Below are 120085 nucleotides of genomic sequence, written 5' to 3'. Positions count from 1 at the left end.
CCTCCTGCACACAGCTCCCACCTTGCACAGGGTAGATGTGGGGACACATTTTTTACCTGAAGTCCTTGGAAGACTCCTGTGGGTCAGAACCCCATCCCACAGATGGTAGAGGATCTTTGTGCAATTATCAGCTTCCCCATGGACCAACACAGCCAGGAGCTTTCAGACCTGGCTTGAAGCTGGTGCCTTACACCCAACATGCAATGTGGATTAAAAAAAAAATAAAAGGTTAGGAATCACCAAGATTGCCTCTGGGCAAGAGCAAAAACCCAAGAAACCCCAACTGAGAAGATACTCTCATCCCTGGAGCAGGTCTGCCCAGGCAATGAGGAGTCACTCACCCAGACTTGGAAGCCTCACCCTGGGCTCTGGAGCAGCTCCCATGAGCTCCTGGCATCCTGGAGCATCCCAGGCACAGCTCCCACACTAAAACCAGCTGGCACTGGGGCTTGGGCACAGTCCCCACCCTAAATGGTCCCAGGGCTCTGAAGCAGAGGAGGCTCCTGCAGAAAAAAAAACCAAACCAAGACAAAACAACAAGAAGAACTTAGCTGTGTCCATGGCTCCTTGCACACCCAGGGCTCCCTCAGCCCTCCCCACACACCTGAGAGATCCTTAAGGGCAGAGAGAGGAACACAGCCCGGGTGCCATCCTTGCCATCTGCTCTGCCTCTCTGCTTGTGAAGGCAACGCTGCTTTTGAAGTATTTTTTGTTTTGTTTAATGCCACTGTCACTTCAGAGGCAGCAACTCCATGGTGACAGCACCACCAGGAAACCTGTGACACTGTCAGGTCAGAGCCTGCAGAGCACATGCAGCAGCCTGGGAGGAACACAATGAGCTGGAGCAGGAGCCCAGGGGGGGGAAAGAGGGTAACCTTGAGGAGGAGAAAGCACAGAGCAGGGAGGAGGTGCTCCTTAGCTTAAGTTCCCTCTTTTTTTTTTTTTTTTTTCTACTGTAACCCTTCATTAACACCATCTGTAAGAGGACAGCACCTCTCCAACATCTACCTGGGCACTTTGTTCAAACATCAAACTTTGCTTTCCCTCACCTGCCCTGCAAAGACACACACCTGCACCTAAAAAAAAAAAGTGAAGTTTCTAGAGATTCCCCCCCTCAAAGTGCTGCCTCCTGCAGGGGACAGCAGGGACACAATGCCTCAGGTCACCACCACTTGATGTGACAGCTGAACCAGTCTCCTCCAGGTTCACACCATCATCACACCAGTTTAACCAGCTGTGGCTCAGTCTTGACCTGGCCCCTTACATCCAGCTGCCCCTCTCAGCTCTCCTGGATGCACATCCCATGAGCTTCCTGACCCATTGAGAGCCCCAAGATGCCAAACCACAGAGTCCCCAACATTTCCAGGGTTCCTGGTGGCCTCTACCAGCCCCGTGCAGGAGCAGCAGGACCAAGCAGCTCTCACACAGCTGCCAAGCCCGGTGAGATGGCAACCAGGCTGCCCACATCAGCCCTGGCCTCACCCAGCAGGGTTTATGAAGTGATTTCTGTGCCTGGAGGTGCTGCAGACACCCAGACAAGTTGGTCCCCAGCTGCAGGGATGCTCCAGGTGCACCCAATGCCCCTGCAAAACCCACCTCCCAGTCAGGAGTGTGACCCTTACTGACTTCACGGGGGTTTATGGCCCTTCCTGAGCTCTGAGAAGCCCCACCCGTGTCACAGAAGCTGTGGGAGAGCCTGGACACCCCAAGCACAGGGGCAGGGAAGGGAAACCTCCCTCTGCAGCAATGGGGCACAGAGCTGCCCTCTGACAGCCACAGCCCCCCCTGCAGCCCCCACCAGCCAGCCCAGCTCTGCTGGGTGATGGTATCCAGGCCCCAGCTTAGGTGATTAATTTCAAGTGTTGTCTCTTGATTGCCAGCACTAAGTCATCTCACACACACTGGCTTCCCTCGGAGTAATTTAATGAAAGAAAAAGCCCAGGCACGATTCCTTCTCCAGAAAGCTGCCTTCCTGAGGGCTCCATTATCCTGACTTCTTGAGAACAACCCCTCCCTGGTCCCCGCTGCTTTTGGCAGGCAGTGGTGACCCCGAAACATCCCTCACCTCCCGGAACAGCGAAATCCCTGTGCCCAGCAGGGACACAACCTCACCCCCAGGCTGCCCCTGTCCTCTCCTGGGTGGGATGGGCAGGAACATCTCCCTTCACTCACCTCCCAGGCTCAGCCCTTTCCCTAAAATTACTTTTCTCCCTGCCCTGGGTGCCACCCTGCCCCGCTCAGCCCCCCGGGACCGGGGCTCCCGGTAACTATGGTTACTGCTAATTGTGCCCGGAATGTCACCCATCACCCTCGGAGCCAGGATAATCCAAGTCCCTCTGATGACAAAGTCCCCTTTCCATGGCCACTTCCTCTGAATCTAATCCAGAGTCACCCTGACACAGGTGCCAACAGAAGGCACCAGGAGATGCCATCAAATCCGTACGGAGCTTTGGTCTTTTTTTTTTTTTTTCCCTTTTTTTTTTTTTTTTTCTCAAGTGATTTCCGAAGAAACCCCGCGTGTTGCTCAATGCCCCCCCGGAGTCCTGCAGAGTTCTGGGGCTGAAGATTCACTTCCCAACCTGCCATCCCGGCTGGGCACGGGCAGCCTCGGGCTCTCTGATCCCTCCCGGTAACACAGAGCATTCGGCACTGTTCGCTGAATAAACTTCTGGCAATACCAAGGGAAAGTGAATGCCCGGGGCCCCCCTGCACTCCAGGAGGGTTGGGGGTCCTGCTGGGAGCATCTCAGCCACCGAACCCTCCTGCAGAGGAGACCCAGCAGCTGCAGCACAACAGGCTGGGGACAGAGTACCACAAAAAAATTAAAAATACTCCACAAAAAAGCCCCAAACCCAACTCCACAGAAGTCCAAATACCGTGGGGAAACGCGGAGGCTCCTTGGGCGGGGGGAAGGAGAGACACGGGTTTGGGCAACCTCCTCAGCAGCAGGAAGGTCCCTGGTGGGTGGCAGGAAAGGGAGAGCATCCCACAGCCTGAGCGGGGACTCGGGAGCTCGGCAGAGAAACCACCCAGCCCCACACGCCGCAGGAAAGGCGGCCTCGTTATTCAGCCCCACTAATTAAAGAGGGGAAAACAATAGGGAATAAAAGAAGGCCGTGAGGACAAAGAGAAGGAGGGGAAGTTGGCCAGGAGGCTGCGGGGCGGCACAAAGGAGCCGGGAGCGGCACGAGTCCGCGGCTGGCCCGGGGTTGAGTGAACCCTGCGGGAAGGCAGCCGTGCCAAATAAATATTTACCTTCTGTGCTGCAGGAAAAGCAGCTGCGGGAGATGCCGCTGTCACGCAGGGATGGGATATTGTTCTACTGCGTCAATAATTAGGAAAAAAATATGTATATGTGTTACAAGCAGCCCTGGGATGTTTCGCTTGGCCCGGAGCAGACACCTCTGCTCACACCATCACCGCCTTTCTCCTGCCGGAAACTTTTCCCGGTCAGATCTGAGGACACGAGGTGTTACCTGGCATCTCTGGAGCTGGGAGCAATCCCTTCCCCGGGCAGGGAGCAAACCGGCTGGGGACTGCCACCCAACCCCTGCTCCCCAGCAGCTCCTGGGAAGGACCTCGCCTCCCCACCGGCATTAATAAACCTCTCTCCAGCCAGGAGGCAGTCCCGGTGCTGCTCACATCCCGCAGCTGTGCCAGCCCCAAGCACCCCGGCTCATCCCTGCGGGCACCAGCCATGGGGTAAGAACTGGGAGAAGTGGGACCCGCCGCAGGGCAAAACGCACCGGGATGAACATTTTTTTCATCATTTCAAAGAGAGGAAAGGTGCTTAGCAGAGGAAACTGCTGGTGCCACCCAAGCCAGGCCCTAGGGATTGCCCGCCGGCAGGAATCAGTGCCAGAGGAGCTCAGTGCACCCCTCGTTACAGGGGGGGAACCCACCCCAGGTGATGGGTGCCGGGGCGTGGGGGTCTTGTGCTCCTCAGCGTCTTCTCCACTGGCTGGGAAGAACATCTGAAAGGACTCGCTGGTGTTTTCAGGCACCCTCCAAACCAGCAGCGTGACAACTGGCCACAGGAGGGGTTTGCTGCCAAAAAGGGGGTGGGCAGCAAGGCTTTCAGGGAAGGATTTGCGGAGTTCAAGATGTTCAGAGGGTTTTAGTGTCACGGAAGGAAAACCTCCAGCCACCAGGAAAAACGCGACAAATGGTAATGGTCTGGAGGTGACTGTCAGGGGGAGAGGAGGATGGAGAGAGGTCAGATGTAGGGAGAATAACACACACACCATGAGCCTGGCGTCTACTTTTGCAATCCCCCCGAATCTGTGACAGGGTCTCTGCAGCAGCCGTATCCCCAGGCTCTTCCTTTTGCTCTGCACAGGCTGTGCAGTCACTCTGCGAACTCCCAAATCTGGGGCTGAGAGCACACTGGAAACCCCAGGTTCCTTTTTCAATCTAACGATGTCTTCAGCAAGCAATTCCTTAAGCCTCCATTTCCAAGACCCTTTTAATCTCTGCAAATCATTGGTGAGAGCTGAATCAAGGCAAACTGCCCTCAGCTGTGATCACAACGCCGGCACTATCACTGACTATTGCTGATTATTTAGAAGAAACTATTGCTTTTAGGCAAGCGGACACAGAAAAAATTAGCATTTATACTGGATTATTGAAAAACGTCGTCCGTTCCCCCCGAAAAAAAAAAAAAAAAGACATCGTCTATCTATATGTCAATTGTGTCTTGCCAAGGTCAGCATCTGCTGCAATAGGCACGGGCTGCAATAACGAGAACAACTTACGTGTGGAAATGAGCACCATGCGGCCAAAATATGTCATTATTATCAGAAGGACAAACTGATCTCTGAAATAATATCTGCACTCCTACCCCTTCAAATAAAGGTGACCTTCTGGGGCAGGTGTGTAATGGAGAACCTAGGAAAATAGTTTGAAAAAAATAAATTAAAAGCGAGCAGTCTGAGTTCTCGTTGGGTCCTCGCTGGTCACTATCAGCCTTTTTTAGTTTACTCTGTCCTTCTTTGTAAATCTTCTTTCGAATCTACTCTGCCTGAAACCTGCATCTTGATCTTCCCCGTTCCCGAGTCCAGTTATACCCAGCACTTCCAGACAGTGATTTAGTTAGAAAAAGATACATTCTGCAAATGAGGATGATGCTGGGGGAAACATTTACCAGACCGATGGGATTTTCTGTACCTCCAGTGCAGCACATTCTAAAGAAATTTAACATCTTCTCCCCATCATAAAAATCCGGTCAATGGGTTGAGCTGGAACAAGGGAGTGTGTTTTGGTTCTGCCAGAGCAGAACTGCAAAGGGAAACACCTCAGCACTTCGACAGGGACCGAGGATTTGATTCTGACCCTGCCCAAGGCGCCGTCCCGGGGAGGGGCAGTGCTCGGTTTAAAGCCCTCAGTGCAAAGTTACACTTTCTGTACAGAACCTCACGCTCCTGAGGAGGGAAAAAAATCTGGATTATTTTCAGTACAAAAATGAGGAATTCTGTTGGCTGCATTTCTTTCAGCTCCCCCCTAAGCTGTGCTTCCCCTCTGGCTCGGTAAGGGGATGTGGGGAGGAGCAGGCTGGGGCTCTGGGGATTCGGGGTGACAGGAGACAGAGTCAGTCCCTGCTGTGCCCCAAGGGACCCCAGAGACACCGAGAGCCCAACCCAGCACCCGCCTGGCTCCTCATCCCAGCTCCTCTGCCAGCAGTTTGGGACATGGCTGTTGTCTTCAGGGACATCCCCTGGCTCACCCTTCCCGGGCTGCTCCCCTGTGGGGCACAAGTTCCCCGGTTAAACATCTCACCCCGTTTGTGCCAGCCCCTAAACCCTGGGTGACACCTCCAGGCTCACAGGGAGAGTCCTGCTTGTCCCTTCCCTTCGTTTCTCTCTAGTTTGCTGCCAAAGAGGCCTCACTAAGATCCCAAAGCTCTACAGCTTGCAGGGAATTGCGCGGGGCCCCATTTCTCCTCCTGCCTGGACGGAGGGGAGCTCGGGCCTGACCTTCACCATCGGGGTGATGCCATCTGCCCCTGCAGCAAAAGGGCACCTCTGAGTTTGAGGGAAAATGGAGTTTCCAGCAGCTCCTTCCTGGAGCAGGAGTCCCAGAGGGGACAGGGCGTGCTCCAAAAGGGGCAGAAAACCCTTCAGGGCAAAATAAATAAACAAAAATAAATAAATAAAAAATTAAAAATAATTAAAAAATAAAATAATAACATAAAAATAAAATTAAAATAAAATAATAACAGTAATAACAGTAACAACAACAGCATCCAGTGCGGGGTGGCAGGAGGTCCCCACGCTGTTCCTAACGGCGGGCAGCAAAGCGGGGGGCTGGGGGGTGTTAAATCGTTTTTCCGAAGAAGGGAGGGGGAAAACAAGTACAGGAAAAAATTACTGCGGGTGCCGGGAATGTGGAAAAATTTCAACTCGAAAAGTGTTGCAGGTAAAAATGGTGCGGAGTGGGAGTTTCAGGGAGGCAAAGCAGCCAGAGCTCTGCTCGGGTTCAATCACTGCCCTGCGGGGGGGTCTGCAGAGCTTCAGGGGCGGGGGGAGCACAAACTTGAGGAAGCGGAACCGTCCCCTCTCTCTCTCGATGATTCCTTTATCTTCTACTTCTCTTCTAAAATCCCCCCAGTGCCGGGGGTGCTTTGCCCAGCAGCTCTCAAAAGGGCTCGGGGAGCGGATGGGGTTTGTAGAGGTGAGGGGAAGGCTCCGGTTCCCTTCTGATTCCGGCAGAGGAGGTGCAGACAGGGGCTGGGAGCAGCTCGGGGCCGCGGGCAGAGCTCCGCGGAGGCGAATTTCCTGGTGAGGGGTTTGTTGGGGGCCCAGCGGTGCTGCGGGTCTGGCTGCGCCCCGGGGCGAGCACACACCGCGGGGACATGGACCCCGACCCGCACCCGGACCCGCACCCGGACCCAGCCGCCCCTCCGCGACTCCGCCTGTGGCAGCGGGAGCAAAACCCCCCTCGCTGCCCAGAACGGGGAAGTGCCCGACCTCGGTGCCCCGGGGGGAAATCTGGCCTCGGGGTCTGGCTGCATCCCGTCCTCTCAGCCTGCAAAGGGCCCTCAAAGATCCCCCTCAGCCCCTCCGGGTGCGGGGGGTGGGATGGGGGCAGCCCTGGCTGCTGTGCCCCCGACGGGCACCGGGTCCCGCCGCAGGAGCCTCCGCATGGGCATCCCGGGACGGCGGGGAGAGTCCCGCGTCCGGCCCGAACCTCGGCCGAGGGCACAGGCAGCCCCCAGGGAGCATTTCGTTGTGGCAAAACCAACGAACAACGATCGAAAAAAATAAACCAACCAACAAAAATAAAAGCAAACAACCCCCAAACCGCAAAACGAAGCAGCAGCCGTCAAAGGTCCCGGAGCTGCGGGGTCCCCGTGTCCCTCCTGAGGGTTTCCCTCCCCCCGGGGGACCGGAGCTGTCCCTATTCCTGCCGTCGGGTCCGCGTCTCAGCCGTCGCGCTGCCCGGGATAGAGGGGTTTATTTTGGGGAGGGGACACACGGACAGGGACACGGACACACACGCACACACACACAGCTCTCAGCCCCCGCTCTCCGAGGTGCGTCCGTACCCCCGCTCCTGATGCGGGGGGGGGGGCTCGGTCAGGTACTTACGGGCTCAGGGCGCGAGATCCGGGACCGGGGCCGCTCCGGCTGCTGTCCCGGGGCCGACCGGGCTTAAGAGGCGTCCGGCGGGCGCAGGACAATGGCCGGGAGGAGGGGGCCGGGAGGGCGGCGGGAGGCGGGGAGGGGACGGGGCCGCCCGCCGCCGCTCTCCCCCGCCGGGCTCTCTCGCTCCGCCCCCCCGTGTCTGGCGTAAACCTGGCGCCGGGCTAAAAGAAACGGCGAGCTACCGGCGCCCGGGGCTGGTGGCCGCCTCGCCGCGCCTCGCCCGCCGACGGTTCGCCGGTGCCGGAAAGCACCCGGCCCGGCTCGGCCCGGCTTGGCTCGGCCCGGCCTGGCCCGGCCCGTCGCGCCATGTCGCTGAGCCCCAAGCACACGACGCCCTTCTCGGTCACCGATATCCTCAGCCCGATGGAGGAGAGCTACAAGAAGTTCGGCGGCATGGACGGGGCGGGCGGGCTGGGCTCCCCCCTCGGGCCATACCGGCAGCCGCCCGTGCCCCCCCCCCGCAGCCACCGTCTCCCAGCACGTCGTGGCGGGTCCCACCGGGACGGCCGCTTACCACATGCCCCACGGCGTCTCCCAGTTCCCCCACGGAGCCGTCGGGGGCTACTGCAACGGCGGGCTGGGCAACATGGGCGAGCTGCCCGCCTACCCCGAGGGGATGCGGAGCGGCGCGGCGGGGAGCGGCGGGTGGTACGGGGCCGGCGGAGACCCCCGGTACTCCAGCAGTAAGTGCGGGCGGGGGGCGGAGATGGGGGGGGACGGGGGCGGGAGGATGTGGACGGGGACACCCGCGGGCCCCGACGGGGCGCCCGCCGGCGCTGAGCCCCTTGTCCCGCTCAGTCTCCAGGTTCATGGGCCCGTCGGCGGGGATGAACGTGGCCGGGATGAGCGGCCTGAGCGGCATCGCGGAGGGCGCCAAGGGCATCGTCCCGCTCCACGCGGCCCCGCGGAGGAAGAGGAGGGTGCTCTTCTCCCAGGCACAGGTCTACGAGCTGGAGCGACGGTTCAAGCAGCAGAAATACCTCTCGGCGCCAGAACGGGAGCACCTGGCCAGCCTGATCCACCTCACCCCCACCCAGGTGAAGATCTGGTTCCAGAACCACCGCTACAAGATGAAGCGCCAGGCCAAGGACAAGGCGGCCGCCCAGCAGCTGCACCCCGACGGCGGCCCCGGCCTCTGCCAGCAACCCTCGCCCCGCCGCGTCGCCGTGCCCGTGCTGGTGAAGGACGGCAAGCCCTGCCCTCCGCCGGGCAGCGGTACCCCGGCCCCCGGGCAGCCCCCGGCCCCCGCCGCCCCCGCCGCCGCTGCCCACCCGCACCCCGGCTCGCTGGGGCAGGCGGCCGACCTGGAGGAGCTGTCGCCCAGCCCGCCGGCGTTGCACGGCCAGGTGCCCCCCCTGGCCCCCCTGGACTCGGCCGGCGTCGACTACAACGGCGGCATGGTCAGCCCCAACCTGCTCTACGGCAGGACGTGGTAATCCCCCCCTCCCTGCCCGCCTTCCCCTCACACCGCCCCGGCGTCGCCCCCCGACCGCTGGCCCCGACGGCAGCCCGTGGGTGGGACCCCCACCTCCCGCCCCGTCCGCGCCCCTCCGGCCTCGCGTCGGTGCTTTTTTTGTTGGTTGGTTTTGAGTCTTTTTGATTTTTTTGTTTGTTTGGGACTTTTGAATTTTTTTTTTTTAAACTTTTATTTTATTTTTAGACTCTCCGGGGTTTTGGAAACTGGGGAGGCAGCGGGGCAAGCGCACCCGCCGAGGACTGCGGGGGTGTATCTGCGCGGCTCATCGCGCGTTTGTGCCTCTGTCTGTGCCCGCCCGGTCGGGGCTCCGTGTCCCCGCCGTGCCTGCCCCGCACAGCCGCCCCGACGGGGCTCCCGGCCGGCCGGGGTTGGGGGGGAACCGATCCCGGGGTGGGGGTCGGTCCGGAGGGGCGCGGGGCTCCGCTCCCGGCCCGGTCCCGCTCTCCTGCGGCCGGACACCGGCAGCCGAACCCCGCAGACACCCGGGATCCCGCGTATACCTTACAGACCCATTGAACGGCAACAATAAATCTTCTGAAGTGCAACTTATCTCGGCAGAATTAATTTTATAAGGGTGCCCCTGAAGTGCAATTTCATTATTATTTGATTGAAGGTAAATTGAATTGTAACTGAAGGTCGAGCGGCCGGGGCTGCCGCTGCCTTTTGGAGGACGGGGAGCGGCTGGAGCAAGAAAATAAAACAAATCCACGCCTGGCAGCGGCGGGGGGGATTCTGGCAGAAGAGCTCTCGAGCGCCCGTGTTCAGATTTACGGGGGAAAAACGTTTTTATCGTTGTTCTTAATTCCTGAGTAGCAAATGAGGGACACACGGCGTGCAGCCCCCCTGCCCCGTCCGCGCAGACGGAGCGGCAAAAATCTCTGCAGCTCCTGGGAAGTTCGGCGAAGTGAGGTGAAGAATAAAGCCCGGAGACCCCCCGAGCCCCCCAGCCTGGGCACCGCGTCCCTGCTGGCATCGAGGGGATGGAACGAGGCGGCGGCGGGGCTCGTCCCCTCGCCTCTTCCCCCAGGAAATCCAGCACATCGGGAAACGCTGCTGGGAAATTTCCGGCATTTCCACACACCGCCCTTTCTTTTATTTTTATTATTTTTTTTTATATTATTATGTTTTAAAATTTATACTTTTATTTTTTACAACAAAAAGAAACGTTCTCAAGACTTGGCGGCTTCGTTCTCGTTCTACCCACGGATGAGGTTTGACGGCGCTTGGAAAAAAGAACAAAAACAAAGCACAAAGCACCAAAAACGAACCCATTTTTTTTCCGCTCCCTTCTCAATCGCAAAGAGGATTCTTTCCGCCCCCCCCGTCCCCGCCATCCTCGGGGGGGGGGCTGCTGAAACCCCGGCCCCTCCGGGCTGCGAAGTGCAGGAGTGATTTTTGAGGCAAAAACCGAGGTGGATTTCGGCGCTGCGAGCCCGGCTCCCATCGCAAGGGCCGGGAGGGGGAAGGGGCGATCCCTGACAGTCCCCAGGCGGGATCCCCCCCTTCCCATCCCGGCGGCTGCTCCACAAGGGTATCCCGAAATACTGCCGGCATCCCAGCATCTCCCAGGGAACATCATCCAGGCAGGTTCATCCTGAAGGATGAGCCACCAGGCTCCTTTCTCCAGCCTCCTCCTTCACATCAAAATTCACCTTTGCTGCTGGTTTTCTTCTGCTCAAAAAGCAAAATTATTTTTTTTGTTTCTAAGACCCAAATATTTTCCCGGCTGAGGGAGAAAGGCCCTCGACAGGGCTGCGGGAGCTCCAGGATGGCATCTCTTTGCATTACAATGAAGGATTCTGCTCCACCCTCCATCACTTGAAAATAATGAATCCAGTTTCACCATTTCTTCCTCCCAAGGTTACACCGGTCCATTTTTTTTCCCCCTCTTTTTTATTTTATCCTCTTTGCTGGTGCCTAACATCTGAGCCGTGGAAGGAAGGGGCTGGAAAATGCCCAGGGGTGACAGCAAAGCCTTGGAGTTCACTGGTGCGTGGGATCCGTGGGTTTCATGGCAAAGTCCAAGTGTGGCACAATGGGAAGTAATTTTATCACATTCACTGGATGTTCCCTCCATTTTAATTTTTTTTTATTAAACAAAGCTTTTAAATGCTGGTTTAGAGGCTGTGTGGAATTATTTTTTTCCAAGGCATTAAGATGTAAGTGTGCACACGGGGAGGGAGAAAGGATCCAAACACCTGGAGGGGTTGGAAAGGAACCACTCAATACCATTCTGAGTTTCAAAAGCCACTTTATAAAGCAAATAAAAATATTTACTCATTTGGTACACTCGCATGGAAAAATCCCTAGAAAGGGGCTAAAAATGAATGGAAACCTCTGCACTTTGCAGCTAATTTTAAATTATATATCAAAACAGACAAATACACCTCTAGTGCTTGTCTATGTTACAGTAACAAAAGTAAAAAAAAAAACAAACCACCCAGGCACAAGTTGTAAAAGTTGAAATGTTTTACTTTGAACTCAAAAAGAAAAAAAAATATTCTCATCTCTTTTCAAGAAATCCAAGGAAGAATTTGATGAGGAATACCCACAGACCTGTCTGCACACGCTGTGCTCCAGAGGCTGCCTCTGCTTCAGAGTCCATGAAATCCCATTTCTAGGCCTTCTCTAAAACTCCCTGCCTGTTTTCAGGCTCTTACGTGTGGAAGTAAAGGATGTTTGGAGCTCAGAGTGACAGGCACAGCTAAAGCACAGCTTGTGCATGTAATAAAGACAAAACAGCTCCCATCTCATCGAATGCCTGGCAGGCAGAGGTCTGGTTCACTCCACTTTTGCAACACCCCATTTCCAAGCCACACAGCACCCCCCTCGCCCCCCAAAAATCAGTTCAGTAAGAAATGTGCACATTTAAAACAAGTATCAGAGTTTAAAAACTACAGGGATGTTTCTTTATCTTTTCTTCCCCCACTCCCCAAAATAATAAAAGAACAAACAAACGGAAGACAAAACCCCTCAGACGTTTTATAGAGTTAAAAAAAAAATAAAAAGAAAAACCCATCCAGAGCTAATTCCATCCGTATCTTCCCGAGGGTGGAGGGAGGGGGTAGGGCCTCCCGGGGCCGTATGCCTACAAACAAACAAACAAAAGCAAGCATTTATTTTTTGGATTAACATCCCAGTAAACAAGGGAGCTGAGCTCGGGGCGCCGGCAGGACGAGTCCTCCCCACAGAGGCACCAGGGCTGCTCCCCAGCAAACACAGCTCCAACTCCCACCCAGGGACAGCAGGTCCAGCCAGCACCAGCACCAGCACTCAGACCGAGACCCAGACCCAGCACCCAGCAGAAATAAACCCCCAAAATTCCCAGCACTGTGGATGTGTCACTGCTCAGCTGCAGCACCTCTGCGTGGCCTCTGCTTTCAGAAGTGCCCAGAGGTAGGAGATGGGGAAGGCACCAGGGATGTGCACACACACACAGGCACACACAGACAGGCACAGACACAGGCACAGGCAGACACACACAGGCAGACACACACAGGCAGACACACACAGGCAGACACACACAGAGGCACGCACAGACAGGCACAGACAGAGAGGCAGACACACACACACACACACACACAGACAGACACACAGACACACACACACACAGGCACACACACACAGGCACACACACACACAGACACACACAGATACATACACAGGCGCACACACACACAGGCACACACACACAGGCACACACACACAGGCACACACACACAGGCACACACACAGGCACACACACACACAGGCACACACACACACACAGGCACACACACACACACACAGGCACACACACACACAGGCACACACACACACAGGCACACACACACACACAGGCACACACACAGGCACACACACAGGCACACACACACAGGCACACACACACACAGGCACACACACACACAGGCACACACACACACAGGCACACACACACACAGGCACACACACACACACAGGCACACACACACAGGCACACACACACAGGCACACACACAGGCGCACACACACACACAGGCACACACACACACACAGGCACACACACACAGGCACACACACACAGGCACACACACACACAGGCACACACACAGGCACACACACAGGCACACACACAGACACACACACACAGGCACACACACAGACAGGCACACACACACAGGCACACACACACAGGCACACACACACAGGCACACACACACAGGCACACACACACAGGCACACACACAGGCACACACACAGGCACACACACAGGCACACACACACAGGCACACACACACAGGCACACACACACAGGCACACACACACACAGGCACACACACACACAGGCACACACACAGGCACACACACAGGCACACACACAGGCACACACACAGGCACACACACAGGCACACACACAGGCACACACACAGGCACACACACACAGGCACACACACACACAGGCACACACACACACAGGCACACACACACACAGGCACACACACACACACACACAGGCACACACACACACACACAGGCACACACACACACACACAGGCACACACACACACACACAGGCACACACACACACACACAGGCACACACACACACACACACAGGCACACACACACACACACACAGGCACACACACACAGGCACACACACACACAGGCACACAACACCTGAAGGGCAGAGCTGGGGATGCAAATGCTGGATTCCTACAACCAGAGGGGCCATGAGGTACCCACAGGACACCACACAGAGCAGGGCTGTCAGTGTCATTCCCGGGGTCTAAAGCATCAGCCTGAGGAGCATGATGGCTGTGTGCTGTCAGCACCAACTGTCACGATTACTTTTATTTTTTTTAGAGAAAAAAAAATACTGTCCCTAAACTGCCAGCTTTCTGGTTAAGCTGTAAGCAATCTTACACTAGAGTCAGACTTTTTATGGACAAGTATTTAAAAAGAACAAATCATATTTGTTCCAGAAGCAGCATTTTTCAGTGCTCATTCACTTTAAACAACGATGCCTAAATCCCATTAGGTGTATTTGTAGATTTAAATTCACAGGAGGCATTCTGTACACCAACCATCCAGTGGAAAACCTGCTGGACAATTTAATAACAAGTCCCCTTGAAACATTTAGAATTATTTCAAAACTCCATCTAGTGCAGAGACCAGAAAGTTAATTAAAAGTGATGCACCAACAACAGCTACAGGGCTTGCTTTGTTTCTTCCTTGCAGGTTTTGTGGTGTGTGAGGGGAGAGGGTCTTCCTTTCACTGCTTTAAGAGAGAACTCCATCCTCCCCCTGTCCTGGGGAGCTGGGGAGGCAGTGACCAAACCCCTGCCAGAGCCAGGACATCAACATCAACTTTCTGAGCAGAAACCACTTTGTTGCACCCCATTTTAAAAAAGATTTATGCAGAATGTACTGGTTCAGCTACCAGGAAGGCTTCGTGTTCGGTTTGGGGTTTGACTGCAATCAATTTAAAAAAAGGAAACAAGTTGAATCCCTGGAAAAATCCTCCCAGCTCCATCCCCAGCAGCTCGAGGCCTTGTAAGAGCTACACCAGACACTGATCATGGCTGGGGGTTACTGCAGACCAAAATAAAGATGTCAAACACCTGCACAACATGATCGGGTTCATTATTCAGTTTTTAGAACTGCTGGAAGACACCAATCACCCCCCACCCACAGAGAAACCCAGATCCATGGCAGTTGCATTAATTTTGCAAGCACTTTGTAGCAGGGTGTTTATTAACCTCTTCAGACCACGTTCTGTATGCTGTAAAAAAAGAATTCAGAGGTGAAAGGGACCAAAGATAATTATTTATGCTGCTATGTGTCACCACTTCCACTTGAATCCCTTTTCAAGGCTTTAAAGCTTTGAAATTTACAGGCAGCAATACCAGATTCAATTATTGGTTTTGCACCCTAAACCCTTTAAGGTAGTTTCTAATTTTCCTCCAGTGCTGTCAGCCCTGAGGAAATAATGACATCTGAAAGTTCATTTTAAAATAACAACAAAGAAAAAATGCAGTAATATTTTTAAAAGTGATTAAAAAAACATCTGGAAAGCAAAACAACTGCAGAAGAAATTTCTTAAGGAAGCAAATTCACTTGAGCTGGAAGATTTGTCCTCAATAACCAGCACGCATGAGAATACAAGTAAAGCCACTGCCACCACCCAGTTTTAACTTGGTTTTGTGACCCAGCAGACACGTTCCCTGCCAGTGCCAGGTGAATTATGTTTTGAGCAAGCCCATGGTGTTGCCAAACTGCAAGGTGCCTTCTGTGTCGCAGGGGATGCCCTCCCCCAGCCCACACTGCAGCAGACAACTCCTGCTCACACTCCTGATTCCAGCTGCAGCTGCCACAGAAGATTTTGGGTCAGGAATGAGTTACTTCAAGTGCTGATTCCTTTTGCAAATATCCCCACCTCTGCTCCCCAGGATAAAGGATACAGCAGAGCATGGTGTGGCAGATGGAGGGGTTTTTTTCAGTATCTGTTTTCCAGCCCTAATTAAATACCACCCAGACTCCACCAGCACCAAAATCCTCCACTGGTTTTCCTACATTATTGCAGCAGACCCTGTTATGGATTAGTGCAATTTTGTGTTTACTCCTTTGTCTCCAGGGTTTTGGGTAAACCTGTGCAACATAATGAAAAATTTTGGATAACTGATCCTATCAACACACCTCCTCCAAATGTGAAATATCCTTAAAAAAACCCAACACTGGGGACAGGATGGGCAGCACAGCCACAACTTCCTCACTGTGTCCCCATCAAGCCTAATATAACCATAACCCATGATCTATCATTTTGCTTATAGCCAAAACCAGTCCTGGAAGGATCTGCACTGGTAGTGCCTCCCCATTATACCTGAAGTGGTGCACAGTGCTACACTTGCCTCTCTTTCCCTCCCCTGTTCCTTGCTGCTGCACCACGGTGACAACTGAAGGAGCTCAAGACAATTCTTCCTCCAGCCTTAAAAGCCTCCTCTCCACTAAAAATGCCTCAGGGTAGGAGCCAGGGTGGGGGAGAAGGGAGTCTCAGCACTGCTAACAAGGGCTCATCTGAACAAGGGTTTGAGGGCTGACTGGCTGCAGACCTTTTCAGCACCCCCTGTAATCCTGCAGACAATGCTGAGAAGGGTATTAGCAGCTCCCGGGCTGTTCCTGCTGGGCTTGGGGTCCTGGCAAGTGGAACCAGAGGGAGAAGCACACAGCACTCTGCAAAAAGCTTCCCCAGCAAAGGCCAGAGCTGTTCTCTAAGCAGCTTGGTTTAGCAGCTCATGTTTTTATCCTGTCAGCTGCCCCAAAGCCCTCACACTGCCACAACATCATGGTGCAGAAGTGACTGTGACACTTGGTGCTACCCAGGTCTCCCAACCAGAACAGGAAAAACAAGTAAAGGATCAGGGAAGTGGTGAAGATGTTGTGACTTTCAGATCTGCTGCAGCACACTGCCAGTGTCTGTGCACTGGGGAGGTGGGCAGGCTGGGCAGAGGAACAAAGGACTAAGGGTGTACACTGCAGGGACTTGTCATGAGCATCTTGAGGAGAGGCAGAGGAACCAGGTCAATGCAGAGAAATTTCCAGCAGTTTGTGCCTCAGTTTTCATAGAAAGGGCTGGGAAATAGTGCTGGTACCAAGCAGCAGAGTGCTCTGCCTCCCTTTCCTCCAGTACACCTTCCCAGTCAGTTCTGTCTTACCAAAACAGCAAAGTTCAAACTGAAAAGTTGACTCTAAAATTCACTATAAAACAGTACACAGCCCTGTAAACACTCACATTTCTACTAAAAGAGTATATGCAGACTGTGTTTTTACTGGGAACACACACACCCATGAATCACATAAGCAAAACCACCCGAAGCTTTCAAGAAGCATTTTCATTCTGTGGCATTTTCATAAACTGATGACAAAGTCACCTGTGAATTTGGATGAGGTTTTGGATAGGTTCTCCTATCATGTTCAGTTGTTTTCATTTAACCACACAAAGCTATTTTCACGTGTACTTTCACAGATGTGTGGATTTCTCTGGGCACTAGAATATAACATTTGCATTTAAGTAGTGTTTCAGCTGAGAAAAAGCCAATAAATATTCCATGAGAAAAACTAATGAAGTCGTAAGAATCTACGTTTTAAATACACCAGGGAGAAACCCTTTTATCCCCAGAATGTGTAGCTGACAGATTTCCTCACAGAAGAGCTGAAATACTTGCCTGCAGATTTATGTTTTCTCAGGCTGCAAGAAGTGTGTGACTTGGCAGCACATTTGATCTACTTTTCATGAAAAGCAGCAGCAGCAGCAGCAGCAGAGTCACAGCACGGGCCCTTTGCCAGGGGTGCAGAGAGGGGCTGGCCAGGGCTGGGGCACTTACCTGAGGAGCACCTGCCCCTGGGCATCCCCTCCCCAGAGCCACGGGAAGGAGCCTCACTCAGGAGGAGAGGAAAACATGCAAAAGTGGGGCAATGTTTCCATACCTGCCTTCCCCTGTCCATCCGATCTTCTGGTCTCTGTGGGTACACCATGGGTCCCCCCAGCCCCTGGTACTGCCCAGGTGGGTACTGGTTTTGGGTCTGCAGCATGCGGTTCCAGGCAAGCAGGGGAGCAGCTCCAGCAGTTCTGTGTAAAGAACACACAGAGCACAGCATGAACGTGGCTCCTAGAGACACAGCTTCACACCCATAAATCCAAATCTCTATGGTCTGGTAGGATAAATGATTCCATTTTCCTGAGAGTCCAACTCTGTCACATCCAGCTGTGCCTGCAGGTGTCCCAGGCCATACAGATGGATGGGAGGGGGCAGAAATAACCCCAAAATTCTCCAACCAAAAGGCTTATTGCTTACTGCTTCACCACAGCTCGGAAACTCCAGACCCAGGTACTGCCACAGGCAGCAGATTCAGTTTTTACAAACCAGAAGTTTTTTGAATCCCTTGGAAGGACCCAGCCTGCCCTTTATTTTAGGGGTGAATTTGCCAATTCATCCCCAGTGATCCTGACTGCAGATTAAGCCCCAGATATCACCACGTTAGCTAAACCTAACACAGCAGCCAAAGCGTAAACATGTGCAGTACAGGAGAATGAGGCTTTCTTTTCTAAATGTCCAGACTCTTTCTGGGGGACCATTCTTCCTAGTTAATTGCAGGTTGCAAATGAATTCTTACTGCGAGTATTCTGAATCTAGGGTAGGGGCCTTGGCTGCTTTTTCCCATCCATTATTCTGCTCAATATGTCAGAAGGTCTGATCGGGAAGAAACCTTTTCAAGTTCTATTGATGCCGTTTTCAATTGACCACGGTGACCTAGCAACATAAGCACTAATTGGCATGGACTGACTGACATTTGCTGTACAGTTTATATGGGAACGCAAATTCAACGTCCATTATAACCCAGTTTGCCACCCGAGATTACTAACAGCAAGAAATGTTTTAATTGCCTTCAAGTGCCTATTCTAACGTGACAATTACAAAGCAACAGGTGTAATACATCGAATCATTGTTGGATTAAAAATATTTAGGAAAATGACATGGCCATGATATAGCCTTTAGGGCTGAGCAGGGCTGAGGGGGGGTTCCTCACGGCGGTTCTGTTTGGCAGGGCAGGGTTCTGTTGTAAAGGGAAAACACGGGACAGCCAGACAGTTCATCCCTTCTGCCCCCTGTGCAGGAGAGGCAGTGGGAGGGGAGCAGGAAAGCTGCTGGGAGACAGGAATGGCAGAGAGCACCCACCTGCTGCACCTCTCGGGACCCCCGGGACCTCCTTGGGAACTGACTTCCCCCCCACCACTGCTCCTAGGAAAACCCAGGAAAAAATACACTGCCCAGCCTTAAGGAAAGCTGCAGGGAATTGTCTGCACAGCCCCAGCCTCTCAGCAACAGTCACTCTGTCTCTACAACTCTGCTGAGGTGCTCGTGGCAAACACCCCCAAGCAACTGATGCTGCTGGCCTGGGATGGGAAAGGGTGACAAATTCCATTCCATACTGATATGTATTTGGCACACAGCTTAAGCTTCTTGTTTTCATAAAGTGCTGCTTCGTGGGAAGTTGGGTATTTAGCCACTAAAACCCATTAGCAGTGATTTCAGGGGTATGATGTTGAGGCATTTCAGCTTTGAGGCCATCTGACAGAATGAAGTGGGTGCTTTTTAGCTAGAACCACTATATAATCCAGATAAACCCAGCAGGAAAAAAGAAAAAAGCTACAATGCATTTTCTGATCTTAAGCCATAAAAGTAGTAAAGTAGTTTACACCTGGTTTTGCTGCTCTTGATTCACAGGACTAGGTATTATTAGAAAAAAACCAGAATTTTAGATTTTCATCTGGTAAACAGAAATCAGGATGCTACAGTCCTCCTGACCTCATGTTAATCTAGGGGATGTGTTAAGGTGCAGATCTGCATGCAAGCAAAGCTGTGCCTTGGGGGCAACAAGAAGAGCTGTGCCACTTGGAACATCCCATGGGCAGAGTTACCCCAAGGCAGCATCCAGAGTCATCTCAGTTTGCAATAAAATGCACACAGGACAGCTCAGTACAGCTTCAGGTGCAACATTTCTGCATTCCAACCTCAGCCTCTCTGGAAATCCCTTCTGTGAGCAAGGTAAAGCACGAGGATTTGCTTAATCAGATTACATCCTTCCATCAGCCAGGAAACCAGGTAGTAAGTATATATATACATATACATACACACACCCCTCTGAAATAAGTCACCACAACTCCAGCACTGAAGGCAAACTGGCAGCTCCCAAGGGATTCCCTGGGAAACTGAAATCCTCAGGGGAGGGTTCAATCCTGGTTCAGACATCTTTTGTTGCACCAAGCCCACGTTTCTGCTTAAATTAAACTTTTGATTGAGGCTCCATGCTTGTGACAACTGACATCAGCTCTGTGCACCTCTTTGATTTGTGTTCCAAATCAAACACCTTGCCAGAACATGGCAAAGTTATTGTCCTCAGCACAAAAAGGGGCAGGTCAGGGATTTCCATAAACCACCAGAGGTGTAAGAAAGCACCCTCAGGGAGGGGACACACTGGGAACACTCTGCTGTCACTCAAAAGCTAGAGCAGCATTCTCTGAACTTCTCTAAAGCTTATTTTCTTGGTGAAGATGACACATCCTCAGTACTAAGTCACCTCAGAGGACCCAGGTTTCCTCGGTTTTGGGAGCTGAGAACCAAGGTCAATGCTACAGCACCAGAAGCTGGACAGGTCAGCAGATCCAACACCTGTCTGAAAGAATGCTCTGAAGTGGCTGGGCAGGGCATGGTCCCTCCTAAAAACACCAGCACAAACCAAGCACATCATCTGATGACAGGATTCTGATTGGAGAGAGAGTCAACTATTAAAACTGCAGTAAAAATGAGTGTTTGAAGGGAGAAATAAACAGAACTTTGGGCTGAAAAACATTATTTATATGTCAGTAGAGAAACTCTTTCACTTTGCAGAAATAAACAGCCCAGTAAACTGATAAAAGTGTCAAAGAGCAGCATCATTTTGACAAGTTACAGACTTGTTGCAATATTTCACAAGTATGTAGTACACATAAATTGGATGTAATTAAGGCTTGGGAATAGCAGCTCCCACAGAGGAAGTTACTATTAAAGTTTGTAATGCAAGACTCTTTTATAATGCAATATTCCACAGGGATGTGGCACAGGACAAGGGAGCTGGACTTATTTCAATAGGGATCAAAAGGGTTGCCATGGAAAGCATGACTGCAGAGAGCTCAATAAATTCTACCAAAGCTCATATGTTCAATGGTTAACATCTGCAAACAAAAACCAGGGGGAAAAAAAAAAAAAGAAAGTTACACCTCAGAGCAGCAGCTTCAAAGAGCTCACACAGACTCTCATTCCTCCTGAAGTATAAATAAATATCATTATTCATAGCTTTTGCAGGTAGGCTGGAGTCTACACAGTCCATCTGACTTGAGGAGGTACAACCTATCAGTGAAGGAAGGCATGTAAAACATCCCTTATTACCAAACCATGTCACATTCCTCCTATTCGATGGCACTTATTGGACTGCAGATTCCATAATCCTTCCCTGAGTCCCTTCTGCATTTAATTCAGTTCAGTCTTAAGTAGTTAAAGAAACTGTTTTCAGTGGCAACTAATAACTACTGACCTACAGTGACACTGCCCTACAATAGCCTTGTCAGGCCTGAAAAACTTGTACCAAAGAAGCTGATTAGGACTTCAAGAGGTTTGTAGCAAGAATCAATGGCTGGTCTGTACTAATGCTGCGGCTGCAGCACAGAAATGATAAAAGTGGAACACCATTAGTTATGCCTCATTAAGCTCCACAGCCCTCCTAAAAAGAAATTTGTTTAGCCTGTCCAAAATCTAATGCAGTTTTAAGCTCTCTGTGTTCAATTTCATAGTATCTCAAAAGCTTCAATAAGATAAAGGCCAAAGAACCAAGAACGGTACCAAAGCACCAACAGTAAAGTTAATTTTGAAGTCTGAGTTTTAATGGAAAGTGTTTTTGCCTTCTTTTTTTTCATACAAAGTACTCGAGCCTTTTAAAGGATGAACACCACACAGAGCACTCACAAAATATACATAAATCATGAACGTTAATTAACTTTTAAAAACTGATGCACGATTTAAACAAACTTAAAAAACAAAGTTCAAAATAAAGAGGAAAAAAAAAAGAAGTTGTGAAGCCTGGCAGGAATCCTCCTGGCCACATTTTACAAGACTTCCATCCCTCCTGCCTTACCTCTGTGGTGTCTGCTGAAACAAGGGTGTAGGACCTCGCCAGGTCTCTTGGGGTCTCAGATCTAGAGAGGAAAACAAAATGTTAAAACCTCTGCACAAGAACCTGTTGTAAGAAGTGAGACAGCAAAGCTCCAACTGGGTAGCCTCCCAAACACATTTCACTGGTTAGAAGTGCTGATTTGGACAGAGCCCTTCTCCCCATCAGTGACAAGTTCAACATTAATTAAAGGCAACTTTTGTTTTTGTATTTTAATATGTCCACTGTAAGAAGAATGAATTGACAACAGTGTTGTTTGGACACTTCACAGTTATCTGTTTTCTGGAATTCTATAAAATGCAAAACTATGTGACTGTAAGAGCTGAGGACTTCATTTAACCTTTTTGTTCCTTACCAGCTCTATGAAAAAACAGACACAGACAGAGCCACCACTGTAACATCACCATAACACACCACGTTTGTGATATTAATGCTCACAATCCCTGCAAGTTTCCCTCTGACTGGGCTAGGTTATTCTAGAAAACCAACTAAAAGAACAACCAGAGCATGTAAGAAATAAAACAGTCCCACTCCATTCACATTTAAACATATATAGAGGAATATTTCTATTTCAGATGTATTTAAAGATAGCAACAATATCTTTAAAGATAGTAAAGTATATTTAAAGAGAGAAAAAACATGTTTAAATGCTAACCTAGGCACTAACAATAATAATAATAACCAAAATCCAGTAATGGTCTCTTGGATAAGATAATCAGCACTGAATTAAACCTTTTTGGGTAAAACCTTGGCCAGAGACACAGCACTGCAGTGACAAGAAGCTGCAGTGAAAAAGACCACCCACTTCTCAATTGTTTCTCCTACCCAAACTCACTCTTCACAAAGAAGTAGCAGTAACAAGGTTGCTCCAACAGGACAAGCAATTAACCGGTTGTTGTTCTTCTAAATAAACTGTTCGGTAAACAGGATAAAAGCAACAGCTAATCAATAGCTCCCGGCCAGCCCCCAACACTCAGATTGTGCATCAATCAAAAGCTTCAGTTTCAGTGACACCTTTGATGATTTTCAATGGTGTTTAAGTGTGACCTAATTCCAACAGCTGGTTCCAGCAGTTGCCTAATGGACACAGTGCCACAGGACAGTACCACCCTGTTCTGCTGCCAGGACTCAAGTACACTAAAGAAGCTTTGCAATAATTTGAAAGAGGGGGAAAAAAAAAACCCAAACAACCAAACAAAAAACAGAGGAAAAATCTGTGCCTCTCTGCAAGCTCTGGCTGGATTGTCTGCAGGCTGCAAGGTCTGACTGCACAGAAATCTCTGCAGGCAGCCACACATCCACCAATATATATATATATACATATATATACACACACATATATATGTACAGTTACCAGCTCATCACCAGGTAAAATCAGCTCTTTCACAGACTGTAAGCAGCCTGCAGCATCCCAGGGGCTGCAGATGGATGTGTGACACATTTATCCTGGTCAGCCTGGGAATTACATGGGCTCTGACAGGCATAAACAGACTGTGCCAACACCCTGCTTTGGTGATGCTGTGTCTGCTTTGGAAGCAGGATGAGAGCACCACAAGAAAACCCAGGCCCTTAATGCTGCCCACAGATGCTTTGGGGAAACAAGCAACTAAGACATAAAAATCCAGAAAAACCCCTGTATTTCAGAGGACAATGATGATGCTTCCTCCCCTCTTCTCTCTGTGCAGGCTGAGCTAGGCAAGACCCCCCAGTACCCTGACAATTATAGAGACTAAAAAACCAGCCTGATCCTCCCTGACCATCCCTGCTCTGAACTTCCCATGTTCATGGAAGTTTATTGACACCTTTCCCATTACCCTGCAGGGTCAAACAGTGCTGTGGTGAGAAAAGTGGGGAGATGCTGCTGATGCTCTGGCCCTGGTACAGTGTTTCCTGCTTCAGGGTGAGTGTAGAACTTGTATCCTGTTTAATCACTTTTCTCCCAGGTGAAAAAGAAAAGGTCTGGGCTCTCCTGCTGCAGCACTAGGAAAGAGTTCAAGGCAGAGCTTCATGAAATCATCACAGGAGCATTTAAAGCCACCTTATCACTATTCATTTGTATGGTTCTGGTAGAGAGCAATCTCTGAAGGAAAAAGCTCAGAGCAGTGAATTGCACTTCAAAAAGGTGCAAAATTGGAGAAGAAATGACAATTAATATTTTCTTTAGTCTTCAAAACTTAGCCATTTCCTAGAGCTATAGGGCCAAATAAACTGCCTTCTCCAGCAGCTCCTCAAGTAACAATTTATCTAATCAGTGTGGCAATCAAAGACAAGATTTTGTGTTTACTGATTGCACTAATCAAAATCACTTTTCAAATGCAGCTAATTGACAAGTTTACTGACTGAAATGGAAGACACAAATCAGATACCCTGTGCTGCAGCAACCACATCTGCCATTCCCAGAGCACTGCCACCCTGCACTTGACTCCCCAAGTTATCAGCACAGACAATTATTCATCAGCTGAAAATTGGCACATCCAAGTCAAATCAGGGAGCAGCAGAGAGGAACACCCCCAGCAGGCTCTCGAGGGGGAGATGGCTCTCTGCCTGACCACATTGCCCTCCTGGACTCTCATTTCCCTTCATCAGACACACAGAAACATCATGTGGGAAATGAAAAGTTGTGCTGCATCAGTCCTACAAAATGTGGGAATTTTAACCACATCAGCTCTAGTGCAGAACACTCCCCAAACCAATTATGCCACAACACAGAGCTGATGAACGTGACTGTGACACGAGAGAGAGCCTGCCCCACTAGGACAACTCAGCATATGCCTCCCCATGTCTTCTCATTTGATTTTCTAGTTGAAGACACCTGTGCTGACAGACACATTTGTGCTTGAAGTGAAGGGGGTGGCTGCAAAAGGCAAGGAGCACTTTTTGGTACTGCCAGGTGCTCAGTTCTGGCCACCAGTTTCCACCAAAGGCACTGTCCATGCAGCCTGCTCCTGTTCAGTGAGGTGACTGCCACCTGATGCAGTGTGGCTCCTAACACACTCATCTGCACAGCCTGGCCTCACAGACCCACACAATCCACAGTCCAGGATGTCTTGTGGTATTGGGTATGGTCCTGTTTGCAGAAACATCCCTCAGTGTGAGTGTCTGAGAGATTTTGGGCTATGACACTTGGAGGTATCCTTCTAAGAAGGGTTTAAGCAAGTCTGACTCTACCCTGGTAGAAGAGGAGTTTAAACAGGGTTCACAGTTGTCAGTGACAGTCCCAGGTGGCCTGGGCTAACCCATCAGCCAGGCAGCAAAAGGCATTTCTGGAACTTCTAGGGAGCAAACACATCCCTCATGCTCTCTAACCTGCACCCATCCCATTGAGAGGGACACCAGCTCTCCTCGTGCCTCAGTTAAATACTGAGGTACTGAAAGGAAGATTCCCACAAACAGCAACTCAACCACTGCTGTAAGGAGCTGTGAAAACCTCAAGTTGCAGACACTTCAGATCAGAAGTTAGAGTTTAAGACTACTCTCTCAGGACAGGTTGGTACCTTTAGCAAAAGAAGAGAAACAACAAAATTAAGCACCCAAGAACACATCTGCAGCATGGTGCTCTGCTGTGTCCAAAGAACACAGGATGCCAGGACCAGCATCTCCACTCTGGGATGAAGAGCCCTGGAAAGCAATGGCAGGCACACAACTCCTGCTGCTTGTTTGTTTTTTAAAAGCCTGGGTAGGACAACTGCCAGCTGCTGGAGGGACCAGCAGCCTGACCTGGCTCCTCATTTTGCTGCACCAACAGGAAAGCATAAGATCAATCTCTGCCTGGGGGAGAAAGCAGCATCAGGCAAAGTGGCACAACAGAGGAGAAAAAAACCAAAAAAGCAGCTTTGTTTTCAGATTTGCCAGGCAGACCTGAAGAGCAGCAAGTGGAGACAATCAGAGTGAGGGAGGGGCAGGAGATGAAGGGAAGGAAGGGTAAGAAAGCCAGCAGGCAGTTTTTCTGAAGACAACAGACAGGCTGGGATCCCACATTCATCAGTGGACTCAAGGCTCCTCAGTCTGACAGAATGATGGCACAGGGGCACATCTGCATGTGGAGTGCATCCTGTACCACACGAGGTGCTCAGGTGCCATGAAGACAAGAGCATTGTAAGTAAGGACCTAACTGGCAGATCAGCTCCATGGATGGGTGGCAGAGAAAAACTGCTCTGCTCTCAGCACTGCCCAGAAAGCACCAGGACTGGAGCTTCAGAAGCCTGAGCAGCAGCACAGGGACTGATGGGCTCCTCAATACTTTCTCTCTCCCCAGAACCACACAGGGTCTCCCTTTTTGGGGATTAACACAAAAATGTGACTCCTGTTTGGTAGTTCTGCCTTCCTGCTCCCCATGCTTTTTAAGGGTGATATTTCTTGCTTAAAAAAACCCCACTTGTGTTCCTTTGATCAAAGTTAAGAGTTCCAAGCTTTCACATTCACATTCTCTCCCCTTAAACCAAGCTGGTTCCTCACACAAGAAAGCTTCTGTAACCACTGCTCAGCTACACTTCACCTACTTTGGGACTGGACAGTAAATTTAATTCAGTGTGCCCATCAATATTATTTATTTGCTGTTTCAGATGCAGTAAAAATGCAAGTATAAAAAGGCTGACAGCTTCATTGTGCTGTGGTCTGGTCTTCTGTATGTGACAAGATGTTGAACTTCAAATTTTATGTCTCAACTGTTTAAACTTCAAACACTTGGAGGGTTCAGTATTGCATGGATTCAGCTGGACAGAGGTAACTTCTCACTTTAAAGCACCTTTTTCAGCAGTTCAGCCAAGTTTCCTCCTGTCTCAATCCTACCACTGCAGAAATAGCAGCTCTTGATCACAGGCAAATAGGCAGGGCATCTTTTTTTGGGAGCCCTTCATACCAACAATTCCTTCCCAGGATGAAAGACTCTATTTTAGGGTCACACAGGATTTCTCTTACTGCTTCCAGAGACTCACTTGTTCACTAAGCCAACAGCAGTGACATCCCTGACCTCCTCACCATCCTCCTCTTACAGAGGCTGCAACACCTACTGCAGGCAGGAGAAGCCAATGCAGGACTGTGGAAGAGCAATTTTGGTTCAGTCTGGCATCTCAGCACCAGCCCCAGCTCTTCTGCCAGTCCTGCAGCCTCTCCTGATCTGTCACCATGCCTTGTGCATTAATTGATTTATGTGGCCAGCACCCTCCTCTTGCTGCTCTCTTCAGACACAATGCACCAAGCTTCTACTAAGTCTGGTGATGGTGAGACCCAGCCACAAACTGAATACATCCTGGATAACAGCCACTAGGAACCCTTAGCAGACAAAGTGCTGGTTTTCCTACTGCATTTGAATACTGGGCAGGGATCCCACTTACAGGCACATAAATACATTTTAGTACTTCTCACTCCAGCAGCTCCACAAAGTGAAGAGCAATAAAGGAAAGCAACACAAGGTTAATGAAGATGGATGCCTGAATCCACTTTCTCATTGTAACAGTGCAACAGACTAAAACAGAACAGTAATATTTTTCCAACTCTGAAATGCAGAAAGCAGAACCCACTTACTTGACAACAGTTTAGGAATCTGCTGCTGCCCACTCAGCAGTGGTCTGGCATAGGGGCTCCCATAAGATCCGAGGGGTACAGCATTAGCATACATCCCTGGCATCCCCCTTTCCCTGGGCATTGTATGGCTGCAACATGGAACAAGTGGAAAGGAAGAAGAAAAGGACAGGTTTTTTACAATCCCCTCTTACAGCAGAGCTGCCACCCAGCCCATCAAACCCCCCAGCTCTCCTCACTGCCTCAGGAGAGAGGGGCAATGAGGAGGCAGCCACTTGCTCACATTCATGTGAAAAAAACACAGCTATTTAATGAGACATCAGGAGTGATAACACCTCTACTTTTTTTTTTTTTAATAACAAAACATGGATGAACAGAAGATGGCTCACAAGTGTAGCACTGGAATAATTGTGTGCCAACACATGAATGGAGGGAAGGAAGCTGCTTTTTCTTCCAGCTCCTCCAGAGCTTTAAGGTTAAGAACAAAATATTTTCCCTTCCTAAAGAGACACTTGTCTTCAGCTGCTCACAGAGTTTACTTTTATTTGTTAGTAATACAATCTCCTTCAAGACACTCTCATTTCTGGCTCTGATAAATGTATGGCATCTTGCCCTGCCCAGGAAGGAAAAACATTTCATTTAATCTGTAACACCCCCCAGCTCATGCTCTCACTCTGCATTCAGAAGCATTCTTGTGCTACACTGCAGCACCTGAGAAAGTCAGCCTCTTGGAGGACTAATAAAAAACTGTGCCAATGTCTTGAAAAGTAACCAAACAGATTGCACGCTGTAATATGTTCCATACAAAGGGTTTTAAAACTTCCTTTTTTAAAAGCATAAAAGACATTCCTGTCTTCTTAATAGTCCTACTTATGACTTGTGAGCAATACTCTCACTGTACCTTCCGTACCTCCAACAATTAACTACCAAACAAGTATCAAAAAAGTGGGAAAGCTAATTAGATATATTTAGAACCTACCCCCAAGTCTAGAAGAAAAGAAGGCATTACTACAAATTTATAGTAATAAACAGTTTTCATCAGTACTGAATTTAAATATCACATGTCAAAGTTTCCAACATGGGACACCAGCACCTAACATCTGACAGTTCATACCCATACCTCCTTAATTTCCTTTTTAACTTTTTATTTTAATAAAAAAAAACCCAATAAATGAGTACAGTCATCTCAGCAAGGCCACCAGCAACAATGCTGCCATTCTTACCCCAAGGTTCTAAATGCTGACTGGTCCAAGTGGACTGGTTTTCTGTCTCGGTTAAAGCCAAGCTGTGGTCTCCAAGGTCTGCCATCATTGTTGGTTTTTTCCCAGTCTCCTGGCTTCAGAACTGGAGCAGGTTTCCTTAACATGAAAAGTAGTTCAGTAAGTACTGATCAGAGCAAATACCAAAGTAATGAAAGAAAATGGAATTATTTTTAAAAACTGTCAACTGATACTTACTTTGCACCAGGTAAAATTGTTGCCTTGAAAACAAAGTCTTCATCAAACTGGGGATCTTTGAAAGAGATACTAGGAGGAAGTGTTTGAGAGTTAGGTTTACCTTATAATTAAGTCAAGCAAAATAAAGCAGCAAATGCTTTTTAATTAACTGTGATGTGCATACCAAAAAATATTGAAGAACCCCTGTATCAATAGCCAGTCCCCAAAGTTTCATGTCTAGAGAACAGTTAGTCCTACAGATGGTAATGAAAGTATCTTCTGCAGACCCTCGAGTACAAATCCTCCAGTCAAAGCACTATTGTGCCTGCTGAAGTTCAAAGGCTGCCCCAGCACAGACAGGAAGGATCTCAGCTTGCTCTGCAGCCTCCTCACAAGTGTACAAAGCTGACAAGTGGGATTTCCTGGGCTGGGGAGGTTTTATCCTGCCAGGCATCTCTGCAGCTGCGTGGCATGCCAGGGAGGGACACACATCCATCTGCAGGGACATCCCACAGACTCTGCAGTTTGAGCTGTTTAGTATTGGACAAATTAAACAGTAACAGAGGAAAAAAAGGGGCTCAAAGCTTAATTTCTGCTGGAACAATGCATGAGAGAACAGTCTGGGTTTGCTCTAGGAAAATTCATCCACTCTTCTAACAACTCCAGCCTCCTGGTGAAAATACCCAGGTCTCAGGTAGGTCCCACCAGGGATACGTTTGAAGTACCAGCACCAGCCTGATTCCTCTTCTCTCACTACCTACCACTTGATAGAGAAGAATGCTTGGGATGCCAAGAAAGAGAAAAGCAAACATTTAGCAGAATAATCTCACCCTTCCAGCTGAAATACAGCTGGTTTTGAACAGGGAAAATGAACGAGAGTTGACAGAAAGAAAAATAATCCCTGGGAAAATTCAGAGCAAAGTCACAAGAGCTGAAGAGCAGAACCATGACTGCTCATCCCATTTCAAAAGACAGGAAACAAAAATCCTTGCAACAGAGAAATGGACAGAAGTGTGAAACAATTCAAACCTCCTGACAGTGGCAGATGGAGAGCCAAAAGCTCCCTTTAAGTCATCACTCCAAGTAACTAAATTCCCATTTCAGAACATCCTTCCTACAATACCCTGACAAGCCACGACACAGCATTTCCTACTGCCTGTTCTACTTGAACCAAGTTATTCTCCCTTGGAGGAAAAAATTATGCAGACAAATCACAAGTGATTTTCAAGGTCTCAAGTATCTCATGTGGCTCAAGAAGGCTCAGGTATTACATACCTATTATTCTGTACCAAAGTAAGGGAGGATGACATACAACACACTGAATTTACAGAAATTTGCTGCCAAGAGCAACAATAATTAAAATCTTCTGTGACCACAAGGTTTACTCTTAGAGGCTCTGCTTTGCTTTTTATTCATCACGAAGTTTCTTATTATTCACCCCAAAACAGAAAATCTCATTCAGGTAACATTAGTATTACTCCCTTTATTTCTTAAAGACATGAAGCTTATATTTTCAGGTATCTTCTGGAATTGCTAGGAATAAAAATGGATAAAAAACCAAGAGGCAAAAATCAAGAGCTGGAGGGCTTTCCATCAATACCCAATTCTGTGTCAGAGGTTTGCTCTCATGAACATTTGGTCTTCTTTGATTTACAAGGCTTGATCTGGACACCACCATGCACACTTGGCTGGACCACCCTAGACCTGGGTTGCAACATCACGCCTTGGTTGCAGTTCTCACAGAAATTCAGAAAAGCTTCAGTTTTATTAAGAGCTGGATTCTGCTGCAAATTCACCAGCACAAACCACCAGAATAAAATGAGTTTGGATTGCTGCATTTTGTACAGCACTGCACCAGAACCCAGTTTACTCACCTGACTGCAGAATTTTGGGTAAGATCACGCAGCATTGGAACAGGAGACTCCACAGGCCTGGCAAAGAGAAAAACCCGTGTCAAAACGTCATGTAATACACACACATCTCTTGTCATGTGCTCCACTTTCAGTGTTGCTGCTGCTCTGGCTTCTCTTTCAACTATGCCTGCCACACACACACAGAAACTAGCCCCCCTTTCCCCAAGGCAAAACACTTCCATAAGCAAAGGAATGACTGAATCCTCATTTCCTTAGGCCATAACTTCTGCAGCCAAGCTGTGAGGATTTCCTAGTGTCCAGCAGTGGGTACACACCCTTCAGAAGCCTCCCTTCTGCCATGCTCTGACTGGAGCAAGCCAAAAGGTTAAAGGGGCAGGAGAAAACCAGATACACACATGCAGACACAAACCTGATTCATTGGGAATCAAAAAACCAAACAAAACCTAGCAGCTGTTTTACACAGTGCTTGAACTTTCCTTTCTAACTGAGGCTTACTGACAGGCAGTTTTGCATCTTAACCCTTTCCTTCTTCCCTCCAGAAAACTTCACCCCCTCAATTCCAGCAGGCAGATGAGATGCTCAAGAAAAATCTCTCAATCAGAAACCAGATTTCTTTGTCCACCCAGCTGCACACTCCTGTCAAACACAGAGATCACAAGCAGCACACGTGCTGGCTGAATCTGGTCCCAATCTTTTTAGCAAAGTAAGATTGATTTTGAAGTGGCAACATAAATAACTGCTCACCTTCACAGAATTCCTAACAAATCACTTCTCTGGGCAAAATGTTACCTATTTCTCACACCCCATCTAGGGAAGCCAATGCCAGAGGAGTTTTCTTTTCCTGCACTGCTGCTCCCCCAAGAACAGCTCTGACTTACTCATATTCTTCACAAGCCATGACAAGAACAGAAATGTGTATTAGTGAGTGTGACTTAGGATACATTATCTGTCCAACAAAATGGAAAGGTTTGTGCATTTAATGCAAGTGAGTTACTGAACACCTGCTTATGCCTCTAAGCAAAGTCAGATAAATGAATCCATGTCCTACAGTGTGAAGATTACTCTGATAATTTCTCAAACTAAATGCACTATAATTTTTTTTATGTATAGCCTATAACAGTCCTGAATTTAGTGTTACAGCCCAAATGGAAAATGGCAACATATATCCAACATATTTCTATCTGGATTTTTCTTTAATGCAATTAAGATATGAAAACAGTTGTTGGTTGTTTCCTATTTTTGTAAACAGCATGCACTACAGGAAGCTACATCAGACTGCATTCAATTAGCATTCAAGCAAAAGCAGAGGCCAAAACAGCATGACCTTACTGAATATGGCCATGGATCACTACTACTTTTATTGTACAGGCCCTGTTTATATATAAAAGTTCAAACACGACTAAATACATTAAAAAAAAGGTTTTCCACAAATCGAATTACAAACAAAAAACTCATCAGCAGTTAAACACATACATTAGATTTCTGATGCTGCTACAAAAGCCTGGCTCTGAAATAATGATAATTTTTAAAAGGATCATAGAATTCAAGTTTTACTTGTTTGGTTTTTCACACGTAATACACACCTGCTAGGATACAGGAAAGCATGCTTAGCCTCTCAACTCAAAGCACTGCTTTCTCAGGAGTTTTAGGTTTCTCCTTGTGGGCACAAAATTATTTGTATTTAAATGCAGACAAACTGAGTCCTGCAGCACCAGCCCTCACCAAACCCAATCCATACCACCCAACCACACTCACTGGTCTGGAAGAACAGCGTTCTCATTCAGGGTCAGCTTCCCCTGGATGCCATGGCACAGCTCTGGGGGTATATCCACTGCCTAGAGACAAAATACTTTGTTTTTCAGCTGGAGCACTTTCCCAGCCCTCCCTTCTCACCATTTACAGAACCCCTTCAGAACAAGTCCAACCTACCTCTGTGTTTTTGGTCTTGTACTGCTCTACAATGAAGTCACAAAGTGGATGGTGTTTGCCCACAAAGAGAACATCACCACCCAGGCTGTTTCTCCTGCCTAGGAGAGACAAAGAAAGAGGGAGAGGAGTTCAGAGCAGAGAGGGAAGCAAGGAATACAGCAACCAGCACACTTTCCTGCTGACATCTCCACAAAAAGAAAGCTTCACTGTGATTTAGAAACTTGGTCTGATTGAGGGTGTCCCTGCCTACTGCAGGGGGTTGGACTGGATGACCTGTGGAGGCCTCTTCCAACCCAAATTATTCTGTGATTCTATGATTTAGGAGAAAGCTCTGAGCACCCCTTGGCAGGAGTGTCTCTGCCCAGAACAGGCCATCTCTGGGCAGCAGGGCAGTGGCCACAGTAAAACAAGGGGAATCTTGTGCTCAGTGGGAGGGATCTTGAACTTAGAACAGAGTCATGGTGAAGACAGAGAGGGTATAAAACTCTATGCCTCCCAAGCAGGTTTAGCCACAAGAACCAGATGTTATTTTTGTACAATGAAGAAAATAACATGTACATTTGCCTTTAAAGCTGAACATGAAGCTCCATAGATGCTAACAGGACACAGCCAGCCCAGTGGTGGGAACAGCCAACACACCAAACACATCTTGCCATCAACAATGACCTCAGAAAGAGTTTATTCTTTTGACAGCAACAGTCAGCAAACAACAACTGTGATTGAAGACTGGTAGGAAGTTTTTCATATCATTAAGCTGCCACTGAATTTTCAGGTTAAGCACTTGAGAAAAAGAGAAGCAGGTGGCAGGTACAGAAATAAACCCACTGGGGATCATTCTAACCACCAGCACCTTCATGGAGAAGAGGCTACAGCCTGCCATAATTCAGTCCAACAAAGCAGCTATCACACTTTGCTCATTTAACGTGGAACACAGTGGTAATAACCAAAATTGTAACATGATATCACAGCTCTTACTTTCTTCAGGAGTGAGGTCAGGGTACACTTCTTCCAGGGCAGCTCTAAGGCGCCGCTCATCAACAAAGGGCAATAATGCAACACCTACAGAATCAAAACATGGGTTTTTTCACAATTGATGGAAAACAAGCAGACAGAAAACAAAACAAAAATCAGCTGTTTTTATTAAAACAAATACTACTGTCCAGGAGCTGAAGGAAAGGGGATGATCCAAAACTTTACGTGCAGTGTAATTACACCAGAAGCAAGTAACCTCTCCTAACAATACCAGTTTAGAATTAATAAAGTATTAAATATATCAGAAGTTTACCTGAATCAATTTTATTTAGCCTGCTGTAAAATCACAAGGTGCAGAGCTGTACAGCTTGCTCTTGGCAGCCTCACCAAGCACTGTCCCTGCCTGAGAAGTCTGAGGACAATGTTAACACAGGGTGCCTAACTGCTTTATCAGAGGCAGCTCCAGACCTCAGCCAAGTCCACATTCCAGCTGGAACATAACTCCTTGTGAAAGGAAGCAGTGATAAGCCTGCCCTGGAAAACAAACTATTTATTTTCACCTCCACAACAGATGGGTGGAATGACAACAAAACAGGAAGTGTTCATAACCCAGGAGACTGCCACAAGGATGGATGCTGAGCTCTCAGGAGCATCATCACACCTCTAAAAGGATGAACCTCAAACACTTCATTAAGAGGACAAGGTATACTTGATGCTTTTCAGAGATGGTCCACACTTCCAGCTCAGAAGATCCTGCATTTTTCACAACTGCCTCTTAAGCATGAGATCTCCAGCTGCTAATCCAGAACAAAGAGTTTATAATGCAATTAGGCATTAAATGAGTGAAAAGCAACCCTACAGGCTGCTGAAAGCAGCTGGGAGCTACTTAATACATCACTTCTTCAGACTGCAGATCAGATAACTGGACAAAAGAAGTGAGGAAAGTTGCCAGAATTTTAACAGGGATAAGAGAGTGCTTCACGTTGCAGAGGGAAAACCTGCTATGCAACACATCTCATCACTCCCAGGAATATTCTCTTTGATTCTGGAACACTGTCCCAACCAAGAAACTTGTGTGCCTCACTGTGGCTGCTCCAAAACGTTGGTGAGCTGCCCTGAGAGGATTCCCAGAGCCCCTGATGCCAGCAGGAACCTTTGGAGATCCTTTAGTCCACCCTCACTGTTCCAGCGTGGTCACGGGCTGCTCAGGTGGCACAAGACCATGGCCAGTTGAGTTGGGAATATCTCCAAAGATGGGCACTCCATAAACTCTCTGGGAAACTTGTTCATGGGTCTGACCACCCCCAGAGTAAAAATGTGCTTCCTTACATTGGGATGGAATTTCACGTGTTTCATTTTGTGCCCAAGTAATTATTTATACCTATAATTGAGATGTTACACTGCTGGCTGAACAGCACAGCCAGGCACAGAATTTGGCAGACCTTTAAAATTAATATTCTCTAAAGGAAGAAGGAGCTGCAGTAAATACTGCAGCTGTTCCTTCATTCTTTGTGCACGTCCAAATATTTCTGTATTCCCCAAAGCATTTTTTGCAAGGTACTAATGAGCCACTGATTGAACAGAACAAGATCCATTAATTAAATGCAAAGGAGACAAAAGACAATTACACAGTAAGGCTGACAAAAATAGAAAAGTGATTAATCTAGTTCAGGACAAATTAACAAATCTAGAATGACTGCTGAAACTACTAATAATCATTGCCAATCTTAAATCAGTTACTGAATCATAATTGGTTCATCATACTAATTGCTTTTCAAGAATATACCTGCAGTAAAATACTCCCTCAGACTAAGTAACACAAGTTACCTCTAGGACTTGATGCATCATTATCACACTGAGGTGACTTCCTATTTTCTTCTTTTTACATAGATCCTTAAGATTAAGGTCAGTACATTGTAGCTCAACAAATAAAAACTGAAATTTCACCTTGCCAGGCGTATTTCTTCCCATTTAAATCAATAGCAAAATCTTCAGGGTAGAAGTCAATTATGCTTGATTCCTGTGTTTCAGAAAATTAAAAAAAAAAACAATTCACTAGCACCAATTATGAAACTGACCCAGACTGTCACATACTACTGCTGTACTTCCCAGAGGGGCAACAAACACCAAGCCAAGGAGGATGGAAAGAATTTTGACCAAGAGAAACAACTTTATTAAACACAATTTAAACAAGCAACAGAGGGCACTTCATGACTTAGTGGATCAAAACAAGAAGTCGAGGAGGACGGAGTAATTCCACCCAACTGGGTTGAACTATCTGCTTCCCAGGTAAGTTAAGCAAAGTTTCTGTAAGAAAAACCCCACAATTTTAAAGCGTAAAAGTGTCAGGAATTATTTTTTCTCACTCTCACTTCCTAAGGATCTTTGAAGAACCTCTACAACCAACCAAAACCATTCCCCCCTGCTCTCCAGTGTTTTTCTGCCTGAGGTAAGCAGCAGCAAGCCATGCTCACAGAGCTGCAGGACACCACAACCTCAGAGAGGGAACACAACAAGGATTTGTACCGGATCTGTCATGAGCTTCCTCCACGTTGGGGGCAGAAAATTCCCACTGGCAGCTGGAAATACTCCCATGAGTTGTTCAAGAGGCTTGAACTGTTGAAATAAAACAAAGCAGATGTAGGAGGCTTCTAAGGAGCCATGGGTTAAGTGAGAAGCCAGTGAAGATGCCCTACCGGTTTGGAGCCTTTCTCAAAGTCTGAAGGCATGTCTGCAATACCCTCGAAGTCAGAAGCAAAGGGAGCATAGTGAAAAGGGTAATACCAGTTCCAGGATGCACAGCCCTAGGAGAGAGAAACAAAATCAGACAAAAGAGAAAGTTTTTTAAAATTCATACAGCCCTGTCACTAAAGAGGACAAAATTCAGCCCAGTATTGACCAGGAGGAAGGTAAGAAGGAGCCTGAAAGGCACTCTGAACTTCAGGCTCTGCCCTGGCAGTGGAGTGCCCTCCAGTGCAGGGAGGCAGCCGAGGCAGACAGACGGGCGGGCAGGCAGACAGGCAGGCAGGCAGACAGGCAGGCAGGCAGACAGACAGGCAGGCAGACAGACAGGCAGACAGACAGGCAGACAGACAGGCAGACAGACAGGCAGACAGACAGACAGGCAGGCAGGCAGACAGGCAGGCAGACAGACAGGCAGACAGACAGGCAGACAGGCAGACAGACAGGCAGACAGACAGGCAGGCAGACAGGCAGACAGGCAGACAGGCAGACAGGCAGACAGGCAGACAGGCAGACAGGCAGACAGGCAGACAGGCAGACAGACAGGCAGGCAGACAGACAGGCAGGCAGACAGACAGGCAGACAGACAGGCAGACAGACAGACAGGCAGACAGACAGGCAGACAGGCAGACAGGCAGACAGGCAGACAGGCAGACAGGCAGGCAGACAGGCAGACAGGCAGGCAGGCAGGCAGGCAGGCAGGCAGACAGGCAGGCAGGCAGGCAGACAGGCAGGCAGGCAGACAGGCAGGCAGGCAGGCAGGCAGGCAGACAGGCAGACAGGCAGACAGGCAGGCAGACAGGCAGACAGGCAGGCAGGCAGGCAGGCAGGCAGGCAGGCAGGCAGGCAGACAGGCAGGCAGACAGGCAGGCAGGCAGGCAGGCAGACAGGCAGGCAGACAGGCAGGCAGGCAGGCAGGCAGGCAGGCAGACAGGCAGACAGGCAGGCAGGCAGGCAGACAGGCAGGCAGACAGGCAGACAGGCAGGCAGGCAGACAGGCAGACAGGCAGACAGGCAGACAGGCAGACAGGCAGACAGGCAGGCAGGCAGGCAGGCAGGCAGACAGGCAGGCAGGCAGGCAGGCAGGCAGGCAGGCAGACAGGCAGGCAGGCAGGCAGACAGGCAGGCAGGCAGGCAGGCAGGCAGGCAGACAGACAGGCAGGCAGGCAGGCAGGCAGACAGACAGACAGGCAGGCAGGCAGGCAGGCAGACAGGCAGGCAGACAGGCAGGCAGGCAGACAGGCAGGCAGGCAGGCAGGCAGGCAGACAGGCAGACAGGCAGGCAGGCAGGCAGGCAGACAGGCAGACAGGCAGACAGGCAGACAGGCAGACAGGCAGGCAGGCAGGCAGGCAGGCAGGCAGGCAGGCAGACAGGCAGACAGGCAGACAGGCAGGCAGGCAGGCAGGCAGGCAGGCAGGCAGACAGGCAGGCAGACAGGCAGGCAGGCAGGCAGACAGGCAGACAGGCAGACAGGCAGGCAGGCAGGCAGACAGGCAGACAGGCAGACAGGCAGGCAGGCAGGCAGGCAGACAGGCAGACAGGCAGACAGGCAGACAGGCAGACAGGCAGACAGGCAGACAGGCAGACAGGCAGACAGGCAGACAGGCAGACAGGCAGACAGGCAGACAGGCAGACAGGCAGACAGGCAGACAGGCAGACAGGCAGACAGGCAGACAGACTTCTCTGCCAAAGCACTCTGCCTAAGGGCTGGGTTAGGTTGCTATGGGAGATGGGCAAGAATCTCAACCCTGGGTTCAGGGCACTGGGACACATCTGGTGCCCTCTTCCTGCCCCTTGAGAAAACACAGTGAGCACACATGAAGCCCAATAAAACCAAGCACAAAACCATCCTGCACAGAGTAGGAAATCACAGTCTGTCCCAGTTAACCAGTCCCTGGGGCTCAGCTGAGGAGCCTGGAACAAATGGACCTGTTTGCCACTTGTGCAGAGTGGCCACCACATCACCTGGGAACACAGACAGGACACTGAGTTTCCACCTCCTCTGCAGCCCTGTGCAGGGCAGAATGTGCCAGTCAGAGGGTTGGGGTTTTTTTCAGAATTCTCCAGAGGAACTGGAAGCACTCAGTTTTCACTACTGGTTTTCAAGGTGAAATCCCACTGCTAACTTAGGATGGTGGGGGACCAGAGAACCCTGACAGGATCTGCTCCACGAGGCACAGAGGTGAGCAGTGCTTGCTGCAGGATGGGATGGGGTGGGATGGGGTGGGATGGGATGTGCTCTGGGGTGAGCTCTGTCTCTTCTGTTCAGTACAAGCACTAATACACACTTTGAGAAACATTTTGCTTTTCCTTTCTTATTCTTCTGCCTTCAGCATAGGGAAATATAAAGTGCATTCACTTGAAAGAGGCAAAATAAACCTCAAAAAGGAGAAAATAAAGTAAACTCAAAGCACACCAGAACACAATGCACTCTGTAAAGGAAACATGCCTGCAGAAGGTCTAAGTCAAGCTTCCACCTCTTCAGTGATTTTCTTAGCAGTACCACTTGAAACAAAAGCCTACTATTTTGACTCCCAATTCTGAACAAGTAAATGTCAATGAGGCTCCTGCAGCAGTATTTCTGATATAAAATTACAGAGACTATAATTATTAGATGCAATTCTTCAGATGGTTTCATTTTGCTTCAAAAGCCAGGTGGACTGATCTCTTTCTTTCCTATTTTTTTCCTTTTCCTTTTTTTTTTCCTCACCAGACAGATGTTCTCATACTCTGCATTATTAGTTTTTTATTAGAACAGAAAAGCAAGTAATGTATTCTGTCAGAAGTCTTATGGACAATGAGCAGTGCTTATAGGAAGTCATTCTCACTGTAAAAATTAACAAACCCCCTCAAACAAACCTATTTAGAGATTCCTGCAGTCCAGCAGGTCCCTAATCTCACTTCCACACAAGCAGGAGGTGGGCTGACTGCTGCTCTGTGCCCACACAACAGTGTCCCTGTAGCAGTACCTTGCCCACACCCAGTTCTGCAATGCAAGGTACCAAGAGCAGCACCTGCAAGTATTTCATTGCTACACTATTAAGTCTGCAATGCAATTTTTCTGAAGTCTAGAGAGAGACTTAGGTTCTTTTTGAGTAATCTGAACATGAGCCAAACCAGCAAAAACAAAGCCTTAGCATTTGTGTGCTTTCCTCCAGTCTTCCTTTGCAAGACTTGAAAGCCAGAGGGTATTTTCTGTACAGTAACCTTTCCCTGAGGACATTGGCACTTCTCAGTTTTCCTGAGAGCTCTAAGGCCTTGCCTGAAATAAGATGCTGTCAACCTCACCAATTTATTTTCTTTGCAGCTGTAATCATGTATCAGTGCTACCTGCATCAGTCACTTCAGCCAGAACAGCCACAGACTCAGCAGGACAAGAACTCATCTCCACACATCTCAACACCACACTGGTTTTACAAACTAGACTGGATTCCAGCTCCAGCACATTTACAGCCAGAGATCTCCTAAGCTGAATTTTACTGTCTTTAAGCCCCTCATTTTTTCATAAGATCCAGTGCTCCTATTGCAGTAGTTTGGTACTCCAGCATCACTGCAGTCACACTGACAGCTTCCCAGCCAGCTGACACCCACAGTGATTCTGAAGGTTGATCTACATTCTCTGGAGACATGTGGGCACATACTGAGTTCTGGGAATGTATCTTGACACCATGATCAGGAACACAGTTTTCCTTCAGCTCACCTCACCTGTGCTCAGGATCATGGCAACCTCCACCTATAAAGGTTTGCAGGTGATGGCTGTCCTTTGCTAAAGGAGATACTCAAGGCTGCAGAGAGCCCAGCTCTGCTGCAGATCAGCTGCAACAGACTTGCAGACCTTCCACTCCATCATTTTCATCCACCATTACATGCAAGCTGGAGCCCAAACTCAGCTGAATTAACAGAGTGGAAGAGAACAAACTCCCTTTTTGTTCCAGGGGGGCAGGGGGGGGAAGGTACACATTAAAATAAACTGCCTCTAAGACTATTTTTTGCAGGTGTTTGCTCTTCTTGCTCTCTGCATTGGACAGGTGTGAGCCACCCATGAAAAATATGCAGTTTTATCACTGTGGCACAGCCCTGCAGAGCCAGAGCCACCTCATCAGCTCCAGCACATTCTGCTCCCAGGTCACACACAAAATATAACTTACTTTGTCTTCAGGGCACGAAGCCAGTTATTAACCATCAGTGCAACAAACCCCAATATGTCTAACTAATCTCTTGCCAATCTGACATCTCAATTATCAAAAGATTTAAGTCAGACACAGATTGCTTAAATCACAACACACTTCACAGAACATCATTACGATCTACGGAAGGAGACTGACAACTCTGTTCCTCCCAAATTCTTGGTGGCATTTCACAGGCTTTGTCCTTTGTTCACTCATTTAGTCATCTGCAGTTTCACTGTGCATGGCTATGTGTTGCAAAGGAAAAATATGAACCAGTCCTTAATAAACTAACAAGTGCTGTTACTCCGTGTGAGGAACAAAAACTGCATTCATATCTTGAGTGTCAGAGAGTGGGCACTCACTTATTTTATAGATTAGAACAAGAAGCAGTGCTTTTCAGAAATGAGCAGTGGATAATTATTTCCTGGAAAAAAAAAAAACAAACCAACAAAACAGGGAGCAGACAAAAAAGAAAACTGATGTTTCAGAGAAAAAAAAAACCTGTAAGTACCTGATAATAATACCTGAGAACCCAGCAAAGCCCTTCCACGTAGGACTGCACAACTTTACGGCGGAACTTCTCATCAGATGCATCCACATCAAATTTGTTTTTGTAGTAACGCTGCTTCCAACCAGTCTCCCATAACCTGCACAGCAAGCACAAGAAGATGTCAATCCATGTTCCCATGTGCACACTTAACCTCTCTGAATTAGAATATAAGCCAAAGTCACCTGCTGGTTTGATTCTCATTCTCGTACAGTTTGAACAAAAGCACAAAACCTGATCCTCAACATCAGGAGAATAAAATGTGACAGCTGGCATTGTAGGAAATCCAAATGAAATCCTGAAGCTGCCACCCTGATAAACACACCTTCCAGGTACTGTGAGGAGCAGGGTAAACAGTCAAACACATGCCTGCTGCTGTCAGGACTTTTCAGAACAGCCTCGTTCCCAAGCTGCAATTTCACCTTTCTTATCAGGAATCCTCTAACAAAAATGCCATTTTAACTTGGTTCTTTGTTTCTTCCAAACACCACAAAAACTACAAACTCTTCCCATTCTTCATTTTGTGTCACCTACGCTAGGCCCAAATCTTCACATTATTGCAGTATCTTCTCACATCGAGTTCATCCCTCTATTCTTAATGCCCTCTCAAGCACAGAAGTTATATATGGTTTCCCTGTTACTCCAAAACAAAAGTAAGCAAATAATCATCATCAGCAGCAGCTTGATTTATGTATTTCGTTGCTGTCTGGATGATTTCCAAGCTATGATTTCCAGCAGAACTATCTGCACCTCAGGAATCCCACACGTGCTGACTCAAAGTGCCCTTTTACACAGGGATTTCAATCTTTCATGCCAGGTGGGTACTGGAGCCCAAATCACTGCCAGACACCACTGCTCCTCCCTTCACACAGCTCCCCCTCATGTCTGTCCTCGGCTGGGGCAGGGGAAAACATCCACTTTGACAGTCCAGCACCTGTATATCCCTCAGCTCTCCTGTATAATGTTAAAAATAAGCTGTGCCCCAGGCAAGGAGCTATGAACATGGAGATCAACCTCCCAGTTGGTTATTCCTAACAGAATATCATCTGTCATCCCCCCTGTCATCCTGGGGGAAAGTCCACTTCAGTTCAGATCCTGCCATCTAAAAAGTAATAGAAAAATGAGGCTCTACTGATCATGTGGTTCAGTTATATCATGTTTGAGAAGTGGCCTCCATCACCTTTCTGGGTTGTTTTGGTGGAGGCTTTTTTGTTTGTTTTGGGGTCTGTTTGATTGTTGCTTTTTGTTTCTTTGCTTATGTTTTAAATTTAAGCCCATTATTTAACCACAGTGCATGCATTTTACACACAGGTATCTCAAAGTTTACATGAATTCTGGTACAGAGGCAAGGTAAAGAAAATGAGAGAACTGACTTAGGAACTGGCTGAATCAGGTAAGACCTTAATAATGATTAAAAACAAAAACAAACCCTCAAAACCAGAATTTTATTCCCAGCAACCGAAAACCTGGCATTGACTATCACATCTAGAAACTATCATGCAAGATCCCTCTCCAGAAAGGCCATGGCCAGTTTAAATTACACACAGAATCTGAAGCACACTGCTAACCCAGCTCAGACTTACGCTTGCCAGAGTTCCAAAAGCAATAAATGTATCTTACAAAGCCTTGAAGACTGAGTAAAGATCAATTTATGCCTTTTTTACATAATGCATATCCTTCTGGTTTTGCAAAAAGGATCTTCTCTTGCTTCTGTTTCAAGTTGATTGCCCAGTACAGAGATGCTTTTGAAAGTGTGACCTGATCAGGTTCAGAGACAATACAAGAGACAAGGAGGTGGAGAAACCAAGAGATGTTTTCACCAGTTCAAGAAAGCCAAGTTAGCAAGGACAGATCTACTTGTGATGAAGTCTTGAAAGACAGAGTCAAGAACATCTTCAGACTATGAGCACCTGACCTGAGGAGCTCCCCAGCAGCTCAACAACTGCAGAAATTTAAAAAACATTCTCCATAAGATAACAAAACCCCATCTGCCAGCTGACTACCACTGTGCTATTCCAGTTTTAGAGTCATTCTAAATACAAACTACGTGTTTGCAAACAACTTCCTTGTACCTAGGACATTTGTGCAGCTGTTTTTATTTACAATGAGAAGCACAAAATTATTTTCCACTCAGAAGAGGATCTGAATAAATGTTAAATACTTCAAGCTACAAAAGAGCCTAAATAACTGTGAAAAAGGCAGCATATGCTTTTCCTTGACAATATACCAACTCTGCCAATACTGTTACTACTTGTTAATCACCAAGGCTCATTCACACTAGTTGCTATAAAACTATTAAAACCTCTTTTAGAATCTGAGAAAATTGAAATGGAAAGGACATTAAATTTTATCCTGATTTTAGATAACAATTCTGCTTGATTGATTAAAAAAATAGAAAAATCAATCCATTCAGATGTGCACTTACAGGAAAGAAAATAAAAGTGGGAGTCAGAATAGCTGATATTAGAAGATCTGCTGGGCTAGATGTCACAAACACATCCCAACAGCAGTGCTGGACACAGGAATCAGTACTTCTCAATGAAGCAGTCCTTATTATTTTCCTAACTTCACATATGTCTTTTGACTCCACAGAAAGCAAAAACCTTCTGGTTGCATTTATCAGGGCAGAACTTTTAAGAAGAAAATTCTAAGGGCCTTTATCCTGAACTTAAAGGGCAATAGCTTGATTTAAACCTTTGATAACTGCAGGCTCACTGGTAACTCAACTGTCAGTTAATTCTCATAAAATTCCCATCCTTTAATCATCCAAGGATCAGCCCTCCTAAGACATCCCAAGAACTCAGCTCAGACAAAACAGGGGCTGCTACAAATCAAAGGTGAAGAAAAACATATTGTGATAAGCAAGATAAATATTGTGGCACACGTGAAGGTACCTGAATTTTATGGGTTAAACAGCTCAAAAATTCAACTGCAGAGCAGCAGCATTCAGCTCACATCATCACAGCTGCACAGGGAATGTCTTGCCCATCTAGAGCTTGGTCTCAAAGGGAGCAGAGGCTTGGAGAATGAAAACCTGCACGCATACTAATCTGGATACTTAGATTTAACAGCTATAGCTTACACATCTCACTGGAATTTACTGAATATTCTAACCCTCCACATTAATTACCGGTGGATAAAAAGATCATAGAAAAGCATCTGAAGGCACTGCTGCTCTAAGCTAAATGGCATTAATTAGACTGCATCTATTTCAGCAATTTGCTAACAAACTGCTACAAAAAATGGCTTCACCTGATATTATCCTCTGGCTCAGGTTCACTGTCACTGTCTTCAGGTTTTCGCTTAATTCCTCCTCCCAGGGATGGGCTCCCATCAGAGTTGAAGCTGGTATTTGGAGATGAAGTTGTCTAGGGTCAGAATTATTACAGATAAATAGGAGAGGGAGAAAGGATTTATTAGGCATTCTGAATCCAAGAAATGAGCAGCTTTGTCATAATCACATGCATTATTTTTAGTTCCCCAGAACTCAAAGCAAAACTACACAATCCTTTAAAATAGTATTAAATAGTACTAAAAGGCCTCCAGCTCAGGTACTCAGTTTGTGTCTCACAAACCTTCTGAGGAAGTTCCCAGCCAGGAATGGGTAAATCCCTTGAACAGGTACTTACAGAATTCTGTCTGTCGTGCATTCTCATCTCAAAGGCAGCTTGTCTGGGGTTACTGATTGCCTGAGGACTGGATCGATTTCCCAGAGCTTGAGGGGAGAACTGCCCACCAGGAATAAAAGAAGGGTGATCCCTCTGGAAGATAAATATATACAAGTACACTGAACAAGTTGTGCAGTCTTCTCAGAAGTGTGACACTGGTCTCAATTTTCAGATCACATAAACCAAGCACAATTCACTTACTCAGTTCAGCTTAAATTAATTATGTTTAACAGCCTTAACCAGACCCAACACTTACAAGTGAGACTCTTCTATTCCTATAATTTATTAAGCTATTTTTTAAAAAGAAACAAAACCAAACCCAAACAAACCCTGCATTTTGTGCTCATGTTCTTTCTACGTGGACTGAGAGGCAGTCTGGGGGGCAACTGAGACTTCACTTCCTGGGAAGAAGGCATTCTTTGTAAGCAAAGTGAATAACCCATTCCACTCTAGCAGGAGCAGTCAGAATGTACATAATTTAATAAATAAACTCAAGAACTACAGAGTAGTTAGACTGGGGCTATCCTATGCCCTGAATGTTCTGGAAGCTGTACTCTCCTGAATGCCCTAACCAAGACCAAAGGTAGACTGAAATGAAAACACAAGAGCTCACTTTTAAAATAGCAAAACATCTTGTGAGTAGAAGAAAACTCACCACCATTACAGTAACAGTTCTAAAGAACAGAAAGGGCAAGCACATCCCAGCAGCAGCCAACACTTCTCTTCTACATTTGAGAGATATTTGGCAATGGATCCTAATAAGGAAATCCATTTAAGGCACCCTGGTATAGGGATTTAAACCTAAACTCCTCTGCTAAGATCCACTGCCCTCGTCAATACAACTGCTAAGACTGTGCCAATGCATGGAAGAGCAATTCCTGCCCCATCACCATGCTGAAGCATCACTAAATAATCATGAAAGAGCAGACTTGTGTTGAAGTAACACAATATACAGCTATCATCCAATGCATTCAACACTCTTCCTTCCAAGAAACCTTTAATATGCAACTCCTCCTTTCAAAGCCTGGTCTAAAACAGCCATGACCCTTCCCTTTACAATGGTTTACACACAGGCCAGCACACACCACCACTGCAGCTGCAGTTCCTACCAACACATCTGCTGAAAGCTACAGCATACAGTCCACTTCTGGACAGTTTTTGCATTAAGAAATTAAATTTACCTTCATTCTTTTCCTTTTTTCTTTTTGTCGCCTTTTAAAGTTATCCTAAGTAGAGAATAAAGAGAAATAAAGTCAGTCAAGCATAGGGACTTTTTGGAAAAAAATTTTCACTTTGATCTTCTAGTGACCAGAAGGTGATAAGGTTTTTACATAACGTTCTCAATAAGACATAAGTCCATTCTTCTGTCTCTAAATCCAAAGGAAAAAGGATACAATTTTCTACCTGACCCTGAAAACCTACAAGGAAAAAAGCAGCTGTGTGTTCAAAGCCCCACAGATTTCAGTAATGGCTTACACCATCTACTAAGTCAAGCTATGGCCTTACTTCAATGTGACACCAGTGTCAAAAGACAAGTTCCATGCCTGCACTGCAACAGCTACAAAAAAAAGACCATGAAATCCTAGAAACAGGAAAAAAAGAGGCTCAAGGGAAGATATTTCTTAACCTTGGGCCATGAAAACTGCAAACTTGAACATCAAATTGCCATTTTCAATTTGAGAGGTGCAGACTGGGGAATTTATAAACAAAGCATTTTGATAGCACTGGCACAGGGTTTTTTAACTGGAAAGTAAATGCAACTCTGCTCTCCCATTCACAGGGCATTTTATCTCTTGTACTTAACAAATAATATGGAATATTTCTGCAATAAGCTGCACAAACTGCAGAGACAGACAGAGAACAACCATTTATGGACACATTTCAAATGACAGGAAGCCATTTGCCAGGCATGAATGCACTTGGAATTCAAATTTAGTATTTCATCCCTGCTCATGGCTTGCACCTCCACAGGTTGCACTGAATTACAAAATTCTTATTACAGTTTCTCCCTCAGTTTTCCTGGTCAGTACTGAAATACAAAGCTTGGTTTTCATTCAGTTAAAGGAATACCACAGTCAGAAGTAATGCATGTGACTAAAACCAGACTCCAAGAGTGCAACAAAAAAATTACATCATCATCTTTTCTCTTTTTGAAAATACTGTCCTCAACTTCTCCAACAGCCAACATGATCATCTGGACCCGCTGCAGGTTGACAAAACCACTTTCTGTGAGGTACCCCTGCAAATTTGAAAAAAAACATAGTTGAAAAACAAGCCTGGTTTTGTAGCAAAGAGCCAGATATTCTTAAAGAGAAAGCAAAAAAACTTACCCCAGTTTTGTGCACCACGTTTTTGTAAATGTTAACCAGGCGATCAATTGCTCCTTCCCTGAAAACAAACAAGTGCAAGCATGAGATTATCATTTCAAACCACAGTGGGTATTATTTGCAGGAAAAGAAAATATATCTCCTCATCTACCTGATCTCCAGAGATGGCAGATGAGGAAGGAAGTCATTTCCCACAAAGAAACACATGAAGACCCAGTCATCGACACTTCTTTCAAAATCAAAGGTGAAAGGCAAACTGGCCATAGTGAGTTCTCTTTCCAAATACTGCCACACACACAAAAAAAGAACTTTAGAAAACACTGTGTGCAGAGTTTAAAAGCCATTGCTTACATAAAGCAGGAACAGCAACTGCTTGAGCCTACCTCTCGCAGAACACAGAGTCGGATGAAGATGAACTCTTGTTCAGCCATGGGAGGGCTGTCTGCAAACTGATCGTGCTGGAAAAGGAACAGGAGGAGCTGCATTACATCCAAGCCCACCTGGAGCTTCCTGCAGCTCAAATTTAAAGGTTTTCTTTGGGAGCAGGCAAGAGGCACCCCAGCAGCTTCACAAGTCCTTATGCCAAGCATGTCTTTTGCCACTTTGCATGTCTAAAGTTAGTGGTAATTTTCTCTTGTCAGTGAGCAACAAACGAAACACCACAAGTGAGGATATCATAATTTTGTGCTTCAATGTACAGTTTTTACTTATTAATACAAAAGGAGAGATAGGCAATTCCAATAATATAATTTGCGTTATGTTTCAGCCAAAAGCAACAGCAAAAACAATTTAAAGATCTTGTTAAAGCATGAATTAGCTTATAGAGAAAAAGAATTTCTAGAAATAGCAAAATTCTTACCTTGCCTTGTTTTTCTCTGGGCAAACCTTGGCAATCCTTAACCTCATGGCCCATCTGGTTACAAAGACTACATGGCTTGGGTTTATTTGGTTTAAACTCTTCCCTAATTATAGTGAAGTTTGGTTCATGTGTGGCTAACCCAAGCATAATCAGATCAGCTACCAATCAAAAGAGAAGAGTGAAATATGATGAGAGATAAACATTAGCAAGTTGTTTGGTTTTTAATTCTTTTAAAATAACAATTTAAAAGCCATGTCTGTTCTACCTCCAGTGAGTGTGAACACACTGCTGTGCTTCCATGAGTTAGCCCTTCAGCAACAGGCAGTGCTACACCTCTCCCCATCTTACACACAGCTTTCAAAAAATGACAATTACAGCAGATCATTTACACAAACACAAGCAAAAGCCTAAAAGCTCCACCCCAGCTCCATCATCAAACAGCACTGGAGACAAAACAGCTTATTAGGAGATACTGTTAGCCAAAGAGAACTCACCATCAGCCCCACAGAGACAATGATGAGTGTTTGGGTCATGGTTTGGTTGAGCTACAGAAAAGAAAATTACATTTAGTGAACCAAAGTTATGTAAAATAGATTATTGCTGACCATACCTTAACTAAAACAAAACATTCAAACTCATTTGAATTTTACCTCTTTGTCTTCTAATATAGTCCATGATTTTATGTTCACCTTCCCCAGGAGCACTAGCATCAGACAAAATAACCTGCAAAACATTTAAATTATGTAAACAATTTATGCCACCACAGTAAAAAGCAACAACTTGCATAGTTCACATCCCCAGTCTGACTTAAAAGTACTAGAAATTCTAATTTGTAGCTTTATCTAAAATATTATGATTCAAAATGAAACTACTTAGGAGTCTGGAACCAATGAACACATCTTCATTCCTCTCTGCTAATCTAGGATGAGGCTGACTGATTCAAATACCACTGAAATCATCATGTCATTAACCAACACATCTGAAGTTTCCTAATAAATCAAAACACACACTAGAGAACTCACAGATAAAGCCAACAGATGCCCAGCTTCCCTTTGGCTGTTCTAAACAGTGGGTACACTGATACATTATCACATTACACACTTCCTTACACTGATGTCCAGACGAGCATTAGCATCTGTGAAACTCCTGTCTGGTGGAGGGAATTAAGCAGAGTCAACTGCCCTCTAATTAGACCACTTTAACAGCCAACTTATGGAAAATAAAACAGACAGCTGCATCTGAGAAGACTGACTGCTCTGCCCTCCTGCACAGAGCAAACACAGGGCTGTCAGAAACAACACTCAGTGGGGGAGGAGTGGCTGAGGAACAGGAGGAGAGAGTTTCAAAGTGCAGAAAGACAAGAAAGAGGGTAAATATTATTTCTGTTGCCTGTCATCTGTTGTCATCCCTCATTAGAATAACAGAGAACACGCAGCCTACCTGGAGGTAGCAAATGAGAAAAAAAAAAAGGGAGAAAAGAATACATATTCAGTGTATCTTGACTCCTTCCCCCCACCCCAGAAGAAGCAAAAGTATTCCTAAAACCCTGTCTCCTGTTACATCAGATTGTGGCTTCTATCAAATCTTTTCATTGCTCTCAAATGAAACCAAAACAAATGGTGCTGATAGATTGTGTTATTAGGATGAAATGTGTCCCTGCAGCCCCAGCAGAACGGGCAGGTTGTTCTGTTATTAATAACAGCACAGTGCCAGAAGATGAGACAAATCTGGTAAATTTATACTCTCCTATCATATCCCAGCCCAGTCTAATAGATCACCTTAATTTTCCCTAAGTATGACACTGTGCAACTTACTGTCAAATTTTTCCACCCTGGGTCACTGTTCAAGCGGTCAGCAATGTAATAGCGGAGACATTTAGCAAGATTGTCCATAAACTCAGTTCCCTAAGAAGGGATGGAAGAAAATAAATTAAACCTTCACCCAGGCACTGGCAATTGCTGGTTAAAGTGGAAGATGACTTACCGGGGTAATACAGTTGCTGTCAAATCTCTCTTTCACTTCTTCTGGAGGAAGAATGCCACCTAGAGCAATAAAAACATTTAACAGAAGTAAATCAATATGGAACATTAAGAACATGACAAACCCCCAGGTGGCTCCCCTGATAACAATTAACACTTATCAAAAATTAGTTTGTTTAAAAAAAGACAAACCACGAAACAGAACAAAAGGAAATCAGCTCTTACCATTACCTCCATCTCAAAATAAGCTGTTAGTATATTTACAAACATTGTTACTTCAGAAAAGTAACCTATTCTGTCAAAAGACTGTGAAAAAAAGCTCAAAGAAACTAAGCTTGCTAAATGAGATAAAACATTAGGAAATAATTATAATTATTTTCTTACATATTCTCCCCTATGTTTCCACTATCTATTCACTTGGGCTCACAAACAGGGTTACATCAACTTCTCTCATCTCTGAGCTTCATAAAGGGTCTTCGCAGTCTAGAAATGCTACAGGAAGAAATGTTAAAGTCTTGGTCCTTCCTTTTTCATCTCTAACCAGGTCACACAATGCCCACTCACTGGGGCTCCACCACTCATCCCTCCTACACAGTCACCCAAGTTAACTGCTCCAGCTACACACCCCCCTTCCACTCCACTCCTGCCACTGCCACCCTTAGGAGGTTACACTGACTTTGTTTCCTCACTGAGTTTGGTTTCTCACATCAGGTAACTACCCTTGCTCACAGCCCATCATTCCTCTGCAGTGCTGCTTTCATTTGCCCCCTGCTTTTAAGCCTCAGCTCTTCTTTCCATCAAGCCTGACAAACCTGTGCTGCCTTACAGAAGAGTTTTGGTTTGTTTCCCACTGCTGCATTTGTTCCTGCTCTTCTGCTCTATTTTTTTCTGAAAGAATTAAGAGTACTCAACACAAATCCATTTCAGGCAAGAGACAGAAGAAGAGAAAAAAGCGACATTTTGTTTTTTCTTAGTTCTTAACTTGAGAAAATACAGATCCATCCTTCTGTAGGCTTCCTATCCCCTTCTCCCAGTCCTGCACAGATCAATTCCCACTGAGCGAGATGCCCCTTTTCTAATCCTTACTGAAGCACTCCAAACAAACAAGGTGATCCCCACTTGAAAAACCTCAGATACAGCCCCAGTTCTACCTTTTGCCAGAATTTCTTGTCTTATTTTTTGCTTCTCCTCAGCAGCTTCCATGCCTTCCTTTGATGCTCGGAATCTCCTGGATCGCTGTTGATTCATTTTTGCACGTGGAGCCTAAAAAAGGAACCATAACCCTTGGTTCAGGTCCTGCACCTGGACAGCTGTTCCCTTTCTGCACAAGCCTTGTGAAATTGGCCACTCTGGGATTATACAGCCATTTACCAAGACATCAGTGTAACTTCAGGAACTGAAACAGGGATTTCTCTTCTTCCTCCCCTCACCACTGGCTCTCAGGTGGCAGCACAGGGAGCTGGACACGCTTTTGAAGAGGTCTCTGAAGCCCCTCCATGAGGTCAGTCAGCAGCATCCACCCCACCCCACAAACCCACAGTGCTCAAGGATTCAAAGTTTCCCTTGTAAAACGTGAAACTGACAGTGAGACATCCCTGGGAAGCATGATTTATTATATACCCTTTCTCCACCAAAAACCTCCTACAACTGTACTCATAGCTTTTTTGAAAGTGAAGAGTGTGCACAGCCTGTGAAATGCTCTGCAGCACAGCTCAGTCACAGTGCCTCTGCTTAAACAGCTCTCTGGTCTTTGCCAGCTTGTGGCATAAATTATTCCTAAAGCCACAGAACAGAGAACAGAAGCAGTTCCTGAGTGTTAACCATCTTATGGAAGTCTCCTGCTTCTCAGAAGCTAAGTTCAGTCTGCAGCAAGCTACAATAGCCAGCTCATATACCCCTATGGACAACAAAACAAATTAATTACCCTCACCAACATGAAATTAACAGTTTTACAGATTTAGATTTTAGTTTTTCATTGTAGAAAACTATTTCCCACAGGCTCTTAGGAGAAGAGAATGCACATGCCCTGACTGTGCAAGCAGGAATGAAATCCATCAGTACTTACTACTCCATCTATAGCCATGTACAGGAGTCTCCTTGGTCTGACAATGTTGAAGATCCTGTCAATATACTCGAAAATTGCAACCATCATCTCATCTTCATTTTTGGGTGCAGGCCTAAAACACAGAGCATCCAATGTAACATCTGAAATACTACTGATAAACCTGATTTGTAAAGAGTCAAAAAACTGCCTTACTTGTCTTCTGGGTGTGTACAAGGGTGAATTATACCATTCATATCCAAATACAGGTTATCAAACTCCACCTCATTAGGGTTTGGTTTGCTTGTATCAATTGGAGCCTTGACACCATTGCACTCTTTGGCCTGTGAATGTACCAAAACAAATACTTCAGTACCTGATTAGCAAAGTGTCCCTGATGACCAACAGAGGCATTAGCACACAGAATCATCAAAGTCTGGAACAAAGACAAGGTAAGTGCACAATTACCTGGAGATGCATGCTTGCAGCATTAAAATAGCACATTAAAAAAGACTTTTATGAACTAGCACAAGAAGAAGATATGATGATGAGTCACAGCAGAGCTGGTTCATTTCTGTCAATCACAACCTATTACAAACAAGCAGTTTCCATACCCCACATTACTGAAGAAAGGAACTCCTCCTACTGCCAGGACCACATTGCCTGCCTCAAAGTTTAGCAGAGGGACTTCAAAGCTTAGAATGTGATGCTATAACTTAACATAACAACCTAAAAGGATCAAAATTCTACTACTTTGAACTTGTAGTTCCCCACATGGACACATCCAAACAAACTCACAGCTCTGCCTTTTCTCCCAGGAATCCAACACTGAGGCAGTGAATGTGGTCCAGCTATGGCTGCTGAGATCCTGGAGCTCAGATGAGGACACAAGCAGCTCCCTAAAGTGCACCAGCACATCCTGGTGGGCAAAGGATGATGAGCTTAACTAGGAGGGTGACTTTTCCCAGACTCCTCTATGCAAAGAGAGGAGATCCTTTTGAGTCCCACCCACCAAATCCCCACTTTGGGCATGTATGTCTTCTTTTTCCTCATGGCTACCAAAACAAGTCAGCTTTCAACTCTAATGCCTCACTCCTGTGTCAGTGCTTCTCCTGCTGCCTAATGCACAGGGAGTTAAGGCCACAGTGCAGATGGTCTCAGTGCCAGCCTACACTCACCCTAAAACACCTATAGCCATTTACATTCCTGTACTACTCTGACACCAGGAACACTCACAGTGACTGTGAGCAGCTCAGCACCCTCCCCTTCAAAGCCAAACCTGGAAACCACTGAACTAAACACTCACAGCATCAGTGATGGAAGAAACGTGAGCTGATCAAGAATGATTTCCTGAAAAAATTATGCCTGGAAAAGGTTGTAAAATACCCCAAAGCTGGAACGAAGCAGACTCTCAATCAGCTTGGCATAAAGAGAAATCAACCCCCCCTAATGTCACGATGTTAGGTGAAACAGTCACAGGATTGCACGAGACAGGAGGGGAAAAGGTGACACTGCTGATTCTCTCTTTCACACAGAACTTACTGGCAGATGACGGGCAAACACCAAGTGGTGCCTCTGAAATTCTATTTGCAAACTTGCTGCCCAGTACCCATTAACTGAGCTTCCCACCTCTCTAACACAGAGCTCAAACTCTATCAGACTGTACCATCAACTTTCCTACTCTTCTCACCAGAGCAGCAGCAGAACCAGAGGAACTTATCCCACTCTTAAAAGGCAAAAATGGAAACCTCTAAAACTAACTCAGTCTTTATTCAGGATTTAAGCTTTTCACAGAGGTAGGTGTATGGAACTCCTTCATGGCAATTTTCTGACATAATTTTTAAATAACTGAACACTAAATCCCTCGGTGTCACTTTAAATCAGGTGAAGTTTCTGCTAATTCACATCTTCCTTACACAGTTCATCCAACCCAATCAAACCCTGACAGATGAAGCCTTGACCACTGTTTGCTTCCTCTCCTGAACTTTCTGGAACACACAGACACACAATCACACTGCTGTAGCAGAAACAACTGCCAGGTGTGAGCCCTGTCCTGCAGCCTGCAGTCCTAAGGAGGTTTCTCTGGGCAACCAAGAGCTGCAGCTTTAAGAGATGAATATTTTTAACAGATGAGTATTCATTCTGGTTCACATCAGATAAGGGGAGGAGAAGCTTGCTTTGTGTTCTACTTGATCTCTCATCAAACCTCTTGCCAGAGTGAACTCTGACTCAGAAGATATCAAAGGCTTACAACCATGTGATATGGAAAATACAATTGTCTCCCATCACAGATCTTATTTCCAGTCTTGAAGGTAAAGCAAAATAAGTCTGATCCCTTTTAGATGGCTTCGAAACCCATTCAGTTCTCATCTGCATATGCTATGTCAGCAACTTTACCATTACATCCTCACAAACCCATCAGATTTTTAATGTAACAGCCTTGTAAAAGGTTTAAGTATCTGGGAGTGATATCTCTTGTGATATAACTAAATTGTTCACTTTTAATCTACGTCCTCTTTTGAAACCATTGAAAATAGATCTTCAAATATGATACTTTAGTTGCAGCTTTATTAATTCATATGAATTTGATTAAGAATATTCTCTCCTGGATTTTATGTTATCTTCAAAATCTTCCTCTTACTCTTCCTGCTCAGCTTAAGAAGAAGATTAATCAGATTTGAGAAAAAGAAATAATCTAGCAAGGTAAGAGAACAAGGATCAACTTTTTAGTATTTTAAAGAGACAAGCTACCAGGAAATACAAAGTTTCTGATTAGAGAGATTTATAAGCAATCCCAAAATACACACAGAGCTGATTACATCCTGAGAGAAGTTTAAATTCATCTACAGTAAGACAAAATACAGCTTCTGATTGCTGTCCTCATCCACTCTCAAATTTATGAGCAGATTTGAATATAAAAAATTGTAATGAGTATGATTTATCCATGTGCTGTCCCTACTGTAACTGCAATGTGCTCTGAAGTTGGCACAGAGAAACCTGAATGAGGGCATGAGGATGTGATACTTCAGTTATTTTATGTCACACCATTACCAAAAAACCAGGATATACAATCACAAACTCTGTAAAATCAGGACTATGAGTATTATACCTAGAATCACTAAAGATTACTCTGAATGTTTACAGAAGTGATTAAAAAGGCAAGTCCCATGCTTCTGCAGAAAACTGTACTTGCTACAGATCATAGATATATTTGGTGCTTGAGACTGTTTTTAATAAACCCATCTGAAAGCATTACCCAGAAACAGCTGGACAAGTTCACAAGACAAAAGTGTAAAACACACATATACAATAAAGACTAAACTGTAAAAGAATCTACTTCATATTGTCAAAACTCTGTTTGCACCCTTGAGATGAGAAGAGCACTGCTTCAACACAACTAAACCTCACCTCCTGGGCTGTGCTGCTACTGAGTGTAAATACTCACTCCTGGCAGCCACAAGTATAATAAAGTTCACACTTGTCCCATCCTGAGAGAGGATGACTGAAACCACAGCAGTGCTAAAAGCAGAAGTGACTCAGTTTTAACTGTGCAACATTCAATTAATCCAAATCTGTGACTTTGTTTCACGACCTGGATTTGAAAGGTAAGAACCCCCTGTCTGCAACCAGAACTAAAAGTGATCTCCCTGCTGCTCCCACAGACTCGTCTGGCTGAAGGACAGCAGCCAAAAACACCCCAGTGTCAAAACATAATACATAATAATATAACCCAATCACTTTACTCTCATTCTCCTTATCTTCTCTGCCTTGCCTGCACATCTCTAACTCCTTCACAGTGCAGTTATTTCAGCTGTGTTGCTTCCGAGAAAGGGCTCCCCAGGTAAGCACACAAACCTCCAGGCTGATGTGAGGGAAAGGATAATCACAACCATCAGCTGAAGGCAGTGACCAGCCAGCAAAACCAACCAACAAATCATATTTACCACAAGTCACAGGTTAATGAGGCCACCTGTGGAGTCCAGCAGCTAGGCTGGGACTACATCTTCACCAAAAAGCATCTTTTGCTACAAAGAGACAGATTTTAGAGGATGTCTTTGAAAAAAACAGCTGTTTGGGCAGATGTTTCTTCTATGCTAGAAAACACCAGCAAAGAGACAAAAAAAATAATCTGAAGCTGCTCAAGGTCAAAGAGTACAACTACAGACTTGTTTGAAGTCTCAGGTGGAAGTGGGACATCCTGTGCTGGTGGATGGACAAGAAGATAAACCAAAGTATGAAGCTGTTTAAAGACTGACAAAAATAACAAATCAAACCCCAAAATGATACAACTGAGAAGTAGCCAAATGCTATGAGAATCCAAGGGAAGTGTGCACACCCAGGTATCATTTTAATCTGACATAAAACTGTGCAGCTGCCAAGAACAGCCTGGTTCCTTCAACGCCTCCCTGCCCCGTGCTGCTGCTGGCACGGACCCCTGAGCCCCCATCCCCAGGATGCAGACTGGGGGGCTCAGACCCCGCTGAGCTCCCACACTTACACCTGCACCTCCTCACTCTGCTCAGGACAGGCACCTCCGCTTTTGCTTTCAACAAGTCCTAAAGCTTGCTCCAGCCTGTAACTTAGCACACACCCAAAAAAAAAAAAAAAGTTGTTGAAAAGCAGAAAAGCAGGGACTCTGAAAACACAGAAACAAAATAAGAAACGGCAAAAACTATCCCCACTACCCCACCCCCTGCCCACCACAAATGTTGCCAAAAAGCTGCTCTTTTGGCCTGAAGCAACACAAAGGCAGAAGCCACCAACTCGGAAAGGGCTCGAGCTTCAGTGAGATGGCTGAGGACTGGGAAACTGGGAGAAATCCTCTTCCCTGCCCCCAAAGCTCCATTCCTGCCCCAAAAGCCCCATCCTGCCCCAAAGCTCCATTCCTGCCCCAAAGCTCCATTCCTGCCCCAAAAGCCCCATCCTGCCCCAAAGCTCCATTCCTGCCCCAAAGCCCCATCCCCGCCCCGAGAGCCGCCTCCTCCCAAGTTCCTCAGCCCCTCTCACACGCCACTGAAAATCCGTTTTCTCCTCAGTTCCGGCCGCTGTCACTCACGATTAAAAACATCCAATCAAACAAAACAAAACAAAACAAACCCAGCCCAAACCCCGCTCCCCACAGGGCCCCCAAACCCGGAGCAGAGGCAGCCGGGGAGCCCGATGGAGCGGGGCAAGGGCTGGAGGCGGCAGCGGGCGGGCAGGCGATGGTTCCCGGCGGGTAACGAGACCCTCACGGCCCCGACCCCTCAGCGCGGGGGCCGCCATCACAGGCCCCGTGCCGCCCCGCTACGGGAGGCCCATGGGGGAAGAGCCCGTGAAGGGCAGAGCCGGCTCGGCCCGGCCCGCCTCACCTTCTCCTCCACGCAGTTGACGATGATGGAGGGGTACTTGCGGCTGAGCCAGCGGAAGAAGGCCGGGACTCCCATGGCGGGACGGGGTGCGGGACAGGGTGCTGGGGGTGTCCGGGCCGCGTCTCTCGGCCCCGGGCGAGGCGGTGGCAGGAGCAGCGCTTCCGGGGGCAGGGAGCAGCGCGGGGCAGCCTGGGGGAGCGCGGCGGCTCCGCGCCGACATCTTAGAGACGGGCACGGCACCGAGCGCAGGCGCCGAGCGGCACCGGGAGGGGAGCGGGGCGGCTGCCGACATCTTAGAGACGGGCACGGCACGGAGCGCAGGCGCGGGGCTGCAGCGCTATGGCGGCGGGAGGGAGAAAGGCAGAGCTGTCCCCGCACTGCCCTCAGGGACCCGCAGCCTCACCGCAGCCTTGGGTGTGCTGGGGACGCCCCCCAGGTACAGAGATGACAGGGTGAAAGCAGGCAGGAAGGAAAAGCCTGAGAGCAGGCGGGTGTCTGAGGCAGCAGCTCATGGCCGCCTGGTCCCCAGCCCGGTCTGATCACCGCTTGCCCGCAACAACAACAACAAAAAGAAAAATAATGTAGGTGGGCAATGCGGGATGGTGTCCTGGTTTGCGGAGTGATAAAAGTGAGTCGGGGCAGGGCTGCCCTCCCCCCGGTAACGCTCAGAGGACTCGTCCCGGGGCAAGGGAAGCGTGGTGCGGGCTGGGGAAAGGCTCAGGACGGGGCAGTGTCGGGAGGGAGGGAGCAGGCGGGAAGGTGCGGGGATGCAGTCAGTGTGAGCGGGAAGGTGCGGGGATGGAGTCAGTGTGAGCGGGAAGGTGCGGGGATGGAGTCAGTGTGAGCGGGAAGGTGTGGGGATGGAGTCAGTGTGAGCGGGAAGGTGCGGGGATGGAGTCAGTGTGAGCGGGAAGGTGCGGGGATGGAGTCAGTGTGAGCGGGAAGGTGCGGGGATGGAGTCAGTGTGAGCGGGAAGGTGCGGGGATGGAGTCAGTGTGAGCGGGAAGGTGCGGGGATGCAGTCAGTGTGAGCGGGAAGGTGCGGGGATGGAGTCAGTGTGAGCGGGAAGGTGCGGGATGCAGTCAGTGTGACAACACTGGTGCCCCTGGGACAGACACGAGAGGCAGCAGAAAGCAGCCCCGTCCCACGGATCTGCCCGGTACATAAGCAAATATGATTAAGTTTGCTGTTTGATGGTGTTGGAAAGGAATGAAACCCCCATGTATTAAACGGGATTAACACCGGGAAGATTCTGTGCTCTGCTGTGTCCTGTCACTACACACCAGCTTCATTAGGAGGGCAGTGACGGGGGCGAGGAGAGGGGAAAGCAGCCCAGAAATCATTAACAAAAATAACAAAATCTCAGCAGTGCTTATTGAGTCAACACCGCCAGTTTGGGGAGGGGAGAGGAACCTTGCTACCTTGCTAATTTGCTGTTGAACAAATTAACCCAATATTGTATTTCTCATTATTCTTAGCCTCACTTAGCTATTTTTAAACCACTTTCTGTTGTCACTCCTCTTAATAAAGTCTGTGACTTGAATAAATTTCCCCAGCAACTTTGTGTTGGCACCACATCTGTGGTATCAGCTGAAGATTGTCCTTTATCTGTTCCTTACAGAAGGTACCCTGATTGAAGTTTCCTATTGTAGTGCTTCTTCTGGAATTTAGTTTAGTGTGAAACGGCTTAGTATTAACTATTCTGTTTGTATTGATGGGCAATCAGTTGTTTTTCTGATAATGAAGAAAACAGAAGACAGGAGCACAAGCAAATGCAAATGCAGTATGATCATCTTATCTTACAATTACGTGTGTAAAACAAGGGCTGAAAAAATTAATACTCCAACAAACGTTTCCTCAAGAAGTCAGCCTGCACTGAGGCTGCTGCTCTTGTGCCAGGTGTGCACCAGCAGAGTGAAAAAAGAGGGAAGAATTCCAGGAGACACTTGGTTTTCCCTAGCTGAGTGGCGTGCTGATTGAAATCTGTCCAGGCTGTATTGATCACAGTCCCCCTGTCCATCACCATCATCTGTCACCGTCTCCGGGCTGCCAGCCTGACAGCTGTGAAGGAGCAGGGGAAAGCTGACTGGCAGAATGTTTGGCGTCTAATGAGCCCGTGCACAATAAGAGTACAATAAGGAATGCTCTGGAGGAACTCTGCTATCACACTGACACCCAGAGAGAGACAGAGATTGCCTTCAGAGCAGCTCCCAGAGCCATCTGTCACCTGTCACCAGCTGCGTGGCTGCGGCTGAGCCGGACTCAGGGGATGGAAAGCACCAAAGGCTGGTGATGGGTGCCTGGTATCACACAGGGAGATACAGAGTGGGTTGACATCAAGAACCTGGAATCACTCAGGGGGAGCTTAAAAACCTACAAAGGCTCTGTGGGTTTGAAGTGCTGTAACTCAGCAGTGCAGGCTGCTGGGGAGACTTCTTCCAGATGAAGCTGGGGCTGATGTTCTCTGGGACGTCACGCAGCAGGAGCCCCTCTGTGATGGACAGGAGCATCAGGGTTGAGCTGCTGCTGCTGCTGCTGCTGCTGCTTAGGGGTGATCAGAAAAAAATCAGCAAGGAGCAATGGCCCAGGCCCCAGTCCCAAGTGGTGTCTCCAGCTGTTGGTTCCAGTGCAGGTCTCCTGGGTGAGCCTGAGCAATACGCACAGAGCAATGATACTCCTAGGAGAAGGCTGCTGAGAAGCCCTAAACCTGCCTGGTGGTACACCAGGAGCAGCAGCACGAAGGGTGAGAGCCCTTCTGCCACTGCACTGCAGAATTATTTTCAAATGTCACAATCTGGAAGACAGTCCTGCAGCTCCTCCCGAGGCTGTGATAGCCAAGGCTGACTGGGGCTGGCCCTAGCCATGACTTCAGCAGTTGCAGCTGCAAACCCCAGGAGTCAGCAGGCCCCCAGGCATCTGTACTGAGGGTTTTGTCTCATTTTCAGGCTGTGAGCCCTGATTTCATCTTCTTGAGCTCATCTGAGACTACACACTCTTTTTATTAACATGAATATTGTTACGATTGTAAAACTGTTTCTGATGCACTGGGCCCAAAGTCTGGTGCCTGTATGCATGGAGGCAGCACTGCTTTGCAGGGGGGTTTAATTGGGGTGCTGTTTTCTGCTTTTGAACTTTATCATAATTATGAACAGATTTTTTATTTTTTTTTTTAAATATGTCCCCTTATTCCTCCCTTCGAAAGAGAAATCTCATGTTTAATGAACTTAATTTTAGATAAAAGGAATTAAAAGAAGAAAATTAAAAATGCATGAAGCTCCCAGAGTCATCCAATTACTGTGATGTCCACACAGCAGCGCTGGTGTGGATTTCACAAAGAGAGGAAAAGCAGGAAAGCTCTGGGGCTCACTGCATGTAAATGTTCCTCTGTTCCAAAATGTGCTGAATTAGAAATGCAGGGTTTGTGCATTTCTTCTTGATCTGTTGCAGAAGATAAAGATCAAACATGCCAGCCCTGTGCAGCAGATATATACACACCCAGAACGCTCACTGGCTTTCCCAACCCATGCCAAGCTCTGGGCTCACCCCAAAAGCACCTCAGAGCAAACAGACCTTTCCAGACACTTATTTTCCAAATGAATTAATTCCCCCAAAATTAAAAAAAACCCGAATACCCCCAAATGCCTCACAGGCAGGCTCAGTCTCCCAGGACAGGACTGCCATCAGATCAAGAGAACACTTGGCAGGTAGGAGAAAGCACACATACAAAGGCTGTGCATAGAGCAGTGTTTTGTATTAGTTGTATTCATCTCTAAAGTGATGAGCTGCACTTTAGACATCACTCTCAGGACAGAAAAGATGATACTGTTTATTTCTTCTTAATCATAGAAGTCATCGAATTCGTCTGCTGTGCTGTGAGTTTGTGGGCGCAGAGCAGCCTCAATCTCTGAGCTGCTGTCATCAGATTCACCCCAGAAAGCTGAGGGGGGAGAAGAAAAAAGCAACGGTTACAAAACCTTTCCCGTGCTTGTTCTGCCTCTGCCCTGGCTCAGGACTTGGTGGCAGTGGTGCAGCCTGTCCCACCCTGGGCTGGGTGGCCACACAGGGGCCTCATTCAGAGCTCCCACTCCATTGTTCCTCAAGGTAGTTGAGGAGAACATTTCCACTCCAAGCAATTTACTTGCCCAGCTGCTGCCTCAATGACAGCTTTGTCTATTATGCTCTGCTTCCTCCCTCTCTACTTGACCCTGTGGTGAAGTCACACAGAGCATGATGACGTCACAGAGTTGGCATACACACGGCAGTGACGTCACGGGTGAAAAAACCACCACTTTGTGACAGGATCAAATGCAGGCAAGGCTGACTTCAAAGGACCACACGGCTTTAACAAACAGTTTGCAGTTTCACAGAAATAAACAGAACCCCACTGAAATCCGGGGAGCCTGAGGAATTCCTTATTTGACCCATGGAAGGGAAGCACAAGGCCCATGGGGCAGCCAGGGACAGGGACAGCCTCTTCCTCTCCTGGAGCAGGGGCTGCTCAGCCAACAGGCTGAGGAACAGGGAGGGGAAGGCAGCTGAACCTCACACAGACACCAGCTCCTCTTCCACTGCTCACTTTGGATGGCACAAGCCACACAAACACCTTACTGCAGCTTTCATCCTTATCCCATCCCCAGGACCACAGCTCTGTGCATGGCCAGGAACATCAGACTTCCCGTGCCCAACACCTGGGATGAGGCTGAACACACTGAAAGGCTCCAAAAACTGACACCCCCAGGGATGTCAGATCAGAAGCCACAGCTCTAAAACACAATCTGTGCCCTTGGGGACTGCAGAGCCCCCAGAGCTGAGCTCCAGGAAAACTGCTCCCTGCTTCCCACTCAGGAGGCTCCGTGAGAAGTGGCTGGGGACACCAGTGGTCCTTATGGTGGTTAAATGAGAAAAATTAAATGCAGGGGAGAATGCAAACATGCGGGGCCCAAACACTAATTTCAAAGCAAGGCTGTTTGCTCATGGGAAAAAAAAAATCAGTTGGAGTTTTTCTACAAATCAAATTACACTTTGAAAGACATCGATTCTCAGTAGCATAACATTTGTTCCTTACCTTTGGATTTTATCACAGGCACTATTCCCTTCCTAGTTTCAGTCCTGTAAAAGAGAAAGATTTCAAACAGTCAGCACAATGTCACAAAATTAAAAGAATGTAAGTTGACTTTTCTTAACTTGTGAAAGGGTTTTAAAAAATATCAGTAACCTATGACTATTTGTTTTAATATCTACTTAAATCAGGGTTTTCTTCACCTTTAGGACTTTTAAAAGAAGAAACAAACAGGACACATGTCCAGGTAACATGACTTGGAGCCATTCCTTGGTGACAGTGCCCCTGCACACCAGCATCAAGGGTCACAAAGGCTCAGAGCTCCATCTACCTTTTGCAGCTTTTCAGATAATGCAAAGGAAGTACAGAAAAAATCCAAAGGAAAAAAAAACCAAAAACCCCCCCAAAAAAAACCAAAACCCAAAATCAAAACACAAAAAAATCCCCAAAAAACAAACAAACAAAAAACAAACAAACAAACAAAAAAGCAAGCACCCCCCACCAATGGTCACTGAACTTCCCCCCTGCCCTTCCCCAGCCCACTGCATGGTCCCAGTCCCCATGGACATCATGTGCCACCTCCCCACTGCCTTTGATCCACCTTGGGGTGTGTGCAGTTGCAGCTCTGCTCTGGTAAATGATTGCTCTTGTGTCTGGAGCATCACAGGGCCCTTTGAATCTCTCAAACAAGCTGGAATCATTTTGATCTTTTGTGTGTAGTGTGAGTTATTGTGTGGGTGCTGTGAAATAATCACAGAGGGGCAACGGTGTGGGAGAATTAACTGTTTTGTTAACAGCCCTGCAATAAGCCCTAAAGATGAACCTTCAGCTGATTTTAATAAGGGAGATCAAATGGGGAATATTTGTGACATTCTGTGCAAACTAGTAAAATGTAAACCGGTGTCAAGCTGCAATTTGGAGCTGTTGCTGCAGTCAAAACAGGGCTCAGTGAGCTGTCAAAAATGTCTTACAATTTGCTGCTGTATTTCATGTGGAGATATGGCATAATACACAACTGCTATTACAGACTTGCTTAAAGCAGGGAGTTAGAACATTTTTTCTAACTGCTGTTGTGGAGGCACTTGTGGTGGAGATACAAAAAAAAAAACCCAAACCAGAGATGATTTACTGCTTGTCTTGTACCACTGCATTCAGTCAGACTGTGGGATTGCAGCTGGAAAGGTGAGCTCAGAGCAGGGGGAGTTTCATCGTGTTACAGCTACCTGTGTTACAGAAGCTTTTCCTTTTAAATCAGAGCAAGCTCAGACTGGTTAAATGCTATTCCTCCTCTGCAATCTGTGACTGCCATTAGCACACAGCCTCCCTCTGTGCAGATACACAAAAAAATCCCAGATTATTAAACAATCAAAGCTCAACCAAGGTGCCAAACTGAGGTGTAAGCACTAGTAACAAGCAGTGGTGTTAGCAGAGCATTCACAGTGACAAGTGAGTAACACACTTCCCCAGTTCACCTCCAAGCACCCACCCAAACATCTCCAAGCCCCGTGCTGCAGTACACTGACACTTCTTCACATACACTTACTCAGAAGTTTCCAGTAAGTATTTTAAGCCAGAGCCTCTGGTGATGAGAGCCTGAACTCCTGCTGGCTCTGTTGAGGCTCCACAACCCTCAGCATTCCCCGGGTTCTCCACCTTCCCCAGGCTCAGCCCAAACACTCTCAGGAGGCTGCAGTGTTTTTCCCCCAAGCACCACTTGTTGCTGAGCTCCACGTGGAGAGGTGACTTGTGTGGCAGGCTGCTAAAGAACCATTTTATCCTCAAGTAGTTGAGGAAAACCATCTCAGGGAGCTGCCAGCTGATGCCTGCTCTGTCTCCTGTGGTGGGGAAGGGAAGCCATGCCAGGAGAGCTGCTGCTGCCTGCTCTCCACAGCTGAAGCCCAGATAAAACGTGGTCATTTGGAGCTGCTGTCATGCCTGGGACAACCACACACAACATGAACCCCAGCAGAACCAGTGGAGGACAGGACTGCCCAGATCTCGGGCAGACTGGTCCTCAGGCTCTACTCAAAGGACCATGAGATCCTTCGGGTGCAGCTGGAGGCCAGGGGGCTCGTGGAGAAGCTGTGGTGGACAAGGACCACCAAGGCCTGAAACCCTTCCTTCTTTTGCCCCAGCTTCCCATGAAGAAAAAGGTCAATGCTGACCAGAGATGGGGGACACACAGATGTTTGTGTTCTACCCAAACCCATCCACTTGCTGGGCTTCCTCCTCCCAGGGCTAATCCCACATGTGGAGAACTGGATTTGCTCCCAGAGCAGCAGAGCTGCACAGCAGGAGCTGGGTGTTATGTGACACAGCAGCCCCTGGAGAAACAGAGATGTGGAAAAGGATCCAAGCAGAGGTTTGGCACCAAAGCTGTCAGCCTGGGGAGATGGGGAAAATGGAGCGAGGACATCAGAGAGGCCTGATCAGAAATCACAGCCCCACCGAGCCTGGCAAATGCTGCAAGACAGCTCTGTAACAGGGAGAAAAAATTCTGAATTATGTCTGAAGTGTTAGTCAAGGGTGGTAAGATGCAAGGAGACCTCTGCACTGCAAAACATCCGTCTCCAGACATCGGCACATTCCCTGATGAAAGTTACCACTGGGCACCCTGAGCACACAATGACCACACAGACCTCCACGGAGAAATTTAGGGGTATAAATGAAGCAAGACCAGATCCACTGCCTCGACTAATCCCCTGCCGTGACCCTTCCATATCCATTTACACATTTGCTCCTTCCCTAAAATAATTCCAAACTGAACCCGGGCTCTAACAAAGAAAAAACCCAAACCAGTTTAACTTCAAAGGGCCTTTTAATCTCTCCTTTGCTCTGATGAAACGGGCTTTTTGTATTGAAGATGCTGCAACAATAAGAAAGGAAAAAGCTCTGAGAAAATAATTTTCCCTCTGTACAGAAAATTAATTTTAAGAGGAAAATACCAGATCAAGAGAAGCAAAGTTAATAGAGGCTGCTCACTCAAAATCAGCAGAAAGTGTTTGATTTAGGATATTTTTTTTGCTGTAGCACCTGTTGAACCTCTATGCTTCAGTGTCAAGTGAAAAAAGACACACCAAAAGCCAAGTAAAAAAAATATTTGCCAAAAAAAAAAAAAACCCAAAACAAAGCAAACAAAGAAAAACATTAGGAAAACTACCCAAAACCAAAAAAAGCCACAAACCAACATAAAACACTCAAGTAGCTATAAAAAAACCCCAAAACCAAACAAAACCAAAACATCACTCAAATGCCAGGTTTCATTAGCCAAGCAGTGGCAGTGCCCCAGCTGTGCTGGGCTCAGCCAGGTATCCCCACTCCAACCTCACTTTCCTGCTGCCTCCAGCAGATGCCTGACAGCTCCAGCATCTTCTGCTGAGCATTTACTAGAGACTGAGCATCACACAAGTATTCCCTGCCCTGGAAAGTCACTGCAAACTAACAAACCCATTCACCATGCCAGGATGGAAGTAATAATACTGAACTTAAGTAATCATGCTGCAAATGGGATGAGCTTTATTTTAGAATACAAAGGTCTGTCTTGAGCTATGTTTAAGACAGTTCTCTGTTCAGATACTCATACTGAAGGAAAATACCAACAATCTTGCCCAGAGAAACAGCCAACACAAAGCCTGCATCACAGCACCGTGGTGAAGCTCTGTGGCAACAGCACAGGGTATCACCTCAAAAATAAACTCTCTTTCCTCTCTGCTACAAAGACAAGGTGTTCAGACAGGTGCAGGGGGTTGGGTCCTGGTGGCCTTTAATGCCCCTTCCAACCTCTGCTGCTGCTCCCCACAAACCATTCCTCACCAGCATCCTCAAAGCATCACCACTACAATCAGCATTGCTGCAATAACTGGATGTTCACATTTAGGACACGAAGCTCACAGAGTTAGCTGCAGCACCAGAAAAAAAAAAATAAAATTGCACTTGAATTGACAGCCAGCACCTTCCAGCAGTGATCTGACAGCAGGGCAGGAGGATGAGACAGGGGCTGGTTCCTGGGGCATCTCTCAGGAGCCCGGAAAGATGCTCCTCTCCTGAGCGGTGCCCACCCCGAACCTCAGGAGTTCCCCGCAGAGCCCCAGGCAGCCCCGCAGCCTCTGGGCTGGTTCTGGAGGGCGGGTGCAAGGGATGCACAGAGCCCGAGTGCCCCCCGATGGCCATCGCGTGTTCAGCATCGCCCCCGAGAGGCATTAAGGGGATGAGTTATAATCTGCCAACTTTTATTTGCATGTCATTACATCTGTGTTTGGTAAAGGCGGCTTCTGACTGAAAAACAGCCCTCAGAGACCGGGTGGGATTACTTCCAGAAGACAGATTAATCAAAGTTAAAAATACTTTACACCGTGTTTATGCCCTGACAAATTAAAAGTGTCCCGTGGCTCTCAGTCAATAATGCACCTTTAATCTCCAGATTATTTTGCAACGAGACAGGGCAAACAAGTCAGAGAGAAGTGAACAGCTTGCATCCAAATAAACAAACAAACAAACAAATAAATCCACCAGGAACTCTCCAGGAGCAGCAAGGGACCTCTCAGAGAGGCCCAGCACCAGGAGATGCCACACACGGTGCCTGCACCCTCAGGCTCACTCCTGACTTCTGGTGCCTTGTCCTCCCAGGAGCTGTGTAACACAAGGAGCTCTTTTCTGCTGAGAAGCACCAACTGCACAGGAAAGCATCACCTCTGGGTGTGTAAACACTCCCTGGGTGAAGTAAAAAAAGCCCAGGAAAAGTAGTTTTATAGCTGAAGGTAGAGCAGGACAGTGTTTGTGGGAGAAGAGGAAGCTCTGGCATGCACCCCTGAACAAAAGGGAACAAGTGGTCTTTACTCTGAGAGCAGCTTCCTATTAAGACTCACTCCTTCGTACATTATGCCTTTCATCCCCACTCAACCACAAAATGATTTTGCTGTAGGAAATACAATGGCAGAAAAAGATTTACATTGAAAGAATCTTTAATAATAAACTGTTGCAGATCTGCCTACTTCCCCATGATTTATAATACAATAAACATCAGATTCTATTAAGTCTCATGCACTGAAGACATGCACTGAAAAACCGAATATGAAAGCCCTCAATTCTTCCCGTCTCCAGAACCATAATAGTGAAATGAGCATGTATAAATGTGCTAAGAGTATCTCTTTGCATCTTTTATAGCTTGTGTGTATTAATCTGTAAAGCTTATTAAGAAAGTCATTGCTATGCAAAGCAGCACCCAATCTCTTTCTCTTGCTTTTCAACAGAGCGCAGTGTTTAGCCAATAGGACCGGTCCCCTGCCCCTCATTCGGCATTCATAACATGCAACATTTGCACAATGTATCTCTCAAAGGCTGCTGAATAGAAAGCCTTAATACTCATGTAAACAACTGCAAACCAATTACTTAATGAATCAGGCCCACACATAATGAGGTGCCAGACAAAGAGCTATAAATGCATTTTTGCGCCCGAGCCTCTGCTTTAAAGTAAAATCCCTCAGCTGTAGTTTGGGCTTAACTGGCACATCATAATTATTGCCTGGAGGACATCAGAGGAAGCCCTTTTTTTTATTTTTTTTTATTTAGGTCCAGCAGGGTCTTTGGCGAGGTCACTCATCAGCTCAGTGACAAAACACAGCAAAGAAGAATTTATAGAAGTGCCACGGCCGCACAGCGCAGTTACGTTTATTCTCAAGTAGTGGGTTTTGAGACCACTTGTGAAAGCAATAAAGCCCCAGAAGTGACTGCAGTAAGTGAGAGCCTAAATGGGAGCCAGGAAAAAACTGCAACTGTGCCCTGGCCGAGCCACCCTTTCCCTCTCCCTCTCCCTCTCCCTTCCCTTCCCACCACTCGCAGGTGCCCGGTGTCCCCAAGCCCTGACTCAACTCAAGGTTAGAGGGCTGGGTTATTTTTCACTCTTTTAGGAAACTAACTTTAAGCCTCTGTAAAAGATTCTCTCTTTTTCAAAAGCAGCAGCATTGTGTCTCCTGGCCTTGCTTCTCAGCACTGAAAGGTGTGAATCACAGGGCAGAGTGAATGATTTTCTACTGTAAAATAATTTCAGAAAAAAGAAAAGAGCAAAAAACCCATATGCCACGTGAACAGCATCTGAAGTCACCAAACATCAGCAAGCACTGTAACATTCAAGAGGGAAAAACACTTGGAGACTTTGTTTTAAATAAAAAAGAAATGTTTAATTTAAAATTCTACGTCTTTTGGTCAGCTGTGATCCTGCAAGCAAGTTCTTTAGGGCTCGATTCACCTCTTCCTGCTGTGCTGGGCTTCAGTAAACAACTAAAGTATAACATGTAAAAACTGATCTACAGAAGCACCCTTATATTTCATAGCAGTAGGCAGAATGAGTTGGAACATCATTCTCAAGCAAAGTTCCAGAAAATTCAGAAAGGAAAAAAAAACAACAATAGTTTGAGTGCAAGACTAAGAATTAATCCTAAAGAAAAGCATGAATGCCACTCATCAGAACTGTAATGTGGGCTGTCTTTGATTGCCCTTGAAGAATTACAGAAATCCTAGAATTTTAACAGAAAATGCAGAACTGGGATAGTCTGGCATCAAAACTGACCTCACCAACAGCAGCCTAAGGAAAGCTACAGGAGGAGAGAGCAAACCTGTACAAAGAGGAGGAGTTAAACCCCCATCAAAACGCTGAGAAGCCTCTCCCTGAGTGCTGTCTGGCAGTGCTCAGAGCTCTGTGGCAGCAGCACCCACTTGCTGGGCTGATAAGGACCTAAAGCCCATCAGCACTGCACGAGATGGCCCTGGTGGATCCCATTTCTGCTGCTTCTTGACCACTAATTTAATTGCTGCTCTTCAATGACCATTCCATGCCAGTGAGGAGCACAAGGAACACCCAGCACAACGCTCAGGGACCCAAAGGGAACTGCTGCAGGCTAAAAAAAGCAAACCCAACCCACACACAATCCAACTTTTTTTCTTTTTTTTCTTTTTTTTTTAATAAAAAACAGGCAAAAAGAACAAACTGCACCCTGTAGGTACATGTGAGGCAATGAAACACACTCAGCCTGCAAGCAAGCAGGGGCTGCTACAACCACCCCAGTATCAAATGCACACACCACCTCCAAGCCCCCCACACAAGCAAAGTGCTATCCAGTTTACATCTCACACACAGGGAGAAGAAACCCACCAGTTTATTTCTTGAAGACTTTATGTTTTATGCCTGCCCCTCTCCTGACAACTCCCATTGTCTGGCCCCTGAGTAGCCCTACTGAGAGCAGCTGTACACACTAATTTGTGGTTCACTGAGATGTCAATTGAGTCTTAAAATGAGAAAACAACAGCTGCAAAACAATACTTGGCTTTGGCACAAATAACTTCTAAGGTGTACCAAGTTTAATGTGTTTTATTAGATAAACATAAACATGAACCTTAACGTGAAACCAAGTGAAAAGTAAAATAATCTGTTGGCATTCCTCACTCTACAAAATCATTTCACATGTTAAAGGATTTAATAACTTTACCTTGAGAGGGGAAGACTTCTTTCATTTGATGAAGAACTACTTTCCAAATGCATTTCCAGGCTTTCTTTTGTTTTGGAGCTATTGCTGCCAATATCCCCACCTGTTAAGTAAAAACACAAAATATAAACTTTCATATAACCATGGCTGGGCTTTGGAGCAGCATGCAGCCCCTGGCAAACAATTGTATTTCCAAGCAGATGCACGTAGCAGCCACACTGGTTTGATGGCAAAGCCAAGGGAGGAGCACGTACCCCCCAGTCCTGGCATCTGCCTCAGGACTGCCTGCTCGTGCTCCAGGGGGAATCACTTACCACAGACAACAAGACTCCCTTGCTATCAGTTCAGCTCTTTGATGATGATTTCTTGTGAATAGTGAAATTTGAGTATTTTACCTTATTTCAGGAAAAAGAGCGAACACTGAGCTCCTCTCAAGAGCTGTATTGCATCATGGCATCTTTAAGCAAAGCCTAAAGGATTTCCAGGATCTTTTTACTCTTTTTTTTTTTTTTTAATCCCCGGGTTCTCATTTACTTGTGTTAATCAGGAAGGCATGGTTATTTTTATTCTCCTTCCCCTTTACCACAGATTATTTTGGATAGCTACAGTTCTCTTAGTAATATTTGATATATCAACATTTTTAACTATTTTCTTGTGCTAGAGCTTTTGAGACCAATTTCTGTTTGCGAGACTTGAAAAGCCAAACAACCAACTATTTCAAAATCTTTTATCCATGCTTTCCTTTCTTTCCTTTCCCCCCTGCCCTGTGTATCTCATTTCCATTCTGCAGAGATTGATTTAAAAGAAGAAAAAAAAAAAAAAGAGGTAAATGGATTCATTCACTGGAATTGTACAATTGCTCATCTTTGTACTCATTTCCAAAGAACACGATGCTCAAGTACAAATCCCACTTTAAAAGGCTACTTTGCATATATATATATAGCACTGAAATGATAAACAAGCCCTGATTGTTACCAGCTTCATTCCAACCCAGGACAGTTCAGTATTGCTGTACATCTCAGCCACTCCTACTTTCAGACAGCCCCAGAGAACACGTGAAGGAAGAAAGAAATCAAGAATGAAGAGGGGGGAAAGAGAAAGAAGAGGACCCCCTGTGGCCTCCCGTGGTGCAGACAGACACCCATCTGCACCCACCAAGCCTTTCCAGTTGCCCCTTCCCAGCCCAGCTCTGTGCCAGCTCCCCCAGAACCCACCCTGGGGCTCTCCTCTCCTTTGCATGGCACACCAGCCTCAGAGCATTCTCCCAAGCTCTCCCTGCCTGCTCTCACTCCCCTTTCTTCACTACATCAAACACCAACACAAACTACTTGTTCTTCACCTTCTAGACCCTTCAGAGCCCAGCTTTGCCCTACCTGCCAATTATAATACAATGCTGGGCTATCAATCCCCACTTCTGCCTTCATTACACCAGACTGCCTTGCCAATTAGTCCAGTCCTCCTCCTCAAGCACCCTTGTGCTTACCTCCCACATCCCCTACAACTGGGAGACCCTTCTGGGAGCTCCCAAGCCCACCAGCTCTCCCTGCTGGACATCATTCACCTGGGATGCTGCCAGGGGAGAAAACCCTTGGGCACTCAACAGAATGGAATTCTGCCACAAAACCCACATGTAGGTAAGTCTGTTTCCTTCATAAAACTGATAGGTTTGAGGAACTTTGATCAAAAAGAGACTTTAATTCCAGGGGGTGTTTCTGTGGTTTGTTTTACCTGAAGCACTGAGCTGGCAGGGGACAGCTGCAGGCTGGGGACAGCCAGAGGCACAGTGACCTGGGACAGCACAACACGACTGGACAAGAAGGGGAGGGGGGGAAAAATGGGTTTAGATGACCAGCAATGCTTAGACCAAAGCCCTTGGATGACCACGGAAATGGTTCAGCAGGGAGCAGCAGGGCTGGGAAGCAGAAGAGAGGTGAGAGGAGTGCTGCAGGCTGTGACACTGCTGGAGAGCAGCAGCTCCTGAGAGCATCCTCCTAATGCCCCTGGGCCATGCTCAGCCTGGCTATAAGCTCCTCTCCCATCCCATCCAGGCTGGTAATCTTGCTCCAGCAGGCACCTGCTTGGTGTGCTCATCCCAAGAGGTCTCTGGAAGGGTTGGCACCCACAGCACCAGCTCAGGTGTCCACAGACATCCCAGGAGCAAGGCAGGGGTGAAGCTGCCCTGAGGGTACTTGGAGCATTTAATTGTCTGAAAGCCACCCTGTGCTGCACAGACACAGAGGAACAAGACTGATAAAGCTGTCTCTAAACTTGGAGTGGGTTGTCCATGATGGGAAGTTCTTAATGCAATAGTTTGAACCATACTGCATCAGAACAGGAGCTGGGGTGTCCCAGATGACACAGCTCTCCTGATGCCTTTTCCCTAGGCATTGCTCCCTCCACTCAGAACTAGGAAGGGATACATGGCACAAATAACAATTAAAAAACCTCCCCACTTCTCAGCTTTGATTTAACTGTGCAGTCAGCATAGGTCAAAGGAGCTTTGACAGTTCTGTTCTGAATAAAATGGGTGTAGTTTTCTTCACTAGTCAACAATTCCAGGAAAAAAAAGGTCATCATTGCATAATAAACCACTGTTATTTTGTTCTGCCAAACAGTTAAAGCAATCTCTAACCCAGAACATCCTGTACCAGCACAGAACCACGGTGGTTTTCTCCATGCATTCCCCCTGTGGCCTAGGTTGCAGCACCTATCAATTTACAGCCAAACATCTCAGTGGCTAACAGAAGTGATATGGGATAAATTTCTGCAAATGAAGAGGTAACAAAGCTCTTGGTCTTGCACTTGCAAGATCTGTATCCTGCTGAGGGTATCACCTCTCTGACAGAGGAAGACACCCACACTTAAACATCAAAGCCAGCCTTAAAGCCCTTCCCTGCAGCCACAGTCCCAGCACAGGGATCCACCTGCAGGCACCACATTATCCTTCTCCAGTCTCCAAGTGCCTGAGTTGGCCAGTGTGGAAAAGTTCACAAGGTTGCTGGCAGACTGGGAGAAGAGCAGCAGCTCTGTGCTCACAGGTAGCTCTTCAGCCTAAGAATCAAAGCTGGCAAAGCAAGCTGTGCAAGTAGTGCAGTATCAGCCCAAGAACTATGGATGCCACTCAAAGCTATAAAGAGCTCTCATTGATTCTTCCCAATAAAAATCAATAATCCCATATGCAAACAGAGGTAGTTGGAGGGCAAAAGCCCCAGTGCTCTGGCAGACTCAACCCAGACACAGTTCCCTCCCTATGCAAGTGAGAGCCCACACCAAAAGAAACTTTGCTTTCTCTGTGTGCTTTTGTCACAAATGAAAGAGCAGCTCAGGTATTTCAGCTGTCACTGGACTTCAAAGTCAGCAATGCCTTGAAAGGAACATTACCAGGATGGGCTGAGCCTGCAAACTGTGTAGTTTGTTACCTTGGCAATAGTCACTGCATCCTTCACAAGCCCTGGTAGGTCTGGGCTGCCGTGCTGCTAGAGCCTGTACCAACCCAGAAAAAAACACCAGTTCCTGCCCAGAGGAACTGAAATCTGAACAAGCTCCCCCATCACCTTAGCACTAATTCCTGCACTTGGTGATGGGCACACAGCCAAACCCTGCCCAGGACTCTGCCTCAGGAGCAAGGGGTGAGTGCCAGCTGGGTATGGGCTCTCACATACATCCCCTTGGTGATAAAGCAAAACACATTGCATACAAGGAGAAGATTAAGGCTACCTGTGAATCTAAGAGAAGGATGTGCTCTCTGGAGAGCAAACAGATGGGAAAAATCTCCAAATGAAAACCTAAGCAGGACATTGCAGTAACCAGTATCCAGAAGTAGGTCAAACAGAAAGGACAAATGTTCCTATAACAACACACAACATATGGCATTTCCCTCTCAGAAGCAGACACGTGGATGGCCAGTGGAACCAACCATCCACTGAGAGCAACTCCTGGAAGTTGCTGCCTCTGTTTAAAGACCAAAGATGAATTTTCCCCTAGAACTCATAACTAGAAGAAGACTGTGAGGTCTTTCAGAAACTCAAGAGCAGTGTAAAACATCACCTATTGGAGCAGGCAATCCAGACTAATTTAAGTAAAACACAACCTGACACTGTCCTCAGGTAGTTCTGTCACAGCACAACAGCAGCAATTCATCAGGTACAGACAGAACTTTTTTCCTAGCAGCAGCTGCAAATGAGTTGGCATCAAATGATGTGCAAAGTTGGACATTCTTATTAATGCCTTTATTAGTGCACTCCAAGCAGGACCTCAGGAACCCTTTAACTTGAAACTCAAAGAGGACCTCACTGGGAAGGACGGGTGGGCGTGGGAAAAGTGCTGTCAGGATTACTGGCTCATTAAAGGTGACCTAAAAAGGAAACCAGGATTGAATCTGTGGCCTTTCATGTTCTCTTATGATATATATAAGAAGGGCTATTTTAAAATTTCTTCTTAAGAGGGTTTTTCCTCCTTATTTCTACACTGGAGATTTTATACCTGCAGAGCAGCTGGAAGGTGATGCTCAAGATGTGAATGTGAGGCCTGATGAGTGGAGAAGAAATGCCATTTTTATTCAAATCATTTACAGCTTTAACATACATTTAAATGAAAGACATCACTGAAGGGTACAAACCTGCCCCTTCAATAAAATCAGCAGTTTCTACTCATAAGTGAGACTCTTAAACAGTCATCCAGCAAAACCAGAAATAATGGATTTTATCCTTTCCTTTTAATATCCCATTATTTGTCTACCTCAGGAAAAGCAGAAAAGCTGAACAATTTCTTTTACATGTCTTCCCATGATAAAAAGCAAAGCATCCATGAAGAAAATGAGAATGAATCCATACATCCTCCTCTGTCCTCACCTAACCTGGTAGAAAATGAGATGGCTTTTAATAGCTGCCTCCTCCTCCTCCTCCCACCTCTGGGTGAGGCCATACACCAATATAATCCTTTTAAAGTCAGTTATCACAACATGGCTTTACACAAGCTATGGACAGGGCTCTAGGACAGAAATCATCTTTATGCTCCAAGCTCCCTTGGCCCCATGGCCTGAGTTGACTACAGGTGGGAAAGGCTCCCGAGTCCTGCAGGGATGGGAAGAGCTCAGCAGATCCTTCAGTCCAAGCCTCTTGAGCTCCTGCACCAGCAGCCTCAGGTGTCAGCCCTGGCTGGCTCAAAGGGACATCCAGCACCAGCTCAGCTGCCATCTAAAGACATTATCCCCAAAGCCACACAGATACCTCCTTCCTCCCATACAGGTGCTAAAGAAAAAACACTAATATTCTGTAAATATTCCAGAAATATATAAGTATTTTTGTTTGGGTTTTTTTTCTTGTAACAGAAGTAAAATAAAAATAAACCAAAACTGCAGAATCAATCATAAAGTACAGAAGACTGCTCAGAAACACATCCACCCAGCTCTCACAATGAATTCCATCAAAACTCAAAGGGTCCATGGCTTCCCATGTTTCAGTCCAACACTTAAAGCCCTTAAAGAATGCACCAAGTACTAAAAGAAAAAAAAAAAAAGAAACAAAAAACCCACACATACAGAATTTGTATCCTTTAAGCTCAGGAAAAGGGAAAAGTTGTACAGTAAAATAGTCAGGTATAGAATGGACACTTTATCAGCTCATCTACAAACACAAAGCCAAACCCCCCAAAAAAGCCCTTTCAGCCCAAAAGACAAGGCAGAGATGCTGCCTCTGTTTCAGGCACAGAACAGTTCCAGAGCTCCAGGGCCACAGCCTCCAGCAAATAATGATGAGCAACGAGGAAAAAGGCTGGAAGGGCGAGGAGTCAGCAGAGAACAAGATGCCCAGAGAAGATCATGGACTGAAGATGAATTGCATCTGAAAGGAGCAACTTGGCTTTCAAGTGAGATGTGAAAAGCCTGACTCCTGCACAGCGTGACCACTGCCTGCTGGCAACATGCTGCACCAACACTGTAAATAAAGCAGGCTCAGAAAAACACAGATTTTAAACTGACCTTACAGGTGTCAGTGTTTGGGCTAGGGAGAGCTCCTCAGCATTTGTACAAATGGGAATTATTAGTATTTGAATCCACATTCAGTAAGCAAGCTATGAGAAGGAGGGAAGGGACATAACCCATCACAGCCTGGCTTTGACCAGCTGACATCTAACACAGGGATCACCCCACAGAGTGTAGGGGTCCCTGCAGGAAAACTGCAACAGAGCATTCCCTGGTATGCAGAATTATAGCTAAAACCAGAACTAAGTCATACAATTCAGCACAGGGAGAAGCAAACCACGAGCACTGACAGCTACAGACATTCAGACTCAAGAGCTGGTATTCTCCCTAAAAATCAAATAAAATAGTAATTGTGATGGCATTGGTTGGTTTGAGTCATTGTCATTCCCAACACTGTTCTTGGCAGCATTCTCTGCAGTTTAGGAAGGTTCAACCCAAATCCTCAAATTTGAATCCCCTTAAATTACAAACAAGATTGAACCAATCCCAAGATTTGCAAAATTTTAGATTAATTTTCAATGGAAGTGTGTTGTTTCACAAGTAAGATTTCAGTGGCTTTTAATTCCTTTGCAAATCAGTGTATCTCATGTTTTAAAATCCACTGACCTGTGACTGAAGGACATTTTAAGAAGCAGGAAAACAGAACGCATTCTACTCTATAGGGAAAAAAAAACCAAAACCAAACCTAAGTTTTATTGGGCTAACATGGGAATATTATTGCTGCAGTATAATTCAGGAGCAGAAAAATCACATTTTTATATTTCAGCTGCAAATTAGGCTCAAAAAGCAGCAGAGTAAAACCTCAGCAGAGAAATGAATTCTCTCTGAAATTCAGGCTATTCTGAAGCTGTGAAAGAGCAGAAAAGCAACAGTGAGGGTTGCATAAGCAGATGCCCTCCCACCTTTCTGTCAGAACACCCACCTGCATAAATAAATATTCAGCCAAACATCAGAATTCATAAGGAAGCAACCCACCACTTTACTAAATCAGGCAAAAGCAAATTGAGGCTCATTGCAGAGAGCCCTGCCCTGAACACTGAGGCACTGCTGCTACCCCAGGACCAAAACACAGAGACATCTGGGGATCCTGAGGACACCTCATACACCTGCTGCAGGAGGATCTGGACACCTCTTGATAAAAACTTGCTGCTAAAAATCTGGTGTGAGCAGGCAGGTTCTGTGGCAGAGGCAAGGGCATGGCTTTCCCACGAGCGAGGCTTTTCCCTGCCCTTATTCTAATGACACACATTCAATTACTCCAGAAAAGAAAAGAGCCAAATCAGAAACATCTGTAGTTTGCCATATAATTACTGGATCTTCCCCATGGAGACTGACCTCTGTAACACTGATTATGGGCCCTGGATGGCTAAATGACAGGATATTCACACGCTTTAAATGTCTCACATGATTATAAGGAATTAAACAGGAGCTGTTATTTTCCATCTTGGTTTATGTTAACATAAGCGTGGACTTTATGATCTGGTGTTTAATCTTTGTGCTCAGTATGTAGTAGCTGAATTTACTGGCTATTAGTGGACCCAAAGCAGTGACCTGCCACGTTTTGATTATATAATAAAGTCCAATACTGGATCTGAGGTTAATATGCAGCCACAGCTTTCACCTGTAATAGGAATCTTTGGCTGCTCTTTCTTCCCTGCTCTCATCTTCACACCAGCTTGTGACTTCTGGATGTGAACACACCATAATGAAACACATTTCAAAGTTGCAGTGATCAGACTGGTTTGTTTGCTTTTAAGCCCTACTCCCTTTAATTTCTCACTTTTGTTATCTCTTGCTTATTGATCTAAACTATCCATTACTGTTCTTAAAAGAGGCGCCTACTGTGAACTTCCCTCGCATCCCAGGCTACCCTGCCTCTCTGTAGCTGTCAGAGAAAAGGACAAGAGAACCAAATGTCTTAAATAATTTAAGACCCTATGGGATTTAGGAACCAAACAACCCGCAGTAACTCTGCGATCTCCTCCGGCAGCCCGACAGCAGCCACGTATATCACACCCACTGCAGAAAATTCCTTTAAATCAAAGTCCCCGTCTCCTCCGTGGATAAAAGTCCTAAAGTGAATTTAGGAGGCCCAAAGCAGTTTGTTTGCACGTGCTGTGTAAAGAGCATTGCAACCTAATTGCCTGTGGCTTCTGGGCTTTGATGCAAGGGGAGCTCTGAGAGCAGCCCTCGCAAGGAGCCCTCGCTGGTTATTAAGCCAGACTAATGCATTACTTTCTTATCTGAAGAAATTAACTGGGTTCCCACAAATGTGTTCACCTTCTGAGCTCCAAAACATCATCACACACCTTTCTCAGCATGAACCCTTTTATTTTTGAAAAATTTATTCTGCAGTTTAGCTTTATTGTAAAAGGTAACAGATATATCCCATGATTTTCAAACAGTGGACGTTTTTTAAACACATGCACACCTACAGATCTGGTTTTCCTAATGGCCACAAGGCTTGCTTTTCTACTCCTGCAAGAAAAACTCGTCACAAGAGGCATTACTCTTTTTAAGAAGTAACAAGAATGACAAGTGACACTGAGATATTCAGGAATATCCCCCAAAGTCCATTGCAAACCTACATTAATTTACTGGTTGCTCTCATACAGTGCCCAGCAGATCTGGGCAGAAAATACCCCTGCACACAGGGAAGGACAGTAACTGAGCACACAGCCAGACCTTTTCACACCCATTACCTTGTTCTCCTGTGCTGGTGAGCTGGGGAAGGTGTTTTGCCTGCTTTATTTCCCTGCTGGTGTCTGGGATCAATGGCAAGCTGCAAGATGATTCATTACTCTGAACAGATGACCTATCCCCACACTCTTCTGGAAGGGCCTCTCTCAACACGGGTAGAGCCTGCAGCATTACAAAAATAAAAATAGCCCCATTATCCTCTGTCTCAAGCATTTTCCAACACACATTTAGGCTAATCTACACTTCAGGGTGTAATCTGTTTCCAGGGTGTTTCTCTTAGATGTTAAATTACCTCCGAGTTAAATCAGCACCAGCTCAGGAATTGCCTTGAAGTAACACAAACTTTGAATTATTCTTTTAATAACCAGGTTTTCTGAAAAAAAAAAAAACCCAAACCAAAAAAAAACAAAACCCCAAAACAACCCTCAGTATTCCCTACCTCACACATTCAGAGCAAGCAGAAACAGGAGGGTGCATCGAATGCAGGGCACCCGACTGAAACTGCTCCAGCTGTTTACAACACCTGCAGCCTAAAATGCCCCTGAAAACAACAAACCTGAGGGCAGAGAAGCAGCCACACAGCTTGCCCATGCCAGGCTTGGGGCTGATTTTAAACCCTGTTATCCCATCATTAATCCAGGCAGAAGGAAGGTTCTGACCAGGAGATCCAAAGCTTGGTGTTCAGAGTCACAGGTACCAAGGCAACTCTGGTGTGGCTGCCACCTCCATCAGGGTGTAAAGACATCAACATGCTGTTTGAGCCACTCCTACAGCTGTGTGACCTGGATGAACAGGCCCTGGATTCCACAGCTTCCACAGACTGTCCAACTGCCCAGGACAACATGTTCCTACCACACCAGATCCCTGTGGCTGGCCTGTGTCCACAGAGCAATTCCCCATTTCCTTAACTGGGATAACAGGAGAGATCCCTGAGAGAAGGGAAAAAGTTATAGTAAGAGAAGACAGACATAACGTATCAGTAAGAGGTGAGAAGACAGGCAGGTTGACTCTGGGGACTACTGGAATGGGTGAGATGCTGAAGGCACTGCAGGAGAAGTTGGACATCCTACTGGCAGTCACCAAATCCCAGTGGACCACAGCTGCTGACAAGGATGGAGTTGGTTTGTACAGTCAGAACTCACAGCCCCCTCCTGTACCTCCACCCTGCTGCCTGCCTGTACAGGACCATCCTCCACTGGGGTTCTCAACATCTTTAAGGCCTCAGAGAAAGAAGTCATTAACACAGGACAAAAATTCAAACACTGGAGTCATAAATATTGAAGAGCTTTACGTGCAGATCACTACCACATTATAAACATCTTTATGTTAAAACAACTGTTCCTAGGCATGCAGGTTGTCTAATTTATATTGATCCTGTCCCATGCAACCTGCTTGGAAATAACATGGGGGATGCACCCTGGCATTACAAGTAAAGGACTGGATCCACTTAATAAGCAATATAAATGTTAAATCCATACATGTGGGCCACAGCATCATGTAGCAATAAACAGATTATTACTGCACACATTTACCCCTAAAGCTTCTGTAAAAGTTTTTACATGCAATTATAAATTTATGTAGGGTATTTGTTTATCTGTCACTGGCACAGTGATGCATTTCTTGTGCATCTCTTCTACTTGCCTGAACATTTTAAGGATAGAATACAAATCACTTATCCACATACAGAAAAAGAATTTACCCTGGCTATAACTGAAAGTGTACAGCTAAGATGCAACCTCTTCATTACTTGCTTCAAATACTATTAAAGCTAAAATATGGCAAAGCAGCTCAAGCTGCTTTTTTATTTCTCTTTAAAAATTCAAGGAAAAACATTTCTTTGCAAATTTTTTTGAGCAGTGCACAGAGCCAACTCATTACTGGCAGGATGCCTGGCAGACCTCCTGGCTGCCACCCCAGGGGCAGCACAGCAGCAGCCAAGAGGTCTCCCCAGTGCCAGAGTCCCAGCTCTCCAGGCACAGCTGCAGCTGGAGGCAGCAGGGATGGGAGCCCTGCTCTCCCTGTGCTGCTGGCTGCTGGGGGTTTGCAGCTCTACCAAACAGTAATTTAATTTTTTTTTTTTTAAGAGTTAGTTGAGAACCTTTTGCATTGATATTTAAAAAAAAGAGCACATGATGCTATTTGTAAAATGCTCTGCGTAGTCAGTGTACCAAACATAACTCTGTTTTATTAAAAAAAAAAAAAAAATGCATCATTGGTGATAAAAAGCTACTGAGCCACAGAGAAAGACAGATGATATAAGCCTTGTGATAAATTCACACCACAGCAACTGTGAACTTCTTTAAATAAATAACTGGTTTGAAGGGTGAAAAGCAGACATGCTCCTGGAGACCTTAATGAGACTGTTTTCCTAGCAGGATAAGTGCTGCCCATGTTTGCCTCAGGACCCCTGAAGAACCTGTATTCTCTCCTTACCCACCTCAGAGCTGTCTCCAAGGCTGATTAATGAATGCAGACTGCTGCTCCCCCCTTAGAGCCCACCCACCAGATCATGACAGTGACACAGGGCCCGTCTCTCCTTCCTGATGCAGATTAGTCCCTGGCTGTCACTGATGCAGATATAACCAGATACAAGCACTAACCTGGCCATCCTGTGCCTCCTTGCCAGAAACCAGCAGCCTTTCAAACATCTCTGCCACTTCTTCTGTCAGCTGGACCTGGTGGTTTCTCAGGAAGATGCCATGGTCCCTCAGCTGTGCCTGCAGCACATCCAGCTCTGTCCTGAGACACAAAGCCAGGCATTAGTGGGACACCCCTCCTGCACAGGGCTCACAGGGTGACAGGCTATGCACTGATATGGACAAGCAGATCAACATGCTGTGGGACAAGCCATCACACATTTTGTCCTTAACTCCCAGTTCTTCCTTTCAAAGAGTCCAGAGTGGAAAATGGAAGAAGTCACTGGTGACTTCTGCCGGGGTGTGGAGGACAGGCAGGGGCAATCACCACCACATCTGTGTCCTGAGACATGAAGTCAGGAGACACTCAGCCTCTCCTGCAGCCCCTGGCCTCAGCCTTGAGCAGACCCCACTCTCCAGCAGGCACTCTGCTGGGTATCCACTTCCCCAGCCTCACCGTTTTTCATTGTTTTGTTTTAGAAGTCTTTTTATTATTTTTGATCAAAAGCACCTTTTCTTTTACCGCAGAAAAAGTAATTACTGTGATCCTGTTTGCCAAAGATGTTTGTTTCTCCTGTTGCTCCAATGAGGTTTCACAAACAGAGGACTGAATTCCAATTAACTCCACAAGTGTTTGTCCCTCAGAAACCATTCAGGAAATACAAGAAGGTATCAGTGCTTGCAGGCACATCAGCCTCAAAAGAAGAAGCAGGTATGGTTAACTAGACCATCCTTCAGCACTCACAAGTGCCCCAATCCTGCTAACACTTGAGCACTGCTGAGCCTCTAACAGGGAGGAAGGTCTAGACAGAAGCTAAGAAAGAAAGAATAGAAATTGTTTTCATTTATTAAAGAGACTTAAAAAAAAAATAGAACACCTAAATCAATTCTCGCTTGTCCTTGTGACATATACACAGGAAACTAAACAAGCTTTTGAATAACTGCTGTTTATTGTTTTTAAATGCAATATGCATCTCCCGCTTCACAGAAAAATTATTTGCTTCTCAAAATTACATTCCCCACCCTCACATGCTTGAGAGTCACATTGAAGAACACAGAAATTACTGGATAAGAGGTCCCTGAAGTTATTGTTTCCTTCCCTACCAGAGCAGCTTGTGTGGGAGATGATGGGCAAGACAGGGGGACCTGGCCCAAGTGCTGCCTGGCTTAACAAGACTCACCATCAGTGAATGAAAAGGAAAATAAATTAATTTGCTTAATGTTCTCATTTCGAGCTGCACGGCTGCTGCCAAGATGCCTAAAGATCAGCACTCAGATGTCTTTATTTTCCAGTGTGAAGGGAGGGCTGGCCCCAGGTCTGCCTTCTCTACACCAGAGAGGCAGAGCAGAGTTGGGGAGGAAAGAAAGGAATGTTAATCACACCCACACACAAGTTGTGTCTGGATACCTGGTTTGCTTTTCATCCACCACTCTGCCTCCAGCATCAAGTGTTTCCTCAGGTAGGAGGCAGCTATTCAGTGTGCTCTGTAATAAAGCCTGAAGCTGATGAAGGACGACTGCTTCGCATGCTTCAAGGTCATCTTCTTTCAGACTGCCAGCCCGATTACAAAAGCTACAAAATAAAGCAGGTATTACATACAACAGTTATTTAAGGCCCCGTCAGCCAGCCCTGGTGTGGAGGCAGAAGCTGTAACACTTCTCCTAGTTAATGGGATAAGCAGTAGGGCAGCCCAGAGGGACAAACATCTGTGATGCTCTCCGCAAAAGACAGAACAGGACAGGCTGGAGGGGGCAGGTCAGTTTGGAATTACATGCAATAATAAATTTATGTAGGATTCCTAATAATTCCCTTCCTCCTAATTCCCTAGAAATCCTCTAGCAAGTGCTCAGGAGAATCCTAGTTTATGGAGGCTGATGTATAATTTTAAATAAAACTACAAAGCCATTCCCAGCTCTTGTAATGAAGGTTCTGTGCTGCAGAGGGACAGCCAGGGCACTGCCCCCAAACTGTGCTGGTGTGGAGTTTAGTGATTCTTTTTGTTCTTTTACCTCAAAGAAAAATTGTTTTTCTGGGATTTTTTGCTGCTTACCTCAGTAACTCATACTAGCATTACTAGCCAACGGGATACTCTCCCTCTTGGGAATAAGCATTTACTTCACCTAAGGGATCTGTGGAGTAAGGCTGCGAAAACTGCCACATTTAGGAAAAGAGTATTTGTCAGAGTAATTTGTGTATGTGCTTCTAAGTGCCATATTTCAGCTTCCTGATGACACTAAAGCAGTGGAAGGGGAAAAAGGCCTCTTAGCAACATGCAATGTTTGTTTGCAGGAGCCCATTGCACTTTGCTCTGGCCATTTGTCACCAGAGGAGCAGCACCCCTGGCTCCAGGCTCAGCAGGCTCCTGCAAAGCTGCTGGGTAACAGCCTCTCACCAGCACTCACCTGAGCCCCATCAGGAGCCTGTCAGCAATCACAGCCAGAATTATGACATAGGGCAGTAAGCAAACAAAAACAAAGGGGTTCCTACAGGGGAAGAGGAGCAGCAGCAGGGACAAGGCACTAACCTCAGCAGCTCTGCTGTCCCCATGGTCCCCAGCTGCTGGTACAGCACCCGGTGCTGGGGGCTCATCCTCACCACCACCTCCTCTATCAACTGCAGGGCACAGGAGAGTCCTGACAGCATCCCACTGACCCTGTGGGCAGGCAGCAAACAGGGCTTGAAGAGACCCTGGGTCACAACAGATATTTTAGATGCATTCTCACCATGTCCATTGGGAAAAAGCTCTCATTTTAGCTTTTCAAAGTAAACAACAGCAAAAAGTACACTGCTTGAGCTCTGTAGAAATGAAAGAAACAAAAAAACCACATGAGCCAACAAATCATCCAAAATAAATAAAAATAATAATTAAAATAATAATAAAAAATCAGATGGGGCCTGAGACACTGAACTGATATTACCCTGCCCCAAGTAGTTTAATTCCTTCACCTCCACAATCAGAATAAATCTGGTGACCACCTACAGGTACAGGGACATAACTGGGACCTCAGAGGGCTTTTGATGAAGCTGCATCTCTATAATGATGCAAATTAGGATTTAAACATTGAAACAATACAGCAGGCTAATCCTTGAACAGAGGTGTAAATGGGTATTCAGGTCCAGCCCGGCTCTTGCTTTGTTGGGGACTTTCCAGGCCAGGTCTCCCCAGCTGCATCTGCACCCCCAGAGCACCACAGGCAAAATACTACTTTTTTCTTTTTTTTTTTTCCTCTCTTTTTTTTTTTTTTCCTGTGTGTAGAAACTGACATATTTATACTGTTAAGCTTGGTTTGTGCTCCCTCAAGTGAAAAGCTCTTGTGAGTGAAAACTTGCAGTATTTCAGCTAACACATTAAGCCACACTGAAAGCCATGTTTTCCATCGGACTGTGGGGCAACAGTGAACAATTAAGTGGGAGCTGCCGAGCATTTAGTTGAGTTTCCTAGACATTTAATAAGCAAAACAATACCAGGGGGATCACATATGCAGTTAAACAGTGCTTTTTCTTTTCCCCCAGTCTTACAAACCCTGTATTTTAGAGGCCGGCTCGTTTCCCATTGTTTTCCTCCCGCTGGGTGGTCCTTCCAGGGTGCCACTTGAGAGGGATACAATAATAAAAAGGGAAGGGGAAGGAAGGGACACCAACATAAAGAAAAACAAAATGTATGACAATCTGCAGCAGGCTACGGATCAGAGGTCAGCAAACAAGAGGTCCTTCTCTTTTACAGGTTGCTTCCTGGAAACAGTCTGATTAAGCTGACAGCTTGAATTATGTGTTACATTTTGTAATGCACAATCCATCTGTGCTAAGTCCTCTTCAATGCAGCTGAAGCAGCACAGGCATAAGCTCTGCCTTTTTCCACTCCCTCAGCACAGGCCTTAAAATAGTCATCATCTTTCTCTGCGCTAATTCCCCGAGACCCTCTTCCCCCCCTCCTGCTTCCCGGGTTTAAGCCCTTAAAGAAAGGGCTGGGTGCTGTCAGGAATGGTAAGAGGACACGGAGCCTTTCACCTCTGGTTCAGCTCCTCAGAGCAGCAACAAGCAGCCAGGGACCAGGGCTATGGGGTGGCCTCACCTGGCAGGAGGGGAGATGGGGAGCAAGCCCCCCGCTCACCAGGAGCTGCTGGGAAGTGCAGGGATCAGGCTCTGGCAGGGGGCTGAGCTGGGGGGACTCCTCTGAAGAGGTGGGGGTACAACCTCTGGTCAAGGCACCCACCCAGCAGTGCTCCCAGAGTGATAAAAAATGGTCATTTTTACAAAAACAAGCAGCAAAGTTGCAGCAACCCCTCATGAACTGTGACCAAGGCACAAAGCTTGTACTAGAACAACCTTTCATAGCAACACCCCCTTCCTTTGGTTAATAAACTGATGGTGTTACAGGACAGCCATCCCTTCCAGATGGAAAAGGCTGTTTGAAATTAGGCTGAACTTCTCAGAAGGAAAGTATGTCCAGCAAAGAATTACCTCAAAAATTTTTAAACATCCAAGAAAATGGTATTTCTGCAGTAAGGCAGGAAAGGCACTTTCTCCCAAAAATACAAACTTGTAACTTCCTGACAGGCAACAAGGATTTTGTTTTGCCTTTCAAGTGAGCTACAATCCCTGCACACAAGAGCTCCTCTCCCCCCCATCTCTGGTCCTGATTTCACGTAAGACACTAAAAATGCACAAATGGCCCAAATACAGCTGGCAAGCAGGAACAGTGCTTCGTTTGGGTACCACAGCTGCACTGGGAAAGTCCAAGCTACAAATACTTTCATTTAGTAGAACAAATATAAATGAATTTGCAAAAATTCTGCACATTTCTTTAGCCAGGGTAGGAAATTCTTAAGAGAAAAACACACGGCCTGAAGAGACATGGCACAACCTGGGTATTACCCATTCTGTGAATCTGTGCTCCAATCCATTCAGGCCCAAAGAAGCTGCATTCCACAGCTTGTGTACTTTGTAAATGGAAATCTGTGTACTAATTGCTCGGAAACTTTTTCCCAAGATTTTTGAGCTCATGAATCATTTTGCAGGACTCGAGCACACATGCTGCAGTTCACGTGCCCTGGGAAGATGGACTTGGAAAGGCCACTGGGTTTTAAGTGGAACAATGGAGAAGGCAGTTTACCCCTCCATGAGACCTTCTGTGCCCTGCCACTTTTGAATTTTATCTGCACTTTAATTTTCAGGTAAAAACGAATTAAAACCTCAGCCTTTTCTGCAGAAACTGCTCACAGTGGCAGCGATCCCACTTCCACAGCCTTGAGAAACGGGAGGCATTCAGCCTGGCACAATGAGAGAAGAAACCTCCACGTTCTGCTTCCAGCCGTGCTCTGGAGATAATGCGAGCAGCAAAACCTCTGTATAATTTATCTGAGCCTGGAGAGCAGGGCAGAGCCTCCTCATCAGTCTGTGAACAGCCAGGCTCACTGGCGTCAGCAGGCAGAGAACAAAAGGTTAAATTACCCTCGCTCAGCTACAACTTCTGCAGCAAAGGCAGGCACTCCATGCAACTTCCCCACAAAGTGTTATGATTAACAGGTGTTATACAAAAGCAAAAAACTGGGTAAAAGCTATTTAGATGTAAATTAGATGATGTTTCCATAGCAGGCAACAGCCTGATGCAAATGGGGAATGATAAAGTTACAGACCTGTATATTGATGGCCAGGAGTTTCTGCTCAACTGCCATCCATTAAAATACAAACCAATATTGAAGTCAGTACCTAAGACCAGGAATGTAGGAAAAGTAGATGCATGAAGCAGAATGAAAAGCTGCAAACAATAAAAAAAACAAAACAAAACCAAAACCTGAACCCAACATGCAAAAAGGAGTCCATATTTTCCAGGGGCAAAAAATCTGGTTTTCTTTGTACATGATCTCTACCCAATAAACAGCCACCACCTAACCAGCCTATCTAGTTATCTACCTAGTATCTGGTTAACTGCTCCAGTTAGGAGCACTTTGATATTGCACAAGGTAGAGAGACCCATGGGGAGCAGCAGCTGCTGGAATACAGCAGGTACCTGCAGAAAAGGTTTTCTGCAATATTTCTGCTGTGACTGGGGGCAGGAAACTGGTGAGGAGGTAGAAGGATGTTGGGGATCCAGAGGAGAAGGAGACAGAAGTGTGCTGCCCCTAAGAGCTGTCAGGAGACAGGCAGGAGGTGTAGGTCTCATAGGGTCAGGCAGTGGGAGGATGGCAGGGGTGAAGGGGGATGTGGGCATGAAGAGCTGCACAGGGAACTGGCAGCAAAGAGACTTCCAGAAGAATGAAGACAGGAGATAAAGGTGTGAGGGACATGACACAGCAAGGTGGAGACCCAGGAAGGGAGGATGGCAGTAGGCATGGGAGCAGAGCCAGGAACCTGGGCAATCCCCCTGGACCATCTGTAGTGGGTACTGTTGCACCAGGATGAGGATGTGCTTTCCTGGTTTACCAGCAAACTGCTGGTAACAAAACAAAAAATCCAGCTGTGGTCCAGTATTAGAGCTGATAATCTGTAATAATAATTACAGCCTGGCACTGCAAGTGTTGTTGGCAATAAAACACCTTCACAGGGTAGCAGAGGACAAGCCATGCATCTGGACCACACTTTCCCCATACTTTGTTGTTCTCTCTTTTTTATTTTAAATAAAATGCTCAACAAATTTAACCAACTGGAAATTTTAATCTACACAAAATACATTGCTTAGTAAATTGTAAGTACTACAATATAAACTTATTCAAAGTAAGATTTGTGTGCATTTGAAGAATACCTACTACATTTTTAAAACAACTTAACTTGTCCCAGCCTGACCAGAATGAGTTACCCTGAAGCTAATCACCACTAGCACAGAGATAGGAAGATAATAAAAATAAAAATGTGAGGAGTTTGCCTGCCTGCATGTGAGCAGCCTCTGAGGCACATGCTAGCTGGCAGAGAAGAGAGGTCAGGACATACCTGTCTGGCACTGAGCTGATGGAGAGCTCCTCCTGCACAGTGGGAGGGGGTGGTGGCTGCAGTGGGGGTCCCTCAGCAGCCTGGGGACCCCAGCTGGCTGCTGGAGAGACCCTGCCCTGCCCCTCACCTGGGGTGCTCAGCATCTCCTCCTCGGTGCTCACAGGGAGCTCAGGGCTGCACTCCTGGCTCACCTCCTGACAAGCCCCCCAGTTATTCAGGACAGAGTCTGGTCCTATAAAAAAAAAAAAAAAAAATCCCAAACATGACCAGGAGTACACAGTAGTGTAGGGAATTAAACTAAGATTACCTATGGTGTTAGTTGATCTCTTTCCTCAGACAGGCATGGAGGAGCATCCCTCTGCTCTCCCTGCCCACAGCCCCGTGTCCTTCTGCACTGCTCTCACAAGGGGGAGTCTGGGGAGGCTCCTGCCTTTGGGCTCTGCAGCTCCTGGTGCCTGGCAGACAAACCTGGCATTCCTCAAAAACCATCCTGACTTCACTCAACCATCTCTGGAGGCACCATGAAACAGGAAAGCTGGAAGCAGCTTTTCTCACAGAGGTGGAAAAAGTACACCTGAAGAGTCTGCTATCACCCATTTTTTAATCCCTGCAGAAGAAATACCTGCCCAGGGGGTTTAAACCCTGCACATTAATTGCCTTCTCTAAAGGAGGAGAGTACAGAGCTGAATCATGCTTCTAAGATGACAGATAAATGCTACTTATCTTTTCACAGAATGCCAGAAGGATCCAGCTAGTGCTGTAACAAGTTAGTATTGCCACAAACGTCCACTTTTTCATAAAAATCACCATGTATTTAAATTCACCAGCGTTTGCACACCTGCTAACACCACAGTCCCAGCATTTCTGCTCATCGGGGTCACAGACCTTCAGTGGAACCAAAGCACTGAAGGTTTATGCCACAGAGTAGCTGTGGTTCCAGGACAGCCTCTCCTGGCCTTGTTTCCAAATTTGTGACACAAGTACAGGAAACAGGAATGTCACTACTGTACCTGCTGGGAAATGAGCAGGCAGGACAGGGCTGAGCCCTTTGCATGCTTGCTCCAGGTATGGCACAGCCCAGCATCTTCCTCAGCTGCCACACTGCAGCATGGAAGCTCAGGAAGGTGGAAGGAGCCCGTTCCCTGCAGACACCCCCAGCAGTCTCACTTCACAACACATGCTGGGCAGCAGGCAGACATCAAAAGCCCCTCAGGCAGTCTGAGGTGATTACTGTGCCTTTTGACAAAAAACTGGTTTTGATTTTGAAGCCAACTGTACAGTTTTTCTCTGAAGGCAGAGATTCAGAATTCCAGAAATTAAATGGATATTTTTCCCTAGACACGATGCTGGCCTCCTCATCCTGCCCCATGGGAGGAGCTGCAGGCAGAGCCTGGGGTGAATACCAGCCAGGCTGCATTGGTCTCCCAGCACCAACAAGGACAGGCTGTCATTAAGATGTAGAAGTGGCAAATGCACCAGATCAAAGATAACAAGAGGTAAATAAATTCTTGAGAGAAAGAAAAAGGAATGAGGGAAAAAAAAAAAAAAAAAAAAAAATCAACACAACCCCCAGGAAAGAAGGTGTCAGAAAATCCCCAAGATGTAGCAGAGATCTGATGGGGATGCCAGCTCCCCTCAGAAAAGAAACCCACAATCATGACAGGATTGCAGGAGTCCCTGCAGCATTAGGGCCACCACCAGTTCCCATTATAAATAGCTCCATTTCAGCAGTTGTTATGGGGCTTGGAAAACTAGTTTAAGTTGTAAATTGCTATGCTAGCTGGCAAGGCAGGGGAGAGTATTTCTGCAAGGTAATAAGGGAAGGGAATAAACTGTTACTGACAAACCTTTGTCACTGCAACTTCAAAAACACATCCATTAGCTTACTTCAAATAAGTAACCAGGTGAGTAATATGGAAGAGAAAACATTTTGCCAAAACATATATGGGGAAGGAAAATAATAAAGAAAGGCTGGGAAGTTGGACACAGCCTTCAAGGGAAGTGCATCCTGTCCCAAAACAAGAGCAGCTTGGGTTGGACATCTCCCCTTCCTTTCCCAGGGAAGCTGGGAAGCAGGCAGAGCACCCCCACCAAGTAGGGATTCATCCATCCACAGACAGGGGCACACCAGTCCTCAGCCTACATTGCAAATCCACTGCTACAGAATGGATGAGCTGTTGTGCACAACTGTTTTGAGGGAGAAGGAAATCAACCCAGACCAGAAGTGACACACTCTGCCTCTTACAATGAGGCTCAAGACTTCAAGACATCTGTGGGCACAGCAGTGAAGAAATCTTCACTTTCTAATGGAGAACCAAAGGAGGCTGAGCCCTCAAGCAAGCCCCTCCTCCAGATGAGCAGCCTGGGAGGAAATGGAGTCAAAAGAGAGCAAATAATTAAAAAGTATTAAAAAAAAGAAAAAGGCAAGTGTTGCCTGCTTCAGCCAGAGTGCAACACATTCAGGGGAAACCAGTAGCTGTGGGAATCACTCTGGTGGCAGAGGCAGACAGGCAGGTGCCTTGCTGTACCTGGGATGTTTCCCTGCAGCTGTTCCTCTTCAGGGGCAGAGGATGAAGAGGGGAGCTGCTTGGAGCCTTCCTCACTGCTTGCCAGGTCCCCACGTCTCCCTGCTTCCTCCACTGAGGCATCACCCTCTAGATCAGTGCTTCTGCTCTTCTGACCAAGTCCTCCAAGTGACAGAGGGCAAGAGGGCAGGTCAGGCACCAAGCTACTCTCTGCAGCCTGGGGGGGGTTCTGCCCCATGTCCAAACCTCCAGCAGCTGAGATGGATGATGTGTGGTGGCTCATGGAGACTGTGGCTGGATGAAACAATCCTCTTGGCATGGCCTCCCTGGTGCTAATTCCTGCTTGCACTCCCATCCTCAGCATCTGAAAAACACAGGTGGAAGACAGCTTATGGAAACAAACAGGCAGCAAGTTGCAAAAGGAGCTCCTAGGGGGCTGCATGTTGATTTCTGGAGAGAAAAGACTCACAGAATTCAAGTATTTTGTACAGTAGTACTACTACACAAACACTTGGCATGCACTTCTTGCATCCTAGCATGAAAACAAGGGGCCAGACCTCAACTGAAGCTCATGAGCCAAAACACCTGGTGGCAAAAGCACAGTGTACTCCCACTCTGAACAAAAGGGACTGAAACACAGGCACTATCAGGTTTTTACAAACAGGCAAGCTTTTATCATTAGATCCCTGCAAAGGTTTTTAAGACCAAAGCACAGCATTTAGCCCTACCCACCAAAGTCACTGAGAACACCTGGGAGTTACTGACTCCAGCAGAGCCCTGTGCTCTCCTGGTGATGATGTGGTTCCTGATGCCAGGCCAGGATCCTCAGGAGCCCGTGGCACTAACTGACCTTCCTGGAGCCACCCACAGCACCTGCTCCCAGCAACCCCCTCCTGCTGCTCCTCTCATGATCTTCCCTGGAAGGCAAGGGGATGAGGAAGGGTCCCCAGAGAACCTGAGGCATACATCTGCCATCACTGACTTGTCTCTGTATCCAGCTTTGCTCACAGCATGTCAACAAAGCAAACAGGAATCAGGCAAAATCACTGTATTCATTGTCTTCCTTCTGCTCTTTCTTGGCTGTTAAATGACACCAAAGAGGAAGAACTACTCAGCTAACACCATATAGATGAAATCACATTTTCCACAAAGCTACTTTTGGCACTGAGCAGAAATGGCACTTTCCTCCCAGAACTGTTGAACTTGCATAAAAACAGTTCTATAACCACTTTGCCTCTAAATCCCAGTGTTTTAATACTTGCCTTTTTTTTCTTTGTGAGCCTACTCAATCAGAACAATTTAGGAGGAGTGGTTACTGCCACCACTACTACTAAGAGGTCACTGCCAGTTTATGCAAAGCCAAAATTAGCTATCCTAATACCACTGTTCATACTAAGCAGGGCTTACTTTTCAGCCCCAAATCACAGCAGGACAATTTACAGTCACCTCCACATCTCTCTCCTCTCTTTCATTGCCTGACCTCTTCCTACCAGACAAAGTCAGCTGCCAAACCCAGCTTAAAGGAAACAAAGGCATCTTGTCTAGTCTGTGACCAAGTTTCATTAAAAAAGCTCAAATTCCACGTAACAAGAAGCAGAACAAAAAGCCATGAAGTTATTTTAAGCAGGAGTAAAGGTTTGCCACTCAGATTAAGTTCACAGCTTATTCCATCACCACTGCTCTCGGGTTCCTCCTAATTACTTTTCAGGGCTTGGATTTACTGCTTTAAAATGCATCTAGCAAGTACTTTATGGATTTAGCAGCTCCTGGATGTAGCGTTCCAAAACAAATGCATCTCAAACAGGTACAAGTGCTTGGCAGAGTCATAGCAGGCACACAACTCCAATAAGCTCCCCTTTGACTGCAGGAAAAAAAAAATTAAAAATCACCTCCTCACCACCTTTGCGTTCTCAAAGCAAAAGTATGACAGGGAACACTGGTCTAGGCTGTTTTCAGCACCAAAACAGTAAAAACGTGTTCATGACTCACCTGTAACAGTCAACAAAATGACTGAATTTGATGTTACTCCATCTGGGAGTTAAACAGATTGTTGTTTGATTGTCCTTGATCCCCAAGATGCATCACTGACAATGCTACCACACCATCACTGGCACCCTGACCAGCCTGAAGAAAACCATTACAACACCAGTGCTGGGAAATAAAACCAGTTCCCATCTGTGATCATCCACATCCTGGCTACACCACCTCCTAACCACACACACTCACTCTGACTGACTCCATGCCAGGTCACCAAGAACAAACTCTCATTTTTGGACATAAGAATAAGAGAATTTCAAGTGGTGGGAAACGGGCACAGTCAGTCTGACAAAATGTAGTTAGAGAAGAGGATTCAGACACAGCACACAGAGGGGGCAGAAGGATGCAAAATTTAGTTGTTACCCTTGAGTTTATGGGGGGAGATGAGGAGAGGAATGAAATGAGAGGAGAAGAATCACAATCAAGCTACTTAGTGTTACTCAGCATGAAGTGATGTATTTGTGTATACACCAAGTTCTTGTATTGTCCAAAACCTGCAAACAGTTTTTAGAAATTTAAGCCATACTCTAAGACTCTGATGTTCTAGTATTTGTGTAAACTTTTCCATAGGTTAGAAATCCCTTCTCCTACACCACTTGCTTTTAACAGAAGAATCTAGCATTCAAAAACCCCTCACCTTTTCACATAGATCTGAATTTAAAATATAATTTACCAACTGCTGGAGGCCTGCTTATATAGGTCAAGGTTGCTCGGGTTCATTGCTTTGTATATTAGTTTAAAGAATGCTCTAAATTCAAGGTTTTTAACTTTTTAATCTATGGGGGAAACTTCCTCTAAACTCAGATTAACAACTGCTAATGCACTGAAGAAAGAAAACCGAAAACCTTCCTCCTACTATAAAAACAAAACAGTGTGGCCTCTGTTTCTTTTCTGATAAGAGTCTTAAATACCAAACATTTAACTGCATAATAACATTTACTGGCAGCCAGGCAGCCTGCTCAGCAGATACATAAAGCAGGTAAAAGGAGAAAAAGTTAATTTCTTGGCTGAATGATTCCATCGGTAGCTATAGGGCAAACTAGAAAGTCTTTTAGTAAAGTAGCAGTTGATTCTTCTATCAATCTGCAGCACACATACTCTTCCAAGGAATGCATTAAATATGAAAATCATATCCCGTTATCATCTGTTCCCAGCTTTCAGCCCAGTAAGCTTTTCTTAATGAATGCTGTAGCCTAAGGGACAGGAATGCTGCTGGCTCCTCTGAATAATGGAGCGGCGCGGCCCTGCCTGCTTATTACAATATCGACTGGCGAGGGGGTTTCACACACAGTCACAAGTGACTACTCTTGCCAGCATGCTCCAAGTTATTACAAGATGTTTTTAGACATTTCATCTAAAAGAGCTTTACTGCTTTTAGTGAAGAAAACAGCGATGGTCTTGAACTGTATCATTTATATGGAGATAGGAGGAGGGATTAGAAACCTGCCTGGCTGCAGATACATAGCAGAATGTATTTAAGTATTCCTTGTCAGTCTTTTTGTCTGTTATTCAGATATGCAATCTCTTTTTGCTGCTTCTGAGAAAAGGTCAAAACACACAAAATTATAAATACACCGTATGAATCGACTGCTACATTTAAAAAAATACCATTAAGAATACTTCCTATTTGGTCAAGACCATTTTCACACTGTTGAGCATAGGAATTACAAAAACAAAGATTATTATAAACAGCATCTGTGTCCATCCCCCTGTTCCCCCCCTTTTAATTCTAGTTCTTTGGTTGAAATAATTGCTCCTTTTAGCCAGGTTACTCTACTTCACTCAAGCACTAAACAATATTTCACACTACAAATGCTGCAATGAAAATCCCCTTGCCAAGACTGCCTGCCTCTCAGACAGCAGCTCAGAGGAAAGCACCTCCATGCAATAAAACACATTTCCCCCACTTCCTCTGCATTACCTGCTCCTCCTGGTCTTCCTCCGTGTCACCTTCTGCTGACAAGTCACCCTCCTGAAGTGGTAATGTGCTTTTCATTTCTCTCCCATACCATGCCTAAACATGAACAAATCCATTATATAAAACTGAAGAAAAAAAACCCAAACAAACAAAACCACCACAAATCAACAAATACTGCTTTGCAAATTACCCACTTTTCACTGTAATGTCCTAACAGCATTTTTTAACTTGGACTACATTAAAAAAGCCAGAGAACCTATTTTTTCTTAATTTTTCCACATCCCTGAGCAAGCACACAATCTTCTGCAGGTTTTTAATACACATTTATTCCTCCACATAATTTAGAACCCTACAAAACAGTGATAACTTCTTGCCTCAAATTTATTTCATCCCAACTAGCATTTCTAACGCCAAATGATTTCTGCTGCATCCAGACAATGACTCAATCTCTCTGGGATTAAATGAGCTTTAGAATTTCTCTTACACACATCATCTTACAACTCATTGAGCTATTTATACGGAGCAGTATATGGCAGATGTTATAAAGAGCAGCCCAGCATGAAAGGCAACTTGGTGCAGTGTTACTGACAAACAACGGCGTCACCTCCACTACATTGTTTAATTGACCAGAGGTAATGCCTTGGTAGGAGGACTCCTGCTTGAAAGCCAAGCACATGCAGCACCTATAATTAATTCTGTTTGTTAGTAATTGTAAACCCCAATAACAAGTTACATCGGCCCTGAATGAAAGCACTTCAGTACCTATTCTGCATCAGGTAATATGCATGAAAATAAATCTTTAGAGCAATTAACTTGGCCGGCTCTGCACTTCACTCCAGCACTGCATTCAGAGAGTCTGCTGCTTCCCAGGTAAGAGAAGCTGTTCATAGAACTTTACAAGGCAAAACTCAACCTCGGTAGAATTAAACACACTCGAAATGCACTCAAATGTAACTATGAGATTCTCCTAAAAGCTTAAGTGAATTTACACAAACAAACTGCAGACACACAAACACTGAAAAAAAGTAAATTCCTCAAAACCAAGAAGTTTTGTCAGCTACAGCCACATAAACTGTGTGCACAGTTATGATAAAGCACTGCTGAAGGGCATTCTCGCTCTAAGAGAAAAAAAAAAGTAATAATTTATGTCTGTGTACTTCCACAACAGATTAAATCATTACATGCTCCATCGTTCTTATGCAACCCGCAGCAAGGGGGCTTTTCATAATTGTAGCACAGAGGGAATGTAATCTGTGCTCTGTTCAACAGCTCAGAAAAAAGTAGGTCTAACCCAGAAAAAATAAAATGGATGGCACAGAAACACCAAAATGGCAGCAATGCACAAAAACCACTCGTGCAGACCCACCATGGCACACCTGTGACTCACACCAAGGTGTCAGAACAACCAACGGGACAGACACAGCCCCAGCCAAACACAGAATGCAACTGCTCTTACACAGCAGAGTTTTTATCTGCTCACATTTCCTCCCAGTTTTTACCTCCCCAAAAATCTGAATCCATGTCAGAGACATGAGCATACAGCCACTATTTCACTTCAAATCCAAGATGATTGCCAATCTATACCACTTTGCAACATCCCAAATTGTTCTTCAGAGAATGGCAAAACAATGTCAGAAATAATTCAAAAATCCTCAGTGCTTGGCTGTTTCTTACAGTAGCCTATTAAACTGAGAGCACATCAGGCATGAACTATGGTTAAGAAATCCTGTCTATTATATAACCTTAAATCTGGATCCTGATCGAGTTTGTTTCAAACATTAAGACATGCATCTCTTCATTAAAACAGAGGAATTACATCTTATTTCTGCATTAATTATAAAAAGGCAATACAAATGCAGCTGTTGACTTGTAACTTTCATTCATCCTCACCAGTTTTTGTTCTTCCTTTTAAAGCATAATGACCATGCATGCATGTTGCAGTAATTTTTATAAAAACCAGTCATTTAAAACCAGAACAGGCCTGCATTAGTTCAACAGCCTCCTGCATAAGGATAATTCCTACACAATTCACTAAAGTGGAAGTCCAGAAGGAAAGTTCAAAATTTCCAACTCTGAAGGTACATGAATCAAATCTGGACAGATGCACAAATGGTACCAAAAGCCAAGATGTGAGCACTGGAACTGGAGCAAGCAGTGCTTCCCCTGAGCACTGCTGCAGTGCTGCTGTCCGAGTGTTTAGGGAGTGTGACCACATTTGGGATAGCTCAGATACAGTAATTTGTTGCAACACAAGTTATTTACCCCTCTACTTCCTCCACTGGTGAAGACAAAGCAGTAAGCATGGGGAAGACTGTGGCTCTTTAGGGTGCTCACACCAGCAAAACAAACTCTGTCCAGAAACCACCTCCATTAAATGTATTTGAGTATTTTAAGTAATAAAAGCCATAGTAAAATACAGTTTTATAAAAGAGTCTTTGTGAAAATATTACAACTCAAGCCTTCTCATTGTCCTAACTCAGACACTGCTAGTTTATTATCTTATCACTAACACTCCAAACACATGATCCATTGCTACACTTTATCTCAGTTTTCCCTTGCTTCCAAGAGACTGGGAAGCACAGGGCACTTTACTGAAGATCAAATGCAGAGTTCTGTGTTGGTGACAGCTACAGGAGGAACTACTGGTTTCAGTTAATTTCCAATTCCCAAACATTACCATGTGTAGCCACTCCAAAACATATGACAAGGTTTCACCAACATCTGAAGTCCTGGTGTGCATCCTACTTGGACAAAACCATTTTATCAACCCTGTAACAGCAGTAAACACTAACGTATTAGGTCTTATAGAAAGTTACTTCCATCTTCTGAATCATCTCTGAGCCTGAAGCCTTCACATGAGCTTCAAACCTGTCAAACTCCCTTAAAAGGCTCTGGTTCCGCAGAAGGGCTCCTTTGTGTCGCTCATCTATTTCTTTCAAGTATTTTTTCAGCTTCATGTGTTTTACCTTCATTCTGCAGGGGGAAAATAACCTGTATTTAGAGAGCATGAAATTAAACAAACATATCTGCTACAATTCTTTTTCTTCAGACACATCCATACTGACACTTCTGCAGGAGTTGCCTCCCCAGCCTCCCCAAAAGGAGCAGACACATTGGCACCACTGTCCAAAGCTGCTTTCCACAACACACAGGATGGACCCTAAATAACTTCACATGAAGACAAGGGGGTTGGTGTTCAAAAGGAGAAGTTATAAAAACCCATCAAGATACCATTCTAAAAGCTTTCCATGATACCCAAGTCTTTGTAACTAAAATAAAATCACAGAATCAAACAATATAAGAAGCTTTTAAATAGGCTTACAGGTATGCATCAGATTTTCTGTATTCTATCAGTTTTCTTTCTAATTCCAGCCTCCTGGCTTCACTGAAAGAAAAAACAAAACATACAGTAAGACAAAACAATTTCACAATTTAAATCCTCAAAATGCAAGAAGTAAAGCATTTTACAGACTACAACCTTCTTCTGAGCAGAGAGCACATTTGGGCTAGATTGGTAGCTTCAAAGATTGATCTGCCAGCCAAGATTACCACAAAAAACCCCAACCACCAACAACAACCTCAAAGCTTTGTCTCTGTTCCTCATTCAAAGAAGCCACCAGTTGTTCCAAGGGGAAAAGATGCCTAAACTTGTATCCATCTCCACAAATCACCCACCAGCCAGAGGGTTCTGCCCAGCCTAAGCTGCTGTTCCAAGCCCCATCCCCAGAACAGGCAGCCCATGAGCCCCACACTGAATCCCAGAGCAGATCCCTCTCTATGCAGGAGTTCCTGAGCTGAGCTTGTTCAGACATACAGCTCTCCAGAACTTCCCAGAGCATTTTATCAACACATTACAAGAGATTTTTTAAAAATCCCAACTCCTTCCCAGTTTACAGACCCAATACCTAAGTATTTAATTTAACAAAATGAACTTAAAATCAAGTAACTATTTCACACTTTTTGCATTAAAGCAAAGTACATCTAGAGATTTGTTAGCACTACCTGCCTTAACTTACTAAAGGCTAACAGATACACCTCACCTACAACCCACTGCAGAGAGAATCCATTTTCAGGAAAAGAGCAAAGCTGATATTATTTAATGACTAGAAATGCACTGGAAGATAAGCAACTATCAAAAATAAACTGATAAGACAGAGGCTGCCAGTAGGTTCACATTAAAAACGCTGCAACAATTAAAGCAAGCACCCCAAGTTGCTTATTAAAAAATCATCTCAAGTTCTCATTAGCCAGGAAGGCTGCACACACGATGGATGAGGGCTGACCCAGGAGGCTGCACATCCCCCTGGGGCTGGGCACACTTATCTCTGATTTGTGTGCTCCCCTGCAAACGTGCTCGTGTCACAGGCACTCACATTTGCTTCCTCCCAGTTGTCCTGCACAGAGCAGAGCCAGGAAGAAAACCACACCTCCTGCTTCTCAGCCTGAGAGATCAAGGCATCCATTTTACCCATCTGATCCTGCCACTGTCTGAAACAAGATTAGGTTTTCATGTCATGCATGCAATTTAAAAGCCACGCTTCATCTGGGATCTCATCCTTTCAATTTCCTTTTACATGATGGACAGCTAAGCAAAAGCAGATTTCAAGATCTTGTTTTTACACTTCTAGAAGTAATTTTCATGACTCAGTGGAGAGCACCGATATCCCGATGGATGTAAAGGCTGATGGAGGGGAACAGCCATTGGCTCCAGTCCTGTTTCTCATTCTCTGATAGCACAGGTAGCATGTCACATTCCTCAGCTCTGGAAGATCCCTTCCTCCCAACCAGCCTGGTGCTCCTCTATCCCACTCATTACTTTGTAGCTGATATTTAGATAGCACCTGAATATATACCTAAGGTCTTCCCAAGGCAAGGCAAAGCAGTACAAAACCCCTCAGGTAAGAGCCTCTACATTTGAGAGCCATCATTCCAGGAGCCCAACGTGGTTCCTGCACAGCTTGGGGGGTTCTGCAGCACAGCTCTGCCCAAGCACCCAGCTGGAGGCAGCCAGACTTGTGGGTTTGCTTCCCCAGGTTCTGCCAAGGTTCCAGCACAGTTTTGATGTGGCACTGGCAGAAGAAGCTTGAAGCAGCCCAGGGGTCAGGTTAGCCACTCCACTGCACCACCACCTCTGCTGCTACCTCAAAAAACAAAGCTCTTACCCAAGCTCTCTGCCTACAACTTGTATTTGCCCACTCAGGTTTGCATTAGGCTGCAGTGCTTTAAACAGTCAGATATTGACTTTTTTCTTCAATGGTCAAAAAGAGCACACTTCACAACTTTTTAAGGATGCAGGTGGCTCATTTTCAAACAACCCTGAATCTTCAGTCTACAGAGAGAAAATGTTTGGGATTTGAGAGCAGAATTAAACTCCCTGGTCAGCCACAAGCTGTCTCTAATCTCTGGCATTTCACCAGGAATCGATCTGCAGTGATATTTGATCCCTCACCTCCCATTTAAACCAGCAGGAATAAGATGCCTCAGTATTTTTTGAGATACCAGGCCTCGGGCTCTCTGTGCTTCAGTTCCACATCCATAATGTAGGAATACCAACACTGCTGTCACCACACCCTGTTGAGATAAGTACACAGAAAATTGCACAACACTTGGCCACAATGCAATCTTCCCATAAAAGTAAGAAATTTTATTTTTACAGTAGGTTTTCTACACGAATCTGAAATTAAATCAACTGTCGAGCACTGAGCTGAATCCTTACAGCCTGGAGCCTGGCCAGAGCCTGCTCAAGCCTCAGCCAATCTTGCTGAGGGGTTAGAGGTGCCTGTTTTTCAACCACCTTCTACATAAAACAGATAACAGCAGGTGTTTCCAAAACTAATAACCCTACCTGCCTTGCATCCTCAATTCAGGACATCTCAGTATCTGTACACATTTACTGCAAATCACCCTTAGCTTGAAGCATCTGGCTTCTCTCTAAAAGCAAAGCTAATTGCAAAGTTAGTCACAGTGTTAAGCACAGCACTTAACTATGTAATTCATTTACTCCATCACCCTCACCACTCAAACTCTGCCACCTCACCAGCAGCCACTGAAGTTTAAGTGCTGAGTAATCACCTGTTCCTCTAAAACACAGAAGGCAATTGCTCTACCCCATTTCACTTACCTCTGACCCCTAAAACCTGTCTGTCATTCTGCTCACAGCACAGATACCATGCACGGACCTACACAGAAATTAGGTTCTGTATTTAGATGTCAAAGTGTGACTTCAGAGGCTGAAATGCTCCAGTGATTTAACAACAGCCTCCATATTTTACACTTTTAGAAGTTGTTAATCTAAAGGGTATCATTTTGATAAACTCTGAAGAGGGCATTGCCTCTGCAGCACCACACAACCTGCAGTCTGGCAGAAAAATTACCCCTTGTTTGCCAACACCACCAAGTACAAACACAGACAGGTACACACAAGACAAGTGTGCCAGGCAGAAGAAATCTCTTTGTTATTGCAAGCCCTGGGGTACCAGGGCTGTCCAGAGGAAGCACAGCTCCTGCAATCCTGCTGTCTGTCTGCCTCCAATTCCCCCTCCCCAAATAACTCCTGATTCTTTTGGTGCAGCTGAATTAGGCAGAGGAGCTGCCATCTGAACTTACTACATCCCCACAGGTTTCAGAGGGGGTGCAGAGGGGCTGCCCATTTGTGCAGTGTGAGCTCAGCCTTAGCTCAGACCACAGGAGATACAAAAGAGATGATCAAACGTCAGGCAGATCAGGTTCTGGAGAAGCACAAGACATCCCTGCTCATAACAGGAGTGATATCTGCACACAAAGGCACAGTTCAGAGCAGCACACAGTCTAGAACTCACTGGTATTTGAATCTGCCCTGTCCATTTTCCAATGCCAGAATTTAGATAAAGCATCTTCCCCATCCAGGGCCCACATCTCTAATAGTTTCTATTAAAAGGAAAAAAAAAAAGTACATTTTGTGTATTCCTGTCCAGTCTTTTAAACAGCAAGCTATTCTTGTTTTGTTTCCCCGTGGTCTCTCAGAGCAGAAGATGATGATACTATTAAAGATGCACACAGCATCTCTGCAAAGTGCTATCTAGGTACAAGTTCAGATTCCCACAGCCATGGTGTCATCCTTCTGCTCATACCACACACCTGAGATACTTGTGTGAGACACAGGAATCAGCACTGGACTGAAAAAATGCAGTGCTTGAACAGCAGCTTCACAACAGAACCATAAATGACCTCGAAAGGGACTGGCTATAAATCAGTGCTCAGTGGTCACTGCAGTGAGGAGCAGCCTGGAGCATCACTACCTGTGCACAGCTTCAGTGACACAGCCCCAACACCTGCACCCACCTGAAAGTCAGACACACCCTGCAGTGCCCACAAGCTGAGAACACCCCTGTTATAAAATGCCCCCTAAATACCCCTTTAAAAAGTAATATTAATTACAAACATGCCTATAGGAGAAACACCTGCACACACCCGTCCATCCCACAGCCAGCTCTGAAGCACCCCCACCTCTCTCCTTGGCGCTAAGGAACTTCACAGAGGTGCTGCAGGAGGTCACAGAGGTGCTGCAGGAGGTCACAGAGGTGCTGCAGGAGGTCACAGCCCAGCAGGGACGGGGCACAGCGCTGCAGCACCACGGGCACAGGCACCGCACGGAGGCGGCAGGGCCCGCACACCCGCACAGACACCCCAACACCCGCACAGACACCCCAACACCCACATACACCCGCACGCCGCGGGGACCTGGCAGTGCCCTCCCGCAGGGGCGGCCGAAGGGGACGAGGGAGCAGGAGGAGCGGGCAGAAGGGCACAGCCTGAGGCACCGCTGGGACCCCGGGCTACCCGCCCCGCGCAGAGCCCCCCGTGCGGTGTCCCTCACCTGTCGCGGAGGCACCGCAGGAGGCTGCCCAGCCCCTGGCAGCCGGGCCGGGGGTGTCCGGGCCGGGCGGGGTCGGTACCGCTCATGGCCCCGCTGTTTACGGCGCCGCCTCCCGCCCTGCACCGCGCGCTGCCCCGACCCGGAAGCGGCCCCGCCCGCCGCGTTGCCATGGGGACGGGATGGGGCTGGGGGGTCCCTGGCAGCACCGGGAGCTCCTCAGGCCTCTCTGGGACTTGCTTTTTAAGTCTCTAAAACTCTGGGTTTTTTGGGTTTTTTTTAAGCCTGTAGTGGCTTCATACACATCAGAGCACTAAATAAAAGCGTTACAGCACGGGAGAGTGTGGGACGGCAGCCAGGAGCTGTGAGAGGGCTCCCTGCGTCTCCTCCTCAGTCTGCAGCAGTTTCAGATGTAAAGCTTTCATTCCTCAGATATTAACATCTGTTGATATGATGTTATTTAAGATGTTAACTGAGGTGTTACTAATGGCTGCACTGGCCAGTCAAGTCACCAGAGTGGGCCTGTTCCCTGGCCAGGACAATCTCCAGGAATGATCTCCAGGGAAGAGGGGGAACAGGAACTGTGCAAGGTGTAGGGCACCGATTCCGAAAATGATTGGGTGCTGCTGAACAGTTACACCGTCGGGGCCCTGCTTTAGTAGTCCGTTTTACTGAGCTTATTGTTCACTTACATTTTTCAGAAAAATAACCAGAAAATAGCAGTGTCTTCCTTCCACTTGTACAGAAATGAAACATCTCAACAAATCCCCAGTTCCTCCTGCCTGACCCGCCACTCTCCAGCTGGCAGAGCCGGCTGATGTCCTAAAGCCACACCACCTTCCATGGGCATGGGATGCACTGACAACTCCAGATGATAAATAACAGGAAAAACACCAATTTTCTTTCCATTTTCAGATAAAAACTTAGATCCCTTTGAAAGGAAGTTGCCAAATTAGTGCTTAGATTCCAGGTCCCCAATAGAGAGGGTTCAAATGCAGAAAGGGCATTTGACTTTAAGGGGAAGCAATACTACATCAACAGGCACAATTGCAGATAGCTGTGAAATGCTTAGGCATAATTAGAACAGCAATCAGGATACAATTAGTACGTGATCATCACCATAATTACCTTTCATTAGAAGTTCTGTCTGACAACTGCCAGGGAAAGCATCAGTCCTGGCTGAGGACAGGGATCAACCCACACAGCACCTTTGGGATGAGCTCTGGGGCTCCCAGGGGACGTGGGTCAGGGTTCCTCTGACAAGTTTCTGGTGCCATCCAACCGTGGTCCCGGTGCTTTTCATTGCCTTCAGCCTCACAGGTGGATAAACCAAATTTAAATGTAAAGTAAAAAGCTGTGCTGGATGGATGTGGTGGTACTTAACAGCCCCCAAATTAGCTCCTGTCACTTGAACAGCCGTAGCTGCTGCCTGGCTTAGCCTCGGCGTATCCACCAGAAATAAACGGCTCAGTAACTCAGGAGGCTTTAGCTGGTGTGAAGCTGCCTACTCAAGAAAACACCCAGGCAAAGGATTTGCAGATTTGGGAGCCTTTTATTATTGAATTCACAGAACAGGTCTCAGTACAAGCCGTACTGTCCTCTCTCACACTTCTGTTTTATTTAAAGCAAAGCTGTGCTACGAGCCCTCCATCACAGCCTTAACTCACATCTTCAGAAGAACTGAAGCTGAAAGCTGGGTCTGAGCTTGCCTCAGTTTCCAGTGGGCATTTTTCCCCCAGATCCTGGCTTCCCCACACCACGGCTTGGCCTGTCCTTTACAGATAATGGAAGTGAAAATGGAGCTTTGGCATCTCCACTGCAGACACCATCCCCTGCCCTCCTCGGGGGTTACTTGTAGTACTGAGCCTTCCCCGGAGCCTTTGTATCTGCATGATATTCCTGCTTGGTCATGGGGGCAGAGAAAATGGAAACAAAAAGGGTTTCATGGTTGCTTCATCATTAAATTGCCTGCCTTCCCCCCTGTGGTCCCTCATAGCGGGTTGCATTGCAAATATCGACATCAAAATAAACAGTCTCCTCTGACACTGAGCTGAGACACTAAAAACTTGTTATTTTGGAATGTCAGCCATGAACCACGCTCACACATTCTGAATGCATCACTGATTGTCCAGAGGCTGTGTGGCATTTGAACAAAAAAACACTTTCATCTACTACAAATATGTTATTTTTCAAAACAGGCAAAGAAATCTGCCTTTCTTAAGGCCGTGCCAGTGACACACCGGGTTTGGTTCTGGAAGAGTAAACTGCTTTAGAAAATATTTGTGCTTGCTAAAATAACATCAGAACCTTCAAATGCTTCTAGTGCTATCAGAAAGCCTGAGCACACGTTATATTTACAGACTGGAAAACCTTATTCCCAGGCTAAGATCTCCAGGTTTGGGTTGAAAGGGGTTGACCTCCACCCGGCAGCTCAGGGCAGGGGGCTCAGAGGACTGCACAGCTCGTTTCTGCAGTGGACTTGCCCAGCCCTGGGTGCTGTGGGTTTTTTGTAATTGTGGACCACGAGGAGCAGAGGGCTGGAGGGTGCTCAGCTGCCAAGTGCAGGTGGGGTTAAGCACCCGGATGGGTTTTTAAACCAGAAATAAGGAGCCTTAGCCTGGTCCCCCCAGAGTATTTCTGATTCGGTTCCTCTCACCCTTCTGCTCCTTGCCTGGGTGCAGGACACACACTCACCCTCTGCAGCCCAGGGTGTGATCCGTGGCTGGCTCCAGAATAATCTGGTTGCCCTCATCCCTGCATCCCAGTGCCCCATCCCTGCACTCCTGCAAAGAGGAGCGTTCTCTCAGCACCCCCCCTTCAGTACTGAACACTTCTTTTAGATTGTTTAATTTTAATGTAATCTGATAAGAGCTGTAAAACTGTGAAACAAATCTGTCTCCTTCTGTCTTATCAAACACACTTTGAATGAAATGATGTTTTTTTTCCCCCAGCAGCTGCCAAAAGAAAGTATCTCTAGATTCAAATGTAGGGACTGATGTGCACTAATCTTAAACAGCTTTACTCACTCTTTTCAATTTAGGGAAGAAACCATGTGTGCCTTTAGGTCCTGCTTTCCTCCAGAAGAGGACTTTGCCTCATGATGAGCACCTGGTACAGGGTGCTCACCTGCAGGAGAAAAGAGGGCTGAAAGAAAGAGAAGTGAATATTATCTATATCTGTAGGAAAGGAAACCAAATGCAAGCCTCCAGAGACATCCAGTGTTGTATCCTTCCAGTGAGAGCCTCAGGGGCGCAGGCATCACCTTGTGTCCCCACACATTGAGGACATCAGCTGGCTGTGCCCAGGAGCACCCCTGGGATGGTTTGCAGGGCACTGTCCCCACTGCAAGAGCTGGTGGCTTCTGTGGGGGGTGGTCCAGCCTCAAGCTACACCCATGGCTGTCTGGGGCAGGCTGGGGTTACACCTTTGGAGAGAAACTGGAGGAAAAAATCTTGCATTTCTGCCTCTCCTGCTATTGAGATCTTCCCAAGGATGTCTCCCATTGCTGTTTTTCTGCCCTACTTTTCTGCTCCCCGTTTTTGTTTCCCAGGTGCTACAACTGCTCTGTCTGTCTCACCTTTAGCCCCTCCCCTGTCACCCTTGGCTACCTCTCTCTGAGATGGTTGCCATGGGGCTTACTGATTCTCCTAAACCCAGAAAGTGGAGGGGATGCCACTTGGTTCCTGAAAGGTGGAAAACCCTTTAAGAAAAGCAGAAATTATTGGTGTCCTTGTCTAAGGGTCTTGGGACAAAGCTGCCCCCACCAGCCTCTGCATAACCCCCCACCTCCCACAGCTGCTGCCATGATAACCATGAGCTCTGACACACTGAGAGCTTGCTCTGATTTTAGCTGAGTTTCACTCAACATGAGAAATACAAATATTGCTTGGCAGCATCAGGACTGGAATAAACCAACTCACAGCTTCAAAAGCACTGGAGAGAAACCAGAGATTCCAACCAAAGGGGCGATTAACCACGAGCACCAGCATGTGCAGCAGCCATCCCAGGGAGGTGTCCAGGAGTGCCTGAGCATTTCACTGACACTGTTCTGCTATTTCTGCCCACAGCTGGGGTTGGGGTGGCTGCCCAGGAGAGGGATTTGCAGAAACACCAGCCGTGATGCACTGAAAAGAGGCTTTTCCTCCCCGTGCTCATCTGGTTTCTGTGTGCTGTTCCTCAAGCTAGAGCTCACCCACAAGTCTGAACAGAACTGAATGCATTTCCTTTTCTTTTCTGTTTCAATTAGATTCATAATACATGCCCGTAGCTATGTAAAAGACATACAAAAAATTTACATAATGCCCATATAAGTCTTTCTGTTAATGAATCAAGTCCTAAATGAAGAGCACTAATAATACATTAGCAATCAAAGAGCAAATAACACCAGAGAACATATCTCAGCAGAGCAGTTGTGTGGATCCATTCCTGACTGTCAGTGCCAATGCATGGAAATAGTAATTAACATGTTGAATTTCATGTTTAAATTTTAATAAATTTAAATGTAATAAATTGCTTTTATTAAAAGCTACAGTTCCTTGAAATCGATTATTACTCGTTTCTGATGCATACACAGAAAATACTTTGGTTTTCTGATGAAGGAGAGTTGTGCTGCTGACAGGACAGGTGCAATGAGTTCCTCCAGCACGAACCTGTTAACACAGAAGCAAATGATAATGCCTGATTTAATGAAAAAACTTCAGAACAAGACTACAGCATTTAAAACTATATAATGTTTATTAAGAATGTAAGGGCCTTATCCAAAGCCTATTGACATAATTGAAAAGCCTCTAGTAATGTTGTTGTCAATTAATTTTGAATTAATTCTGGAGCATTTCGAGACAAGCACATGCCATTGTTTACAGCTCTGCATTGTTAGCAAGCAGCAGAGCTGCTGTGGCACAGGGCAGGGAGCAGCTCAGGGGCTGCTTGCTGGGCACTGTCCCTCCTCCCTGGCCATCTCTAAGGCCTTCTCCAGTCTCCTGTCTATGAGGCTCCAAGACAAGCAGGGGTCAGGAATCACCTAACTGGCTTTTCCCAGGCCAAGAGTCTCAAGAAGACATCTGGGAGATTTCTGGTCTCTCTGCTTTCCCAGTAATTCAGAGTCACTTCATTCCCCACGCTGCAGACACGAGGAATTAACCAGTCTCCATTTAAGAGTCTGCTGTTGTCTGAAAGGGGAGATTGACGGCGCCGAGTTTCCCCATCCCTAGAGAAATGAGAACTGAATTTAGGTTTTCTGAGAGGAGAGACAAGAGGCTGAATTTGATGGAGACCACTTACAGCAGAGTATCAACAGGCTTGATTCCTGTCTTCTCTGCAATCACCCATGCCTGGAGTTCTCCACACAACCACTGCTTTAGTGCCTCTTGCTCAGCCAGACACAGTTCCAAAGCTCCAGTGAGCCTATGGAGGCAAAGTGGAGATCTGGCACCTGAAAATTTTCCTAGCCACAGAAGTAGCTTCAATATCTGGTCCCCTGTCCCATGTCAAGGCTGTGCCATGTTTTTTCCAGGATTCTCTTTCTGGAGAACAGCAGCTCCATGGCCACCTTCTCCCCAGCTCTCCACCCACCCTGTGTTCCCCATCTCCAAGGAGCAAGGCCAACAGGTCAACCACAGGTCAGCTGGGCAGCTCCAACCTTGAGCTGAACACTTTGCTGCTGATGATGGTTTAAAAGAGAGGCTCCTCCGTTGGTATTTTAACAAACAAGTGGATTTATCTCGTGTGCTGACTGAAAGACTGAAAGTTTTTCTTCTACAAGTCGTGAAACATGAAAGGGGAAATGTAAAATAAGTGGGAAATTCTTTTAACCTAATTAGATAATGCTTTCCTTTTAGCACTACATTTTATAGCAATCTGTTCTGAAGAGCTGCTGCCTGCATTGACAGGGATGAGGCATTTAGACAAGGTAGAAAGCTTGGAAGATCCAAAACCCCCAACTCAAAAGGAGAATGCCTGGCCTATTGTCTGGTTTGATTAATGAAGCCTTTTGCATAGTGAGATAATGTGATGTTTGCTGAGCAGGGAACGCTGCTGTGCAGCAGAAATATCAGAAGTATGAATAATATTCACCACGATAAGGACATCAATAAGCAATCTGTGCACTACCGGAGTCCGCTCAAAAATGCCTCAAATGATATTTGTTTATTTCATAATTGTCAGCCACTTCGATGCACTTGTCATCAGGTTCAACAAGTGCTCCAAGCAACAAGGGTTTGAAACAAAGAGAAGCGCTGGGGCCGGCCGTGCCGCTCAGTGCAGCTCGGGGCAGGGCAGCAAGCTCCCAGGACAGCATGGGCAGCCAGGTGTGGAGACACCCACAGACACAGCATCTCTCAAGAACCCCTCACTGCCCTACACCAAAAGATTTCAGCCCTGTTAAAGACATTTTTATTTCAGCACGGATGCCTGCGAGTCGGCAGCCAGAGCGAGCAGAGCAGTGGAGCTGCAGTGGCAGCAGCCGTGGAGAGGAAACCCATTCCCTGCAGCTGGAGTGATGTGTAAACCTGAGCTGGTGCTTGGTCCCTGCTTGGTTGCTGTCTCCGTTTTTATTTTCACTTCTGCCTGAGGCTTGGAGCTGAACATCTGGACCTACGAAGCACAGAAGGCACTGGCTTGTACTTCAGCAAGAGCCAGGCCAGATTTCACGTGGGGCAATGACTGCAGATGCTGCTCTAAATTCCCTGTTTCTTTCAAACCCATTTTCCACTGGACAGCGTTTTCTCAACTTCACATCCCAAACCACCGTGCTGTTTTTCTGTGATTTATAAAGCATTTTCCCCTGTGTCCTGTGCAGAAGATTGTTCTGGTGATGAATGAAAGGATCGATGTGTATAAACCATTCCTCTGAAAAGCAGGAGAACACGCATGAGTCTGTTACATTAATTAAACTGTGTCTGTTCAGAACACAGCATCACTGGGCTCCATTCAGTGTATTCTACAGCAAATAATCGTGTGAAACACATAGGAACCTGAAGCAGAAGAAAGTATTCCAGCAGTGCCTTTAGCTGGTGCTCAAAAATCTGTTCCAGAGCTGCTTTTGAAGAAATGCTCCTGGCGGGGTAGGCAGGGGGGCTGAGGGCACCTGAGGTGCTGACTTCGGATCAAAGATGACTTTGCCTGTTTGCAGACCCACATCCCAGCGCGGGATGGTGGCCTATAGGGTGCCTATAGGGTGCCCTGTGCCCTTCAGGAGAGGGCCAGACCCGGTGGAGGCAACCCCAGAACCTGAGCGTTCCCTCAGCCTCCCACGCAAGTTCTGAGGGACCGAGGGGCCGGTTCTCCCCCCGCCCCGGAGCAGCACAGACAATTGCAACCATCCAGGAAACTTTTTGAACGAGCGAGCTTTTATCCTTGCTCAATTAATGCACTCGCTTTTTTTTTTTTTTCCTTTTTCTTTTCTTTTTTTGCCCCTTTTCCCCCCGCCGCAGCGCATTTATTCGCTGCCCCCGCAGTGCCCGGGGACAAGCGCCGGCCGGGCCGCCCGCCCCTCTAATAGCAATTAAGCAGCAATTAGCCGATGGCCAGCGCGAAATCTCCGCACCGGGACCCGCCTCTCCCCCCCGCAACGAGAGCCTGAACGAGAAATAAATAAGGGAGGGGGGGAACAAAAAGGGAAAAAAAAAAAAAAAGCCAGGATCCCTCACACACAACCCCCCCCCCTCTTCCCCATCTCGGAGTGGAGAACCGACGGGAAATCTCCCGCACCCGGGGGTGCTGCAAAGCCCCCGCGGGCACCTCGGCTCCGAAGGGCTCTGGGGAGACGCATCCGGAGCGCTCGATCTCTACTATCGCGACAGTGGTGACCGAGCACCAGCGAGCCGGGACGCGGCGGGAGCGGGCTGCGGTAAGTCGCACTTCTTTTCCTCCCCCTCCTGCTTACCCTCATCTTTTTCTTTTTTTTTCCCCCATCACTTCCCTCGATTCATTTAATTCTGGCGATTTTATCATCGCGGCGGGGCGGGCGCACGGCAGCCAGCGAGCGGGGCTCTCGCTCCCGTCCCAAACTCGGGCTGTTTCACCCCAAGCAGCCGCAGCTGCGCTCCAGGAGAACCGCGGCACCTCTTCGGGCCGATCCCCGTGGCCAACGGAAAACGGAACCGACAAGGACCGTCAGTACCGGGTGGCCGGAGGCGGCTGCGGGCCGGCCGTGTTTTGTGGGCTTGGAACCCAGGGGTACAGGGGACAGAGCGCCCCGAAAGCTGCTCCCCGGGAGGGGACGACGACAGGCTGGCGTCTTTTGGAGGGGAAACGACGGAGAATCGGTCCCCGAGAAGGGACTGGATTTCCCTCCGCCAGTCCCATCCGAGGGGCTGTGGCAGGCTGAGACGGGGTGGCGGCTCCTGGGGTCTCCAGACCTCCTCCTCCGTGCAGGCAGGGTGGGCAGCCCTACCGGACCACCCAAGCCGCTGGCCAGGACATTTGGGGCGGGGGGGCATCTTACCTCGGCTCCTCCGGCGGCTCCTCCGCGGCAGGGACGGCGCCAGCCTCGGGCTTGGCGAGCCCCGCTCTGCCGGACAAGGAGAAACATCAAGAACCAAGAATTAGAGTTGGTTGGTTGTTTTACCCCAAAATCCTCCCGCAAAGCCCGTAGGAGTTGACAGGGGACTTGATTCCCTCGACCCTTGCTCTGGCCTGGGGACCCCCGCCCCTGCCCCGCCGGCTCTCCCGTCCTTCCTCCCCGCATCGATTGCCGCCCCGGGGCTGGCAGCGTTTAGGCCGGGATTGGGGTATAATGGAAATATCATCAGGAGACAATTACCTTTTCAGAGCATTCACTTCTCCTCCCAGACACTGTTATTTGAGAAATAGGATCATTTGATTTCATATTGCATTAAATAACACCCAGCCGTCTCAAATTGCCAGCTTCTTAAAAGCCACCCATTGGAATAAATTGCAGAGCGACTCTTTTGGCTCGGGCTTCCTTTTTTGTTGTTGTTGTTGTTGGGTTTTTTCCCCCCCCCCTTCAGTTCCCCTCTCCCATCCCTTCTTTCCTTCCTTCTTTTCAGAACAATAATACGAGCGTCGGGAAGAGGCCGGGGACCAGCGGCGCTCAGCAAAGCCTCAGCTCACCCGACCTGCGCGGGTTTTTCTCCTCTTCTTCTCCCCCACCTGCCTTTCCTTCTCTCTCTCTTTTTTTTTTTTTAATGCCAGGTTTCCACCCGCACGGGTCCCGCGGCTGCATCCCAAGGTGCGATGCGCCCGTAGAGCCACCTAATCTGGTCATCACGGCCTTCATTATATCGGTATTAATGTCATCCGCGGATTTCTAATTAGATTTGCGGGATAAATGAAATTACCCGAATGGGCTACGCGGGAGGGGGAGCGGAATCTCCCGGCGCTGCCCTGGATTTACGAGGAGGGGGTGAGGGGGAAAAAAATCCTTTTATTCCCCCTCCCCGTCCCCTTTTATCACCCCCCAGGCCAGGCCGCCCCCGAGCCCCGCGGCCGGGCTGGGACTCGCCTCCTAATCGTGTTCTCCTCCGACAGACACTAATCAAGTAATTTCCCAATCCCAGCCCCATCAAATTGCTCTTTAGCTGTTGAACTGTGGAGTTTTGCTCCTCTTTTCTCATGCTAATCAGGCCCATTCAGCATCTCTCTGTGAGGCTATTTGTAGTGGAATAAATCTCCTTGTTTGCCCGCTGCATGATTAATTGATATTGTTGTATGGCTTTTGTTTGGGCCGCCGAGAGCTGAAAGGCAGCGCATATTGGATGTGACGACAGGAGCTTGAAACATCATTTCGCTGCTAAGGTCTCGCAGAGGTCGAGGGATAGACCGACCGCATTATTCACCCTATTTATTTATCCTTATTAGAAAATATGATGAAAGAATAAGGCCCGGAGTCTTTTTTAAACATTGACTAAACAGTGCATACACAACCCCAATTAAAAAAAAAAAAAGTGCACAAGATGAGGCCTTTTCTCCATATTAGAAAAATAGCTCTTTTTAACGAGGGCCAATTAAATCGTACTTCATTTTACCTGGAATCCCACAATAGACTTGACAACAAATTGCCTTTCTTCCCCACTGTTAATTACTGCCAGAATCAGCCACACTCCCAGCAGCCTCAAACCCGACCCCCTTCACTCTCCCCCCCCCCCCCCAAGACCCTGAGGAAGGGGTGAGGGGCCCCCTCCCAGCCCCCCCAAACCCCACCACAGCTCAGCTGAAGCCCCCAGTGCTCTCCCATCCCAAGGCAAGGTGCAGAGCTGGGCCTGTGGAGCTATTTCAAGGTGGCCCTGGCCTCCCTTCCCAGCCCCCCCCACCCCAAGCCCCCTCCCTGCTATTTTAAAAACTGTGTCTGGACTCCCAGGGGACATTGCTGCAACCAGGAGATTCAATTAAATAATCCCGGATTTTTTTTTCCTCCCCCAAATATTTCTTCCAAGTTCCTTTTCAAGAAAGAGAAAAAGAAGAAAAAGGAAAAAAAAAAAAAGCCAAAACAAAAAAAAACCCCAAACTGAAGAACAACAAAAAAAAGAAGAGGGGGGTAAAGAAAAGAAAGAAACTGTTCTCCTTTCTTTTCCCTGTATGCCGGGTAATTGATAGGCTCTATCAGAGGTCAGGATTTGCATAAGAATTAAGAGCAGTAAATTAATTTAATATTCCATGCACATCTCCAATTATTCCTGCAGACCTTTGTCTCCACGGCTGGCAGAGAGAAGGTTCAGCTGCTCTTCAACCAAACAACATCTGTGCAGTTAATAATTTGATAAACAGCTCATACAAATAGTTTCTGAATTATCTGCCAGCCCAATGACTATTCAGTTCTGAAATACTTGGCAAGGGCTGCGACGTGTGGCCGGGGCTTTGGAGCCTTCATCCAGTGATTTAACTGCCTGGGCCCACATCTTCCCTCCTGATCTCTTAAATAAAATCAGGGACTTGCCACAAAAACAACATCAATAACGATACATATAGTAAACAATTACCAGTAATTAATAAAATGCCCCCCTCCCTGCCCTGGTGCAGATGAGGCACAGGGGTGCTGTGGCTGGAGAGGCTCCCAGTTGCTGAGCCAACAGCCTGGGGTGTGTTGGGGGGCTGGGGACTTGTCCCCCCACTGCTGGTGGGTCAGGGTGAGGTGGTGTGGCCAGGGTGGGTGTCTGAATTGGTAACTCCAGAGGGGTTCTGGCATGAGCCCCCTCCCTGGTCACAGGATTCACAGCCTGGTGGCTGTGTCCTGCCCTGTGCACCAGGCTGGAGAAGGGACAGGCTGTTCTGGAAGTCCTGGCTGTCCCCCTGCCTGGGTCTCAGGGGAGGAGCCCAGATAAATCTGAATTCCAGCCTGAGGAGGCCACCCAGATTGTCACCTGCTGGTTTCCAGGGGGAATCCAGTCTTACCAAATCGAGGTGGCTCCTTCACCCACCCCAGCACAGATCCAGAGGTCCAGCTCCACATTGCCAACACCCCTCATCTTCCCATGCATCCCACAGGGATGCACCCAGCTGCTCTGACAGCACCAGCCCCTCTGATTTATTTTTGAATGCAGACATTTAATGCAGAACCAAGAACAATAACTGGAGGGGCAATACCCCAGCCAGAAGGATGACCTTGTGCAGGCACGGATGGCCCTCCCTAATTTCCTCTTCTGCTTTTAGCCTTGCTTCTGGCACCTGCTAATGAACGTGAGTGAGGACGTGCAGGAAGAGAGGGATTTACATAGATATTGGGAACCCACTTGTAGGGAGCTGGGATCCAGCGAGGCCGTGTGGCTGATGAAGATGAAGGGAAGGGCTAATTTGTTCCAGTGTACTGCAACCAACCTGCCTCCTCCCTGTGCAGGAGGCTGAGGATACTTCCCACACACTGCTTCTCTTTTAAACAAATTCCCTTCCATGGCCACCATACTCTTGTTTCAAATTCCTCTCCCAGTGCCTGTACACAGGGATAAACCGAACGTACAGAGCCATTCTTTTTTCTGGTTAATGTGACACGGGTGGCAAAAGCAACTGAAAACCACCCCGAAGTTTGGGGCAGGGTCAACAAGAAGTGCTCAGCACCTCGCTGCAGGGGTCCCAGCACCTGGCTGTGAACCCAGACCCCAGCTGCCTCCCCCCGAGGTGCTGCCCCTCACGGGGGGCAGGGTCACACCTCACCCACCCCATGGGTTTGCTCTCTCCCCCGGGATGGGAGTGAGCAGGGAGCAGGAGTTTCCAGCTCCCGCCCCAGGATTTTTCCCTAGGGTGAGAGGCTGAGGGACACAGCCAGGGAACACAGTAAAAGAGAAATTCCTATAATTGTATTTGCCAGACAAATCGCCGACCTTTGTCCCTGGACTGCGTGTCGAATTTCCCTGCTGGAGTGCAATGAGAAGGAAAATTAAATTTGCACACTGGGTGCTGTTAATAAATCCCATGTCCACCTCATTTTGCTGCTAACGAGCCTCCCGGTGAGGCCACCAACAGGCAGTGCTGTGACATCTCCCCACGCAGCTCAGCATCTCCCCTCTGCTTCCCTGGCCCCCAGCAGAGCTGCAGCACCCACTTCCCAAACCCTGCAGGATGGGCTCCCAGTCCCAGGGAGGGCTCTGGGGGGGTGGGCTGGCTGCCCAGACCCTCGCAGTTTGCTCCACACTGCTGGTTCTTGCCAGCCCTTGCCTGTGTTTGTATTCCACAGCTTTTGGAGAAGCCAAAACCAGCCCAAGGGCTGCAGGAGTGACTGCTGAGCTGCTGAAGGGACACAGCCTGGTGCAGGTGGGATGTGGGGGGCTGCAGACCCAGGGGCTCAGCCCCTGGCAGTGCTAAAGGGGAGCTGGCCCAGCAGCTCCCACAGGTACGTGCACTTTAGGCATGACCTTTAATTACACACATGAGAAGTTGCAAAGAGTTCCCCTAATGATGCCACTGCTTCTCACTTCCATCAGGCATTAAGTGTCACTCCAAAATTAATAAAAAGTTGATTTTTAAAAGATTACAAAGTTCTTCAGGCTAAAGGAAAGGTTAATGCTCCTCTCCCTGCTCATGCAACTTTCCTGTTTGTCATGACCGGTTGATTTTTCTCTTTCTTTTAAGGAGAAAATCTATGCAATGAATAGGAGTCTGGGAACGATGAAATAAACAGAAATGAAAGGACCGAGTGCCAAATTTGGATGGATGTCTGGGGCTTGATAAACCACTGCAGGCTTATCCCAGGACAAACAATGCCACAGTGGTGGTGTGGACAGCCAAAGGGTGCCCAGGAATGAGCTGGAACCTGTCCTGGGGGAGGGAGGTCCCAGCCAGCCCCTGCATGGGGGAGATTTGGTGTCTGCAGCCTGGGTTCCTGTCCCTGCCAGCCCGGGGTGGGTGACACTGAGCACAGCCCCAGAGCTCAGCATGGTCAATCAGTCCTTTGAATATTCAACACCTGCAGCTTCAGGGCTGCTCAGACCCGGAGATTTGCTAGTAAATGGAGGCTTTTTTTTCCCCCCCTCCTTCCCAAAATTCAGATTCAGATCAATGCATTGTGCTGTCTCCAGAGCCTGAGGCTGTTCTGACCTGAAACTGTGTTCTGCCCCAGCTCTAGTTAAAATAAAACAAAAAACAAACAAACAAACAAAAAAACACCACCAATAAAACCCCAGTTTTTATTTTGGAAGCTAAATGGGCTGCTTGAAGAAATTCAACCCCCCCCTTCCACAGCCCAACAAGCCCAAAGGCTCCGTGCTGGAAGGAGGGAACCCGACCCTGAGCTGCCCCCAGCACAGGGCATGGCCCCCTCCTCTGACACCCCGGGGAGGGGGTCCAAGCAGCCTTCAGCCTGGCACAGGCAGGTTTTGCAATCAGGAAAATGCAAGGCTGGTTCTTGCCTGCCTGGAAGATGCAGGACTGGAGCCCTCACATCCTTGCTGCTATCAGTTCCCTCCGGAAGCCCTTAAGCCCCTTTGGTCCTTTGATTTAACCACAGCAAGAGGATTTCAACACTAACACTTGCCAAGCGGTGTTAGGAAACTTAATTAATGTTTGCAGAGCTTTGAGCAGAGAGTGCTATACCTGCATAAATTTTGTCTTATTCCAGCCAGGCCACAAACCCCACGGAGCTGCCAGCACTGCCACGCCAGCCAGAGCCCTGCAGGGATGGATGCACCACCTTCTCCAGCACCTCAGGACTGCTGCACCCTGAGCCAGAGGGCAGCAGCAATGGAGCAGAACAGATCCCAGCTCCTCCAGAACCACTCTGAGAGGTACCAACACACTGGCAGTCCCATACAGCTTCCCTGGTTCCCATGACCCAGCAGCAGACCCAGCACTTTGCTCTGCTGGGCACACCTGATGCATCCCAGCTCTCAGGAAAGCTGCTCAATAAAACCAGTTACAAGCTGTAGGTACAGAATAAACAAGTTACCAAACAGCTTCGGGTGGTGCTGGTTGTTTTTTTATTGTTGGATTGTTGTTTTTTTTTAAGCAGTCTTCATACCCTGTAAAGCTGGGACAAGGTGCTGCAGGAACATGCCATGGAATAAGACCATGGGACACATTCCCATGACTCCATCATTCTGCAGTAGATCAGAACCCCCAAATCACTGTAAGGTCACCCTGGCCCAGGTTCAGGAGAGTATCCCTGGGCAGGCAAAGACCCAGCTGCTCTTTTGCACAGCTTTGAGGTCACTCTCAAGTATTTCCCCTGAACAAACACAAATTTAATCAAACGTTCATCCTGTTTGCGCTTAAGGTACCAGACCTCACCCCAGGTGTCAGATCTTTGCCTGCTCCTGATCCCACAGAGCTCCCCCCACACCCATGCTCCCATTTCACATGCACATGAGCCCCTTTGTGTTTGCTTCTGGTTGAATGTGGAAACCAAAAATCACTTCTACCAGTGGGGAGGGTCAATCATCCCCGGCCTTTACCCCGCCAGCAGCCCAGGCTGGGGGTGCAGGGAATGCAGCACCCCCTCTGTGTGCTGAACCAAAGCAGAGTGGGGCATGGGGAGCAGCACTGCTGCCATCACACCCCCCTGGCACACGGTGTCCCCTCCAGAGAGCCACAGGCCACCAGCAGCAGGGGCAGCAGCTGGAGCTGCTCTCTCTGTGCCACTTCTCAGAGCCGTCTCTCCTTACAGACTTGTTCTGCCACCCTGGTTTTCCTATGGAGCCACAGCAGTGTCTGTAATGAGAGACCAGAGCAGTAGCTGGGAACCCTGATTTATTTTTACAATTCTTGTGTCTAAACACGTGTGTAAACCAGGCAGAGTCACCCGGCTGCAGGCCCAGGATAAATAATGCACCCCAATGTATTTAGAGAATGCAAACCGCAGAAAAATATGTAGAAGAGGGAAATGCATTTGCTGGGTGGTAAGTTATTGGGTCTGTAGAGGCAGGGAAGGGAGAGGCTGGGGACCAGAGGAGGGGGGGGTTTGCTCCCGCCTTCCCTCCTGCAAATAAATCACCAGCCTGGCAGTGCTTGTGCCTGAATAAAATATGACAGGTCCAGCTCTGTAACAAGTCACAGCACTCACCATGCACACTGACTGCAAATTGGGTGGGTTATCAGGCAACGCCATAAAAAAATCCACCACCCTCTTCCCCCAGCTGATTATGAAGCTCATGCATAGCAAATGGCAGAGCAATAACACTGCCTGCCGCAGAGGTGGGAAAAAAAAATAAAATAAAATATTTACAGACTGACAGGCTAATGGACACTTTCCCAAAGAGCGGTTAGAAAGAAGTAGTAAATGGGCCCGTGCTGATGCAGGGCAGCGGGCCCGGTCAGGGATCAAGACACACAGCACCATATCGGATAACATATAATTGGCAGGTCAGATCCAAATGAGTGTAGTCATGCATCATCCGGAAGGCTTTTGCTGGTTATAAAGACACTTGTAAACAATTCAGCCGCTGAACATGGCAATAATATGTTGATCCGGCATGTAATGAGGTGTTCCTGGAATCAATAAACTAGTCATGAAGAGCAGGGAGCAAGGTCAGCTCCTGCCTTTTTGATGACCTTTCCTGGCTGGTAAGGACATCATATACTCTGAAGAGGACTTTTCTCATATTGCAGAAGGCGCCGAGTGTCAGAACTTCCATTCGCAGCAAGCAAATGAACAGCCGGGCTCTGCATGCTAATGAAGTCCAGGCTATTTTCCACCTTTTCATCTGCACATTATGCTCTTGACTTTGGAGAAGGTGGGAATTAGGTTGGACCCTCGTGTCAGACTGCCTGATGGCTCGGCTCCGGAAAACTGGTAATTGAAGCTGATGACTGATGCGGAGGAGGCCTGAATTTGGAAATAAACAGTTTCAAGCACTGCATGTCATTTCTAGAGAGACTGCTGAGTGAATGGAAATGAGCTCTGTTTCTCCAATCTAATGCAGTTTCTCAGCAGGAAAAACACTGTCTTTGAGACAACAATGCCAGTCATTAAGATTTAAATGTCCTGGCGATAATGTAAGGAATAGCACCTGCCTTCACTTATGGAAATGCCAGGCCAGGCTCTGCTGCTCTCTCTGGACCCAGCTCCGGCCCGGGAGGGGTCAGAGCTCTGCAGGGAGGGCACACACGGCGCTCGGCTGGTGCTACCCGGGTCAAAACACCGGAAAAAAAATAGCAGTGACACCAAAAAAGAGTTTCTGAAGAATCTGCGGCTAAACCCAAGGGCAGCGCACTGCATCCGCAGCGTTTCACTGCTCTCCCCAAGCACATCCCCCAGGAAGCCTCTGCTGGCCTCTCCTCCTCTGCTCCTGCTCACTGGGCTGTCCTAATTCACTTCAGCACAGCCACCAAAAGGCCCCGAAAGGTGAAAAATGGAGTTTCTAGACAAGGCACTTAAAGGCCAATGTTTTCAGGCTCAAATACGAATGCTCTGCCACCCCAGCTGCTGGGGAATAACATGAGACATGCTACAAACCCTTCCAAACCCTGCCTGCTGTGCTGGAACCAAGCAGAGCAACTGGTCTGCTGGGGCTGAGGCTGTGGAGTGCTGCTGGTGGGACACCAGGGGTAGGTGATGGTTTGTCATCTACAGCACTTTAGCAATGACATGCACAGGCCTGAATAATCTGAATTCTGAATAATCCCAGAATGGTTTGTGCTGGAAGTGACCACAAAGCTCATCTAGTTCCAACCCTCCACTAGAGCAGGTTGTTCAAAATAACCAGCAAGCTGATTTTCTGCTGCCAGGAAAACAGTATTTTGGGTCCTGTTTTGAAAGGGGGAGGAGCAGACAGAGGACACAGCAGAGGGTGATGCTTCAGGGCACATTGCTCCCTTTCAACATCACTGCAAAGCCCTCACCTCCTCCCATCCAAGAGGGTTCATACAGAGCAAACCAGGAAAACCAGGGCTATTTATGCTTTGGATTTATCTCTTTCCCCAGCCCAAGCACAGGCCAGTGTCCTAGAATGCTCTCGAATGTTCTCAAAGGTGGCAGTGTGACCCCTTTGCTGTGCCCAACCCCATGTTTGAGGGGTCAATGAGATCAGCCCAGACTCCTGTGCTACCTGCACCAGGGATTGGCTGTGCTACAGGTGAACACACCAGGTATCCAATAAAACCTTATGTTGGTGTGTGGTGACGGGGTGTGGTCACAGAGACACTCTATAAGTAAAAGTTACTGCACAATAAAGCTGAAGCTTGTTACCAACCATATTGGTTGGGTTAGTTTTCCCTCACTGTTCTCCAGCAGCCCAGCAGCGAGCACAGAGCTGCTGCCTGCTCAGCCCCTTCTGTGCATTCACCCCCAGGCTCTGGGTTCCTCCCCAGCAG

General features: G+C 47.0%; 3 protein-coding genes across 5 annotated transcripts; 1 reads left to right on the top strand and 2 right to left on the bottom strand.

Moving 5' to 3' along the window:
* The first annotated feature begins 7949 nt into the window (after nucleotides 1-7949).
* On the top strand, nucleotides 7950-9079 carry NKX2-4 (NK2 homeobox 4). The gene is given in 4 exon segments (XM_030448111.1): nucleotides 7950-8098; nucleotides 8100-8326; nucleotides 8442-8905; nucleotides 8939-9079. Coding segments are annotated over 4 exon segments (981 nt in total).
* A 2275-nt stretch (nucleotides 9080-11354) lies between these two features.
* Nucleotides 11355-57491, bottom strand: XRN2 (5'-3' exoribonuclease 2). 2 transcript variants are annotated; one of them, XM_008499963.2, is made up of 30 exons: nucleotides 57279-57491; nucleotides 52144-52271; nucleotides 51952-52063; nucleotides 51038-51149; nucleotides 49891-49949; nucleotides 49722-49811; nucleotides 48558-48630; nucleotides 48402-48452; nucleotides 47908-48065; nucleotides 47432-47506; nucleotides 47200-47333; nucleotides 47052-47109; nucleotides 46853-46960; nucleotides 45903-45947; nucleotides 44683-44814; nucleotides 44306-44421; nucleotides 41018-41153; nucleotides 36291-36398; nucleotides 36121-36210; nucleotides 35542-35614; nucleotides 33598-33681; nucleotides 32623-32720; nucleotides 32449-32528; nucleotides 30694-30750; nucleotides 28841-28909; nucleotides 28607-28741; nucleotides 27387-27514; nucleotides 21828-21888; nucleotides 17586-17727; nucleotides 11355-12208 (listed from the first exon to the last, which is right to left on the bottom strand). In XM_008499963.2, the coding sequence occupies exons 1-30, from the start codon at nucleotides 57351-57353 to the stop codon at nucleotides 12146-12148; spliced, it is 2850 nt and encodes a 949-aa protein (XP_008498185.1). In that variant the 5' UTR covers nucleotides 57354-57491; the 3' UTR covers nucleotides 11355-12145. The 2 variants fall into 2 exon arrangements, with proteins under 2 accessions (XP_008498185.1, XP_030303777.1); XM_030447917.1 differs by lacking the exons at nucleotides 51038-51149; nucleotides 51952-52063; nucleotides 52144-52271; nucleotides 57279-57491 and adding an exon at nucleotides 50271-50289.
* Nucleotides 57492-61008: 3517 nt separating this feature from the next.
* On the bottom strand, nucleotides 61009-102493 carry KIZ (kizuna centrosomal protein). 2 transcript variants are annotated; one of them, XM_030447951.1, is made up of 13 exons: nucleotides 102395-102493; nucleotides 97862-97924; nucleotides 97359-97512; nucleotides 94543-94635; nucleotides 90588-90948; nucleotides 88060-88291; nucleotides 83657-83785; nucleotides 82540-82704; nucleotides 81096-81234; nucleotides 78498-78657; nucleotides 69819-69918; nucleotides 62344-62387; nucleotides 61009-61215 (listed from the first exon to the last, which is right to left on the bottom strand). In XM_030447951.1, the coding sequence occupies exons 1-13, from the start codon at nucleotides 102478-102480 to the stop codon at nucleotides 61115-61117; spliced, it is 1827 nt and encodes a 608-aa protein (XP_030303811.1). In that variant the 5' UTR covers nucleotides 102481-102493; the 3' UTR covers nucleotides 61009-61114. The 2 variants fall into 2 exon arrangements, with proteins under 2 accessions (XP_030303811.1, XP_030303812.1); XM_030447952.1 differs by lacking the exons at nucleotides 97862-97924; nucleotides 102395-102493 and having other exon boundaries at nucleotides 97332-97444.
* Nucleotides 102494-120085: the final 17592 nt, after the last annotated feature.

Source organism: Calypte anna, chromosome 3, assembly GCF_003957555.1.
Source record: "Calypte anna isolate BGI_N300 chromosome 3, bCalAnn1_v1.p, whole genome shotgun sequence".
Classification (NCBI taxonomy): Eukaryota; Metazoa; Chordata; class Aves; order Apodiformes; family Trochilidae; genus Calypte; species Calypte anna.
The sequence above is the reverse complement of the archived record's forward strand: the minus strand, read 5'-3'. Positions and strand labels throughout refer to the sequence as shown.

Excerpts from the sequence above, each read along its gene's own strand:
- XRN2 (XM_008499963.2), bottom strand. The coding sequence starts at position 57,353 with ATGGGAGTCCCGGCCTTCTTCCGCTGGCTCAGCCGCAAGTACCCCTCC. Across the intron at positions 49,812-49,890 it reads ACAGCAACTGTATTACCCCG|GGAACTGAGTTTATGGACAA; the intron begins GTAAGTCATCTT and ends ATCCCTTCTTAG. Across the intron at positions 27,515-28,606 it reads TCAGCATTTAGAACCTTGGG|CCATACAATGCCCAGGGAAA; the intron begins GTAAGAATGGCA and ends TCCATGTTGCAG.
- KIZ (XM_030447951.1), bottom strand. The coding sequence starts at position 102,480 with ATGAGCGGTACCGACCCCGCCCGGCCCGGACACCCCCGGCCCGGCTGC. Across the intron at positions 97,513-97,861 it reads AGAAAATCTGATGCATACCT|AATGAAGGTAAAACACATGA; the intron begins GTAAGCCTATTT and ends TTCCCCCTGCAG. Across the intron at positions 78,658-81,095 it reads AGGAGGCACAGGATGGCCAG|GCTCTACCCGTGTTGAGAGA; the intron begins GTTAGTGCTTGT and ends GTAATGCTGCAG.